General features: G+C 40.4%; 1 protein-coding gene across 4 annotated transcripts; it reads right to left on the bottom strand.

The window, feature by feature from the left end:
• Positions 1 to 95,096: 95,096 nt before the first annotated feature.
• On the bottom strand, positions 95,097 to 132,930 carry WDR11 (WD repeat domain 11). Of its 4 annotated transcripts, none has more exons than XM_058029446.1 (29): positions 132,791 to 132,930; positions 131,747 to 131,858; positions 128,276 to 128,429; positions 127,268 to 127,441; positions 126,043 to 126,229; positions 125,406 to 125,571; positions 125,076 to 125,190; positions 123,595 to 123,790; positions 122,427 to 122,530; positions 121,725 to 121,901; positions 120,334 to 120,418; positions 115,607 to 115,713; positions 112,303 to 112,378; positions 110,750 to 110,858; positions 110,323 to 110,447; positions 109,774 to 109,921; positions 109,363 to 109,469; positions 108,773 to 108,887; positions 107,006 to 107,177; positions 104,499 to 104,607; positions 103,726 to 103,788; positions 102,709 to 102,774; positions 101,848 to 102,016; positions 101,516 to 101,611; positions 100,994 to 101,159; positions 100,068 to 100,165; positions 98,561 to 98,706; positions 97,719 to 97,798; positions 95,097 to 97,183 (listed from the first exon to the last, which is right to left on the bottom strand). In XM_058029446.1, the coding sequence occupies exons 1-29, from the start codon at positions 132,874 to 132,876 to the stop codon at positions 97,026 to 97,028; spliced, it is 3,666 nt and encodes a 1,221-aa protein (XP_057885429.1). In that variant the 5' UTR covers positions 132,877 to 132,930; the 3' UTR covers positions 95,097 to 97,025. The 4 variants fall into 4 exon arrangements, with proteins under 4 accessions (XP_057885429.1, XP_057885430.1, XP_057885431.1 ...); XM_058029447.1 differs by having other exon boundaries at positions 121,725 to 121,898; XM_058029448.1 differs by having other exon boundaries at positions 122,427 to 122,527.
• Between the last annotated feature and the right edge of the window lie 11,249 nt (positions 132,931 to 144,179).

The raw sequence follows: 144,179 nt of genomic DNA, 5'->3' as shown, positions 1-144,179 counted from the left end.
CACTAAACAGTCCCATAACTGCATAGTAGCAGAATTCACCATGTAATTTACTTTGTGTGAGTCATAATGAGAGGAAAAAAGAAATCAGAACTCTGAAGAATTATCCTTAAATTGCTGTATCTAGAAAAATATTTCAGCCCTTCTGCCTTCCTCTCCTTCCCTGTCTCCTGCCCAGTCCAAGAGCTGGTTTTCCTGGATGAACAAAGGATGTTACCTGCAGCCCTGAGTCCTCACTCTGGCTTGGACACTCTCTGGGGACAATTCTCCTCAGTTTTCCAGCATTTTGAAAAGAATTAGAATTACCCACTTCACTGCAGCCCTTTCAAGCCAAACCAATGTCCTCTCAATGCCTGGAACATGTAAAATGCTGTATAAAAATGTGGAATAATATTACTGCTCAGCCACACAGCCAGAATTTACAGTGCTTGAAGGAAAGGGGATGGGGGGCTCATTGCAGACTGGGTTTTTACAAGGAGGTGCTCAGGAAGGCACAGTCAGCAGAACAGCCCCAGGGTCTCCAAACCTCTCTGTGTTTGTGGGCACTCCATGGTCAGAGGCGCTGGGCATGGTCCAGGCCTGCTCACTCCACATCTGCAAGTATGCAGAATATTTTCAATAAGTGCTCCTTGCATGGAAAGCATGTTTAAAATGCTTTCTCAGCACGCTGTGTATCCACAGGCTGTGCCATGGGTTTTCCTGTTTCTCCTCCCCACACAACCCTGCTGGTGTCTGCTGTGCTCCCAAGGCTCTGGCACTGCAGCTGGCTGCTCTTCCAGCACTTTGTTCTGCCCACTGAACATTAAACATGCCCCTTTCTTATTTCATTTTCTGTGCTCCTGTGAGCCCTGTTTCTCCTGATTGCTGTCACATGCACTGCTCTGGATCCATACCCTGTCATTAATTCCCAGTTTAGGATGTTTACACTGCAGTTCCAGCAGAGGCAGGGTTCTCCAGCTCCTTGGGAACAGCTATTATTTATCCCTCTGGATGCTGCCTGCATTGCCATACTTCAGAGTCATTTCAATTTGGGTTGTATTTCACTGAGTGGATGTCTCAAGGAAAAAAAATAATAATTTAAAAATTGTTGTTGCATCATAGCAACACCCACAGCAACACAACAACACACACAGGACTTGTGTACCAGAGAGCTGCAAAACATGAGCAATTTGCAATATATTAACTGTAAGGGTAACTCAATGCAAAAAAAAAAACAAAAACCCTATAAATGGACCAAAACAAAATATTGGAACTGAATTTGAACAGCAGACTTCAGAGAAGCTCAGATCAGAGCAGGCTGCCCAAACTCTCCTTGTTACAAGCATTTTACTTGTCTGATCTCTCTGGCTTCAGGTTTTTAAAGCCAGCTTGGGAGTTTAGACACCCCAATATCATTAAAATAAATACTCATTCTGTGTCTTTTGGCCTCTCAGTCTCACTCTGATGATGTTTCTGGTGGTGTAATAATCTTTTGTTTGGAGGTATTCCTCACCATCTCATACAGCAATGCACTTAGACACCTCCCTATAGGTTATTGTTGGGCTTTTCTAATAAGGCAATGGTGATATGACAAAAAAAAGTCATAATCCACATCTAATATATTATTTAAATTAATCTTCTCTCAATAAAAGCCCTAAACACCAGCAAGAATGACCTGTCCTAAAAGGATTTTTAAGAGCCAATTTTTTTTTTTTTTTTTTTTTTTTTTTGCATTAGTCCCAGAAGAAAATCATCTGGGACCCAGCAGTACAGGACTGTTCAAAATGTTTCTTATAAAATTTGCCAAACACAGACTTAGCACAAGCTAGGATTTGGCTTTATAGGCATTTTACAAACTGCTCTGTGGAAAGCCTGAGAGCTGACCTTTGATAATGGCTAAATTCCTGTTTAAAAAGGGGCAGAAGGCTCATAACTGGGTAATTATCTAAGAGCTGGCAGTCTTTCTTTTCATCTTTGTTGTAACTGTATTTGGAAAGAAATGGTGTTTAACACTGTTTTATACAATGAGCCTTCTCATTTCATTGAGCTCAGGGGATATAAAGAGTGGATCTTGGGGCCAAGGTGAGCTGCCTGCTCCCAGGGTACAGCAGCTGAGTGTTTTATGGGGGAAGGATTTTCTGTGTCCTTCCACCCCTTCATGCAGGATTTGGGTGCTGTGACATGGGCAAGGCTGCCCAGGGGTTCAGCAGGGCACAAAACTTCCAATATCAGAGCTAATGGAAAATTACTGCAGCCCTGCTCGTTCTCCCTGTGCTTAAACCCATTCTGCTGCAAGAGGAAAGGAATGAGATTTCCTTTTGCCAAAGGACCAAAGAATCAACCAAATTTCTGTGACATAGTGGGAATGGACCACGCTGCTCATTAAGGACAATTGCACCAATAACCTGAGGAGATGTTGCAGATTTTGTCCTGGAAACAGCCTCAGGGTAAGATTCAGGAGATATGATCAAGCCTTTTATCACACTACAATCTCCTCATTAATTTAAGCTTTGCTTTGCTTGGTGGTTCCTGCCAATACTTGTAACCCCAGTTTGTTTATAGCAAGTTTCAGTCCAGGGAAAATCTGATTTTGCTTTGGATTTTGTCTCTTAGGCCCCCAGAATTTGGTAAGTCATTGTGAAACAGAGTTTTGGCAGCCCAGCCTGACTACATAATGGCCTTAAACTCTGGAGACATTTCCAACACTTCAGCAGTTCAAACCCTGTATGCAAAACCAGGCTCATATCAATGCAACTATTGTGCAATTTCAGCAAACACTTCGTTAAAAAAAAATGTAATTTTTTCATAAATTCTCCTTTATCAACTTCCTTCATGTGTATGAAACCCCTGTGTGAATTCTTGCACATGTAGAAATGTTAATATAAATTCTGTCGTTGTTCCTGTTGCTGTAGCATCTTTTCTAGAAAAACTCTGGTTTGGGAAGGGGCTTGGATTTTCTTGAGAGCAGGACAGTGAAAAAGTTAGAATGATTTTACACTGGTCATGTTGAGGAGAAGTTAGTGGGAAATAATGAAAGTGAAATTAAACCTATCATTATATTTAAGTATTTATATATATCTTAAAATATACCTTTTAAAATAATGATTTATTTATTTATTTATTTTTTATATTAAATCTATCATTATATTTAAGTATTCATAGATATCTTAAAACATAACTTCTTAAAACTTATTTATTTATTTATTTATTTTTAATATTAAACCTATAATTTTATTTAAGTATTTATATACATCTCAAAATAAATATATTTATTTATTTATTTAATAGACAATGCTTGAATACAGTTATTATATACCTTTTATATACCTATTATATATATCTATAAAAGCAATATTTTATTTTCATAATTAAGCTAGAAACAGCTTTTGTCATTTCTTTATGAGGAGAAACAGCAGGAGGCATCACACAAAATTTTGAGTGTTACATGTCACTGGTAATAATTTTGTTCATTCATCAAAATGTAAAACTTATTATCATTCCTACTGCTGTTAAGCATGCTGATTATGTATGCTAATTATTAAATACTGGAATTTCACATAATTTTGACCATGAATTAGGAATTTCACATAATTTTGACCTTGAATTGATTTTTTTGGATCAGAATGTATTTTATCAATCTGACAAATTTTATTTGAAGACTAAAAATTAACTACTTTGTTATCCTTGGAGTTGTATTTTGGTTGAACCACTTGAGGTTGTGGTTTCAACATCAAGGGCTGAGCAAAATCCCAAGAACATTCCAGTGTAGAAAGTCCCATCCCATTTCATCTTGGGATAACTGCAGAACCCTGCAGCAGCCTGGAGGTGTCTCCTGGTACACTGGGAGGCAGAATTGGACTTTTTCTCCTCAGATCTCTGCCACCTCCATTCCAATGTAGGGGAGACATAAAATTTGTGGCGTAGAGAGGGAATTTTCACTCTGATCCTCAGTCCACCAGTAGATGAGACTCATAATTGACCCTGTAAGTAATAAATAATTTTTTCCACCAAAAGCTGTAAAAAAACCTAGGACTTAATTAATACCCCCCCTAATTAAGTGCTTTAAAATTAGCTGGGAGCAGGGTTCACCTTCTGCATTCAGGCCATGCATTTTGGGGCTTGAATTTCCTTCCATGGGAGTCTGTATTTTGCTTTCCTACAAACCCAGCCACGTGGCCCTGAGCCAAACCTTCCTTGCTGAGGGCTGGAGGAGCCTTTCAGCCTCTCTTGGTGGCCCCCACAGCCACACACAGGTGGGCAGGAGGGGAAATCACCCTGAGGACACTGGGTGGCCAGCAGGCCTCTTCTGTCCCCAGCTCCACCAGCTCCTCCATCGTTTCCTGGGCAGTTACATGGGTGGAAGACCAGACCATGATTTTTTTTTTCCCCTCTCTTTGTCCCAAGCTGTTTTCTCTGTTGTCTTACTGAGCTTCACTTGCAGCCCTCCCCTCCTGCAGTCTCTTTTTTGGTACCAATCTCCAGCCCCCTTGCTGTAGCAACCTCAGACTCCCTGAGGACAAAGTCCTTTATCCCACCCATTCCTGCTATTCCCAGCCCATTTTGGGATAATAGATCTGGAATCCATCTGGTCCCTCTTCAAACTGAACCTTTTTTAGGTTCATGCCAAGCAGCATCTCCTAAATGAAAAGTTGGATGTTTAAAAATAGGTCCTCATTACTGCACCCTTTGCTGGCTTCCACTCCTGCTCTGTGTCTGGGTAACAGATCCATTATGTTAAATTTCTATGTGCTCCACATTTTCAAGGTCACATTGGTTATCTCTTTTCAGAGAATTTTTACTGACTCTTTCTGGGTAAGGCTTTAATCTGCTGCAGAGGGAAAGCACCCTGACTTGGAAATACATCAATAATTTAATGTGGTCGTGGGAAAAAAATGAGTTTAACCAAGTAAGGCTTTAATAATGCTAACTAAATGTCCATGAGAACAATCTAGAGCTGCAAAAAAAATATTCTGTGTTGATTAACTAGTTTAGTTCATCAACTGATTTTAGTTTTGATTAAACTTTTCTGTGTCAGCAGTACATCTGTAGTGGATGTTTGCTGATGACAACTCAGGACTCATCAGAGTCCTGATGACCTCAAAGGTCTTTTCCAACCTAGTTCATTCTGTGATTCTGATTCTGAACCCAGAAACCATTTCCAGAACTTGGAGTTTTGGAGAAAAGAGGAGAATTTGAAGATGCATGCAAGGACAAGAGATCTCAATGCAATTGTGTCTCTGTTCATGTCAGGTTAGATGTGCATGAATTTGATTTAGGATTTAGTGTGCACCTCAGTTGTGCCTTTCATCAGGGAGGACATAGATCAGGGAGGACTCACCTTGTCTCTCTACTTTAAATACCAGCACTAATTTTCCCAATAAATAATTATATTTTGTGTATCAAGCCATATTATCTATTGTTTTAAATATAATCAGTGGCACAATGGGACTTCTAATTCCCATTTGTTAATTTCTTTATTTTGGGTGGATTTATTTTACCTTGAATTTATAATTGTGGCTGCTGGTGTGACACTCCCAGCCAGCCACTGTTTTAGCAGCTGCTGCTTGGCTTTTATTAGTGTACTTAAATTCTTTTCATACTAGAAATTTCCTTTTAATAAGAGACAACTGAAAACCTGTAAGAAACAGCTCAAATATCTACCCAGAGTTTAACCAAAACCACTCTTGCCTCAGCCTAGGTTTTCATGGCTATTAATTTAATTTATTATACAGTAATGAACCGTGCAGGATCCAAACTGACCCAGGATTTACTTTAATGGATCATTAACTTGTCAGGTTCCCCCTTCTTCTTTCCCCCTCCTGATATTTTCTTGTCTTGCCAGAATTCTCATTATCCCAGCTATTAATCCATTTATTAACTTTGGACAAGGATGTATTTCATTAGAGAACACTTAAAAATTAATGATCACACACAAATTAAAAGTCTGCTGTAAAAGGGTAGAGTACAAATAGGTTCTGTAGGATGTGGGTTTTATTTACACTCCAAATGAATGGCACACTGACAGTGGTTAAAACTGGTGTCAAAATTATGGGATCATTAAGGTTGGAAAAGACCTGTAAGATCATCAAGACCAACCTTTAACCCCACAGTGCCAGATCTGGGTATTCACGGATTTTCTCCTGACTTTTATATTTACAGAATTTGCTTTTATAAACAATTATTAAAAGTTTGTCTTTCCATAACCTTACTTTAGAAATAATGTTGTAGAGTGACCCCAAAAGTAACTCCCATAAAAATATCAGCTGTGCTTTTTCATTTCTGTGGGGTTCAAAGGAAGAGTTTCAAACTGCTGGAATAAAACACTGAAGCCAGTGTAGCTACTGACAACCTCCCATTTTGTCCCTGGTTTTCTTAGAAAGTATGATCCAATATTTAGGACCTAATTTTCCTGGAAAGTATGACCAGAAGTTTAGGACTTATTACTGCTGAGTGTTTGGAAAATATATGTAACAGTAATCACAGTGGTACTGTCTGCTCAGACACCAACCCACTGTGTGTGTGCAAAACAGGGGGAAATCCCTACACCAGTCTGGGAGGGAAATAATTGGTGGTATTATCAATTCATCTATTTTTAATCTGTAAATGTTTAATAAATATTTTCCTTTTCTGTAAATGTTGCCCTGGAGACACTGCTGGGAAAACACACATACACACACTCTTTATTCATGGCTGGGCTCTTCCTTGTGTCCCCTGTGAGACAAGTGATGTCCCAGCAGAGCCACCTGAGGGTCACTAATTGTGTGACAGCATTTCTCAGGAGAAGCAGGCAGAATATCTTTTTTTTTTCCTTTTCTGTTTTGATCCATTCATAGATGCAGTTAAGGATTTGGGGTTTTCCGCATATGTTAACGTTCACTTCAGTTTACATCACAAATTAGCACTCTTGTTCACACGGCCCTGTACATGTTAGAAATATCTAATAAGAGTAAAAGCTGTGTTTGGCTGTTCTGCTTTGCTGACAGATGTCACAGTGTCTGTGGCACACTGCAAATGAATATGAAGTGAAATAACTGAAAGGAGCAGTGCAAACCTGGATGGTTTCAGCTCTTGTGGAGCTGAAGTACTGAACACTGTGGAAATGCCAGGACCTACAGGTTGGTGTGCACATTCCAGGCTAAGAGATTCATTTGGCCTCTCATTTGCTAATTGATTTTGGAATTTACCACCTAATTTAGTTTGCTGCCAATCTGAGCTCTTCTTGAGGAGGACTCTTCTGGCTGCTGAGATCAGTAGACTGACACCATCCTGGTGTGTCCTGACTCCATCAGCACCCAGAGGAAACCCAGCCTGGTTTTTAGAGCAAGTTGGGTTCCATGGGAAGGAATTTAGAGTGACCTTCAGTGTAACCTGTCCAAGTTCCCAAGTTTCCTGCAGAGAAGGTGGCAGTGCACCCTCAGGCGTCAGCAGAAACCAGGTCTGTGCCATCCAGCACTGACAGCAATACCTGTGACACATCATTTGGCAGGACTGAGCATAAGGCTCTGTTAGAGCAGCCACAGCAAGAGGAAGATCTGTGAAACTTGCACAGTTCAGCTCCCTTGGAGCAGAATGGCTTTAATCCAGCAGATGTTCCCTGCCTTCCTGACAAATAAAAAATGTCTGGAAAGCGTTGATACAGGATATTCTGGTGCACCTTCTGAATCCTTCACACCTACACTGTGAGACTTCTATTTTACTCAGTCAATCACCAAAAAACCTGGGTTTTATAATTCTAACAGGCCATCTCAGTCTCTGAAGCTGCTGGGTCTGGTAGCTTCCCTTGGCACTGCTTCTTTTGCAAATGTCCCTAATAAATTCCAGGGATAAGCTTCACTCTGTTCTCATATTATCTACATTATCTCTGAGTTATCCCTCTAATGAACATTGAGACTACCTCAGCCAGTCCACGACCTAAAAATGACCTGCAGTCATCTCCTTTGTGCTGAACCACATCACAAGTTATCCTCCCTTCCCAACAACTTCTGGACCAGTGGGAATAAGAAAAGCTTTATTCCTCATAATCCCTCACACACAGGCTGGAGGCAAGAAGTCTCAGAAGGGTCCAAGGTTTCAGTGCTTTCATCTTGAGGTTACAACAGAGCTGCTTAAGAGCTACGTCTCTGTCTCACTCATTTTATTCATTTTAGGGATTTAATGTGAATTCCTGGCATGATTTCAAAGCGTGTTCTCTAAGTTAATAAAATTATAATATTAAAAGCCAAATAATAATAATGTGTTCTCAGTTGTTACAGCTCCATCATGCAGATTGGTGGACCTTTTGCCAGGTTGCCTTTGTTACATTTAAGAGCAACCATAAATCTCAAAACCTCGTGCAAACTGGAGAAAATTAAGGGAGATTTACTCCCTCTTTGGATAAAGAGGAAAAGAAGAAACAAAGGAGAAGAATGTTGTGACATGTTTACCAAAGTTAGGAGGCCTGAGGTTGGGATTCAAAGGTGGCAGAATGGGAAAAAAGGGTTATTTTGGGTAGGGGCACCATGGATGTGGTGGATAACAGCAGTGACAGCAGCTCAGAAAGGTCTGGAGGGGATTTTATGGAGATAGATAAACCTCTGGTCACTGGTAAAGTCTTCTCAAGATGCCTGAATTAGGCGAGAAATTGCTTTTCTTCAGTTCTGGGTCTTTGCCACTGATTTTCTGATGGATTTGAGCTTCCCAGCCTTGGAGCACCTGAAAGGGTGAATGGCACTTGTCAGTGCTGGTGGGAAGACTGTCCCTGGAAGGATTCTTCTGCATAAGAAAACAGCTAAAAAATCCTCAAACCATCTCAAAATCCCCAGAGAATGATGAGATTCTTGGACAACTGCATTTTGTTCTCTCTTTGATGGGTTTAGCTCCTCATTTCTAAATTCTTTGTTCTCACTCTGCTCAGGTTCAAAAGTTCTTGATGTCTATGTAAACACCTCAAGATGCCAATTTTTGCTTTTTGTCTAGTAATTACCTTGATTTTACCAAGCTTTAAAAACCCTTTAATTTGCAAATCTTTAATTGAACAGCAGACAAAAAACTCCAAAAACTAATAAACCCTAATTTGAGAGTCAAATTTTTAAAATGTTTCTGTAGAAGTGGCAATTATTGCAATAGTTCAAATTAAAACAATATTTTTTCATCTTTCTCCATCTCATCACCTGCATTGCTGCCAGGGTGGAAATTTTTCTTGGAGTGTTTGGACTGTGGAAACAGACTTGTTTTTATTTATTTACTGGATAAAATACTCTCAAAGGTCATCTGTTATCAGGAAGACAATTTGCAGCAGTCTGATGACTTCACTGCAAATTTATCTATTATTATTGCATTACCAATGATAAAATAATGCTGGGAATATAGAAAGGTAAAATACTAGAATGAGCCTGAAAACTGTAGCCTTGGAGGTAAAAATGCCCTGTGATGTTTATTGGTTTAAGTGCTAAAAAACAATAATAATGATGATAATAATGATTGATGTAGGATTTAAAATATCAAACATACCAGAGCATCCATGTCTTACCTCAACAAAGTCATGCTGCCCATGTAGATACCCAGAGATGCTTACAAATAAATCTAATTTACCTGAATTAAATAAGATTTTCCCCTAATAGCTTGAACATCTGCTATTATTGCCTTAGAAATTAATATTCCATTCATTTGATTTCTCTTTCAACAGCTATATAATTTGTGTAAATTAATTTATAAACCATTATGCCTTATTTCTGTTACATTTTGCTTTATTGGTCGGTCCAAGTGGTTGGAATGGAGGTAAACTTCTTCTCAACAGATTATTGTGAATATCTGCTTTTCCTGGTCCCAGCTGAGGTGAGAGGAACATTGATTTATGTTTCTAGAAAAGACTCTGGGAAAACAAAGCTCTCTCAAATGATGTGGAGGGAGGATTTGCCTCTTACCAGTGGGGCTCTTTTAAAGGCTACTTTGTCAGTGGTTTGCATGCATCAAGCAAAATTAGGATTGCTGTTTCTTTTAACTTCAAAGGGAGCCTTTTAAAGCTCTACTCCTGTTTGTAAAATGAAATGTCTAAAATGCAAATTATTTGGAGGGTAGAAAGTTCTTCTCCAGCCACAGAACTGTAGAAATTCCAGCAGCAATAATTAAATATTAATCCCACAAAATGTGTGATTTCTCAGACACTGAGGCACAAAGGGATCTGAATTGATCACGGGTGCCAGCAGCTTCAATGAAAAAAAGAATTGAAATGTTGTATTTTTAGCTTAGTTTTCACAGCAAGGTAGTAAAAAACACCTTGTTGCTGATGATGGAAATTTGCTTTACATTGGAGCTGCATGGAGCTCATGATGGGAGGTGCAGCACCCACCCTGCCCCAGGTTAATCTGGTTTGGGGTGAAGCCTTTGCATTTCCCCTCGGTGTGTCTGGGCACATTCTGGTCTCACTTGTGCTGGCCACTGAAGGGAGGACACCAAGCTCAGCAGCAAAAATGAGATTTCAGGGCTGCCAATCATTTTTAGAGCACCTGGATGTCAAAATTCCTTTAAAAATTGCAGCTTAACTTTTTTTGTGTGCTGTGTGGAAACCCCAGAACTGCTTTTGGGATATCAGCAATTTATTCTGTACCCCTACAGGACTGAACCCCTTTGAGATATGTGTTTTAATATCCTTTAATAATGACATCTAGAGGGGTGAGCCTTCAAGTATGGGAACTTAGATGTGTTAGTGTGTGTGAAAAGCCAACAGCTCTTTTCTCACCTGTGTGCACCATCAGGACTGCTCCTACAAGGAAAAGAATAAGCTTTCAATTGTTGCTCTGATCTCCCTTGTGGGTAAGGGAGTGGATCTGTAGGTTCATAGCATTCAGTATTTACAGAAACCATCCTGTAAATCAAAGCAATTTATCCAGTGCTGTGCTGCACATTGCTACATTTGCAATAGTTCATTTCTGCCTTCTATATATTTTCATATAGTCCCGTGCTCCTCTGGGGGAGCTTGAACCTGAAAAGAAGTCCAGGGGAATATAAATGATCTGCCCTTTGCAGCTGACTAATGTGGGCCATAAAACACTTTAAAATACAAAGGAGACCTAACATCTGGTCAAGTTTACTCATCATAAACACACCTGAATGAAAAGTACTTGTTCTGTGGAGCAGAGCCAAATGAACGACAGACTGAGACAGACATTTTGTGTTGTTATATGCAAGTGCTCTCTCCTTGCATTTCAATGGCTGAATTAGAGGTAATTCAATAGGAAAATATGCAGCTAGCCCCAGGACACATTGTATATTCTTTAATTCTGAAAACTTTCTATGATTAAAAATGAAACCTAATTACAAACTCCCCATTCGTGCTGTGAAATGTCAGAGAATTGACGTTTTTTCAGTGTCAATCCTGTAACAAAGTCAGTCCTGGAGCGGTGATGCAAGATTTGTTTTCTTAACCAAATTTATGCTTCGACAACTTCCTGCATGGAAAAAAAAAAAAAAAAAAAGAAGTAACATTAGAATATTAGAACTGCCCTGATGTATGAGCCTTACTGTGTCAGTGGCTTTCATTATGGCTTGTTTCCCGTTGTCCCACTGCAGAACCACAGCTGTGGGTGATGAAGTGCTCACCTTTTCCCAAACCCGTTCCCAGCACAGCTCTGCAGCACCTCCATCTGTGCTGGGAGAGCCAAGAGCCTCCAGCAGGGAGAGAAAAAGCCCAAATCAAGGGCTGTGCCAGGAGGGAGGATCCCTTCCTGCAGGGATCTGAGCCTTTCCAAGCTCAGGGGTGAGATGCTCTCCATGGGGACACAGGGTTGGAGGGGGGATGCTCAGAACCTGCTGCTGTGGTTAATGGTTCCCCACCCATCTCTGGCATTCTGGGATTCAATCCTGGTGCTGGGGTGAAAAGCATCCTTATTTTCAAAAAATCCAGCTTCTGGAAGAGGTGAAAGTGTCAAATCATTGAGTATCTTGAATTGGAAGTGGTGAATGAGGAGCAGGGAGTTCAACTCCTCAACAGGAAAAAAAAAAAAAGGAAATAGAAAAAGAGAAAAAGGAAAAAGAGGAAGAAAAAGGAAAAGGAAAAGAAAAAAAAGAGGGAGAAAAAGGAAAAGAAAAAGGATCTAGAAAAAGGGAACAGAAAGCACTTTTCTTACCTCTGTGGGATGTCCTGCTGGGGTAATTCCTGATGTTCAGGAGCAGCCCTGCTGATTCCAATGTTTGCAAATTAAGGCATTACTCAAGGACAGTACAGTAAACACACCTCTGTCTGGCCCTGTGTAAATACAAATCAGCCTGCAGACTGTAAGGTAAACACAAACAAAATTCCTTTCCTCCTGCTCAGGAGGAAGAGGAGAAATGGAGAAGGGTTGAACAGGAAGAGGAGAAATGGAGAAGGGTTGAAGAGGAGAAGGAGAAATGGAGAAGGGTTGAAGAGGAGGAAGAAGAGAAATGGAGAAGGGTTGAAGAGGAAGAGGAGAAATGGAGAAGGGTTGAAGAGGAACAGGAGAAATGCAGAAGGGTTGAACAGGAGGAACAGGAGAAATGGAGAAGGGTTGAAGAGGAAGAGGAGAAATAGAGAAGGGTTGAAGAGGAGGAAGAGGAGAAATGGAGAAGGGTTGAACAGGAGGAAGAGGAGAAATGGAGAAGGGTTGAACAGGAGGAAGAGGAGAAATGCAGAAGGGTTGAACAGGTTTTTCCCTGCTCTGGCTGAAGTCCCCTCTGGAGTTTGCAGTGTGTCCTTGGTACCCATTCCCACTAAACCCTGAGTCTGTGCTAACAAGACTTTCTCTCCCTTCAAAGAAAGATTTCACCCCTGCTGCTGTCACCTGCAATTCTTCCTGCTGATGATAAGCTTTAAAGGAGGCTTTAATTTGTGCTTTGCAGCCTGGTGTAATGCTGATGAGGTCTGTGAGTGAAGATTAGAGCTAGGCAAGTAACACACCTAAAATTCAAACCCCTATTAGATAATTCCTTTAGCATTTGCAGAAAAATTAAAAAAAAAAAAAAAAAGGAAAAAGAAAAAGCAGAGCAAAAAGTTTTGCTTGTGTTTTGTAAAACCTTATGAAAACATCCTTACAGGGCCCCAACCAAGCTGAATACTATTCTTTAAAAAAGAAAACAGTCCTAAATTAAGAGTGGAATTTTTAGCTTCCACTTTGAATCTCTTGGCTTTTGTTGGTTTCTTATATACCCTCATTATTTCAGCAGTGTGTTGTTTTTGGTCTGACTAATATTTAGAAATTGTTCCATCCAACCTTTAGATGTCTACTGTTGGAGAATGATTCATTTCTCTTTGACTTCATGAGCAAAACTTGCGCAGTGGGACCTTTTCCTGCCCTTGGTGTGGTGTCTCTCCCTGCTCCAGAATTCCCAGTGTTCTACCCCAATAACCTGGAGCAGAGAACATGTCAAAGAGGGAGCTGCAGCTTGGCAGGGATGTGGCTGGGGGAGTCATTTTTCCAGGATGAACAGCCTGGATGCAAAGCACTCTGAGCTATTCTAGTGGGGTTTGAATAAATATTGGGCATAAGAAGTTTAAAAAAAAAAAAGAAGTGAAAATAAAATTTCAATATCTCTTTATGAGGTATTTCTTTTTAAATGATGAAATATTTAAAGGTGTTCCAGAGGTTTGTAATGGCAGCAGTGATGTGAGCTCCCAGGCCCAGTGGGGAGGGAGGCTGCCATCAGTGCAAGGAAAACAGCAATCACCTCCCAGTATAATTGTCCTGAACCAACAAGAAATATCTAAACACCCTGTTCCTTGGCAGCAAATGGTGGATAATCCTCTAATTTTGGATTAGGAGTGCCAGGGATCTCGTAGTGTTCAGCAGCAGAGGATTTGTGGTGTTCCAAGGGGCAGAGGAATATTGAATATCTCCATTAATGGCACAGGCAGAGGGACTGGGGGCACCCCCAGGGAATTTGAATGACTCCAAGGGGTCAGGGAGGTGCTGTTGAACACCTGAGGGGTGGGATCCCATCCACAGCGACCTGGACAAGCTCCAGATGTGGATCTCATGAGGTTTAACAGGACCAAGAGCTGGTGTTGTACCTGGGTCAGGGCAAAACCTGGTGTTAATCCAGGCTGAGGAGTAAAAAGATGGGGAGCAGGCCAGAAATTATTTACGTCCATTACAAAGGCCTCCATTAAAGAGATGCTGTTTGCTTTGAGTGATGCACAAAACCAAATCCAAGAATGCAACATCAGAAAAAACCAGAACAGAAATAAAGGCAATGAAACATGACCACTGCTGATGCAGAAGTTTCCATGTTTTTCACTTCAAAAGATCCATTTCTAAGTCTCTAAAATAGAGAGAGGAACAAATTTTTATTTGGTGCAATTTGTTTTGCAGTGATATGTTTCCAAAATCTTTCAGCGTGTCTGATATTCGGTTCTGAGCCACAATCTTCAAATGTCACATGGAAAAGGAATTTACTGCTGGTTAGGCATGGGATTTCCTCTGGCATAGCACAATATCAAGTCTTGTGATCTATTTACATTTAAAACCAGTAAAATTAATGAATGAACCAACACAGAGGGCCCTTGTCTCTTTGCAGGGTTTCTGAGCTGATTTTCTTATTTAATTTTTTATGGCTGCAAGTGTTCAATTTTAACTCGGATTTAGTTTTCAGCAATGCAAATTTTTCTTCATACTCCCAACAGCTGTTAGCAATATACCCACATCCAAGAACACGTTTCTATGTGACCAAACTCGGTGTAATTGCCACATCATCTGCTAAATTGGCATTACAAACAAGTCCCAGGGGAAGAAACGCGACTCCCTCCGTATGTCATCACTTTTGAAATTTCCACAGTAAAGAATCAGCGCTCAAAGCTCTTCTTTCTGTGCTGACAACTCAGATAAGGCAGCTTGTAGCCGGGGCTTGCTGTTTCCCAAGGACTTGGTAGAGCCTTGTTGTACCACTCCAAGGGCCCTTTCACGTGGGACAAGCGTTTGTGTCATGCTGCCTTGCAAAAACACCTCCCCTATCTGCCTCTCATGCAGCTGAGTGTGCTCCACCACGAATTAAATGGTGGCAGATTGCAGAGAAATAACAGCACAGAACTCAGCTTTTTTATCACCTAACTAGCCCCAGCATAAAAGTTGTGTATTTTGATGGTAGCTGTTAGAGCTCTCCTATTACTACACTTGCGTGGGTGCGGTTGGTGATAGAGATGGTGAATTTTGTATCTTGATCAGAAGGCATATTTATTAAGATATTATATATAATACATTATGACTATACTAAATAGAATATAAAGAGAGATTTGCAGAGCTGCTAGCTAAGCTAAGAATAGATAGAAAAGAATTTCAAACAAAGTTGTGTTTAGGGATTCAGTTCTCTCGCTTGCACTGGTGATTGGCCCTTAATTATAAACATAGAAAATGAGTTAATCAAGGTGAATCTTATTGCATTTTACAACAACTAATAACAATTGTTTACCTTCTCTTCTGAAGCTTCTGCTTTCTAGAAGACACAGAAATCTGAAAAAAAAAGATTTCTGTAAAAGAATGTCTGCAACACTCTCCCATCACTGTGGTTATTGCCCAGGCCACTCCAGGATGGGAATGTTAAACAGGGATAGTACTCTGAGTTTCTCTGGCTAACACAGCCCATCAAATTGCCTCTCTCTGCCACAGATGCTATTCCAAGTTATTATATTACAACTAAATGTGTGTGGAATGACGTCTGGCTATCAGCGTTTTGTCATTAGAAAGAGAGAAAGGAAGACCAACAGTAGACAGATATTGCTATCTGGACTGTAATGAGTCCCTGAGGGAAAATTAAGGGGTAATTGTAACAAGCCTCTGGATGGACCAAAAAAATATTAGTCAAATCTCATCTGTTCTCCAACTTCCTTCTTTCTTTAAACTGTCAACACTTCCCGTGCTTTTTGGCTCAAAATGCTTGTCTTCATCTCAGCTAAGCCCCATACAGCTTTTTACTTCCTTGCAAAGTTTTCAAAAAGCTTAAGAGGCTGCTAAAAGTGTCATTTTGTATGTGGTGGGAAATCCAGTTGAACTGGATGCACTGAGTATTTGTCAGAGTATTTACATGGAGCAGATGTGGGGGGAAGCTCTCCCTGTGGTGTCAGCATCTCTGGCCTGGGAGGATCTGCCAAAACTCAGAGCTTCCACCTGACTGCTCACACCAGAAATGGGCCCTTTGTTTGAGGCAATGGATGTTGAACTGGGAAAAAAAGGGATTAAATCCGTGATTTCATCATGGACTGTTTTACTTGTTGTTTTTCTTCGGGAAAATTGAAGTTCTTCATTTTCATGGCTGTATAAATAATTCTGCCTCCAGTCCCAATTTTTTTTTCCAGTTCAAAGAGTCAGTGAAATAAAGATCTCTCCCTTAGATGGAATAAAGGTGGTTTCCTGTCCTGGGTGTGTTTTCTTCTCCCAGGTACCTGCTAGGATAGCTAAGCCCAAGTTTCTACACCTGACTTGGAAATGGGAAATTGAAACAGCCAAATAAATATCTAGTTGTTTTCCCATGTCGTTTGGTGCCCTTGTGTTACTCTCAGCACTTAAATAAGGACACAGAGAGACAAAATAGTATTAGAAACATCAGAATATGGAATATTAAAATGCAAATCCAAACCAGTTAAAAGGTGTTCCCTGGGATGATGGCAGAAGATGTATAGTGGGGAACATTGTGATGAAATTCAGAAAAGATGTGACATAAACCCAATCCCTGGTGTGTTCACACATAGTCTGGAGGACCTATTATAAAGCTGTGGTCCTGACTAAGCTTCTTGGCTAATTAGTGACATGTTTTGTGCCCTGAAAATAATATTCTGAATGTGAGTTACCACCAGCTGTGGTGCCTGTCCAAGGAGGATATCATCTCTTTGTGATTATTGGAGTTCATAACTGACTTTATGTGACACAGAAGAAATGAATTCTCAGGGAATTTTTGGATCCTGCACCACTTTTCCTAGAGCAGCTCAGACCTGCTGAACACTGCTGAGCAAACCCACCTGTGGGAGAGGGTGGAAAATCTCGCAAAGGCATCAGCACTCCAAGCCAGGAGAGAAAGAAGCCAAGGCACTGTCAATATTTATATTTAGACCTAGAGATACATATTTTAATTTTAATTTACTTCTCTTTGAGGGTGGGCCAGACTGGAAGAATCAAAAACCTGTTGAGCTCAGGACAAAACCAGCAAATTACTCTGCATTTTCTTTTCCTTCCCTCACAGTTTCCTCCCCTGACTTTGCTTCAGCTCTCACCGGACCAACAAGCTCTGAGAACTCCTATAAAACTCCAAAGTGAAAAGGAGTGTGCCTGCCAGGTGGGATTTTTTTTTTCCCCAAGTGCTCACAGATCTAATTTTCACCACATGTGAACAAGTGTTCGCAGTTTTAAAGATGTGTTGAGTAATTGCACATGCGAGACATCTTCCCTTTAGTGCTCCCAGTGTGTTCAAAGCTTTTTTTTTTTTGTGAGAACACCCCTGTTAACAACGGAGCTGTGGCCTTTAGCTTCCACTTAAGTGGGTACTGCTTTGTGTTGAAATATAATTGGTAGCACTTGCCTATTCTTATTCCCTCAGCTTAGCTAATGAAAGACACTGCCATCATCTCCTTCTCTTAGGATCAGGGTTTGAGCCTGGAAAATCTCTGCTAGAAGGAGCTGGAGAGGCACCTGCCACTGCCATTGCTGTGGGAACCATTTATTTTTGGGCCAAAATTGGAAATAAGGGTGTTTGCTGCCTCCTTTTTGGGGTGAGGATGTAAAATGATGTGCTGCTGATGTGCTCCTCCATAGGAGATCATTCATTTTATTTTACACACCAATAAAAGGAACGATCTCCAATGGAAAAGGGAGTTGTGACTGGTAAAATGTGCAGGACACCTGATCACCTTCCCTGTGACACCACAGCAGATCTTCAGTGGTGACTGAACAGTTTTCAAGAGAGCTGAGGACATAGAAATTTATCATCAATCCTGGTTACCCTCTTCCCATGCACCCATCCAGGAGAGGGATGATTAAGGCAACAAAATTCAGTTCAACCCCTGTCCTTAGGGGAATATCTCATGGCCTGACCAAATGTCCTGTAGGACTGAGTGTGACACCACTGGCATGAGATAAACCAAAGGGGAATGGGTCTGAAGGGTGACAGAGCTGTGGGACAAAATTAAATACAAATGGTAGAAAGTGAGATTTGAATCAGTTGAGGGAACAAATGGAATTTCTGTGAGATAGGACTCAAACAACAACTGTGTTTTCTTGGTTTCTCTAAGTCATTCTTCTCCTGGCCAGTAAATCTGTGAGAAAGTGGTAATGAAATGTTAATGACCCCCAAAATTATCTTCCTTCAGTCATTGCTAGAAATGGCATTGGAAACAACAAAATGTTGAACCTCATGGTGAGAAAAAGATGACTTTTTTCTTTTGCTCCATTGTCCTGAAAATGTTGTATAATTATGGAGGTTTCTTTGAAATAGCACACGGTAAAAAGCTTAATAAATGTTTTTAGATTTTAGGAACTCTAACTAGAAGTCATTTACTCCTGGTTATTCCTGGAAAGGGGCTGACCATAGCCTGTCTGGGGGCAACACTGAGTCACCCACCTCTCCTGACTGTGGTTGGAGGAGCACAGAAGTGCCTACAACAAAGCCTTGGGTTTCAAATCCAAGCAAACAAGCTGCAAGCATCACTTACATTTATGTTTTTGTAGGAATCAAAGGATTTGGCCAACTCCAGCTGGTGTGGAAGGAGCAATTGTTGTCCCATGAAACGTGGCTGACCTGAGTTAGAGACAAAATAGAAGCTGTGGCTGAACAACCAAGCCTCAGAACCACAAAATCAGTTCAGTCAGAAGAGACCTTTGAGGTCATCACATCCAACCTTAAACCCAGCACTGCGAAGCTCTAAACCAGGATTTTAAGAGCCACAACTTTGTGCCTTAAATCCCTCCAGGGATGGTGACAGGGAGGAACACAGAAGTGCCTACAACAAAGCCTTGGGTTTTCAATCCAAGCAAACAAGCTGCAAGCACCACTCACATTTATGTTTTTGTAGTGATCAAAGGTTTTGGCCAACTCCAACTGGTGTAGAAGGAGCAATTGTTGTCCCATGAAACGTGGCTGACCTGAGTTAGAGACAAAATAGAAGATGCAGGTCTGTGGCTGAACAACCAAACCTCAGAAGCGCAGAATCAGCTCAGTCAGAAGAGACCTTTGAGATCATCACATCCAACCATAAACCCAGCACTGCCAAGCACTAAACCAGGCTTTTAAGAGCCACAGCTTTGTGCCTGAAATCCCTCCAGGGATGGTGGGGTCACCATCACTTTGCTGTGGAGCTGCTCCAGCCCAGCTTGGGGGAACCCTCAGCACCAAAGCTCTGCAGGGTCCCACCTGGAGCATGTGAGAGAGCTGTGAACAGAAATCTCCTCCTTTCCAGCTCCAGTGCTCTCTCTCTGGTCCAGCCTCCACAGATAAACTCTCTGGAGATGTGATTGCACTTACAACATTCAATATGATCATTCAAGGCAGGAAAAACCAGCGAGCGCTTTTAGGTGATCAAAACCTCCAGAAAGAAATGTGTTCATTAGAGTTATGACAGCCCCAGTGATTCATTAGTGGAACAGAGGTTATTATGCATTTGTAGATATAAACCAGAGCTGATCTGAACAGACTGAGTTCCCTCAGTAAGTAGCCTATTACCAAATAATTAAAGGTTGCAGTGGGATCTGCATCTAAAATTGGAGGAAACCTCTCAGCCAGCAATTCTTTGGTGCTGTTACTGTTTTTAACTTGAATTGCTCTTTTCCCTTGTTGGTATTTGCTCCGTGATGTGTGTGTGGAGAGCAACTGTTACACTTCTCCAGAACAGCATAAACTTGTCATATTAAATTTCACTTGGAAATTAAAAGGTTTCTAATCAGCAGAGCAGTGAAGCTCTGGAACAGCTTTCCAGGAAAAATGGAGGCCAATAAATTTAATCATAATGAAGCCTGAACAGTTTATAAAAGGGATTATGTGACATAGTCCTTCCTTAGAATATTAGGGGACTGAAATGGAAGGTCTCTGTGTCTCATTTTCCAAGCTCTGTTCCTATGTTTGGATGTTTCTCTCACAACAGATTTTTGCAGATAATTCTGTGATCACTGCTGCATGAAGAACACCAGACAGTCAATCCCAGGGTACCAGTGCCCCTTGTTTACAGCTGCTAAACTTCAGCTTAAAAATGTCTGCTATGTCAAATTATTTCAGTGTTACCTCTTCATGCAGGCAGTGGCGGTGGTTGTTACAGGACTGAAGGGAATCTAACACAACACAGGTTCAGCTGTGGCAGGTGAGAGGCCCAGTTAACCCAGCACTTTGTCTCCAAATGTGGCTGAGAGAAAAGATTTAATGAGCAGAAAAATATTGTGATAGTGCTTCTTAGAAATCCTTTCCTAACCTCCAACAATTCAATGCCCAGGGACCTCACAGAAATCAGATCTAGCTCCTCTGGGCTTCCTAAGCTCTCCTCTCTGATTTTTCTTCTCTGAATTAAAGCACGTTTCTAACACTTAAAGACTTTTGACACTGATGCAAAGGCTTCTACAGCAGATCTGCACTGCGTGGAGAAGCTTTTCCTTCTGAAATTAGCTTGCCTAATTTCATGAACAGAGACCAGGAGTGAGCACCGAGGAAACTCAGGTGTGCTCTGTCATACTGCCCTTCATCCACCCCTTTCCACACTGAGCCATCCTGATCTGCCTGCCCAGAATGCAGCATTATCTTCATTATCCTTCTTACATGTATACAGAAATTCCATTCCATTCCTTTCCTTTCCTTTCCTTTCCTTTCCTTTCCTTTCCTTTCCTTTCCTTTCCTTTCCTTTCCTTTCCTTTCCTTTCCTTTCCTTTCCTTTCCTTTCCTTTCCTTTCCTTTCCTTTCCTTCCCTTCCCTTCCCTTCCCTTCCCTTCCCTTCCCTTCCCTTCCCTTCCCTTCCCTTCCCTTCCCTTCCCTTCCCTTCCCTTCCCTTCCCTTCCCTTCCCTTCCCTTCCCTTCCCTTCCCTTCCCTTCCCTTCCCTTCCCTTCCCTTCCCTTCCCTTCCCTTCCCTTCCCTTCCCTTCCCTTCCCTTCCCTTCCCTTCCCTTCCCTTCCCTTCCCTTCCCTTCCCTTCCCTTCCCTTCCCTTCCCTTTCCCCTAAAACTACAGATAGCATTCAAGATTCATGCTACCACAGACAAATAAGTTGACATAAAGATATTCTTGCTTTGTTTAGTTCTCTAATCCTTCCCTAACATCCCAACATTCCGTTTCCTTTTTTTCATTAGCTGCTGAGTACTGAGATATTTTCATGGAACTTTACATTCTGATCACCAAATCTCATTCTTGAACAGCTTCATGCCCAGTTTTCAGCCTTACCATTAATTGGAGCTGCTCTTGAGGATGAAAATTCTCTTTTTTCCTCCATTAAGAGAGAGAATCAGTCCTAACTCAGCCTCTAATTCCCTAGCTGGGGTTGGCTGTCTTTGCTTGCAGTTTGTTTCTGTTTTCCATTAAAAAATAAGATACAATCAGTGTCTGCCTACAGTTTCTGGTTGCCTCTGTGCAGCACAGCTGCAGGAAGGTTACGGGTTTTGTTCCTTGTTGGAGCTCCTTGTTGGAGCTGCAGCTCATCCTTCCAGCTGGGGAGATTACCTTTCCTAACAGCATGTGAAACTTGGGATGTTATCTGGACTCCTTGTTTAGAGACCAGCTCTGAAATTAACCATTCTCTTCAGAGAAAAAAGAGAAAAGAAAAGAAAAGAAAAGAAAAGAAAAGAAAAGAAAAGAAAAGAAAAGAAAAGAAAAGAAAAGAAAAGAAAAGAAAAGAAAAGAAAAGAAAAGAATAGTCAAATAATTCACAGCCTTTGTAAAATGAATTAAAAGTTGAGTTTTTCTTAGCTGCTGTGATCCTCATAGAACCAATGCATTTCAGAGCTTGCTCTCTGTATTATTTAGGCTATAGAGAGTGAATTTATAAGCAAATGCAGGAGTTTCCCATCAGAAGTGGAGTGTGTGGGAAATATCAGCAGTAGTCCAGAGTGTCAGCACATTTCATTCTCCTGAGCTTTATTTAGTCTTTACCACTAATTGCCATTCATTTTTGGCTGCTAATGTTAATTTTTGCTAGTTTTTACCCCCTCTAATCTGCCAATTCCCTAAGAGATTGTTTTGTGTATACAGATCAGTAGTTTACATACTTTATCTAGAAACTTGTGGTGTTCTTTTCTTATCCTAAACAGCCAGTGAAGCAAAATGGGAACTGGAGCAGGCACTTCCCCAAAAAACAGGCTCCACTGATATTCTGCTTTGCTAGTGGGTAAATCACAACGAGCTGGCAAACTGCAAGCCTTGAGTTTTTATTCTTATTTATTGTATGACCCTACAAAGTTCATACAACACATCCACAGAAGGAGCTAATTAATAGGGTGTCAGAAGGTCTGAGCAGAGCTTTTTATAGCTCCTTTAACCCTTGTGGGAAGCTGTTGTTCAGGGCAATTTGGGCTGCTGGCTGACATTTCTGTATGCAGGACAATGGTGACATTTTTTTCCAGGGATTTTCCAATTATGGCTATTGGAGGTGAAGTATTCCTGGATGAATAGAGTTTAATGTTATTAATCACAAAGGACAGTATTAAAAAAAAAAAAAGGAGCTTTTTTCAGCACTGTGTAAAACATGATCCTGCACACTGTGGGGATTTTTTAAGGTTTTTTAGAACAAGAAAACTGAATGCTATGAATCACATGGGAGTTTGGTTGCAACACCCAGCTAATATTTCATTTTATCTGATAGTTCCTGATTAAGTTTATCTTTTAGATACCGCCATCACCTGTGGATGTTCAGTCTTTCCCCTCTCTGTTTAAAATGACATGCAGAATACCATACACAGCCAAAACCATTTTTCCCTCTGAAAAATGCTCAGCTCCAAATGGATCAGAGAAAATTGTTGTGCATGGAAGCAGGTGTCAGCAAGCAGCAAAAAGGTAAAAACAATAACAACAAAAAAAATCGAAGCAAAAGGCACCCCCAAAACAGCAGCATGCACACAAGCTCTCTGACTGCACTTATATAAATAAACTGCACATCCTGTGGGAAGTAAACCACCCAAATTAATATTTGAGAGACACTTTGGCAAAATTCCTTTGGAAAACCAAAATTTTGACTGAACTTTTAGGAACTTGACTCTTTTGTGCTGCTAGGACAAAGAGTGCAGCTCTTTGGTGGATGCTGAGGGAGAGAAGCACAGATGGTCTTTCCTGGAGGATTTTCTATCAACTTTGTTATTTAACAGCAGTGATAAACAAATAAATGATAACATTTTGCACTTCTGCAGTCACTTGGATCTAAAGAGCACCAAATGTGCCCAAAGAGATTCTTCTAGAAACTGGGTAAAACCGCAAACAGCTTAATTCATCCCAAACCCAAACCTGAGGAAAAGCAGTGTCAGAAATGTGGCCGTAGTGATGGAATTACTGACAGAACAGATAAAAACAAAAAGGAAACACTGCTTTACCTTGAAGTCTATTTCCCATATTTATTATGGGGTGAAGCTCCAGAAGGAGGAGGAAGATTTGCAGTTCAGTAACACTTCCAGCAGCTTGGGAAACGGCCACACTCTTCAGCCCTGAAGGTTGGAGGTGGATCTTCCAATGAAAATGAGAAATTACCTTGTAAAACGCTTGGGACAGAGCTGATATTTTTGTGTGTTGATCAGCTGTATCACAGCAATTTGTTCTGTTTGGGGTGTCCCTGCATCACCTCATGAGAATAAATAATAGGAATAATCAAGAACAGCGAGTGCTTTGCTTGTGATATTTAGTGATGGGGGCTAAAAACCCAAACAATTGTAAGAAGGCCCTGCACTCAAAGGGACCTTGTAAGAAACCACTCCAAGAGTTGCAGAGGCTGCAGCTGCTCTCTGCCATCAGCTGTGACCATTCTTACACCATTTTCCTTGTCCTGTAGGTTTCCATGATCCCTCCTGTGTCCATCTGCCCTTTACTACAGGGGGATTTCAGGGAGGGGGCTGTGAGTGCTGGAATGTGGGTATTTAGGGTGTGGGACTGTATTTTGGCAAGCCCCTTGCAGTATTTATACCAGAATTATTCATTGGGCTCCCTGATCTGGATTTTCAGTGAGAACAGTGCAACTGCAGAGGCAGTGGGAGGCTCAGGTTTTCCTTTTTATTGCCTCAATTTCTACACAGAGCAGCTTGGGAAAAGACAGGGGAGTCCTTGGTGCAGCTTTGGTTTTAATATTCCTTTTGGTTATGGAGTGGCTCACTGTTTATGAGAATATGGGTTTCATTTCTCATTTCTGTATCTTCAAAGCCTGGTTCATGTTGATGTTACCTGTGTAAAAAATTGAAACAGTGGATGTGCACTGAGAATCTCACCAAGTTCTCCCACTATACCAGCCTTGATTAAAATTAAAATAAATATACAGGTGAAAAAATGTGACCTAAGATTTTGCATTATTCAAAGGAATCCTTTAATTTTTTTTTTCAAATGAGGCTTTAATAGGATTATATATGTATGCTTTATTATATTGAAACTGGCATACCATTCAAACCTAAAACCCCCTTTTCATAGTTGTATTTAATGATTCCTACTTCTTTGAAGCTTAACAGATTTTCACCATATGGCAAGCATTTCATTTTTTCTATTTTTCTAGTGGAGATTAAATTAAAATGGTTATTTGGTTTAGCAAAACCCTTCAACCTATGTGTGCTGCAGGTCAAGGATTCTGTAGGCTTATTCCTCACTGCCATCCCATACTTTTCTCAACAATTTGTTCCAAAATCTTATGAAGTCAACCAAGATATTCCCACCTACACCAGAATTCCATGCTAAAATTAGGAAGCAGTATGCACTGAACTGTCCTGAATTGAGTAACCTTGTCCTGAGTACAACATAAACTCTGATGTTTGTAGATTCCACATTCAGGCCTGGAAAAAAACCCAAAAATTGCTACAGGCAAAGAACCTCTCAGCAGGGAGAGAGCAGCTTCGGATTCCATCTCTGGATAAATATTTGTGCAAGAAAATTTAACCCAGTTCCCTAAAAATCACGTTTTGCAGGCCAGTGCCACAGGATCACAGAATGGCCTGAGGTGGAAGGGATTAAAGAACCTTCCACTGTCCCAGGCTGCTCCAAGGCCTGTCCAGCCTGGCCTTGGGCATTTCCAGGGACCCAGGGCCACCCAGCCAGGGCCTGCCACCCTCACAGGGAGGGATTTCTTCCCAATATCTAATTCAAACCTGTTAGTGTGAAGCCATTTTAAAGAAACAAATTTATTTTTAGATTTTTTTTTTTTTTTTTTGCAATTATAATAAGCATTTCTGTTACAGAATGAAAGCCTCGACCGCGCTTGACGCAGCAAAACTGAGTTTCCCTTTAATGCTGTGGGAGTTTCAGCACGGGCTGGCCAGCATTTCTTGACATTCTACCTTCCTGGATACAAAGTGCAGCTGTGAATCCATCTGCAGCCTTGTTTTGTTTTGGTTTGTTCCCCATTTCGTGTTGCTTGCTTTGGCTGCCAGGCAGAGGGGGAGCTCGGGGTAGGAAGTTGTAGCTGTATCTGTCATCTCACCTGAAGCAGTTCTGGAGATTTCTATAAACTGTATATTCTTTGGCTCCTCTACAAAAATGTGAGAATATTCAGATAGAGCTGTAACTGATGCTACATCCGCTTCTTGGGGGAAAAAAAAAGATTTAATGTAAAGATAAATCAAGAGTACAAAAGACCTTTCTTCACTTTCATTTATTCATTGCGTATTCAGCTTGCTTTTTATCACTCTTTGAGCAAAAAATACCCTGCACACAACCACATCTCTGTACGAATGAACCCTTCCATTTCTGTTGGGTTTTCTGTGCAGAATTCCAACCATTTGCTTGGGACATGGAGAACTAATCAGTATTAAAATGTAAAATCATACAATTACTCTTCTTTTTAAAAATCATAACACCAAACCAAACAAAAAACACAAACACAGTTTGTTTTTCTCCCAGGAAATCACATATTTTCAATTTATGTGTTCAAATTTCTTTTCTTTTTTTTTTAAAGAGGGTTTATTTTCTCTTTCCCTCTGTCTAATATGATAAATTATTTCTCATTAAAATGCAGTTTTCATTCTTCCTTGGGCTATTAGATGTCACTGACTCGAACAAAGGAATGTTCACATAAGTCATTCCACTTCCAGTCTTTCATTTTCCTATCAAAATCCTAAGGCTATGGTTGTAAGAGCATGAATTTTTTGTCTTGAAAGACACAAATTTTCTTTAACTCTATTAATGTTAATCATATTTTATGGCACTCTGGACCTTGTGGGATGAAGCTCCTCACTGTACTTAAATAATGATATTCCTGCTCACTCTGCTTTTCCCCTATGCACATTTTACCACCTGAGCTCAGGTCCTGCTGCTTGCAGGGTCCTGTGCTCGTGGATTGCATGAATTTCCCTTTTAAAATGTTATTTTCCTGCTTCCCAAATCCAGCCTGGGCAATATTTACAGGAATTTCAGCTGGAAACACCAGTGCCAAACGCTGACTATTTTGTTTTCATGTTGTACCTTTGTATTGCTCAGTCAAAACAAGTTAATTTTAAATGGAATGTTTTCATTCTAAGGGGGGAAAAAAAAGTGAAAAAAAGAAAACAGCAGCTCTTTGTGAGGTGTTATTTTTAGGTTTACCACTCCAAAATGACTGATAGAGTTCTGATTTCCCTTGTCTATAAAACTTTTAGGCTTTGACCTTGCAGTCTTATTTATTGTTGAATAAACTTTTATATTACTTTTTAAACCTCTCCAGTCAAGGATTTACTCCTGGATGAGCAACCACAGTCACCCCATGATCCAGCACAGCAGAAGCCAGTGCAGACAAATCCACATTTCTTGAAGCATAAAATCCTTCACAACTGCATGGAAAAGGCTTCTGTTGGACAGAAAACCTCTTAGATTTTGTCCCACTGCGTTTTGTATTTTCTCACTGGTTTTTCTGGCATTTTCTGTCCTCATTGTCTTATTATTTTTCTTACCTTATTCAGCATGGAAAGAGGATTGAGCATTGCCTTCCAGGTTGAACAGCACCTTGCACAGCCTGTGAAGGGAATAACATCATTTTAATTTATGAGTGCCATCCATATTCTCTCAAGTTTCACAGCCGCTGTTTCTGCTTTTCCTGGTCCCCACAAGAAATGTGTGTGTGAGGGCAGGAGGAACAGAAACTGCTCCTGAATTGCTGGCCCAAAGAAATGCCATTCTGCAGGAGAGACATGGTCAGTGTCAAAAATTACATTTATTTTATAATCTTCATATTTCTTCTATCAGGATGTGGCTAGACTGGTATTTTAGTGCAGAGGTACTTGAGGGAGCTGATTTCTTACCAACATGTACATTAAAAATAATCTTATAAACAATAAATATAAAGAACAAACTTAACCATGCAGCTTTGCCTTGAGTAATTGGTCCAGGTACACTTATTTGTAAGAATGTACAGACATTTTTATAAATCAGAAAGATCTCCGAGATACAGAGAGTAATAAAAGGAAAATAAAACTCTGTAATTCTGCTTATGTTGTCTCTTTCCAGGTTTGCCAGCCTGAATATATTCTAAGGTGATGAATACCATGGGTGAGTTCTGTAACAGCAGATGTGTCAATTCAATTCTTTCAATGAGTCAGATACAGATTATTTTGGTTTTCTTTTAGAACAATATGAAACCCATAGTCTGGTTTGATTTCACTATGAACATAGGTGAGAATTGTCAATTTTGTCTCAATTTTGCCTTGAAAGCTGATGGTGATTTTTCTTTTTTTTTCCCCCTAAGACAAGTAATGATATAGTAGAAATAGATAAAATATTTGTTTGTCTGTCAATATTAAATCCTGTGCCCTGGCCTTTGCAAACTGAACTGTGGATTTGTGGTTTGGTGCATTTGCAAACCTGAGGCCACACTAAGAAAAACTGAGCAAACAAAAGCTGAGATTTTTGGCATTGCCAAGAAGTCATCAGATCCCTCTTCTCATCTCCAACATGAGGAAAGAATGAGAGCTGGTGAAACAAAATCTCTGTAAAGTTTTGCGTTCTCCTGCTTGGATAGAACTGAGGGGATGTGAACTTGTATTTTCCTATATATAAGTTAAAGCAGTCATTTAAAAGTAGGCTAACACAAAAATAATCCTACAATAAATCCTCAAATAATTCATACCTTCAGACAGCCAACATGAATTCAGAAAAGAGGGAAAAGGGAGAACAAAAAGGGGGAAATGGAGGTGGAAGGTCTTGAAGGGAAAGGAAACAACTCTGAGGAACTGAATGTAGAGAAAAATTTTGAGGAATGAGGGGTGCTGAGATAGAGATCTCCCTGCTGCTCACATCCAGGATATGTGCCTGAATCCCAAGACCCTGCTAGCCAAGGAAAGTGCTGGATGCACAGAAATCCCTGCACCTTCCCAAGGCACAGAGCTTAGCTTGGGTTTTGTCCTTACTGCCTGGGAAGTAAACATGACCATAAAAAGGGAAAAGTTCATTTTATTCTGCTTCATTTCTTTTATTTCATTTCAATTCTCATATTTCCAGCTGAAGGAGTTTTATTCTTTACACATTTCTTCCCATGCCAGTGGCCTTGCTTCCAACCTTTTGACTTTGGCAAGAAGCAGCCTAAGTCAATAAAAAAGAACTCCAAGTGTCGTGCACAATAAAGACTTGGGTACAGTTTTCCAAATGACTGTAAAGAAAAATTTACTGAAAAGCAGGCAAAGAACTCGTATCTAGAAATCAAATCTCTGCTTGTAAAAGTCAGAGGTTAAATTCTTTTATTAAAACAGCTCTTACATGCATCTTTCAGGCATGCCCTATCCTTGCTTAAATATTTAAGGGGAGGGAAATCACTGGGATAGGCAAGAACATTTCCATAGATGCATGTTAGAAATCTACAGTACAAAATTAAATTACTTCCCTCTTCTAAATGACATTTCTGATTTTTACTTATCAAGCATTACAGGCTCTAATACAACTTTTGAAAGGCAAAAGGAAAAGTAAAATAACAGGAACAAAAGACACATCCCAGTGTGTATTTATTTTACTTTGTAATTCATGTCAGTCCAATTGTGCTGCAGGGTATTTAGTTTATGCAATGCTGAAGTTTGAAAACTACACCCAGAATTACTTTTGGATCATATTCTGAAGATATATAACATGGGAAGGATTGATTTATTTGCATGTTCTGCGGTTTTGTATTTTGCTCAGTTTGTGCCTAAATTCTGATGCAGGAAGGCTTTAAAAATCATATTCATAGCAGAGGGAGAGGAACATCTTTATCTAACTGCTATTTTCTAATGTCAAGACTAAATTTTAAAAGTAGGCATTGACTTTTAGACGGTCAAAACAGAAATCCCTCTCTTGACTTCCACAAGGTGAAGGCAAAGATTTTGGAGCTGCTTTCCTAAATAATAAAAGATCCATAAAATGGCTGCTCCTCTCAGGCAATGGCTGCTTTCACAATCCCATTAATTTTACTGTGTGAAGTACTGGTCTCCTGAGAGATGGAGTTCATTACTTCATATTTTGTGGCCCCCTTAATGGATATGCTTAATTACACAGCTTCTGGTGTGAAAGAAAGGGGTATGGGGATGTTCACGTAGGGTTTCCCTTTGCTGGGATTTGGGAACAAACCTCCACCACCTCCCCCAGAAACACAGTGAATTTTGGCCATATTGCAGAGCTGGGAACTTGCTGAATGCCTGGCCACAGAAGGCTTTTCCTGTTGGGCCCCTGTGCAATGAATATTCTGATTTTTGGTGGCCTTTAGCTGTGCCCTGCCAGGGCTCATTCTGTGGGTTGCCAATGGCACTCGTGCTCCTGACTCCCACTGGAGATTTTTCAGCATGGAAAATATTTCCTCAGAGCTGCCCAAGCACGGGCATCACTTGCTTTTTATCTCCTGGGATAAATATCAAAATCACCCCTTCATCACTAACAGGGCTCATTTTGCTCCTCTGACGTTGAATATCTCCACAGACTGAGGCTGAATATCCCCACAGGCTCACTGCTGCTGTTTTAATTTCATGGTAAGACAGAGATGTTTCCCTAACATGATTTCCATAGATCAGATTTGATTTCACTAAAATGCATAACTTCACTAGGTGGATAACTAAGGACACGTGTCTGAAGCACAGCTGAGTTAGGAGGAGTTCCATCAAGGGTTCTTCTTTCAAGAAGAGAAATACCACAAAGAAAATCATAAGGAAGCACCAGTTCTGGTCAATAATTTATTTCCTTAATGAACATGCCCCAGATTTTGTGCTCACTTTTTCCAGTTGTGGTTTAAAATTCTGAAAATTTGTTGCTTCCCACCTGCATAAATGTAGGTTATCTGATATGGAAATTTAAGAGCTAATTCATACTCCCATCTTTTTTTTTGCTGTAAAATAAGGTTTATGAAATCCCCTAAGTGGTGAGGGTGAAACCTATCTGTGGACATTAACTTTCATCTCCTACAATCCAAAGAAAGGAAAATACATAGAGTGGGATCTGACCCAAGAAAAAATGCTTTTCTTTCTGAACTACCAAAATGCATCATTTAAACCCATACTCTCAATCTAGTCCATCCAGATGGTGGTCCTGCAGCTCTTATTAATGGCAAAATATTCTATTTAATCTGTTTATCTTTCCTATATTTGTATTTTAAACTACTCTGGAAGGTTTGTGCATGAAACAGATCTTCATAAAAATCGCATCTTTGAAATCAGAGCTTCAATGTGACTATAACACTGATATAAAAAAATATTATCACTGAAGAGCTGCTTTTTTGATACATGAAAACAAAACCATAGCTGAGAAACACCACTTAGCCTCAACCAGAGACAGAAAAAATATGGAATCCAGCTCTGTTTGCATCTCACTGATTTTATACTGGTCTACCCAGTGGCAGAATGATGGATTTGATTTGTTTTTGACTCATGCAATTTTAGTGCCAGGAATAAAAAAACAAAAAAACTTCTGTGTTTTAGGTTGGCTTCGTTATGCTACCAGCACTGTTTCCCTCCTGGCCAAAGAAGTGTCAGTATTAAAAATAATTACAAGTGTAAAAGAAACTCCATAACCTAAATTAGTGGATGCACTGTGTTATCTTCAGAAAGAACTGGGTGTGTTATGTACTGTGCTCTGGGCTAACTAAATTCCTTAGCTTTAGATACTTTGGCATTAATTACCTGTAATTATTTTTGTCCTTTCATTGAGATTTATGTTGGTCTGAATCATCACCAAAAACCTAATTAAATCAGCTATTTCCTTTTCTTTCTTAGTTCTGTTCAATGAGGAGTTTATTCTCATTTTGTTCATATTTGGACATGAATCTTCTTCTCAATGTTTGTGAAAATCTCTGGGGAAGAGGGAACAGGGAGGAGAATGAAGGCACCTCAGTGATCTCTGAGAGATTTCATGCACTCGGGTGACAGGATTTTCTAAAATATTTACAATATTACAAAAGTGATGGCTATTGTCAGTCACGGTTGTGAAGGGAATTTTGACTTCACAACAAAAGATTCTCTCTTCCTCTCTGTGATTTTTTCCCCCCATGTCTGTATGTATACATATAAAAACACATTTTAAATTCATTCCTGTGCTTCACTTTCAAAAAGAAGACTTGCTGTCTGTCAGTTCCTGTGGTCGCTCTGCCTTCAAAGCCCCAGAGTATTTATTCACTTCCTCTGCCAATGAATATGTAGAAACTCCATCAAAACCCAAGGAGTCACACCTGTGTAAAACTGGTTCCAACATTGCACCTATTGTGTTTAGAAGTCAAATGTACACATTTTCAGAATCCCAAGGAAGAGAAATATTTGCTTTAAATGGATGCGAGGGAGGTCATGGCAATGTCTGTGAGATCCTGAGCTTTTCACTGCTCTTTTTAACCCCTCTGAAATAATCCATGAAAATCAGGATGTCACAAGAGCTCTTTTAAGGAAAAAGGCTTTGTGAAACAATAGCTAAGAGTGATGTTTGGAATCCACAGCTTAGTCTTATTAAAAAGTACAGGAGGGGCACAGGTGGACAGAAAATATTAATGCCTTCAGGTGGGAGTGTGGGAATTGTCTCCTATATTAAAGTCTTCCTCATAATCATGAAATGCTTTAGGAATTTTTAAGGATCTCTCTTCAAACTTACTGATTTGCACTTAAATTGAGGCACCTCTTGCACCAGAATTGGGTGGTGTGTGCACATTACAGATCCTTACAGCTCTGGTGCCTTCCTGTGCCTCATTCCCACAAAAATGCCGTGTGCTTTCCCACCCCTGTTCCATGCATGTGCAAAATCTGCTCTAATTCCAAAGAAACCCTCAGAAAATGCCATTTTAGTCCTGAATTCTGCCCAGAGGAATGAGGGGATGTGCTCTGTGTGCAGGCAGGGCTGGAGACAAACTCTGCAGTGCCACTGCAGCATCACCAGGCACAGGCAACCCAGCAGGAACATGCATTGAATAGAAATATCATGTTTTTCATCCACACAGAGGAGAAAAAGTGGGTTATTCAACAGGAAAAAACAACCCCACAAAGCAGTTTTGTGGAAGAAAAGAGATAGTCTCCAATTTAAAAGCATTTGCAATTCTGGTAGCTGTCTTACATCAAATATTAACTGGATTTTTCTGATCATTTTCCCTGCTAATATCTAAGGAAAAGCAAAGTGAATTTTAGCATCTCACACTGCATCTTTTAATAGCTCTTCACAGATGTATTCCTGAACAGCATGAAAACACTTCCTTAATTCTCTTAATTGCTTGGAATTGTTGTCTGTGGAAATAATTGGTGAGGAAATTGTTTTAGCTGGAAATCAATGTCATGCAGCCAAGCCAACAGGTTGAAGGGGCAGATAACAAAACTCAATTCAAACAAGCAGGAATAAGAGGTTTTATGCTGCTCATGGATTTTTGATCAAAAGAAACTACCTGATGGTGCATAGGCAGTATGAGTTTACAGAGGATGATAGGAAAATACCTGTTCTAGCCCCAATCCTGAATCTACTCTAAAGTCTGAACTTTTCCAAATTTCCAATCCTGTTTAATTTGTGTGTTTCATGTTACAAAGGGATGGAGTGAGCAGTGAGCACTCATAAGGACAAGAGTGTGTTTTATCAGAACTGCCCTCCAAAATCCCGTTTCCTTTTAAGAAAACCCCAAAACATGCATTGTTTCCCTTTTTGGTGGTGCACTTTATATTAAACACAAAGGGAGGAGATCTCTGCACTGGGAACTGGAACCTGAACTGGTGGAAATCAATATTCAGCAGATCAACATCTGCTTGCACCAGCTGAGCATTGGGAGCAGTGCTGCAAACTGAATAGTGCATGCTGAATATTAAATGAATTTTCTGCTCATACTGGGGCTGGGCAGAGCACAGGGCTGGTTTTCCACTGCTAACTCTGCTGCATTTGTCCTTCTCAGCAGATGTGATTGACTCAGACAGTGGGGTGAGCTCAGCCCCCTGGTGCAACCCTCTAACACAATTTCTTGTGTAGCTGCCAATGTATAATCTTATGGGTAATTATCGTTTAAGAGCATTTTACTTAAGGAAACCATAATTAGTGCTGTGATGTTTAAACAATGTTTGAAGGCTTTATTCACAGCTAGTAGCTGATGATCAGTACAACCTCTAGAAGTCACAGGGATCTGAAGCATGGATAGATTCATTTTTCCTGGTCCATGTCCAAACAAGAGGAAAAAATAAAAAAAAGACAATATAATTCAAACTTTGACACTGATGGGGGAAGGAGGGAATTATAAATTCACCTCAGGACAGTGTCCTGTTGTTGGATTGCCCAGAGGACAAAAAAAGAAGCTGATTAATGTCCAGTTAGGGCTTCTTTTAATTGCTCAGACCCTGGCCTGCAGGAAGAGCATCTTCCCAAACCAGGTGTGTGCATCTGCAGCTTTATCACTCATTAGAGACATTCCCTTTCCCAGCCTACTTCCTACCTTTTAAAAAGTGGATATATATTATCTTAGACTGCACCATTATCTAAAGATCAAGCAACCTCCTTTCCAGTGACACATTAGATGTGATTCATTGCAGCAACTTTCAATTAGTTTAATGTTAAACTAAGCCTGTCTCAGCCTTTGCCAATCCCTCAGCTGCTTTATATGATAAAAAAAGGGGCAAAGGCACTTCCAGAGAGCCACTTCCTGCATTTATCTTAGAACCCAGTGACTGCAACCATTTTGGAGGCCTACTTATTACATAGCAAAATTAAAGCTTAATCCAAAAGTAGTTTTGGTGAAGACAAGTGGAAATATTAGGAGGAAATTATAAACAGAGTTGAGGGGCAGTGGAAAAGTGGAAAGCCTCCTAAACACAGCTCTAAAGCTCAGAGGGTGGTTGGGGTGAGATTTCTTCTAGCCAGACAGCTCTCAAGAACTAAGATTTCTCTCCCTCTATGAGGTGGATATTTGTACTGTGGGTCCATATTAACAAAGCAACCAACTGCTTCTCCAGGTGGAGTTATTGACAAAAATCACTTTACCTTCCTTCCTACATGCCAGCACATGAGTTGAAGGCTTTAGGCTTTGTTTTTCCTGTCACAAGTGAAGACATCACTAAAGGAAGCAAGTAATTTCTGCCTTAGCATTCAGCAGTTTTTGCCCTGCAAACAAAGCAAACTGAACCTGGGTCTTGGGTGGATGAAAGCTCCCATCAAAAAAGACATTCACAGAGGTATAGGAGTGGGTCAGGGATTTATTGATTTTATCTTCCTGTTCCTGCAGAAGCACAGCAGCTGCTTCAGAGGAAAGGACAGGAAGCCTTACAGAAGGCAATTATGGAATAATTTGCTGACAGGAAAGAATTCTTGCTAGCCCCCATTAATTAGAGGTTATCTCACGTCCTGGGAGCATGAAGACTTACATCCTTTCCAAAAAGATTGTCATGCTATTTATAACTTCTGATTTTCACTAGCTTGTAAACTGCATCTTAAACCACATATTTCTTGATTCAGCTTAATGGCACAAAATGAACAGCGTTTATTTACAATGAAGACATAAACTCTTTTGTATAAATCATACCAAATTTTTCATTAGATCACAAATTATTGCTAAGGATAACAAAACTGACTCATCTGGCACTAAAAAATAAACAGGGGTTTGATGATTTCCCTCATAAATTCAGCAGAAAATAGTCCCATTTTATAACCATGAATTATAACAAAATGATTTTTCCTACTTTTAAAGTCTGCTATTAATTAGTAACTGGATCAAGCTTTTCTCCACTTATCTGACTTTAAGACAAATGCATTTGGGAAATTTCCATCTCTGTATTTATGCCTGTCCCTCTCTGACATGCAACGCTGGGACACCCACTTGGGCTCATGTCTGACATGCAGAAATACAAATTACAGGACTGCAACCCTGAAGCTGGAGGCTGTGTAAAAGTGAGGAGAAGCACCCAGCCAGCATCCCTTAAAATATTTAAATACAACCAAACGTCACCCAAGGCAACTAAACGCAAAGTTTGCTGTCCCCCACTGCCCCATCCTGCTGTTTGTACCAGAGATCTTTAGGGCAGCTCTGACCTGCCCAGGACTGGTCATGGACAGCCCAAGATTCAGGCCATGCAGGGCTTCCAGAACGATTCCATCGTTGCCTTTGGCCACCCTGCTTCCAGCTGAAGGGGTTTTTGGGCAAGGAGAGAGGCACAGAGAGCCAAGCGTGCCGTGCACCTCCCTCCATCTCCCCCTGCCCCCCAGCGGGCCGTGTTTCACCTGGTTTATCCCCATTTTTTGCCTGGTGGCTCACAGATCCTGCAGCCACGGGGTTTGGCTGGGGATGGAGAGCCCTGGCCTGCCCCAGGGTGGAAGGGGCTCCTGCCTTGGCTAAGAAGCCACCAACGAGTCTTGGTGTCACTTAGGAGACCCCTTGTATCAAAAGAGGATCTGGTTCAGCCTCACACACTTTGAGAGCACTGTGTCTCAAACCAAAGATCCTTTGCACATCTCCTGTCATGCTCATCAAAGGCTGCCCTTCCAAGGTGTGCAGACACTGCCTTTGTTCCTGTGACAGACACTGTGATGGTGTTCACAGGGGTCTCAGGATGAGGGAAGAGACGAGGATCTGACTTCATGTTTCAGAAGGCTTGATTTATTTTTTTATGATATATATTACATGAAAACTATACTAAAAGAATAGAAGAAAGGATTTCATCAGAAGGCTAGCTAAGAATAGAATAGCAAAGAATGATAACAAAGGTTTGTGGCTTGGGCTCTCTGTCTGAGCCAGCTGGGCTGTGATTGGCCATTAATTAGAAACAACCAACATGGGCTAATCAAAGATTTACCTGTTGCATTCCACAGCAGCAGATAATCATTGTTTACATTTTGTCCCTGAGGCCTCTCAGCTTCTCAGGAGGAAAAATCCTAAGGAAAGGATTTTTCATAAAAGATGTCTGTGACAAGACAGTCATGCCCCACACCTCCTGACACTCCTGGGGTGATTTCTGTGATTTTTTATTTTTTTAAATTCCCGCCACATCTGTAACTAAACACGAACCCAAAGGGAACTCAGCTTTCACCTGCCATGTGCATACAACCTCCCCTTTTCCATCACCTGCCTTTAGAGCCTTCCATCATTTCCAGGGCTTTTCCACAGTTATATTTCCATCTATCTTCTCCCTTGGGAAGTGCCACTTTCCTTTATAACTGCAGCCCCCTTGTTTATGGCATCAAGCCAGAATGCAGAACTCTGGCTGCTGTTTGTCCTTGGGAAGTGCATCCCTTGGCCTCAGGAAGAGTCTCCCCATCTGCGCTCCCTTCCTACAAGAGGGAAGCCTTTGGCATCACTGCCTTTTGTGCAGCAGCTCTTGGGTTCAGCCATGGCCTCCACCTGCTGACCCAGGGATGGAAAACAGCTCTAGCTTGGGAAAAAACCATATAGATGGAGTGGGGAGATGGGAGTTTTTATCATGTGGCCCCAAAGTCACAGAATTCAAGCGGGTTTGGCACATACTGGGTGCTCTGCAGCAAGAAAAACCCCTCAATGTGTCAGCAGGCAATGTCAGATGGAAGAAGCTCAAGCAAAAATGGGGTCCACACTCAACACAATTGTCACACAAATGACATAGGTTAGGTTTGCACCCTCCCCAAAACTTCCCAGTGCAAATGAACAGCAAGACTGCACTGCTTGTGAGCATAAAAATGCACTGCACTTAAAAGCAGCCAAAGCAACTACCACAGATACATAAGGAACTAAGTAACAGCTAATAATCAGAGAGCAACAGCCACTGTGGAAAACTGATATTACATGAAGATAGGAATCATTCAAATGTGGTTCTTCTCAAAATTACATCAGATTGCTCTTGCTGTTACCAGAGCCCAGTGAAGTGATTTCTAATTTCATTCATGCCATGTGTCTTTGCATATCTAAAACCACACAGAGAAATCTTTCCCCCACAGAACCCGACCCAGGATTGGCCCTTGCCTTCCATAGAATTAAATATTCACCCACAGAAATTTTCTTTCCTGTTCTGGCCTCCTCTGCAGTTCAGGCCTCAATGAAATGCTGAGAGGCTCAGAAAACAGCCCCTTTATCTTTGCTATCAAAAAGGGGTCGGTCTCTGGGAATTTGGAGGTTTAAGATTACTGGGGATAGAAAAGTCTCGGGGGACTGCCCTCAGACTTCTCACAGCACCACCGGACTCCTTCTGCAGAAACTCTGTTCTTTGGAGCGTTCTGAAAGTGTGTCTCCACACTAAAAGCACTGTTAGGTGCTTTCCAGAGAAGCATTTCTGCTCATGAGCTGCCTTGGGAAGGAGCCCAAGCAAGGCTGGTTTCCATGAGGCTCTGCCTGGCTCATTTTGGTTTCCATGAAACTCAAAAAGCTGAGGACTGGCCAGGGTGATTCAGATCCTCATCTGGAGCTAGATGCCAGCCGTGTCCTGGCACCCCATCCTCCCATCCAACCACACAGCATCTTAAGCACAAAATCATGAATTTTTCTGATTTCTTCAAATTTCAGCATGCGCAGGCCATGGTTGATACATTATGATAGTGAACATAACCTGGGTGTTCCAGCTCTGCTCCTTTCTTTGTTGTTTTCTCTCTGGCTGAAACCTGTGCCTCTTTAAATTCAACTACTTTTTTTCATCATATAAATAACAACAAGATTTGGCCCAATTAACATTCTTTGTCTTATCCAGAAGTTAGGAGCCCAGTATAATTTTCCATATTTCCATGCACTAGTTACAGATTTCAACATCAGCATTTACCAGCATCAGCTAGGAGGTGTTTTGTCAGGACAAAAAAAGCGCTTTTGATTATTTTAGCAATCATTTCAGTGCTTGCTTTTATTTGACCATTATCAGCTTCCACCCAGAAAGTTTATTTCCGCGTAGTTAAATACACAAACACGAGCCCACACACTTATCTCTGTACTCCTGCACATCCCCACAAATAAACAGTTCCAAATATTTCTGAGTGGTGATGAACTCCTGTCTCTGAGAAAGAGGAGCTCCACACGCTCATGCAAAAGCCATGGCATTGATCATCAGGCTGTTGTGAGGAGAGCAGCAACCCAGAGCTCAGAGGATTTGCAGGGTGTTGGTCATCGCTTACAATGAGGAGATTTGGTCTTAGTCCCATCTAGCATGAACAGAAAACCTCTATCTATTTTTTAAAATATCTGACTAATTTTTTTTCTCTCTGATTTTTTGAAAAGCAGTGGCAGCCCCCATGGTTTCTTATAATGAATAACAGTGTCCTAGACATCATCTGGGAACGTTCCCTTCCTGGGGGAAGGTGGGGATTGGGGACCTTTGGGGACTCAGAGGAGTGGGTGACGTGCCAGGCTGCTTGGCAGGGTCAGGGCTGAGGCAATTCTGGGTTTGCAGGGAGCCTCCAAACCAGGGGAAGCTTTAAAGCCTATGGCAGCTTTTTAAGTGGCAGCCCCAGGCAGCTGAGAGGTCTCTGAGGTGAGGCCATGAATGGTTGGTGGTTTCCATGATCTCACCTCTTGACTTGGCTGCCCTGCTCAGCCTCCGTGAGTGTTTACATGGAGCTGGCCCTTGGAAACCTCCTCAGTGTGAGGCCAGGAGTGTGTGCCCTGGGTAAAAACTGGGGTTTGTGAATTTTTAAATGGTTTTGAGGTTCTAACTGGACTTGCTCTCCTCTGTTTCATCCAGCTGGAAAAAGTAAGGCCACCAGTCATGGTGGCTAAAAAGGGAAAGATATTTGCCCTTCACCAGCTCATTCTATGGTTTTTAGAGATGTCTTTTTACTGATTATAGACAGAGGTTTATTCATTAGAAAAACTCTTCTAACCAATGAATAAGCATTACTATTATTTTCTATTTTTGCTAAAACGTCCAAGTATATTTGGAATATTCCATACTCAAAATGTTGGTGGAATAAACCATGAATCTGAATTTTTCAAATCTCACATAGGTGAGTACTGATTTCCACATCTAAAGTCTGGCCCCTCAAAATCAAATAAATGTTTCCAGTGGTCTAATTTTTCTAGGTATTTGGTCCCTGCCAGTGAAGTTTTCTAAGCACCTCCATCCCTGCTTCTGCACAGAAACTGAGCCTTAACAGCATTAGGACTGGTTCCTATCTCAGCCCTAAGCCTATTTGGCTTCATATGATTCCCTGCCAATCAGTTCCAGGTAGATTTGCTCTAAACTTATCCATTTTTACAGCACTCAAAAGGCTTCCTTTCATGTGCAATCAGATGTAAAAACAGGACAATTGAAAGCAGTTGAATGTCACTCTGCCATTCCAAGTGAAAACTGCTGGCACTTTCCTCAGGAATGCAGTGACTCAAGTCCCCAAATAACACAAGACCAAATAAATAATGACCATGGCAAACCCAGGACAACTAAATTTCAGAGCAGTGCTTCCAAACTTGTATTTAAATCATTGCCCTTAGACCACCAATAAAGTTCTTACCTGCAGTGTGAGGAGTAATTCTTTTTCCTTTGGTTGAGGTGAGCCAGCCCTTACCTCCCACAGAGGTGCTGTAAACCCACTGAAATGTGTGCTGGGAGATTTCTCACGTTAAAGGTATTTCACTTTGCATGGGACAGCCAAACAACCCTTGGACAACTGAGAGTATCTGAAAATTAAGCTTTAGCCTGTGTTTGGGGATGTTAATGTCCCTCAGAGGGAGTTTAGCTGTCCCAAACAGCCCAGACTGGTGCTGCCAACAGGGGAAGGTGCTTTTCTATTTATTGCCATGAGAACCTCACCAGGTTTTTAAATTGACTGATTAGGAAAACCTGTGTGACAGCGTTCACAGGGGTTCTTGGATGAGAGAAGAGATGAGAATGTTGACTCCATGTTTCAGAAGGCTTGATTTATTATTTTGTGATATATATTACATTAAAACTATACTAAAAGAATAGGAGAAAAAGCTTCATCAAAAGGCTAGCTAAGAATAGAATAGAAAGAATGATAACAAAGGTTTGTGTCTCAGAATTGCACATCCAGGCAACTGTCCAGCCAGGTTTCATCTGTACCCGTGTGACAACAGCCTCACCTTGCTCGTGTGAGGGTCTGTGACACTTTACAGACCCCTGAGTTATCCTTTGGGCTGCTGGGGACACCTGGCTGTGCTGCCATGCAAGTGATGATCTCCTCTTTTTGGGAAGAAAGTCACCGTGACTGCCAGACTCAGTGTGGAGTTTGGGCACACTCGAAGCCAACCAGTCACACTATGAGACTGGGAGAGGTCTGACTTTCTGAGCCTCAGATGGATTGGAGGGCACAGACGTGCTCTGTTTGCTGTGTGCAGGGCACACAAGGAGAGTGAACCAGGCAAAATCAAACCACTCTGAGCTCAGTGGTGCCAACATGCATTGCACATTTATCCCTATCACTTTCTTTTTTTTCCCCCCTCTGTGAATGATTCTTGAACTTTTTTGACAAATTAGGGCTCCCCAGTTTACTTTCAGGCTCTTTAGTCAAAGGCTGATTCTGCTCTCATGCCTGACTTTGAACACCATGCTAGTGTTAAAGATTGAGCTAAAAATCAGATGTTTAAATGGGGACCTTGAGTCTTCCCAAGGTCCTCCACATTCGTGCTGTGCCCACTAGCCTGACAGATAATAATTACCAAACATTTTGACCAACCCAGCCCTCTGATTGCCTGCTCTCCTCAAGGATTTTAAACCACCCTTGTTCCTAATACACTTTGTTCCTAAAGCCCTTTGGGAACCCCACAATATCACTGTCCAGGGCAGCACTGCTGAAGGCAAAGCTCATCTAAAGCTTCTCCTTTTAACATTTCTGCCCTGAGCTCATCCACTCAGTTGCCCACACATTTTTCTAATGTGAGCAGCTGCTTTGCAAACATCTTTGGGAGGAAGGCGGGTCCTGTATTTCAAAAGTTCACAAATCAAGCTGCACTGAAAGGCCTCTTTAACCTCAGCTTTAAGCATCCTCAGCATATCATTAGGAAGATTAGCAGAGCCTTTAGCACCCCACTGAATTTCCTTATGCATGGAAAGGCCTGGCAGATCAAAGGAAACATGACTTCAAATAGCTTGTGACTTATCTTGTGCTTACCCTAGCACCGCTGGCCTCTCAATCATCATATTTTCTTCCAGTAGGGATTGCTTTTAAAGACAACAGTTTATCCTCCAAGATCCTTGTTTTGACCCTTTCATCTTTCCCAACGTTCCCCTTACGGAGATGTGCAATTAAAAGAAGGAACAAACCAAACAGTTGGTAGATAAAAATGTGTTCAAATTAAGAAAGTAGTTGTGACTTGTCATTACTGCTTGGTTCTGCTAATGAAGCGACTCAGAATCTGAGTAAAATCATGTTTATTCTTTATAATTTGCCTGGAACTTGGCAGGAACTCTTCACAAACACTGAGGTCAGTGGTGTTTGGCCTTCTGTGGCGTTTTCCAAGTAGGATGAGAAGGCCTGCAGTGCTGAGGGGTCAGCCCCAGCTCTGCAGCACATGTGGGTGTGTTGGGACCTTTCCACCCACACAGAGACCCCAGCTCGGGCTGTTCCAGCTGCAGGGCCCACCCACATGGACTGACTGCAAGCAGAGGTGTCTGATTCATTAGCACGCCTCTAATAAAACTGTATTATTCATCAGTTTAAGGTATTAATCACTTTCTATTTAAATTTCCTTCAGGGGCTTGTTATTTATTCTGTAGGTGTGTTTTAGCATGTTGTAATATGAAATCCACTTTCATTTAATCAGCTTAAAATATTTCCAGGTTTATTACTTACATGTAAATCTGAATTGAGATATATACACAATAACCAAGGAACACGGATTTGCAAATAAGATGTTTGACCTTTACCTTTTTTCTAAATTACAGGACTGGTAACTGCTGTATAAATGAGTCATCTGAAGAATTAAAAATCAGGTACATAACTGTTACTCCAACATATCTGTTTCAGTTAAGCATCAGCTGCTATTTCCATCCTAAATCCCATTTTCATGGGTATATAATTTGATGTTTTCAATTATATGGGGCTTAAACTTCCCTTAGTACTCTTAACTTCACAAATAAGCATGGCAATTCAAAGTTAAATGACTGTGCTTCAAAAAGTGTCATTTACCAATAAAAGGATAAGATTTGTGTTCTAAGGTTTGGGTGCAAATGGTGAAAAGGAACCTTATAAAACTATGGTTTCTATTGGTTCACTGTGGATTTAACCACTGAACAGCATTTTAAACTGAGTTTCTTGTTACTTCCATTCCACTTCTTTTCAAATTAACTTTCAAACCCCGCACACTTTAAACAGCTGCGAAATAAATCATCTAACAGATATCATCAATCTCCCATCCTCAGAGAAACAGGGTATGTAAACAACCTAATGCCAGTTATCTGCAATTAAAATCAGTATCAGACAAGGAAACCTGGAGTTTTCACAGAGTGATCCGGAATACTTTGAGTCAGAACCAGAGATGTTTTTAAAAATTATGAGCACTGTGGTCATAAATTTTATGTCACTTAACTCAGAGATAGCTGCCTCCTAACCCTGATGGACAGAGAAATGTGCCCTTCACATTCTGCTGTCATGTAGATATTAAATTTCCCAAAACTCCAATGACATACCAAAAACTTGAAAGAAAATCACTGAGCCCTGTTGTTTTCAAGAAGAAAAAATCCAGTTATTAGATCTTATTTGTTGTCCTTGGCATCTAAGGTAAAGGTCTTCCTATAATAATGCAAATTTTCTCACCAGTTCTCCTGGTGTATTTTGTAATCTGTTGGCATCACTTTGCCTGCAGATAAGGGAGGAAAACTAGAAAGATTTGGTGTCTTGGATCCAGCAACCATCCCTTTTCAGGCTGGACCTTAATGGTCTGGGGTCTCTGGATATTGTGTCAGGTTTTGTGGCTGGAGTGGAAGAAGAATGATTAGATCCCCTTTACTCAACTTTATTTAATGCTGAGCTGTTGGAACCTCGGGTGCTGAGAATTTTAAACTTTCCGTGCTTCAAGGCACAGACCCACAAGAGAACACTGCATTTGACCTGAGGTAGTGGAGAAGAATTCCAAAATTGATCAATAGCACTGGGATTATGGGTGTGGAGTTGTGGAGAAGTGTGTAAGATCACAAAATAGAAAAATTAAAGGTTTTAAAATATAGAAATAAATATGAAGCAAAATAGAAGTTTTAAGGCAGAGACAAATTGTTCTTCTTTACTTTCATCTTCCTTCTTCTTCAGGTTTAGATGATGTTTTGTAATTAGACAGAAAAGTCCCCATTGCAGGCTTCAAGAGATCAATTATTAAGTTGAAAAGGAAAACAATCTAAGTATCACTTCTTAATTAAAGTTTTTAGTCTTAAAAGATTTGTAACAAGAGATAGTGAGCCATATTGTACCTTACTAATGAAAAGCTACCAAACTCATAGTTGTAAGACTGTTTTACTGATAAGAAATAATAAACACCTGAGTCCAAACAAAAACTACAGTCTCAAGTGCCTTCAATCCAAACCTCAAAAAATCAATACTGAGCCCCTCTCCTAAGGTTTGCCTGTGTTTGTTTGATGTATTTGGGGTGGAAAGGGCAAATTCTGTCCCAAAAGTCTCCAGAGTTAATCCTGAGCAGGCACTGGGACTTTCTCCAGCCCCTGTGGTGCAGAGTGAGGAAGGAGACGAGCGCTGCTGGCACACAGCTCTGAGCCCTCCTCTGCAAAGATCCAATGGTGGGCTCCAATCATATATCATTAGCATTCACAAACCTCATCTCCTGCCAGCAACAGCCACTCAGCACTGAAAAATCATAATTTCACAGTGGATTGCCATGCAAGTTGAGATAAATCCCCGAGGCAGAGCACGGCACGCTCTGTCCCAAGGCACACAGGCAGCCCCCAGGAAGTCTGCTAAAGGAGATTCTGAGCACTCTGCCTTTAGTAGGCTCTTTTTACACACATAAATTCTTTTTTTTTAATCTATTTTTATGTGTATCTATATGTAAATATGTGTATATGAGAAGTAGAAAAGTGCTTGGGAGTAGAGTTCCCTACGAATGATGGCTATTATTAGACAGAAATATGAGACTCTGTTCCACCTCTGTACCATCTGTGTGAAAAAGCAGCTTCAAGGCTCTAGCAGCACTAAAAAAGCTGGCAGTGCACTTTTCTTATCTCTCCTGCCTGCAAAGAGAAAATTAGTAAAGGCTCCCTGATACTGAGCAATTGGATGTGTTTACCAAAAGGAGCCATCAGTGACATAGAATTCTGCTCTGGACTCTGTAAAAAGATTGTATAAACATCTGCCTTATCATTTACAGTACATCTTTCCCATGCACTTATTTTTTATAAGTATCTTAAAATACCCAGCATGTTCTTGCCATTGTATTTTTAAGAGTATTTTGAGCAGATAAGCTATTTCCTTACTGATGCCTATATTCTGCTGAGTCAAGTATTTGCACTCAGTTCAAAAGTAATGATGAAAGTTTGACATTTTAGGTTTTCACTTTTCTTCCAGACTCACAAACAAGAATTAGTTTTCCCAAATAAATCTTTTCTACAAGGCATCTTTGGTCAGAGAGCTTTGTAAACACAACTCGTGGAGTGAAGCAGCACAGGGCTGAGTTCAAGGCTTTCAAACCCACAATAAAACTAAATAGTTAATTGGGAAGGTGGATGCATTTCAGAAGATGCAAGAGCCAAGAATGCCTTCTGCCTTCACTGGGACTGGTAACACATGGCTTTTCCTTGTAGCCCTGCACAGAACCAAACCGAAGAAAATACTCTCACAAAATAATTTGGTATTAGAATGATGAGATTCTGATTGTTATTAACGGATGTGAGACCAGCCTTTCATCCCACTTCAAATTAATCTTCAAAACCAGCATTAAATCACACATCGAGAGTCAAACACCTCTCACTCAGGCTGGGCTGCTGTGATTTGTTCCCACTCCACAGATTGTCCATGTATTTAAATGCAGTTGTAACACTGCAGAGCTGATCTCACCAAACTCTGTGTGTCCTAATTCATAATTTTGGTGATAGTCTCCTTCAGATCACAGTGAAAAGCACATTTTGGTGTGTAACTGTGGCTGAAAGCCAAGGCTGGACATGAAACTTATTTTTTAACATTCTGGTGGTAGCATCTATGAGTTGTTCAGTGTGTGCTGGTCTGCCACTTCATTTTGTCCTTTAAATAGACACAATGTTTGCTCATACAAGGTGTGTTTTTCCACCTACATCTCCCTGTAGCCTGCATCTCCATTATGTAATTCATGAAAATAACACTCAGGGGCAAACCTGGGTGCTTTCTTGGGCTTGCCAGGCTGTGAGCACAGGGAGTTCACAAATTACCGGAGTGAAAACAGAGGTGTGGGTTTGCCCTGCAAAAGGTGGCAGGTGCATTGCAGGACTACAAACGGGACCTGCTCCTTTTGGGAACCTGCCATAAACGCAGCAGCTGAGGCAGGAAGGGCTACAGTGAGCTCATGTTTATTTTAATGCTGTTTGTTGATCTGCTCAAACAACCCCCTGGATGATTTTTGGCCTCAAGTGCTCACTCCAAAGAAGCCTCTGTGAGTAAACACCACCTGCATGGTGGAGCACACCACGAGCCACTGCTGCCACTGTGTTTCTTTCTTATCATCCATAATGAGGGAATGGGGCTGCCAGGCTCTGCAGATGGCAGGCACGTGTGCCCAACATCCACATTTTATAGCTCTGATCAATAAAATGAAAGCTTTCCCACCTCTGATGGTAAAAATTGTCTCTCTTTAGTTACTGGTTAATCTCTGTCCCTGTAATTTCCAGGTAATATTGTCTTTAAATATTTGCATTTAATTTTGGCATTGTTGAGCAGTTGGCCTACGTATTAGATTTTCCTAGAGCCAACATTTTCTTGGTGTTATCTGGAGTTTTAATTTATTAGCTCCCCTCCTTAGTGAAGAATTAACTTTGATCTTCTCTTATCTGCTCTTGTGTTTGTGGTGACAGTATCTTCTGCAATGTAATTCCTTATTTTCTGGCTTTCTGAGAGAGCTCAGAGGTTGAAATCAGCTTTTCTGCTCAGCCTGTGGCACCCCAGGGGTGCAGAGCCACCTCACCTGAGCTGTGCACCTCTGAAGGTGGGAGCAGGAGCAAACCTGAATTTCACACCATGCCTTGCCTTTGATTAGAGTGTCCGTTTTGGATTTTAAATTTTAAATTTAAATTAAACATGAATGCCTCAGCCATCAGAGGAATGGCGCATTTTAGTGCCTGCAGTGTTTACAGGATTGAGGATAGTTCTGGAAAATTGTTTTTTACACTGCAAATGTTTTCAGGGCTTCCTGGTTGTTGAACCTAGTCAGGAGTCCTCACTGATGTCTATATTCTGCTGAGCCTCTCTCCTAAGGTTTGCCTGTATTTGTTTGATGTATTTGGGGTGGAGGGGGCAAGGTCTGTCCCAAAAAATGACTCCTCATCAGGAGTCATTTCCAGAGAATATTTTTTTTTCTGTAGTTCTATAAAAGCTTTTAAAAAGCATCACCAACAGCAGTGCATGAAGGAACAAATAAATTCATTACAGTGGGAGTTGTTGGAGGAGATAATGGTTCTCTGTCCTTGACCACATGCCATCCTGGAGAGATATGGGGCATCTGACTGCCCAAGTGCTCATTTACACTTCACAGGACCATTATTTACACATCTAAATGGTATTTTTATAGTCTTATTGAGCGCTTTGAATATCATCATTCTACTCCCTGGTTTAAAGATGGAACTAAAATCAAATTTCCATTTTGTGATCAAGTCCTTTTACATTAAAATAAAATAAAAACCAGACAAATTGAGGTATCTGATCACAATTAATTCTTTTGCTCTCATTCCATTGGTTTTTTGCTCTCTGCAAGCAACATTTTCTATTTAAAAAGTAAACACAATAAAGAAAATAATGTCAGGAGGAAGGAAATGTGTAAATCTTTGTCAGCTTTGCTTTGCCACAGTAAGTGCAATGTGATATTTCCAGCATCCACTAGAACAGCATCATTTTTGCTGCTGACAGTGTGATTACTCTTTTTTTTATGGGAGAAAAACAGGAGCTTTTCCCTGTGTTAAAATCTCATTTTCTTAATCTCATTCACTGCTGGTACCAGACTCCTCAAATTGGACATTTTTCCTCTCAAGCCATGCATGGATGTACATTCTGATCCTACTGTTAAACTTCATGGAAAAAAAAAATTGACCCGACCATGTCAGCACATTTTTATGAGTAAAACCCCAGAGTCTCTTATTGGAACTCCTGGTAGCTTATGGGTTTATGTGCAGCTTTGGTAAGAGCTTTTATGTAAGTGAATGTATTTTAAACCAGCATTTGTCAGAATTCTGTATTATTACATTTTTCCAATTCTGTTGATTTATGTGTAATCTTCTCATTTCCTCCCTCAGCCCTGTAAAAATGATCCTCACTGCTGTGCTGCTCACACAGCAAAAACTGGCCAGCTCTGCCTCAGATGCCTGCTTGATTCTGTCCTGACAGTGTCCACATGCCAAAAATTCCCTCAGTAATTATTTCTGCCTCCTAAATCTTCTTCCCCTGCTTTTCCCACTCCATGGAAACTCTCCCTTGACCTATATATGTGCCCTGTTTTACACAGTTTGTTGCTGTACTGGGGCTGCTCTCAACCTTGTATACATTTTCTTTTCTTCTGTATAACAAATTGCAGGTAACAAATACATAGGCCTGTTAAAATTATTACAGATTGCCAACCCTCATTCATTTTTTTGGTGGGAAAATTCAAATGGAGATCTCCATCCTCTAGGAAATCACTGCCTTAAATCTGTTGAACAGTTTGAGACTATGAAACCAACTTATTGCAATAAATTAACAGCTTAAATAAATTTATGTATGCCCTTGTTCTTAAAAATATTTTTAAATGAAAGTGTATGCTTTGTGTTTCCAAATTTAAATTCTGCAGATTTTTAAAACCCATTCTTTCAAAGGTTTTTTTTTTTTTCCAAAATTTGGCCCCACAGGTTACAAATTCCTTATTTGAATTATAATCATAGAATCATAAAATGGTTTGGGTTGGAAGGGATCTTAAAAATCTTCTTGTTTCAACACCACTGCCACGGGAAGGGTGACCTTACAAAATATAATAATTTGTTTTATAAAGGGTCCAAGTTTCATTGCATTTTTCCAGTATTCTTACTTCAAAACAGAAAATCCTTACCCAAGCAGCTCCCAAAATCCAATAGGTGTTAGTTAAATAACAAAACTCCTCCAAGTATGAACATCAAAAATTGATTAATTTTTAAAATAATTGAGTTTTTTCCCTACAGTTCTGTTTATTACATTTATTATAATAAAACACATTTATTTTATCTTTATACACTTCCATTTCCCATATTTATTTGAATCCTTTCATTCCAGTTCTTTTCCAGGAGCAGGATTCTACATTCCCAGGGAACATGAGGGCCCCATAAGCAGTGAATGCTAAAAGCCCTTCGTTCACTCTGGCCCCTGCCCCATAGTGCTCAGAATAAATAACAGTGCAATATTTAACCCCAGTGCCATATTTGGGTGCATTCACAACCCCAAATGTGCAACCCAAGGGGTGAGGTGGCCTCCCCTGGCTGAGGGACACTGAGGTGTCCCTGGGCAGGGGTTTGGCAGCTCCTCTGTGGGCAGGGCCTTCATCTGCTCATTCCGCATCCATCTGGAGGGCAGAACTTTATTAACACCCCCTGTACTCTCTGACTCACAATCTGCTCCTGCAGCACAACCTCTTCTTCACAGAATGAATTCACAGAATCACAAGGTTGGGAGAGGCCTTCAAGATCATCGAGTCCAACCCAGCCCCAACAGCTCAACTCAACCCTGGCCCCCAGTGCCACATCCAGGCTTTGTTAAACACACCCAGGGATGGGGACTCCATTCCAGAACTTTATCCCCTTTCTGTGAAATCTTTTCCCTGCTATCCAGCCTGTATTTCCCTTGAGGCTGTGTGCTCTGGCTGTGTCAGTGCTGCTGCAGACAGAGCCCAGCCCCAGCTGAGCACAGGCACCTTTCAGGAGCTGTGAGAGTGATGGGGGCACCCCTGAGTCTCCTTTTCTCCAGGCTGAGCCCCCCCAGCTCCCTCAGGGGTTCCTCTCAGGGTTTGTGTTCCAGCCCCTCTGGATGTGCTCAGTGTGCCAAGGTGCTGCCCGAGCTGAGGGGCAGAGCTGGGCACAGCACTCAGGGTGTGCTCTCACCTGGCTGTGTTGTGGCTTTTCCTCTGCTTGTCACTTTGCAGCCTGGCTGAAAAAGAGCCCACAACCCCCTAATGAACTTGGTTTGGGCTTCCTGTCTCCTCTGTCACCAAATGACTAATTACTAATTTCCAACTATGAATAATTTACATTACATCCTCCTTCTTAACCTCAGGGGTATTTCCTTGGATTTATGTGCTTTAGATTTCTGCAAAGGCTTCGTCGAACACCTGCCTGAAATATAGAGCAATTTTCCAAGCAACATTTTTAAATATTTTACATCTGTCATGAAAATTAGGAAGTTTATCTCTGAGTTCTCTGCTAAATCTAACGTGTCAGATTATTCTTATTCTTATACAGGAGTCTTTAAATTAAAGGTTTTAAAATCTTGGTTTTCCAAAACTACAGCAAAGCTGCACTTCCCTACATACTTGTTCTTGCCTTGTCCTTCAGTCTTCCCCCAAAAATCTCTTTGCAGAGCCTGGATTATGATTGTTGCAATAGATGTTCTGGTTGCTACCAGCCAACCTGGTTATTCTGTTTTTTGTCACAATCCTTTCTGGTAATCTGGGCTGCCTACAAGTGCCCAAGGGGATGTTTTCCCCAAACATGTAATTATCCTCTGTTTGCCACTTCCTCTGCCAGGACCAAACCCCTGGCCAGTCTTGGATTAGTCAAATTTAGAGCCCATGGCTCTGTGCTGTTGATCTCTCTCCCCTGCCTGACCTAAATTCCATTGTACACCTGCCATGCTGCATTTGCTTAAACCTGGAACAAATTCTGGTTCTTGATGTACTGCCAGTCTCAGTTTTTAATTCAGGGAGCTGACTGGGCACGGGGATTTGTCTCTGCACTGACTTGTGGACCTGCCACAGGACTGCTGTGCACGTGCCTCTGACTCAAAAAGCCAAAAAAAAACCCCAAAAAAACCCCCAAAAACTGAAAAAAACCCAAAACCTGGCGCTCCAGGGATGGAGGGCACAGCCCAGAGTGCAGCCTCTGCCCAGAGCCCCTCATTCCCCCTGCTGCTCCCAGTGTGGCTGCTCCTGCTTTGGGCTGCCACTCCCTGCCCAGGAAAGTCTGAGTGCATAAAACCCATTCAGTTGTGGATGAAAAGTAAATAAATAAACCAACACCATGGAACAAACACCTTCTGTAGAAGTCATATTTCAAAAAGTGCAGCTCAAAGTAAAAAGAAGTTTCTTGGAGAAATGTGGTCACTGGCTCTATGTTCACTTCCCTTCTGGAAGGGATTTATATATTTATATCCTTGGTTTTTTCTAACACATGATGTAATCCCTGTTTTTCTCTTACAAATAATAACATAAACATAATTCTATAACATATAAACAATAATATAAACATTAATCTGTAATTGGGGCTATGAAGTAGGGTTCCACAGTTCTTGCCACCTTCAGATGAATATTTACTTTTATAATTTGAACTGATCTATCCTTAGGGAAAATATTCAGGAACCTGATATATATCCAAAATTAGTGAACACTAGAACATTTTGATCCAAAGAACTTGGTCAGAGCCATAGCTGAAATATGGCTGGAAAAGTCCACAGTACCCAGCAGTAGCATCCAGGTCAGCATGACACTATTTTCCTCTAGAACAGGATCCTTAGGCCTGCCCTTGGAGCTGATCATGGAGCAGCACTCCCAAGCATGGCAGAGCTCTACTCTGCATTTTCACTAAACCTCAGGACCAGAATAATGGGCCAGTTGATAAATTCCAAATAATTCTCCACACCTGGAGACCCATGTGAAAGATGGAGCGTCCTATTCTTGGAAACACGCCCCTAAATTATGCCAAAATTTCATTTGGGAGTCTAAATCCTGGAGTGGATCTGACCAAGGTGATATGATCCTTCTGAGTGATCTAGAATTTAAAGCCTTCTGTTCTTGGAATACCTAAACCTCATCAATTTTCCCCTTTTTGGTTTCTCTCCAATATGGGATTTTATTTTAATAAAATCCACTGCAAGGTGCAAAGTGGAACAGTTTAATTAAAGTTAGGACAATGGGAAGAGTTTCCAAATAACCAGAAACTTTCATGGCTCAAACTACATGAAACACATATTAATTATCACTGCAAAATAAGTTCAAACAATGAAAGAAAAATATTGATGGATAAAATTGGGAAGGTTGGCACAAACATTAAAGTGAATTATTTGTGTCAGTGTGTCACCAGTAGTTTTTCAGGTGACTATAAATCTAAAAAACTTCCTTGTGTTTCATGAAGGTTGCATTATATTCAAAAGTACTTCTTGATATTGCAGGTGGCACTGGAGACTGGAATTCAATCTTCAGTGTCTCCATTTGAAATTTTCACTGTTGTCAAAAATGAAGAGACAAGGAAGTGAATTCTTTGCAGTTGTTTGTTTTTTGGGCAGGGAATTTGCCTTTGACATGTGTGTACAGTGCAAAGCTCCCTTGGGGTGTGACTGTCCTGTTAATGCTACCATTAATAATAATGTAAATAAGCTGTCAGCTCAATTCTTAAGTAATTCTGCCCCAAATCCTAGCTGTGATCTCTTCACATGTCAAAGGCATTACATTGATAAGACATTTAAAGTGGTCTCATTTAGCTTATGCCATCTGATCTTTCAGCAGGTGAAGCGTTGGAGGTGTGTGGATCCCACCTCCTTTCCACAAAATCAGACATTGGGGTAAAGCACAGGGAAGAGAGGAACCTCTGGGATTAACTGAGATGGTGAAATGGTTGACCTTAGGAAATAGGGGTGAAAGTTGCCCAGTTGTTAGATTTATTCTGGTAAATAATATGGGTTTAAATTGTTTGGCGACTATTTTGATACTCAGCCATGAGGCTACTTAGATTGATAATTTCTTTAGGGTCTGATTTACTTTCTTGTCCCTTGTCCTCATGACCAAGCCAGGAGTGGTATTGGTTATTCTGGTACCTTTTACCACTAACAAAATCTCCACTCTGATCTAAACACTGCTTTTTCTAAGACAAGAATTCTCAAAAAGCTTGGTTTTCATCCTGAAAATTTGAAAATTTCAAAACAGCTTTACAGCCTGTTAAAAAATCACCATCTAAGTTATCATAATATTTTAAACTCCACCTAGGGCACAAGGAGTCTAGACTGGATAGATCTGGCATAATTATTTGGTTAATTCTAGTACAATTTAAATAATTACAGCTCTTCCATTTGAGACTGTGTTTTCCAGAGCAGCACTGCACATTCCTGCTGATGGTTGTGAGCAGAGTTTGCCAATGTCCAAATCTCCCTGTTCCCCCAGCCCAGGAGCACAGCAGGACCCATGGCTTGGAACCAGAGCTCTACCATGGGCTGTCTTTAGACCTTCACAATGGTCCTGAAGGAGTTCTGGCAGGATCTCCAGGACATGGATGCACGTGCTGAGCTTTGCAAAGGGATGACAGATCAGATACCTCATGGGCAGCTGGTGCTTGCAGCCCTGCATTTTTTCCTTTGGAAGTCCCAGAAAAACTGATTTCTGCTGACTGACAAGGAGAAGCAGGGCCTCCACATCTCTGGTGTCTTTCCAGTCAAGTTCCCAAATCCTCTGGGGCTTTTTAGTGCTGTAGCCTTGGAGACAACTAGAAAAAAATCAATTACTGAGTCAATGCCAAGTGGGAAAACGAGACAAAGAGTCTTCCAAGAGCACAAAAAACTGAGATGAGGCTGAAAAAAACAAACAAGAAGAATGGTAGTCCTACCTCATCCTGAAGTGGAGCTCACATAAAATAAATGCTGATGGGTTTGCTTTCCAAGTGGAACATGGGAGAGAGTGAGCAAGGGAGATTGTGAAAGAAAAATCATTTGTACATTAAATATCTGGAGGGAGCACTTTCAGTCATGCTGGAAACTCCAATTTTTCCAAAGCATCCTGCAGCAGACTGCACTCATGCCTAGGAAAGAGTAAAGGTGTCTTGGATCAGGCAGCACCCAATATGTTTATGCAGCCCTGATGGGAAGAGACATGTTTATTCAAGCTGCTTGCCAAAATTATATGTGCTGGAGGCTGCTAAGGAAGGGAAAGAATTTATTATTTGTAACAGTGCAATGCTATATATGTAGAAGAAAACTCACCTAAGTAAAATGGATTCTAAGTAATTTCAAGCCAGGCTTTCTCAAACTGGAGGAGGAACAGGGTGGGGGACAGGAAAATTATTTGAGTTGGATTCTTAGCTCACAGGAGCTGCACAGTGAGTCAGTGTGAGCAGGAACTGGGCACCAGAGTGGGTTGTCCTCCACAGAGGTGGCACCACTGTCCCACCCTCCCTCCCTTCCCAACACCACCAGTACCTCCATCCTTAAATGCCTGATGGACAATATGGGCTAGCAAGCCAGCCTAGCTCAACTCCAAGTCATTTTTCCTTGGGGTGAATTAATTCCCCTAATCAACAAACCAGCAAGTTTGTTGGTATTATGGAAAATAATATCTACATTATTCCATTCCTCTAATGGAATAATATCTATATAATGCCATTATTCTGAGATTACAGCATCTCATCCTTAGGATGAAAAAATAAATAACCAAAAACTCCATGACCTTGAATGCTTGAAAAATTGCAGAGCAATCCTTCTAGACCCTACAGTGATTCTGAAAAGCACATTTTCTAGCCAAAGCCTCCTTGCCCTAAATTTTGGAGCTGTATCTCTTTGCTAGATTGAGCTGGATCTCACTATTGAAATGTAACTCATGTGCAAGAGCCTCGTATAATCTGCCTCAAGGAATTATTACTGCACTTAAAGCAAATTGTTTTGCAAGCACTGGGTTTCTGTTTTGTAATAAATCTAAACTTTCTTTGTCTTGCTTTATTTTGCTTCAGTGAACAACATCCCCTCATTGTCTTTTCTTCCTGAGATGTTTGAATAATTATTGTTTTCAAAGCAGGAGGTTTTGTTTGATTGAGTATAAATAGTTGTATAAATCTGCATACCTCAAAACACACACAAAGAAAGACAGGGAGATGAGACAGCAAAGAGAAAATGAGGAGAGCAGATTAAAGGGGGAAAAGAGAGAAAATAGAAACTTTCTGTTTGAGTCACTGCAGCTCTTTGACTTCCATTTGTGATATTTTCAAGGAGTTTGAGGTCTTGGTTCTCCAGAAGAACTTGGGAAGACCCAGTTATGTAGCAGATGATTTTGCGGACACACATCCTGCATCCCTCTATCTCCCTCACTTGGCTACACCCAGAGGGAAGCACAGAAGTAGGGTCCTGCAAAATCAGCTGAATCTGTCTTGTTTTTTAATTAAATGTGGGAATTCCCTTAGATATTGTTTTGACATTAAAAAAAATCAAAATTTTAACAGGACTTTCTTACCAAGCCAAACAACAAAGTGGGGTGAAGAAATGTACCTCTATCCCAGCCAACACAAGAACAGGGTTTGGCCATTTTTGTTGCCCTTTCCTAGAAATTCTCTCACAGGGTGATCCTAAACTCTGCCCAGGGACTGGATCCTCACCAGCCCCATCCACCTGCATGGGAAAGCAGCAAGCAGGAAGGAAAAGAGCTTTGGCTGATCTTCCTTGGGAAGTGCCATGGAAATGGCCATTCAGCAGGGATCAGCAGGGTGAAGGAGAAAGGATTTTGATGCAGGCTGTGTCAGATGTGCAGCTGCAGTGTGGGGAATACCTTGCTTCACACAGCACAGTTTGCACTTTTACCGTGTGGAAGCTGAATTCTTTGGGGTTTTTCCTAGGCAAACAATTGCTGTGCTATTCTTGAACCAGCACTTCCTCCCTCTGGAAAAGCCCAGGCACCTCAGCTTCCATTCTTGTGTTCCAGCTCTTGGCTCCCCTGCTCAAGCAATGTATTTGTCTGATACTGTAGCTCAGTAAAAAAAAATATAAAATGCAATGAAATCCTCAAAATACTTAATGGAGTGGATCTTGAAGTTTTATAGGCAGAGATCTTGGGTGCCCTTTACCCTCTAACTTCACTGAAATACTTTGTAACTGAAGAAATTTAAAAACAAACCTATCAAAGGATTTAATTTTCCATGATTTAAGCATAGTTTTAAAGAACATTTCGCACTTACTGGCTTTGTGCTTTGTGTAAATGCATTAGCTGTTGCCAATATTTTTTAATCTGTATCTGCATTAACTTGTATTTACCATCTGTTCCTTAAATGGGAACCCTGTAATAGGTTATGTTTAACATGAGATTAATGAAGAGAAATGGGCCTGCAGTCACATTTTGTAGTAAACTGTTGTCTCAGCTCTACCTTTGGTGTCATTTACAGCAGGTGGGCAATGGCAGGGGATTTTGTGATGGTGCCTCAGCAAAGTGGGCCATGGCCAGGTCACCCTCTGAGCTGTCAGGATTATCTGCTGGGAAAAATTGGTGCTGTTTCCAATGGGAGGAAAATTCAGTGGAATAGGGCGTATTGGAATAAGGAATATTTGTCCTGCAAGAGACAATTCTATTGGTAATTCAGTATTTTCAGGTGAGGTGTTTGTTAAGATTTCTTCAGATGAAATAGCTGTCTTGGGGAGGTTTTAGGAAAGAAGTCAATGTGTCATTTTGCAAGCCAAGATATTTATATCAAACAGGACACCCCAAACTCACAACACTTGAATCTGTGGCTGCTTCCAAGGAGTTCTGTCTAGTGAGCACAGTCCCAAGTGCACAGATGAGACTCCTGTGAGGACTAAAATGTCACGTTCAAAAGGAAAATCCTGGTTTTTACATTGTTTGGAAACGTCTTCCGTGCCTCCTAGAGAACATACAAACAAAAAGAAAGTAAAAACATACAAAAGAGTATTCCAAGAAAATGTTGCAATGAAAAGAAAACGACAGAGAACTTCCTCTGTTTGGATCAGTAAATACAAAGCAAATCTCTACAAACAAACTCCTTTCAGAGAAGACATCAGTGAAGTTCACAGCACAGGTCATGAGATCCTGGGCTGTTCCCTCCATTTCGGGGGGAATTACTGGAAGCAGTTCCTGCCAGCCCTGGTGGAGCCTGTGTATGTTGTGTGGCCAGGTCTCCAGCTGACTGTGGGACTGACACACACCACCCCTGAGCCTGCTGCCTGCAGCTCCTCCAGGAGAAAACAAGCTCAGCCTGGAAGCTGCAGCTCTTCAGAGAGAAATAAGAAATATCTGCTGTTTTTCCAGGCAACAAGGACGCTGCCCTGTGCAGGTCACCCCTCAGAGCCTGACACAGAGCATCAGCTGGGGCTGGTGGTCGCTGTGCAGCCAGCTGAGGGTCATGCCCCGTGTCCAGTGTGTCCAGCAGCCTCAGCAGGAGGCTCAGCACAGCTGCAGAGGTTCAGTCCATCTGGGAGCTCTTGCTTTATGCCCACGGTATTTTCCCCTGTGTTTAATACCCTGCAGTTCGCTGATTTAATCGTGGAGCTCTGGCCAAGATTACATAATTATTAAACTCTCTGTTCTTGAACTCCTTGTAGCAAAAAAACCCAGAGTTTTCTCTCGACCCTTTATCGGTGATTTTTCTATGATTTGTCAAGTTCCCATTCCTCAGGTTGCAGAGGAAACTCTCTTCCCCTTTTTTCAGTACTCCCTAACTCTGGGACGTTTTTAGGAAGCAGGAAGTACCAAGCAAGCTTTTCCATCTCTTTGTGGTCACCCTGAGAGCACATCCCTCTAAATCTTGTGAGTTCAGAATGACTTTATTATCCAGAGGGACTTTTGTAGCTTCTTGACTGCAGCACTTCTTGACTGGAGCTCAAATTTCAGCACCAACTGTTGTTCATATTTTGCACCCATTTCAATGGTGGCTGGTCCCCTTTTATTGTCACCTTTTCATTTATTCTAAAGTCTGAGTTGCTCATAGTGCTGTGCTGCTTCTTTCCTTCTGAATTTCCCATCCTCTTTACCCACAGACATTTTATTCATGTAGTCCCTTCTGTTTGCTATTTGCTTTCCTTCCTTAAAATCCAAATGCTGGTTAGTGGAGAGAAAGTGTCTATGCCCACACGGCAGACTGAATGATCACAGCCTTTAAAATGCAGGATTTTCCCCCTGAAATACCTGCAGAGAAATATATTCTGTGTTTACTGGTTCAGCTGAAAAATGCAAAATAGATGCTGAAACCCAGATTTAACCAAAAGGACACAAGATGCCTCTCTCAGTGCTTGTGTAAGCTTGAGAGAATTTTCAATACAAAAGTGTCTGAACAATTCTTTGATTTCTTTGAGTGTTTAGTTGGAAGTGCTTTGTTTTTTTCCAGCCATTTTTTGAGTCACAGAGCTGTGAGCACACCAATGTCCTGTTTCTTCATCAAGGCTGGTGTTTCACTGTGGCTCTCTGAAACAGAAGGCTGAAAATCAGGGAGCACACAGAAAATGTGAAAAGAGGGAATTAACCTGCTAAAAATGCCCAGAACTGCTTCTTTTAATTTCTCTCTCTCTCTCTTATTTTTTTTTTAAGTCATTTATTGAAGATCCAAGGCCCAACCCTATTAACAGGATGATACATAGGGCTTTTTGAACCTGGAACTTTTTAAAATATTCATATTGTATTATACAAAATGAAATGCTTGAGTGTTTACTTTCTTACCTTTTTAAGCTTTGTCTGCTTATTTAAAAAAAAATTTTTTTAAATCACAGTTGTCAGTATGGTCCTTCCCTTCAGATTCCAGGGGGTAGTACCACAGGCATTGTGAGCTCTTGTTCCTGAACAAAAGAAATGAAAATAATAAACTTTGTAAAAAGTGAAAATAATAAACTTCATTAAAAGTTTAGAAACACTGTTTAATGGTTAGCTTCAGTTCCTGGGCCTGCTAGCCAAGAACATGGAGGTGTTTTTAGTTCAGTGGAAATATCTAATTTTAACAGATGAAATAAATGGAACTAGGCATGTAATAAGGGCACTATTCTGTACAAATGCAGCAGAGATGGTCCAACAGAGATTACCTCATGAGCATCAGCTTGGCTGCTCTAGTTACAGACTGAAAACAAACAGCTCCCAGCATTCTGCATGAGTAACAGGCCCTCAGGAAATGCCCAAACCCAACATTTCAAGCATCAATCTCCAGTGCAGAAAATTTAATCTCTTATTGACTAGCACTGATGCTGCTCAGGACTCCTTGTGTGAGTATCCAGGACTCAGCCAGCCTCGTTTTTCACTGCCTGAAAGCCAGTCAGGAGAGCACTTCCAGATGTCAAATGAACCCTCCACATTTCACAGATTCAAGGATTTCTTTTTGAGACCATTTATAGAAGTTTGGAACAAGCACAGGGTATCATGTTATTAAAATTTAGGGAGGAGTGTTTTACTTTTACAAAAAACTGAAGACATTACTTAGCTTTTTTTTGCCATCACTATTAACATCTGAGATCCAAAAAGGAAGTAGCTCTAGGCACCTATAACTAAATACATCCTCACCATTATATTAATGATTTTGCACCAAAGAAAGTGTCCCAAATTTAGCTGTAGCAAGGCATCCAAACACTCAGCTGGGTCTGATGTTACTGAGAAAGTCACAGAATTTATGACTTTTTAGGCTGCCATGTTCAGTGGACAAATTTTGATTGCTTTAAGGATTAATTGCCGAGCACCAACAAGAATTAAAGAATGAGTTCTCAGAAGCTCTGCAGGAAAGGGATGTTTCTGTGCAGTTTTGGGGGAACTGGCTGAGGTCACACATCCAGCCTGAAGCAGCAGCCAGGATGTTTTGTTGGGCTGCTCCATCCAGCATTTCTGTCCCATGGAGAATGGAGGAGGACACACAGATGGTAAAAGGCAGGGAGGAGTGCTAGGAATACCCACACATTAAAATAGGAGTATCTCCATTTAAGCTGAAGTTGAATTACTTCCTTTACTCTGAAGGTGGATTTAGTTTGATGAGGATTTGGAAAGAATGACCAGTGTATTTAACAATTAACATGCCTGCATTTTGCATTTACAGGCTGTCAATAAGCCAAGTCGGCTTTGTAGCTTAGAGCTTGCCTACTTCTGATGAACTTTCCTCTTTTTTACAAACATTAACTCACTCCTGGCATGCTCTGCTCTTGCTGCCATGGCACAGCTTAGGTGAAAGTGGAAGAGATTTGGCATATCAGGATCTACAGAAGATCAGAGGTGTGCAGGCAGCAGCAAAGTTCTTGCCAAATGCTACAAAACAGGGAAAATATAGGAAAAAAAGCCTCGTCTGCTTAGTTCCCCAGAACCAGGGTCCTGCTGGGGACAAAGGGCTTCTATGGCAATGAGCAAGTGACCAGGAGTGCAATGGTCACTCTGTGGGATGGTTCCATGCCATGACCATGGCTATTCCAAGCAGTTTCTGTCTCATGGAGCTGGTGACTGCACAATAAAGCCCTCTACAGTCCTGATCTATAAATTATTCTCATTATGTGCTGAAAGCAGCTGTGCTTTTTACGCACATCTCAGTTCTGCTCAACAGGAGCAAAGGTTACTGTGGGTGCTCACAATGAGATCAGTAAATCAGAGGGATCAGTAAATCATAGCCTCACATGCAGCAGGTTGAGGATGCTGAATTAGAATTTTATTCCCTTTGTTTTCTGTTTTTACCCATGAAAACCTCAATAAAATATCCTTCTGTCATCCCCATCTGGGTCCAAGTCCAATTTCACTGCTTCAGCAGTTGCACAGCCTTCATGGAAGAAGCAGGAGTCTCTCCTGAAACTTTAGATAAATGGTGACCTTTTGGAAGCTCTGAAGCAAACCAGAACACAAGGATGGAAATCTACCATTCCAGTTATTAATAACTCTGGAAAAAAATTAAATTGTGCTGAACTAAATGACAACACCTGTTCTTACCTTCCAGGTGCTTGGAACAACTTTGCTGCTGAGCTTCAGGGATGAAGGGAAGAAACTTTCTGCCTGATGCAGTTAGATACAGAGTCTCCAGGGATTACAAAAGCTGCACAAAAACCTGAAAGGGAGAGGAAATAAATAATTTTTAAGGAAATAAAATCTGACAAGCCACCTCTATCCTTTTGCACTCAAACAAGAGAGCATACATGTAAGCCCAGTTGGTTTTTTTACACAGAATATTATAGGTGGAAGTGATTTTTCAGCCAAATAGTAATCTTGTTTAGGAGACAGAAATCAACTTTATTTATAGGGTTCAGCCTGTGGACATTTTTTTAATAGATTTTGATATGTAGAAGGGCAGCTGGCACTGGGAAGGGCATTGCAGCACCCAAAGGAATCCATCAGATCTTCTCAAAAGTTGCAAAGTCAAGCCAATCAGGCTGATTAGGAAGGAATTTTATCACCTATTTTTATTCTGTTCACCTGTGACAGCAGACATAAAAACAGTCTCTGACCTGTAAAGTTTGTACCCAGTGTGAGTGAAATCCTTCAGCTGAGACACAAGAGCCCTTTTTGAAGAGAAAAGGTTACAGTCTCATCAGCCTGGTGGGAATTTGGCATCCTACTCCCCTGAACAATATGAAAAATCTCAACCTGAGACCCACTCTGATATAAATCTAACAGCACCCAAATATTTCCCTTGATGGAAATGGAGATCCCAGCATGGACAGCAGCAGATGAAGCAGAAGGACCATCACCATAACCAGTCAAGGGCATGAGCACAAAAGTTAATTAATACAGTGCTTTAACCAAGAGAAGCTTTACACCACAAAGGGTGTGCAAGGGAAGGCTGTGAGCTTCCCTTCTGCAGAGGGAAAGCTTCTCTGGAATTAAATAGATAGGCTCAGGCTCCTTGCCACAGTAAATCTCTCCTAAATCCTTTCACCCCACTGCAGGGGTGGGAGTGGGAGGTGCAGGACAGGGGAGGGTGAGCCAAGACTTGCACTGCTCCTGAGGGAACTGGGGTTGCTACAGCTGCTAAAACGAGGAGCAGGATTTATGCTGCATGTTTGGAATAGCACTCGTGTTAAGCAATATATACTTCTTAAATTATATGTTTTTTCTTCTCTAGAGCATATGGCATGGCTATACCATTTCTGGAATAAGGAAAAAGCCAAAACACACTTTAGCTGTTTTAGATAAATTCACACAAAATTTCTGCGCCGTGTCCCCACTGAATTTACAGTGTTAGTTGTGTCTGAGGTTTCTGGCTGATCTCTTGTTTACCCTTTTGATAACAATGCCAGGCACTTCCTAAAGCTGCACGGCATCCAGTAAGGAGTTGATGGGAATTTACTGATTTACACCAGCTGTGACTTCATGCAGGCATTTAGTGGAAATATTACATGTTTCTTGTAGTGGAAAAAATAATCTCAGTGCTGAAGATGTTTTATTATTCAGTACCTTTCTGTACATAGAAAAACATGATGTCCTGTTGCTCTTTACACTTTGAAGAAACTACAGGTGACTTAAGGGGCAAAAAGTTCCTCAGTCCCTCCAAGAAAAGCCATGGGAGTCAGCTAGTACGTTCTCCCTAGAAATGTTTTTAAAATAATGCATTAAGTGATACAGAATCCATAGGTGAATTTAAGTTATGAAGTTATAGCTGTCTTTATGTAATTCAGGTTATTTATACCAAGTTTAATATAGCCACAGTTTCAATCACTGTTATTTTAACATATTTATTTAAAAATTAAAGAATGTCTTAGGTTGCCTGCCAGCTGTATCACAGCCACATCAGTTATCGTGCAAGAGATCAGTCACTCAAATTCAGTGCATGACAAAGTGTAGGAAAAAGAAATATTCCCACAAATGCAAACATTATGAGGAAAGTGCTTTATAGGTTGTGAGCCATAAAGTCAGCTGGCTGTTTTAACTGAGACACTCACTGCTCTCCCCAAGTTTATAAATAGCATCACGAAGGGTGTGTTCCATGTTCTAAACTACCTCGAGAAAACAGTTTAAATATTCCACAATTCACATGTTCATTTATATATCCTGAGAGAATATAATGCTAACGTTCAGATTTTGGAAGCCTGTAAAATCCCATATTGTCTCAATGGGAACAATTATGGTGAAAGCAAAGCAAGAGCAAAAAAACTGACTCCCCAAGTTGTGGGTGACAGCAGAAGTCCCAGAGCTCCACCACCAGAGCAGGAAATGCCACCTGGCTCACCCAACTCCTTCAGGAAGGGGGTAAAACCTTGGTTTCTGTGACAGGTCAGCTTGGTTTTAGTGCCATGCTGCTGGGGAGTTGCCTTTCAGGCTGATCAGGGAGACAGGAATAAATAGTGAGGGAGGATAAGGAGACACAATCCTATTAGTCAGGCGGGAGGTGATGTCAAAGGCAAGTTTCAATTACAGCAGGATTATTAACAGTGATGGTGTCAGCCTGAGACAAACACAGCTCAGTACCAGACATGCAAATGCTCTCAGTCTGCCTCGAGACAAGCTAAGTTCAGCTGAGGAGTCACTGTGAGAAGTGTTGGGCACACTTGCCCAGAGGAACCAGTCAGAACCCTCAGTGGACTGGAGCATTCACGGTGCAGATCGTGGCAAAGCCAACAGGATTTCCCTGGCTCAGCAAGGGGTGAGCCAGGAGCTGACCAGCCCTTCGGAGCCTGGGAATGGTCACTGCTGAAATCAGGGCAGGAGTCACCAGACTGTGGTCTGTCTAAAATAGCACAGAATCACAGGATGGTTTTTTTGGGGTGGGAAGTACCTTAAATCCCACCCAGTGCCACCCCTGCCATGGCAAGGACACCTTCCACTGTCCCACATGGCTCCAAATCCCAGTGTCCAACCTGGCCTTGGACATTCCAAGGACCCAGGAGCAGCCACAGCTGCTCTGGGCACCCTGTGCCAGGGCCTGCCACACTCAAAGGGAGGAATTTCAGTCACCAAAAACAAGTTTGGACTAAGGGAATACAGAAAGCTGAGAACACCGCCAACTATACACTGATATAAGCCATGGGTATATATTCCTCTCATTGCTCCTTGAAGCTTATTTATCCTCCACTGGACAAAATGTAATCAACTGACTAAATCATCATCAACCAAACACCTAAATACTCTGAGAAGACTTCATAATTCTCCTTTTTGGCTGATCTCTAAGAATTGCATTTCTGCTGCACAGGACTTGAACATAGAAGTCTGTAATTCTTGGTGTTTTCCATAAATAATTATCACAGAAAAAACCCAACCAAACAAAAAAACCCAAAAAAACCAACAACAAAAACAACCAAAAAATCACAACAAAACAACAACAACAACAAAAAGCCCAATAAAACAACAACAACAACAACAAAAAAAAAAAAAAAAAAAAAAACCAACAAAAAAAGCCCCAAAAAACTCCAAAATCAAAAAACCCCCAAAACCAGAGCATTAGGGGCTTTGGGCTCTTTGAGAAAAACTCTGTATTTGAAAGACATGAATTTATGCAGAGTAATAAGGTCCCATTTATGTGTTCTACAGATATTGTTGTACAAAATTATACAAATATAAAACCAGTTGAAGGCCTAATGAACTTACATAAGCACTTTTGGTAAATTGGTGCTGAAAAGGACACTTGTGAGATTGAGACAACATAAATATTAAAAAAAAAAGATTGAGATCATTCAACTGAAAAATTTCATTAAGATCCTGTCTAAAATGTCTTTATGAGTCAGGAAGACAGAAAAGAAATCTGCACCAAACTAGCAATGCTCAGTTGAACAACAATCTAAAATCAGTGTAATTATTGCAGTAATAAAAAATAAAAGCCACATTTCTGACAGTTTAATTTCTATCATTTGTGGATCCTGTGTAGGGGGGGATGTTATTCTGCCATTTTCAGTTCCATCTCTCCCAACAACACTGTGCATTTAGCTGCCTGTCCTAAGATTGCAGGAAAATCTAGAGAATTCTCTTTTTAAGTAATATCTTTAATTCAGTCAGTGTTATGGATTGGAGAGCTAGAATTGATACCTGATTCTGTCTTGTCTTGTCAATAAATGATGCAGCTTTTGTTTCTGAAGGCATATTATTTTTAATTTAAAAAATCTAATAACACGGAGGTGTCCTAGATGATGTCATCTATTTGTAGGGAGTTTTAGTCTTTGTATTTTTGTGCAATGGTAATAAAAAAGACACCAAAAATCTGTTCCTAGGTTGCATTTTCTCTTTAAAAAAACAACCTAAGACAAAGTGAATCCTTTCTTTCTTACACAATTCCTCATGAATGTCATCTCCTCAGAGCAGACAAAGAGGATTCTTTCCAGTTCTTTCTAAACAGAGTTCTCTTTGTTTCAGGGATGTCTCCATTTTACTATTTATATCTATTTTAGAGTTCTAAACAAATATCACCACGCCACATAAATTAAGAAGATTAAATGGGGGCAGCACTAAAAAAAGCAAGCCAGGCTTAACCCCAGTGTAAAGGATGAATTAAGCACAATGACATCAAACAGGAGCAGGAAACTTGGAGAAGCAGTAGGTGATTACTGCCTCTTAATTTATGGGGAGGATTAGAGCGTAAAGGCTTGAGGAGGCACACAGAATGGCAAAGGTGCTTTTCTCTGCAGGCTGGTTATGCAATGTAGGACAAGGGCATCCTCTGCCTGCCCATCCCACTGCAAACACTCAGCCCAGGCCATGGGAAGCCTAAAAACTTCTGGTTCTCTAAAACCCTTTTTCTCCATGACACATTAATGAGAAATTCAGCCCTCCCAATAAATCACATCAAGCTGCCCCTTTTGTTCAAGAGGCTTTGTTCCCTTGTTGCTCTCTTTAATATTAACTCCATCTCCACAGGGCATTACCCCATGGAACATCAAGGACCACAGGCTGTGCTCCACCACCCCAGAGCCCACAAAGGGCACTAAAGCTGGGCCTGGCTGATGCTGGGACTGGCTAAAGCTGGGCCTGGTTGATCATGGGCCTGGTAATACTGGGCCTGGTAATGCTGGGCCTGGCTGATACTGGGCCTGGCTGTTCCTGGGCCTGGCTGTTGCTTGGCCTGGCTAATACCGGGCCTGGCTGATCCTGGGCCTGGCTGATGCTGGGACTGGCTAATACTGGGCCTGGTAATGCTGGGCCTGGCTGATACTGGGCCTGGCTAATACTGGGCCTGGTAATGCTGGGCCTGGCTGATACTGGGCCTGGCTAAAGTTGGGCCTGGTAATACTGGGCCTGGCTAAAGTTGGGCCTGGTTGATCATGGGCCTGGTAATACTGGGCCTGGCTGATACTGGGCCTGGCTGATGCTGGGCCTGGCAGTTCCTTGGCCTGGCTAATACCGGGCCTGGCTGTTCCTTGACCTGGCTGTTCCTTGGCCTGGCTAATACTGGGCCTGGCTGTTCCTTGGCCTGGCTGATGCTGGGCCTGGCTGTTCCTGGGCTGTGGTGGTATTCACAGGGGACCCAGGAAGAGGGAAGAGATGAGAATGTTGACTCCATGTTTCAGAAGGCTGATTTATTATTTTATGACATATATTGTCTTAAAACTATACTAAAAGAATAGAAGAAAGGATTTCATCAGAAGGCTAGCAAGCAATAGAAAAGGACTGGAACGATATCAAAATCTTGTGACCCTCAGAGAGTCTGAGCCAGCTGTACTGTCCTTGGCCATTAATTAGAAACAACCACATGGGACCAGTCACAGATGCACCTGTTGCATTCCTCAGCAGCAGATAATTATTGTTTTTCTTTTCCTCTGAGGCTTCTCAGCTTCTCAGGAGAAAAAATCCTGGCAAAGGGATTTTTCAGAAAATATCATGGCTACAGCTGGGCCTGGCTGATGCTGGCCTGGCTGATTTTCCTCTGGGTGTTGGAGCTGTGACCAGGGCAGGATGGCATCCTGCCTGACCTCCCAGCCTGTCCTAGCAGCTCCTCTTTTGCTCTGGCCCCTGTGAATTTAAACCCATTATGGGTTTAAATCCATAATGTGCAGCTAGATGGTTTTCTCTTTCCTCTCCCAAAAAAGATTACAGCATGAATGTGGGGAGAATGATTGCTGAAAGGCAGGGCATGTCTCTGATAGTTTGAGACACACCAGAGCACCAGGAATTTGAGATTATCATACAGAGATTTCTAGAGCCAATTGTTTCAAAAGTACCCACCATGAAGACACAGCTCTATCACTAAGACATCTGCACATCTTTTATTAAATCTATTTCTTTTTTAATAAATAATCATTTTTGAGGCAAAAGCTCTCTCTTGAAACTTTCAGATCTAGTAGCTCCTGAACTAAACCTTCTACTAGCGCAATGTTCTAAAGGCAGAAGGTGCAACATTTTGACATCTCTGTGGCTGCATCTGGCTCCAAACTAAACTTTCTCATATAAGAAAATGAAAAGTGTCACACAAATCCTTTGTCTTGATCAAAAAATGATGATAGCTGCTTTGCTTCTCTTCTGGCAGCGTGTTATACTGTATTAAAACCACATTTTAACCTCTTAATTGCAAAGGATATTATTTTATTTTCTTTCCCTTTCTTTGGGACTGTCCTTATTGAAGCTTCTGGGAGTGCTTCAAAAAAGGAAAATTGATTTTTCCATTTATTCATATAATCCTCCAGTTTTCAACAACACATTCAGATCAGTAACTGAAATGTTTTGTTTGACCACACCAAATTCATGCATTCTGATAAACTTCTGCACATATCTGACTCTTGTCTCAGCATGCCTGGAACAGTATGTGTAAAAATATCCTTAAAAGACGGGAAAGTCACAGCAAGAGGCAAAAAAAAAGGGGGAAGAGAGAAGTGACATATTAGAAATGAAAAATGCTACTAAAAAGAAATATATCTTTTCTTGGCACAAATAAGAGGCTTCATTTTCCCTGCCAAAGTCAAGTCAGATTACTTTTCAGTTATGCAAACCTCAAAGTTTTGCCTGGAGGAGATCCTGGGAGAGAATTTGAGGAAGGCTCATTTCAATTCCTGCTATTTGATCCACAAAGGAGAAACACTGCTGGCATTAGCTCAGCACACCCTGGGATGCTCTTGGCCTGGGAAAGATGAGAATTGCTGCTGGGGAAGGGGCAAGTGGTGCCCACACAGGGCTCCCAGTGAGCCCAGGCAGCACCAGCAGCATTCAGAAGCCATGTGAAGTTAGCTGGCTATTTGCATCACTGTTGCTGTCATCATCTGTATTTTTTTTTTATTCCATCTCTCATTACTAATCAGATTCCTATCATGCATTTGATAACAAACATTATCAGTGTAACATAACAAACACTCCGGTTTCTGTGCAGAAAGGTAGAAGTGACCTTTTCTTCCCCAAGCCCACTGTTCTAGTGCCAGCAGGACAGGATTTTGACTGCAAGGCTTTGTTTGTTTGACATTCCAGCAATTTGGGGGAAGATGGAAACAATGCTTTTGGCACTTGCATACCTGGATCATGCTCCAGCTTGCCAGGAGGAAAGGAACAAAACCTGAGCCTGCAGGGACATCCTGTAGTAATGGCCCAGTAATCCAAACAGAGCAATCCCTTACCTGTCAGACTGAAGGAATTTAGACAATATTTTAAATAGCTTGTCTGCTTGTCTGTCACACAATGAGCACAAATCTGCCATTTTCCAATCTCCTAAACCAAGAGAGCACGAGAGCAACTCTGAGGATTGTGATAATACAACTTTTGTTGTGCTCCTTTTTGTACAACTTTCTGTATTGCTCCTTAAGCAAAGCAGATTTCCCCAGAGCACATCCCCTGAAACATTTTCTCCTCCCTGGCAGGGCAGATCTTTATCACTTCACTCCTTGAGAACAATTTGCAGAGCCTAAAGAGACAAAGGAATTGTTTAATCCACATGGTTCTAAGAGGAGGGGGACATGTTGGAATGCAAGCCTCGTTGAGTTCCTCAGAGAGATGAATGCTGGGGTTGAATTATAGCCTTTAGAGAAATTAAGAGATATTAAGCCACATAGATGTGAAATAGAAGTGTAGGTTTAAGTTTTAAGCAAGTAGAAATACATTTTAAGTGCCTTAAGAAACTGTGTTAGCTAGTAAAGGCCCTGAGGCCTAGTTTAAAGTTCTTAGCTCCAGAGTAAAGTAACTTAGCTCCAGGCAGCCTTACTTATTTTTTATTACGCTTTTAGAGTTATTATCCTTTTCTGATTTGCCTTTGCTGTAGTGTACAGCACCAGCTGGAGCATTGCCCATGGTCACATCATCCCAGGAGCAGCAGCAGGACAAGAAAAATTGACCTTCTGCTGTTTTTGCTCTGTTTTTTCCCATTACTGCTGGGGCATTTAATTTGCCTTTGCCAGATGAAAGATTAGCCCTTGGACTGAGAATTCCAACAATTCCATGTTTTGCAGGACATAGAAACACAGCTCTGCACATCTTTCTGCAGCACAAGAGAACGGGAGAGGCCACCTGAGAGAGCCAACCCTGAGAAGAGAAATCCTCTGACTCCTGTAGGACCCTGAAAATATTTGAACAGATCACAAAAAGTGACCTGAACCCATGTCGCAGAATGGGAGACAGACATTAACCCTGCCTTTTCTTTCTTACAATGAAATATCAATATAGATCTACAAAAGCCATTTTCTCAAATAAAAGAAAACTTCAAATGATTAAACATTTGATCTATTTTTTAAACCTATTAAAATCCCAGGGTTTGTGAATGTCTCCTCAGCTTCAAATCATCTCTTCAGGCTTTTTAATTTTGGATTTTTGACATTATTCAAACAAAGTGAGGTTTGTTTCTGTTTTTTTTTTTTTTTTTTTTTTCTGAGAAAACAGGAAAAAACAGTTGAAGCTCAATGATGTGTGTTCAGTGTTCTGTGAAAAGCAAACTTGTAAAAATTGCATCTTGTGATAGCTTATTAATTACCCTGCAATTATTATTCATTCCAGCCTATCCAGTTCAGCACTGAAAGGATGGGTTTGCTCCTGATTGTCACTGAGAGCTCAATAAAGGTAAAGCTTGATATTTTCTAGGTCATGCTTTCTGAAAAGATCTTCTAAAGAGAATGTTGGAAAGTCTCAGTACAAGAGCCAGAACCCAATTTACCTTCCACTTCTACAGGGCTGAAAAAACCCCTAAAAAGCACCAGTGGGTTATTTAAAGACCAAAGGAAATAGATCTAAGTAGATACTGGGAACAGGTTAAAATGTCTCTTGATTGTGCCAGGGGAGATTTAGATTGCATATTAGAAAAAATCTCTTCATGGGCAGGGCTGCCCAGCCCTGACACAGCTGGAATCACCACCTGTGGGGGGATTTAAAAGCCATGCAAATGTGGCCCTTGGGCACATGGTTTTGTGGTGGCCTTGGCAGTGCTGAGGGACTGATTGCATTCAAAGATCCTACAGATATTTCCTACTCTTTCCACCAGGTGTTTGTTTAAGTCTATAAAGATTCAGGTCAGCTTCAGCCAGTCAGGGCAGGGATGGATCTTTGTATATCCCAGGAAATTTATTGAGGGCCATGACTACACAGTGTGTTTGTGGGCAGATATGATCCAATACCACCTACCCCAGATTCTCTGCAGTTGTTTTTTCCCTCAGAATTACTCCCACACCAATCTTGGCTACACAGCCTCCAGTTTGCTCAGATCAGGGGGAAAGAGGAGCCAGGTAAAATATGGCTCAAATACGTGCAGGCAGAGCCCAGGGAAAGCCTCCTGACAAAACCAACACCCTCTGTGGTCTGAGACCTCCCCAGCTCCTAGCTGGACCCCAGAGCACTGCTAGGATGGGTTTTATGGGGATGCAGTGACATTAACAGCCAGCACTGTACATAACCATGGCATTTTCCTAAGCTGTTACAGATGTAGATGAATAAAACCAAACCTTCTCCTAGCACTGAACCCCCTTTGTGGGCACAGGGCTCCCTGAGTGTGAGGCTATTTATTCTAATTTACTGTGCTCTTGGCTGTGTTCATGAGGCTCAGGACACCCAGGGAGAAGGGGCTGTTTTCCTTTAATTTCTCCCAAAGCCTTGGGCTGCAGCAGAAGCTCCCCTGCCTCGCCAAGTGTGCTGCTCCTCATGGCAGCTCATCAGCTGGGAAGGTGTCAACCATGCTACAACCCAGCAGCAAGTTTATAAAGAAATGTTGAGGGAATAAGAAATTAAAAGACCTAATCTGGAAGAAATGTGTGTATTACTCCTGTTACTGAAACACTGGAGGCAGGCCAAAACACAGATGAAAGAATAATATGACCTCTAGAAAATTCTGAATAACTGTAGAAGCTGGATCTATTTACACTTCCAAAGGTGACCTGCCACTATTTTGACCCTAATATAGAGTGAAATGTGGAAAAAAAATGATACTAGAGGATTTTTAAAATAAAGCATATTAAACAAAGACAGGCTGAAAGACTGGAAGCTGAAGCCACATAAATTCAAAGTGGAAAATGGGTGATGACTTTTCCTCAGTAGCAGGCAGTCACTGCAAGAACTTCTCATGCATGGTTTCCCCATCACTAAAAATTTTTAAACAAAAGCGGATGTCTTTCTAAAACATATCCTTTTGTGGAATAATGCAGCCTGCCCTGGGTTACATAGGAAGGCAAATATTCCCTTCTGGCCTTAATCTAGGAATTGTTATATTCTTGTTCTATAAAGTTACTGGTTCCTATGGAACACATTTGTTTCCTCCCCACTCGAGGTGATACTTTCAAGACATCAAATGAAACTAGACAAGGTGTGTTTGACAAAAATGTGATGCCAGCTTGATTTGTGTGAATCACAGCTGGACCTGCAGGGTCCTTAGCAAGCCAATCTTGAAACAGAGGTCTTAGAGCACCCCAGGTACACAGCCAGGGCTGTGTCACACCCATGGGTGCAGGTGTGCCATCCTGGCTGCTCTGGAGGGCACAGCCACCACCTTAGGCCCTTTTCCTACTCCTTGTGCTGCCCAGTGATGATGGGCAGGTGATTTTCCCTCACACTACAGGGACTGGTGTGTGCCCATCTCACTGCACAAACAAAACATCACCAATAAATAAATAGGGGCATTTCTTTCCTGCCTTACAGATGCTGTTGCAACAGCTTTGCAGAGAACACCCAGGTGGGCTTTGGACCCCTGTTGGGTCCGACGCAACAAAGCCTTGCAGGTGTTTCCCACATCTTTGTGGTCACTCCTTTGGAAGCACATCTTGCCCACTGCTTCAAAAAACACAACCTGGCACTGCTGGGTGTTTGCCTTTGCTTTAACTGCCCACCCACACGGAGGCAGAGGGTGTTTTATGCTGTTTTATGGTGTTTAGGAAGGCTGTGGGTACAATGTGAGCCTTTGAACAGCAGGGCTCCCCTCCAGAGCAGGAGGCACAGCGAGGAAAGGTGACCCAGGGATGTGGTCACGTTTTTCACATGGACCCCCCCTCTCCAGGAGCTCTGCTGTGATGGTTGGCACTGGCTGCTCTCCCACCTGCATCCCCTCAGCCTCCCAGCACACAACTGCACAAACCCCAGCCTGTCTCAGCTAACTGCACTGGGAAAGCAGGGCCAGGTCACCCCAGCATTACACATCTAATTAAGCACCTCATGATACCTAAAATTAAGAGAAATGAAAGCAAATTTCCTAAAACACTTCTGTGGTCACAGGCTGTGTAGTTGACGTGAATTTGGGGAGGTTTCTTAGGCTATGAGTCTATACTTCCTATAACCTTTTGGAAAAGCTTTGATTTATTTTCATTTTGCTTCTGTAATAATCACCAATACCTGACAAGGCAGTCAAAATAAAAGAAGCAATGGAAGCAGGGTATAGGAAAACAGACCCAAAAACTTCCAGCCTAATGTAGATGGAGGCTGTACACAATTTCTTCTCAATTGTTATTGATCAAATAGCTAAATTGGACTTTCAAAGTATTCTGGAAGTCAGAGGATTATATTAGACAATGCTAATCTACTTTAATTAAAACTAATTTTAATTTAATATTGATTCATTTTATTATAGGAAAAAAATTTTTTCTTCATTTTTTTTTTCCTTCAAGATATGGTTTAGACACCACTGGGAGTTGTTTGGATGCTGCTTTCCAAACTCTGGATTTCACTTTTAAATAACATCATGCACTGGCTGGGCCAGCACTTGCCAAATTGGAGCCCATGCCTTTAGAAGCAGAGCCCAAACCAGACAGGGCCTCACTCACACCTAATTGCTTTTGGAAAATAAACATTTTACTTCATATTTCCAACTCTCTGCCTGACAACATGGTAGGTCCTGTGCTTCTCCTGCACGGAGAGAGATTAAGGAGGACTTGAGAGCCCACCAGAGCCCAGCCACAAATGGGAGGGGAGAACTGCTACCTGGTGCTGCCTCTTTGCCTAAACCAGGCAATCAGTTTGGCAGAGGATTCCAACTTTTAAACAGCTGGTGGCTCATGCAATCAGCCCAAACTCTGCTGTGAAGCTTGAAAATCTCTTTTTCAGGGAAAAGTTTTGCCCTGGAGGCAGCACCAGAAACTGCAGAAGTACCAGAGTGCTCCTGACCTCCAGCAGTTCCCTGCAGTTTCCATAGCACAGCAACCTGCACATTTTCTTCCCTGCTTGCCTGCTAGAAAATAAAAATCTTTATATTTTTGGTACAATAGATACCTTGAAGTGAGCATCTTTGTAGCCAAACGCTCTGTAGAGCAGGTTCCTGCTATTCTGTGCTGAAATTCTGTGTAATTCCCTTCCAGTTGGGTTAATTCTAAGCAGCATTAGGATCTCAGAATGAGCATTTTTAATGCACTGATGTGTTATGCACAGGAGCCCTAAGTTCCCTGGATTTTTATGATTCCCAGTATTGTACTGGTGACAATAGAAGTTTCAGAAGAGCAGCTCTAAGCAGACAAAATCCTTCCAGTCAGAATGGGTTGGTCAATGCAGCTACCACAGAGTCTGGTCCACAGTCCTGACATTAGGCTGCTAACTAAATAAATTTCCTTGATTACATTATTCATCTGAATGACAAAGTTTTTATGTATTTTAGTATTTTGTGTCTCCTCAGATGTTATCCTGCTTAATTTTTCTTAATAAATTCCACCCCCTCCAAAAAAAAGAGTGCATGTTTATAGATTAATGAACAACTATTAATGAATAACTATTAATGAATAACTATTTTCCATTCTCTCTTGTTCATCTTTTCCCTGTGGATACCTTGGTCTTCATACCACAGGTACTCAGCTTTCATCTTTCTCACATTTTCATTTCTTTTTACCTCAGGCATTGTAGGTGTTTTAATGATAAGATACACTGTCCTGGCCTGTTATTTATAAGTCTGAAAAATGTATTTTCACCCATAAAGCACAGGTCAACTGCATTTGAAATAATTCCCCTAAACAATCCCAGCATAATCTGTTTTGTTTTGCATCCCTGCTAATGAAATTCTGGATGGAAAGGGAGAAGTGCTGAGCTAGGAACAGGAGATCTGTACTGAAAAAAGTGGAAGATGGAAAAGGAATGAAGCAAAAATGTAGGATCATTAGAGGTTTGCAGTAAAAATACAGTAGAGGGGGGAAATACAAGAAACTTCTTCAATATGTTAAAATATATCAACATATTTATATAAAAACATGCAGAGCCATTGGATAGCTCATAAGTTAGCACCTATGTTCAAATTGTGGTAAAAACTATATTACTTAAACAATAAAAAAACTAGATTTTCTAATACTAATGTAAGCATTCCAGATGGAACTTCATGTTCAGGCCTGAGAAACTCTGACTATGGTTATATAGATAAAAACCAACTAAACTGAAATGTGGGTTTGTGTTTATCACTACTAGAGAGTAACATCATTTGGAAGCTGTTAGCTTGAAATAAATTTATTCCATGTAATGTCACCTCAGAGAACTTTGTTCTTTTTGAATTTGGCTTGAATTTCACTGATTGTCTTTACTTTGGTAAGGACTCCAGAGTTGACTCTCAAATGCTAAACTCATAAGTGAAATACTTTCAAAATAAGTTTTTGAAACAGTTGGGATAGAAAAAGATGACCTGTACTCAGATAGTATGAAACTGAAAGAATTTAGATAACATTTTAAATAGCTTCTCTGCTTGTCTGTCACATAATGAGCACAAATCTGCCATTTTCCAGTCTCCTAAACCAAGAGAGCATGAGAGCAGCCCCTGCACAAGACCAAATAGAATTGCTTTCAGAGATAGAATCCATTCCCTTTTCCCAGAGTGGTTTAAATTTGTTCTCTCTACAGCATTACTGCCTGATAAATAATGTCATCATTGAAAACCAAATAATTAATAAACCCAAGCCCACTGGTCTTTCAAAGCCCTTTAACTTCCTGAATACATTTTTCATTAATTCCTCTGCAGAATGATGTTGCACTTTTGTTTAGTTGGAATTAGAGCAACACTTTGCATTTTCCCCATTTCCCAGCTTGAGGAAAACACTGGCAGGACCTGCATCCTCTCACCCTCCCACAAGCTCTGCCCTCCCCTGCAAATTCTTGCTGCTGTCTTGTCTTCAGGGAAAGCCTTAGAAGTGCAGGCTTATCTCAGTGATTTAAACCCAGCTACCTAAGGATGTGCTGGGTTTCCTCTGCTGCAGCCCCCAGCCAGGAGCTGATGGATATCTCAGTGCTCAGACACACAGAGGTGCCTGATGCAGAAATTGCAGGGTCAGACTCCACGACCTGCCTTTTGTGAGAGGTCAGGCAAGGTGAGCTGGCACTTCAAACCAGTGCATCTGCTCTGTAAATCTCAAAGATGTCTGCAGAACTATGACAGGCACAGGGAATTAAATGGAAAGCACTCACGTTTTCTTTTTGGTCTGAGCTGTAACCCAAGGCTTTGCCTTTCCACCACATCGTTTTGAAAGGAAATTGATTTCCCTGCTTACTAGTTTAACTGAAATTATTTAAAGCAGTTTTTCAGCTACCACTAAGTTGAGCATAAAAACTTTCTTAAGGCCAAAGCTCCCTCATTTCAACACTTCCCTCCAAAAGGAGTTCCACCTGAAACAAAATTAATTTCCCTACCTTTCAACTCAGGACTCTCTATTTAGCTTTAATTATAACTCCAGGGAAGAGGATTTCCCTCTCCTTTTTATTCATATTTCCTGTGCCCTGCTTCTTATGTCCCAGCATCTTCTGAGCACAAGGCAAGAGCAGCCTGTGCCACATTTAACTTCTGTAAAAGATTCTGTGGAGGAAGAGAAGGCACAGAGGGGGCTGGACATTGCTGTGGGGTCATTTCTGGGCTTGGGGAAGCTCAAAAAGAGAAGGAAACAATTCTAGCAAAACAAGCCTCCAGCTTTGTAACAAAACAAGCCAAGGAAGTGCCAGGTTATCACGACATGGAAGCAGCTGAGAAATAAAGAACTGACACTTGCAGAATGGAGAAAAGAGGTCATTCCAAACAGTGCTGGGGGGAAACTGGAATCCTGTAACTCTAATCAGGAATGGGAGCAGGCTGGTTACCTGCAGAAACACAGCTTGGAGAGCTGAGCCAGCCTTGGTGGGGTGGCAGCAGCTGCCCAGATCGCTGAGCACTGGGCCTTTATGAGCTGAGCACTTTAACGAGCATGTTTGCTTTAGTGTTTATTTGCACAGAGTCAGGCTGATCTCATGTCCCAAGAATGAAACCCTGCCATGGAAGTGGCATATCTGCCAGTTAATGTCAACAGCTGATGTGCAGAGTGCAAACAGGATTTCATGTTGTGGTAAAAGCTGAGTTACTATTTGCTTTAATTCTGTTTTCTTTGTGTCAGATATATTAAGATTAAAAAGTAAAAGAATTTGGGTTTTGCTTTAAAAAAGACAAAAATACCCTAATAACTCTTATTCTACAAGCTGAAGAAAAATGTTATGATAGCTACCATAGATATCTGTCATAGATATCTTATGATATCTATGATATGATATATTATGATATACTATTATATATATTATATATATTATACATACTATATTATATACAGTATGTATAGTATATATATTATATATATAACATATTAAATATATATATTATTATTATTTATTATATATTATTTATATATATTGTATCATTATATGTTATTATTATAAATTATATATTATAATATATATTATATAATATATATAACTTATATAATATTATATATAATATTAATAAATAACAATATAAATATATATTTTTATATATTATATACATAATTATATATATTATATATATTATATATTATATATATTTTATATATATATTTATATATAATTTTATATATATAAATATATATTTATATATATAAATATATAAAAAATATATTATACAAATATATAATAATAATAATAATAAATATTATATATATAATATATATGTTATATATTATTATATTTTATTATAATAAAAGCCTCTAGTGATTTGCACAGTGCTGAACTTCAAGGAGGGGAAGAACACACTAAACTGTAAATGAACAGAAAATCCTCCCTGATTTAAACCCAGGCAGATGAAGTTATCACACCAAGCAGGTTCAGCAGTGTCTCAATCTCCCCAACAATGGAAGCCCTGCCCTGTGTGAGCAGCCCAGCTCATTCTGTGCTGATCACTTGGGTGATCACAGGAGATCACCTTCCAGCCATCACGTCCCAGGCCAGCCTGGATTCCCACTGCTCTGAGGTGCTGCTGGTGCTCAGAACGAGCAGGGCTCAGTCTCAGGCTCAGAAAATCAGTGATTAATGGCACCCACCCCTGGCACGGAACTTCTGGCACACCTGTGGCAGGGAAATGGAGCTGCTGACCTCACAGCCCCTTCCACCCCCAGCTTCTGGGGTTTTATGGATTGTCAGTCACACCTAGGGCTGATCTGGCTGTAAAAGCCCAGCCATGCAGCAAAGCTGGCAGGGCAGCTCTGTGGTTTGAGGCTTAACTGTGGCTGAAAGGCTGAAAGGAGGTAGAAGATTTCAGGATTGGTGCTGACAGTTGCTTTCAAGTACATGCAAAGGCAAAATCCAGTTACACAGACAACAAACTCACCTGGAGTTTGGAGGCTGTAGGACACATGCAACTGGAGAAAAATTAATAAAGGGAAATAAACCAAATTCCCTCCAAACACCACCTGTATGGAAAGGAGACTGACACAAAGGTGTTCAGAAGGCTGGCAAAGATTTCCCTGTCTTGCAGGAGGTCCCTAAAACAAGGCAAGGGAGCTCAGGCAGACTCTGTACCCACTGCTGGCTCTCAATCCAGGGGAAACAATTGAACATTGGGTTATTCACACCACCTGCCTGACCACTGTGACCCTGCACTGGGGCAGAGCTCCCTGTTTAGTGCTTGTTTCTGCAGGAGAAACGCTCTTTGTTCCAAGCACATTAAGCCTAATAAAACAACAAAAATATATATGAAACAGAGAGACAGAACAGGTTTAATCTTCCCCTCCAAACTCCCTAAATGGGAAGGGAAATGCTGGAAAGCAGGTTTTCAAATCATACAGCAGTACCCTAAAGCTGTCACTGCCCTCATCTCACTGCAGAGGCACCAAGCAGGGCTGTGGTGTTGTGTTTGTGTGGCATGGTATTTGTGTTTGCTTTAAATCATGCTATAGAGAAGGGCCATTCAAACTGCAGAGCTGGAAAGTGCTCATGGAAAGTGCTCTGCGCTTTTAAATGAGATTCCAGAGCAGGTCCCTCTCCAGCACTGCTGGGGAAGGGTGTTCAGGGCTGCCATGGCTTTCCCAGGTGTTTCCCACAGGGACAGAGTGTGGAGTGAGCAGTTAATCATGAGTGCACTGCAGTGTCCTTGGCTGAAAGCTGCTGCAGACATTGAAAACGTGTTTAATAACCAGAGCCCCGTGTCCTGAGGGCAGCCTGGGTTCACAGGAGTTCACACACCTCTGAGGAGCTTCAGGCCAAAATGAAAGGAGGAGCTGCAGCTTCAGGGGCTGCACCTTGCAGGGACTGCAGCCCAGGAAGAGTCAGCACAAAGTGCATTTGGGTGAGCCAGGCAATGCTCCTGAGATGCAAACTGAGCTCAGAAGGTGCCCAGGGAAACACCCTGGGACCTCTGTCCAGGGGCACTCAGCTCCAGATTTCCATTCTGCACATACAATAAAAATAACAAAACCACACAAAAAAAATCAAAACAAAAACCAAAACAAAACCAAAAAACCCCAAACAACCTTTTTCTCACAACTAGCTCACTTATAAATAACTATTTTTGAGAATACATGTAACAACCATCCTCATGAGAAATCACATTAGGTGTCCAACTCTCTGGAAATGCACTAGCAAGTCAAAATGCTTTTTCTGCCTCATTTGCATTGTGCTCTCATAAAAGGAAACTGGAGATATGAAGGCATTTTTCCACTGGAGGAGGAGGAGGATGAGGAGTTTGTTTTTCCCTTTCTCTCTCTTAATCTGAGGGGGGAACAAATTCAGCAGGTCCATCTCACAAACACAGATTGGTTTTGGGATGGAAGGGACCTTAAATCCCATCCAGTGCCACCTCAGCCATGGCAGGGACACCTCCCACTGTCCCAGGGTGCTCCCAGCCCTGTCCAGCCTGGCCTTGGGCACTGCCAGGGATCCAGGGGCAGCCACAGCTGCTCTGGGCACCCTGTGCCAGGGCCTCACACCCTGACAGGGAAGAATTTGTTCCCAATATCTCATCTAAACTGACTCTCTTTCAGCCCACACCTTCTTCACTCTGAGCCAGGTCGTGGCACTGGGCTTGCTGGGGGGATTTTTCTACATAAACCTATTAAGTATAAAGAGAAGTTAATCATTAGCTGGCTGGTTGTGCATTGAGACAGAATCCCTCCTTTGTCTCTCAGTGTTATTAAATGCTTTCTGCTTTGAAATGCCACATAAAAGTGATAGATGCCCTTTCTCTAAAAGCCAGGCTTCCAGTCAAGCTATGCTTGATGCTAGCTCAGCCACAGAGAGCCCCCTTGTTTAAATCCTTGTTTAAATCTAGAAGCCTGAGGCAGATAAGGTGAAGGCAGGCTGGCTGCTGTGCCCTGATAAGGAGCTGCAGGGACAGGGGAATGTTCCCTGTGCACCATCCCACTGCTGAGCTATGGCTGGGCACCACGAGAGGCACAACAATGACTGAGCTCGAGCCAGGGATGCAAATGGTCGAGTGAATTTGGGATCATAAGGTGGTGGAAGGCTGTTGGCATTTTGAAAGATTGTTTAGAGTGGAAGCTGCTGCTTAAAACAGCTTCAGAAACAGCAAATTCCACCTGTGTAGGCTAAAAAAGGGTTTGTGTGTGCCCACCATGGAGTTTACCTTTCTAGCTGGGTTTATCCTTCTAGCTGAGTTTAACCTTCCAGTTGGGTTTAACCTTCCAGTTGGGTTTAACCTTCCAGCTGGGATTAATCTCCAGTTGGGTTTAAACTCAGCTAGAAGGATAAACCCAGCTGGAAGGTTATCTTTCCAGATAACCTTCCAGCTGGGTTTAAGCTTCTAGATGGGTTTATCTTCTCAGTTGGGTTTACCCTTCTAGCTGGCTTTATCCTTCTAGCTGAGTTTAACCTTCCAGTTGGGTTTAGCCTTCCAACGGGGATTATCATTCTAGCTGGGATTAACCTTTCAATTGGGATTATCCTTCTAGCTGGGTTTAGCCTTCCAGTTGGGTTTAACCTTCCAGTTGGGTTTAACCTTCCAGTTGGGTTTAACCTTCCAGTTGGGTTTAGGCTTCTAGCTGGGTTTATCCTTCCAGCTGAGTTTAACCTTCCAGCTGGGATTAACCTGAGTTTAACGTTCCAGTTGGGTTTATTCTTCCAGCTGGGATTAACCTTCCATCCAACATCAGTGCTCAGTGAGCCCAGGACTGCTTTCAGAAGCACTGCCATCTCCTCAAACACACACACACACAGAGCCCTAAACAAGAAATGAGTGAACAGGGAGGCAGAAAGTCAGGCCTGAGTGAAAGAGCAAGCAAATCCCCTTCCCAAATCACTAGGGAAAAAAAAAAGTTTCTCCCCAGAGGAGTGATAAACTGTATTTTAGCCTAGCAGCTTTTACAAGGTGCAAGTGTTGCTCAGGAGAATAAATGCCTGCTTTGTGTGGCCCCCCCTGGAAGCAGGAGGCAGTCAAGTCTGGGCTCAGCTAATGTATCATCTATATTTACATGTCAAAATCTCCCCTTATTTAGGTCCTTGATTTACAGCCCCCAGTTTTCATAAAAGTCAGTCATTCCTAGTGAAAGAATGCAGAGCAGATTTATAGGATCTGCATTATGCCTTAAATCTTAATAGCATTTTTAAAGCATTTTTATGACTCGTCCTAAGTAATGTTTTCCCTCTTTTTTTTCAAGGCATTACTGTGTAAAACCAAATACAAATCCTTACCTTAAAAACAAGATCATTTTAACCAACCCTGCTGCAATGCCAAACCTTGTCAGCAATGTCCTTATAAGCCTCTCTTTTCAAACATTCATAGCTTGAATGTAAAATGTGCTTTTCACTAAGGTTTGCCTGATAAGATCTCAACCTGCATGAGCAGTGAATTTGTTTTCACCATCACAGCCCAAATAAAATAAACCTCTGGAGGCTGCTGTGAGGTAGATGAAGGTAAAGGGCCTGATTCTGTGCCTGCTCCCCCACATCAGGCTGCTCCTTGCTTAGAAAAGTCTGCTTGAAACATATGTCAGCTCAGATTTAGTCCAGTCTGGAGCAGAAATACCCCAAATCCATTAACCACAGCAGAGACATAAAAATGCTGGCTGGGCTCGTGTCTTTGCACCCATGGATGGGCCCAGCACTGCAGTGTTGTTTCTTAACCAACTCTCTCGAGAAACCTCAACCTTTAGATAGAAATTTAATTTTCAAAGAATAATCTCAGTGGCGCGTCCCAAAGTGGCTTTGTAGGGAATGAGTTTCTCAAGCGTTTTTTATTAATTATTTTAAGAGTTAGTATGTTTTGGGGGAGACCTTGGAGACCCTTCCAGTGGCCAAGGGAGCCCCAGGAGAGCTGGAGAAGGACTTTGGACAAGGAATGGGACAAAGGGAAATGGCTTCAAACTGAAAGGGAGTAGGTTTAGATTAGATATTAAGGAAAAAATTCATCCTTGAGAGGATGGGCAGGCCCTGGCAAAGGCACCCAGAGCAGCTGTGGCTGCCCCTGGATCCCTGGCAGTGCCCAAGGCCAGGCTGGACATTGGAGCTTGGATGGGGTGGCACTGGATGGGATTTAAGGTCCCTTCCAATCCAAATTCTGGGATTCTGTGACTTCAGAACCAACAGTGGTGGGGACAAAACAAATGTCCAGGCCAAGGATTTCTGTAGAGAATATATTCTCACCTCTGGTTCCTTAACCTCAACACTTTCAAAGGAAACGGAAAATATCTGATACACACTGGGTTATTGCAAGCCTGAGTGAGTATACATCAAATACCACCAACAGAGAAAGAAAAATAAGTTGGGAACAGCAAATATTTCCAGTAAATTATAAATATACTTTAGGATATCTTGAACAACATTTCAAAGAACTCAGAATATTCTCCCACTAAATCAAGTATTTACTCTGGACCCAGACTTGCAACCTCCAGTCATGAGAGAGTCTCATTCAGAGTAACTGGGTTTTGAAGGCAAAGACCACTCAGTTGAGTATACAGTCTTAAAGCCTGCTGTTATTCCCTTAAAGGCTTTCAAATTAAACATTTCCATTTACAATAGCATTGGATATGAGAAACAGGTTTTAAAACACCAGTCTCCAGTCCAAGCAGGTCAAAATTTGCAGATAAAAATCAATCATAAATGCAGCTATCAACTACATACCCTGGTAAATATTTAGATATTTCAACAGACTTTGTTAAAGTGCATGAAATTTTGTGTAAACAACAATTAAAATCAGTATGTTCTATGCATAGAAAAAAACACATTAAAATAAACCATCACATTGTGACAATTTATATTAAAAATACCTTCTCCCCAGGGAATTTATTGAAAAGCCATAAAGTTTAACCTAATGACTGGTAGACACTGAAAAGCTAATCATATTTTGGATACCTACATACTGCTTTTAAATCTCCCAAAGAGGTCAGAAACAACAAGTAAATAAACCCAAAATTCCTACCTCCTACCTTCCCACAGACAAATAAACACTGATATTTGTATACAATCAGTTAAGCATATTCTAAGAGAAGCATAAATAAAGAAAAATAAAAAAGAAAGCCCTGAGGACTTATCAACAGAGCTGAAATTGCTTCCAGAAATCCAGCATTAATAACACACACCTGCTTGAACAGGTATCAACCTGAGATGTGATTATACAATATTCAGAGTTCTTGGCTTTGGTCAGACATGGTTAAACTGAAATTGGAATATGTGAAGAGTGGAGCTGGAGCATCCTGGGACTGTGTGCCAAACTCTTGAGCTCTTCAGGCTGCTCCTCCACACCATCATTTTGCTGCTCTTCAGCAATTTTCAGTGGCTAAAGCTGAAACCCGAGTGCAGTTTCTGTCCTTTGCTGCATCTTTGCAATGAATAGGAAACAAATAGGAAACCATCCCTGCGTTTCCCCGTGGAGGGCAAACAGGGGGGGCCACACCAGCCAGAATTCCTGGCAGTTGTCTTCCTGAAAGTGTCCAGCCAGCAAACTCCTCCTAGAGATATCCTATATCAGCTGGAACAGCTCCATTGGGACAGGCTGGATAAATACCCCCCCCAAAACAGAGCAGGCAAGGACAGAGTTCTGCCCCCAAAACCCAAAGCTGTACATTCCTGTCTCTTCACAGAGAGGGAATTGTCTCAAAGGCCACCACTGTCCCATTTTCTCCTGATTTCCAGTCTCTAGAGCCCAGTGCCTGGGAGAAATCTCTCCCTGGTAGTGTCAGGGGAGCAGGCTGTGATGCTCCATCCTTGGAGGCTGCCAAGAGCAGAGCACAGGGAGCCCTGCAGAGCCCAGTGTGATCCCAGAGCTCCCGCTCAGAGCACAAGGTGGACAAGAGCTCTCCGGGGTCCCTTCCAGCCTGGAGCGCTGAGAAATCATCCTCCCTCTCTCCCCTGTACTCCTGCTGCCCCCAAAATTAATCCTTCTCTAGGAATATTTTCATTTGTGCCTTAATATTTTCTTCAGGAAGTTTGCTGACACTGAACTGAGAGTTGTGTTTGAGAGGGAATTACACTGTCAGCTATCTCACACTGTCACTGTTATTTCATTACTGTCACAATCCCTTTCCCCCCAAAGTGAGAGCTGCCAGCTCAGACCATTGTAATGAAACACTTGATTTCCAAATGTTCATTGAAGCAGGAAATATTTTACACCCCCTGAACTTTCCAATAGCTCAGGAGCACACTTTTTCCCTCTCAGCAAAAGTTTCTAATAGCTCAGATGTGTGATCTGTGTGGAGGAGTTATGGCTGAGCTCATTGGGATGCCTGGATGCCAACTGAAAGGCAAATCTCTTTAGATGAACTAGAAAATGTCATTTATACAGGCTGTGGAAATATATTTTTCAGACATAAAACTAGAGTGTAAGAGACCATGAGATGCCAGTCACTCAACCCTTGGACAATCGATCTGTGCTGCTCACAGCAAATGTGTACGCTGCTTTCTTTAAAAATAAAACTTCTGTGCTATAGATTCCAAAATCTCCCTTAGAGTTTTTTAATTCAAGAGGCAAGGACATTATAACATGCTCTGATGCTTTTGCCTGTTGTTGTTATTTGAAACCTGTCCTTTTTTGCTCTATTTCTATTTTTTGCATTATGCAAGAGGAGCTTGGACACCAGCTGACCTTGTTCTAAATAAATGCGATTACAATCCACCTCAGTGCCTGCACACCTGGGGAAAGCATTCCCTGCCAGCCTGGGGGTGCTGAACCTCTTGACCACTCAGGGCTGAGCATTCCCTTGGCAGGAGACAGTCAGCATGGACAAGCAGGGGCAGGCAATGAGCCTCAGCCACAGAACCTGTCAGAGCACGAGTTACTGCTGCCCTGGGACTGCATTAGCTCACACATTCCTCTCTTGAAAGCTTCTTTTTATGAAGTGCACACCATGGATTCCTCCAAGCCAGCACTCCCTTTCTGGCTCCAGCCCATCTGGAGTGGGAATGAACCACTTCAGAGGGAGCTTTGCTGGGATGATGAGAGAGGGATTGGCCAAAGCCTTGTGCTGCCAGCCTCACCTGCTGGCCCAGGGCTGGGATCTGCTTGCCCTGCTCAGGAGCTCAGCCTGGCCCTGCAAAGGTCTCCTGGGAGGCAGCAGGGCTCCAGGCTGGGTCACCAACCCAGCTACAGCGAGGCTCTGGGAGTCAGGAGGGATTCAGAATCACAGAATGACCAGGTTGGGAGAGACCTCCAAGATCATCAAGTCCAACCCAGCCCCAACCCCTCAACTCAACCCTGGCCCCCAGTGCCACATCCAGGCTTTGTTAAACACACCCAGGGATGGGGACTGCACCACCTCCCTGGGCAGCCATTCCAGAACTTTATCCCCTTTCTGTGAAATGTTTTCCCTGCTATCCAGCCTGTATTTCCCTTGAGGCTGTGTGCTCTGGCTGTGTCAGTGCTGCTGCAGACAGAGCCCAGCCCCAGCTGAGCACAGGCACCTTTCAGGAGCTGTGAGAGTGATGGGGGCAGCCCTGAGTCTCCTTTTCTGCAGGCTGAGCACCCCCAGCTCCCTCAGGGGTTCCTCACAGGGTTTGTGTTCCAGCCCCTCTGGATGTGCTCAGTGTGCCAAGGTCCTGCCCGAGCTGAGGGGCAGAGCTGGGCACAGCACTCAGGGTGTGCCCTCACAGTGCCCAGGGCAGGGCAGAGTGACCTCCCTGCTCCTCTGGCCACTCCATTCCTGCCCCAGGCCAGCAGCCTTTGGCCTCCTTGGCCCCAGAGCACTGCTGGCTCCTGTCCATCTGTCTGTCCATCAGTGCCCCCAGCTCCCTTTGGGCCTGGGCATTGTTCACCCACATCATCCCCAGCCCAGAGCACTGCAGGGGTTGTTGTGGCCAAAATGCAGGAATGGGCACTTGGATTTATCAAACTTCATCCTGTTAGACTCTGCCCATCCATCCAACCCTTCCAGGTCTCCCTTCAGAGCCCTCCTGCCTCCCAACAGATGGACACAGCTCCCAGCTCAGTGTCGTCCACAAATTTACTGAAGAAATTTAATTATTTCATTTATGAAATTTACTGATGAAAGGCTCAATCCCCTCATCCATGTCACCAATAAAAACATTGACCAGAGCTGGCCCCAGCACAGAGCCCTGATGAGACAATGGGAATCCATCCTGCAAGAGCTTGGAGCAACAAAGGTGGTGGAGCAATGGCAAAGCAAACCCTGCTCAGAGATTTAACAGCTGGGGGGGCAGTGGTCTCTGTGGCCAGGGGCTCACAGGGAGCTCCACGCTGCTGAATTGGCCCTGACATCCTCATCAGAGACACAACAGCTTTACCTGCAAGGCCTCTCTTTGGAATAAGATACTAAAGGAAAGATGGAGAGGGATTTCTGTGTAGGGACAGAACAAGGGGAAATGACTTCAAACTGAAAGGTTTAGATGAGATATTAGGAAAAAATCCTTCCCTGTGTGGGTGCTGAGGCCCTGGCACAGGTGCCCAGAGCAGCTGTGGCTGCCCCTGGATCCCTGGCAGCATCCAAGGCCAGGTTGGATCAGGCTTGGAACAATCTAGATTTTAAATTTGGGCTCAAACACTACCAGAGTAAAATTACAAGGAGCAACAATCCCCAATAGACTCAGTTCTATAAAGATCATCCAACTGTAGTATGTCCTACTCAAATTTTTTTTTGTATGAATGCAATTCCACAAACAGAAAAATGGAACCTAATAAAGGAAAGCAGGTGCAGGTTAGAGCTAGGTGTTTTACTAAATGCACTTTTTGCATTTAATCAGTATTAAAATAACTGTCACTAACCTGTTGTGCATGCTTAAATTGGTGAAGATGAACAGAATTTAACTGTCTGCATTTAAACAGAAGTCCCAAAGGCTTGAGAGTGATTTATAATCCCTGAACAGCAAATCTGACCCTGATTCAAAACCATATGCACCAAACAACTCCCCAGGCCCCACTGATCCATATAGTCGAAAGTTTTTACCAAAAAAAAAAAAAATTCATTCTGCTGCTTATATGCCACAAAACTTTGGTGAATTTTGTGTATTTTTTAGTCACAGCTGAGCCAGACAACACTGGAAGGATCAGAACCAGAACAGTGGGCAGAGATTAAATGTGTAAGCAGGGGGATGGCAGAGCAAGGGGCCGGGGCCCATCCCCTGTGTGACACCAGGTGGGAGCGGAAATTTGGGAGCTGGGTGCCCCAGAAGTGGAAGATGCTGCTGGGACCACCCTGCCCAGGGGCCAGAGCTGCTTTGGGCAGCAGAAAAAGCCTCAGCTCCACCTCAGGATGGATGAAACCAGGCCATCTGGAGAGGCAGCACACGGGGTTTTAGCAGAAATTGTGATTTTAAATGAGACTCCAAATCTGGGGAGGGCATCTGAGAGCTGATGTCCTGCCTGACCAGAACCAGAGGGGCAGACGTGGGATTATGTGGCACCTTGGGAGACAGGCTGGCTTTTCCACTCCAGAAATTCATGTGTGTCAAATATGAACCTCATTTTTATCCTCTCCCACTGTCCAGAGATGTCAGAAATCAGTATAATTGCACAGACTGGCAAGACTCCCTGGGAATTATGTGTATTTTCTCTCTTTCTCTCTCATACAGAATCCATCTCTCCTCTGAATAATTACTGCCAGAGCTGAATCAGAGCCTGCCAACATTACAGAAAAGAATCCAACCCTTTTCTACAAACTTTCAAAACAAATATGACTTCACTTTGCTGATTTTTTTTTTTTCTTAATTTTTGTAGATTCACTGTCATTTGGTTCTCTTTGAATAACTTGAATGAGTTTAGGGAAGGCGTGGTGCACAAGGGATCTTTGGGCAGACCCTCGGCTGGAGCACAATTGGCCTCAGAAAAAGCCCTGCTCAGTTACATCCTGAAGATGCCTCCCAGTGAATTTGAAAAGCTCTCTTGGAGATTATTCACCTCATGTGAATGCCACTGCTCCCACCAGCTCTGTCATTTTAGGGATTTCAGCTGTTAAGTCAGAGGGCAGACAATAGGATGGGACAGAGGCCAGGCAATTAACTCTTCATTTGGTTTTATTACTGAATCCTGAGCTGGACTCCCACAGGGAACCTGTAACACGTTAGTCAAAGGAAAAAGGGCAAAACTTTAAATAATTAAAAGTTTGGAAGATGAAATTAAACAGCAGCGCACAGGAACTCGAAGAAAAACCCAACGAAACCAAATAAAACCCAAAAGGACATTAATTGAAACCTTTAATCCCAACAAAGTATTCATCCTGAGATAATTACTGCCATAAAAGCCTCTGACACTGACAGGAGAGCTGTCTTCAAAAGCTGCACACGTAAGCAGCCTGGAACTGGGAGAGGAGCTGGCAAGGATGGAATCCTGCAGAGATGTGAAAAGGAGGGAAGATTTTGGAGGGAGCTGAGCCTTGCAATGTTCAGTCATTTCTCTGTGAAAACATGTTTTCATCCACCAGAGACTGGAAGAGGAAAAGGATGGGGAAGGTTTGCCAGCAGAAAGGCAGCTCCTCCTCTAAGTAAGAAACCAGTGGGTTAAAAAGAAAATTAGCAGCAACAAACTGAACCTTGAAATGGATTTGGGACAAATGTCAGCAATATGAGGTGGTTAAAACTGGAATCACACAATTCCTAACTCATGGTGCATGAAGTGCTGAAACCTAAAAATCTCCTGCTGGTGTTGCTCTGCTATTTCCAATTACAGACTTCTCTGAGATGTACAAAATTAAGGTTTTCTCTGTCCTGCTCATTTTGGCACTTCCCCAAAGATGACAGTGACTCTTGGAGCCCAAAAGGGGTAGGTCTCACTCTGATCAGTTCTGCTCCATTTGCACCTTGCAGTTCATTGTCCCATTCCAGCTTTAGCCCCTGCAGTCCCACCCTGCTTGTTTTTCTCTCTGCAGCCCACGGTGTTTGTGCTCCTGGGCTGAGATTTGGGTCATTTGTCCTTGGTGCCCAGCTGGAGCAGGAATTGTTTTGTCTCCCTGCTCTGTGCACAGAGCTCACCATGCCCCACACACTAAAGCAGCACAGAATGGGAAAAATAGAAAAGCCAAACCTGAGGCATCACCAGCACAGAAATAAACTGAACCAGACTTGACCACAACCAAGTTCTGAAGCAAACCCCACCTTTCCAGCATTAGGTGCAACATAAAGCTTTAAATCTCACCCATTGATGCCTTGCCAAGCATTTCCTTTTTGCCAAATCAGAACAGATTTCAAGTGAGGTGCGACTTTGTGTTTAATGATGACCTGAGCTCCTGCTTTTATAGGAAAACTGGACACTCTCAATGCCCTCCTTTCCTTCCCTGTAGCTGTTTATAGCTGATGCTCAAATCCATATCTGAGCTCATTCCTGCTCGGTGGTGCCTGGGAGCTGCCAATCCTCCAGGACTGAAAACAGGGCAAGAAAACCCCGGTCCCTCTGGCTGAGGCTGTTCCAACCCTCTCCATTCGCTGATCTCTGCTGCCCTCTCCTGCAGCAGCTGCGAACACCCAGGAATTCAGGGAAATAATTCTGTATTTGAGCTGCTGTGGTGAGGTGTTTAACCTCCACGGGGATGGGGCAGGAGTAGGGAAAATTTAAGCTGAAAAGGAAAAGTGGTCGTGGCAGTGTATTGAGCACAGCAAGGGGCAAAATAATGATAATTATATTAATGCTAAAATGATAATAATGAATTGGTAATAGTGATAATAATTGTAATAAAATAATAGGAACAATGTTAATAAGTTAAATAACGAGTTGGAAAATACATCCAAGATTAACAAGTCCACTTTTGACTTAATACCACCATGCCCACCAGTCCAGATCGTCCCCAGGTGCCACATCCACTTGGTTTTTGAGCGCTTTCAGGGATGGTGACTCCACCACTTCACTGAGGAGCCTGTTCCAGTGCTTAACCACTCCTTCAGAGAGGAAATCTTTCCTAATATTCAACCTGAACGTCCCCTGGTGTAACTTGGAGCCATTCCCTCTCCTCCTCTTCCCTGGAGCAGAGCCTGTCTGGCTGTCCCCTCCTGTCAGGAGCTGTGCAGAGCCACAAGGTCCCCCCTGATCCCCCTTTTCTCCAGCTGAGCCCCTGCCCAGCTCCCTCATCCTTCCTGGGAATTATGTCCCTGAATTATTTAAGAGGTTATCTGAAAGCACAGGAGTTGCACAGAAACGCAAACATTTCAAAAGTTGATCAAACATGAAAATGTGGAGGAATGGGAAAGAGAAAAAAATGTGCTTTGCAAATAGTCCTGTGGCCAAGGAATTTGCCTGCAAAGCAGTCAGAAAGGATAAACAGATGATTTCAGTTCAGTTCAAAGAATGTGCCTTGGCTTTTTGATGAGAAGGTTGTGGCATAAAATAAGAATAAACTCCCTCCACATTGGCTTAGCCCTACTGGGAGAAAGAGCTGCTACCAGCAAACATCACATCCAGGTGATGTCTGACAAATTCCCTCCCTGCTCTCTTTCCATATTAGCCAGGCTGCTTTCCCTTGCATTAATCTGCCTTTCAGCTGCCTTTTAATCAAAGCCAGGCTTAACTCTCCAGTGGAAAAAGAAAGCAGATGCTGAGGTAAACCACAGAGCAGAACTGGAAGAAACAGTCAGAAAGAAAAGGCTCCTTGGCTTGATAAGGATTTAAGAACTAATTTTCTAGAGGGAAGGGAGAAAGAAAATGCTCCATTTTTTTCCAGCTTGGATAAATGGCTATGCCTGGCTTCTTCTCCCAAATGTAGGAAGCATGGGGTTTGTACAGTATTTTGCATGTGCCAGTTCCTATTTAGTTATGCAACATAGAAAAAGCAAAAAAAAAAATCAATGCTGACAATTTGAAAATCAATCTTCAGATTGTGGAAATGAAATTTCTGTGCTGTCAGCAATTAAGAAACAAGCAAACAAGCACTCCAAACAATCCAACAAGTACTCCAAGTCATTCAGCTGCTCTGGGGAGAGATTGTATGCCAACAACCAGAGACTGAGATCCAGTATTGCCATTACTGTAGGTACCAGTTAAAATTCGAGATGCAAGAAATTATTGAAATAGAACATGGCAGGAAAGAAAAGAGTTAGATATTTGAGGGTAGGGGTTTGTGTTTGTTTTTTTGGTTGGTTGTTTGGTTGATTTTTGGTGTTTTGGTTCTTTTTGCCGAGGGGTTTCTTTTGTGTTTGTTGGCATTTTTTAAATTTTATTTTGGGTTTTCTTGTAGGGATCCCCAGCTACCTTGCAGACATTAGATCCATTGCTTTAATAAATGTCCTCCTGTTCCCAAGGCAATTTTCTCCTCAAAAGAAAAGTGGTTGGTGACCAAACCACTGAGGAAAAAGTTCATTTAGGAGCCAGGAAGGTAAGAGCAAAAGCTGGTCTTGAAGAAATTACATCTGCAGCAGCAACCTGGCTGGTTTTTCCTAGCAAAACAAATGCTGGAGCTGAAGCCACACAAAAGAATTGCACAGTAAGTCCAGACAAGAGATACAGAGCTCTGGAGAAGCTTAAAACTTTCCGAAATAGCTGGTCCTGCACACTGCATAAAACACCAAATGAACCCACCTTTTATATAAAGAGTTACTTGAGACAGAAACCAAGATGGCAAAAAGAGGTGTGCATATAAAAGTTCACAAACAATGCTGGAAAAAAACATTTCCAAAGGGTCAACAAATTATCCCATTATTCATGAGCCTGTAGTTGGATTCCAAACGCAGGGGGAAAAAACATTGCTCAGTAGGGCCATAAATATGAAACCAGTTTGAAAAAATGACCACACATAAAAAAAAAAAAAAAAAAAAAAAAAAAAAAAGAAAAAGAAAGATAACCTTTTTTGCAACTTAAATTTGTTGCCTGTAGCTTTTTTATTAGTTACAGCAAGTGAAATAAAAGCCAGACAAGTCTAATATAACTCTATCATCTCCTGCTACACCAGGGTGAAAAGCATTTTTTAAAAACCACCTGTTGGCATCTGTTTTGCCCAGTGGATAACACAATCACTCAATAAAGCCCTGGACAGCAGCCACGGCAGCAGAGCGTGCCAGGGGAACCCTCCTGACCTGCAGCCACTCTTTGTGAAATGAAGCAGCAGTGACAATGACACGGACAAGAAAAGCATTTTCAACTTGGGGATCTGATTTCCAGATAGAAAACCTTAAAGCTGGGCCAAGAAAGTCACACTGGAAAGGATTTCACAGCCTTGCCTTCACCGCATGTAGAGTTTGGTCTGACAGGAGCTTTGGCTTTCCCTGCCCACGAGCTGCTCCCACCACCCAAATTCCTCCTTTGGTGCTGCTCTTGCAGGGGAGGAGGAGAAAACAGGAAAGTGGAGAGGGGAAAGTTTAATCTATGAAAGGGGACCAACACCTTCAATGAATAGCATAGAAATAAACTTAGTATCACCTAATTGCTGCTCTAAGATTTTCAAGACTGAAATCAACTTGCCACTTACCTTCTGTGGCTGCATTTTAAATGGGCTGCTTCCCTCCTTTGGGTATCCATGCTTTTCCTTTTCTTCCAAATTGTTACAACCAAGTCAGAAAGCCATTCTAATCTCAAGACAAAAAAAAAAAAAAAAAAACCCCAAAAAACAAAACAAACACAAAACCAACCAAACAAAAAACACAACCCCCCCCCCAAAAAACGCCCAAAAACCAACCAAACAAACAACCAAAACCCACACTAATAGCAAAATAAACACAAAGAAACTATAGAATTTATTAGAAAAAGCCCCAACTTTAACAAGTAAATCCTAGATGCTCTATTTCAGCTACATTTGCATGTTTTCTGGTTTTGTTCTGCCAGAGCAGATGGAAGCAGATGGATGAGGTGCCAGCTCTAATCCCTCAAAGTGCGCCTACCATTTCCACCTGGATGTTAAATTTTACCCTTTCCAGTATTTCCCTTTTTAATTGGTGGTTCCACACCCAACTCATTACAGCTTAATTTGTTCAGCTGGGCTGAGGAGGCAAGAGAATAAGGCAGAGTTCCCTGTTACAGGAGCTTGGGAGCCTTCTGATAATCAATTCTATAGAACAGGCTGTATTTATTCAGTTACGTTACTGTTGAAATTTGCAGGAAATCACTTAAATTATCAGTCAAGTTGTGAGGATGCACTTTGTTAGGAGGGCTTAATTCACCACACATAATGAATATTTGTTAGAAACTATGCACGTTTCAAGAGCTGGATGTTGTCTTCTGATTAAAATATGAGAGGAAGGAAAGCACTTTGCACATGGGCAGTAAATTCTGACTCCATATTCTGCCAGGCTCTGCCCATCCTTAGGGAAGGCAGGATTCAGATCTGCAAATAAAGTTGATATTGTCCTTCCACAGAACAGAAATTCAATGAGTCCAAATCCACCAATCTGCATCTGAAAAATTTAATTTTATGTTTTTAGGGTGTTTCTTTTCCCCTGGAATCACCAGGAGTGGACAAGATGCACTTTGCCTGTGAGGTAACTCCACAAAGCAATGACAACACAGCCCTAACTCGGGCAAGGGGGTGTGGAGTTGGAAAAGAATTTGAATCAGCTTGGGAAATGAACAGATATTGACTTTGCAATTCAATCTTTCAGTACTGAAGCCTTTGGAGAGGTGAGAGCACAGCTCTGCTGAGCCCCTCTGTGAGTACTCCTGTGTTAAAGCTGCCATTTCTAAGCAAAATGCTTTTGCCTTGAGTGTCTGCAAACACATCAGCAGCATCCACCTCCTGGTTTTGTTCTGCAATTCTTTCATTCCTACAGAATCCTTTTAAACACTCCTTCCCCATCCTTATTTTTCCTCATTCTTATCTTTCCATTTCCTTATCTTCAGTGTTTAAGTAGAACCTGAGCAATTTACTATGAGAATTCCAAACTCAAAAATATCAGTGGGTCAGTATCGGCCTCATTAAAGGATTTTATGTCACTGCTTGGATCTGTGGGTATGTTTTTTACCCTGAATTTATTAATGAATGGTTCACATAAACATCAAAGTTGTGATGAATTACTCTAAGAAAGTAATAAATAATTATAAAAAACCCCAAGCTCTACTCTTTTGTAAGTTATTCTTTTTCTCGTTCTCCCCAGCAATTACATTTTTAGTTGAACTGTTTTAGAATACAATTTTGGGCAGCAAGTGATCATCCAAACCAAACCCATTTCCTATTGAAGAGTCTGTGACTGTCCTCATTTTCTGTCTCCAGAGTCAGCTGCACCAAAAATGATCTCTCAGATTATTTGCTCAGACACTCAACATCAACACTCTGGGCCAGGTTTCTTGATGTATAATAAATGCCTCTCTCTGGCTGCAGTGTCTCTAAACTGGCAGACTGCATTTTAATGAAAGCAAATGATAAATAATTTGCAATATAGTACTAATAATTTTGACACTGCAATCAAGTATTTTGTGTTGTCGTTTTCCCTAATTATTCCCTCTGAATCAATTCTATGTATATGTCTGTATACAAACACACCCACACACCATTAAACTGAATTTTTTGAGAAGTACTTCAGAAATTGACCCAAGTTAGGCAATTTTAGACACTGTTGGTCAATGTTTAATTTACAAGCTGCCTTTATTGTGAAGCACATCATGATCCAATTAAAACTCTAATTAGGGCCTGCCTTTACTGAAGCCAAGCTGAAAGAACATTTTCTAGACTTTTCACTGACAGAATAAATAAATCCATTCCCATAGAACTGAAATAATTTGGACTTTTTTGAAGAATCCCATCAGGAACTGGAAAGAAATAAGCCCATTTTTAAAATTCAGCTGTGCCAGGAGAGTCCCATGACAACATTCACCGTGAGCTTCCCTCAGGTTGTACAAGCAGCAGTGGAATGTGAGCACACAGATGGGGACAGAAATGCCTGTGGGACTGACTGAGCCCCAGAGATGTACAAATTTCAGATGCTTCACTGAACTGAAGACAATTCATGCATCCCTGCAGACTCAATTTTGAGCTTTTTTTGGTTTTTTTGTTGTTGATCATGGAAGGCCAAAATTCTTCATATAAAACAATGAGAGGGGGAACCAGCACTAGTTGTGCTGAAAGATTTTCTCCAATTAGAAGTTCCTCATCTAGACAACCTAAATGCCCAAAAAATTCCTTATTTGCAAAGGTTCTGTCTTTTGCAATAGAGTCTTTCAGCAGTTAGGGAATACTCTGCTCATCCAACATCCCAGTTAATTAATACAAGGCTGGTGTTGAAGACAAATGTACAAAGAATCTCTGTATGTTATACAGAATCTCTGTGTATTGACCTGCAAACACAATTTTACCATTTTCTTATTGCTAAGGATGGTCAAACACAGGTTCCAGAGTTATGGCTTCACTGCTGACAGAAGTTTCGAAATGCAAAACTAGGAAAATACAGATTATAAAATTCTGGGGCCGCTTGCAGTATTCACAGGGCTTTGAGGAAGGAATTCTCAAAAGGGGTTTAAAGGAGTTAAAATCGTATTTATTTAAAAAATTCATTCAGTTCACTTTCTAGGCTGTGAGAACAGAAAGGGAGGAGGTTTCTTTCATCACTTCTTTCTGTGCTTTGCAAAACTCAGGATGTGCAGACCGTGTCCTGCTCTAATTTAACCCATACACATTTTGTGTTTGCTGCTAAAGCCTGGGAATGAATTCTGCTCAAACACAATGTTTCATTAGAACTAATATGGAAAATGTGACTCAGATGCACAAAGGATAATCACTTCCTCTATTAAAGCAGCCCTGAGCATTGTTCCTGTCCAGAAGGCAAAATGACAACAGTTGCACAAGCAGCACTCAATTCCAATGATGGGTTTGTATTAAATCAAGACACGCAGAGATTTTAAAAATATTTTTATTATTGTAATGAGACTGCAATATTATCTAAATAAACTTTTCAATCACTATTACACTCTATTTTCCTCAGGAAGGTTCCAGTTGGGAATGCCACAAAGTATCCTGCAACCTGTACACTTAAAAGTTTATAGAAACATTCAGTATTAAAAGGCCTTTGCAATATGTTGTTGTTTTTGTTTTTTTAACCATCAGAGTTATAAATCCAAGTGTGTACTGAAGTTGATTTATCTCAGAGACCCACTGAGTTAAATTTGACAGCTTCAAGGGCTGTCAAAGAACAAGTTTGGGTGTGCTCACAACTCTGTGGGAGTCTTGTCCACCAGGGCTGCCACAAAAGCAGGAGATGGAGCAGAGCAGTAGCAGTCACTGTGAGCCAGAATTTAAACCACTGCTAATTACAGCTATTTTTGATTAATTCTGTTGCTCACATAATACTTAAGGCAAATTTCCTTGTATACACATTTTCCCAAGCTAAAGCAACAACATAAGCACAGTTCACAATACACTGAACAAAAGGTATTTTAAGGTAATTTATGTAAGATGTGGCAAGAACAAATACAACACATTGCAGTTTAACTCCTACATTTCTGCTCAGAATAATTAAACTCCCTTTTTCAGTTTGTATTCAAAAAGACTTGAACAATCTACCCTTTCCAATTTTAACAGAAATGTTATTTAAGACTTGAACCAAAAGTTTTCTGGAGCTGGAGATGTCCCAGGGTTGATGGGAGTTCTGAACACATATGCACAAATCCTTGAACAAAAGGAGAATCCAATGCACTGCTACTGCAAGGAGACAGCACAAATGAGAGACATTTTACAGGATTCTTTCCAAGACAACAAACTCAACTTCAGTAGCTCCAACAAGCTGGGAACAAGAAGAATTTAGGCTTTTAGCCTAATGCCACAGTATTCAGTTTGCAAGGGCAGTGTACCATCAGCAGCCACTCCTCAGCTGTGAAATTCCTCATCAGTAATACACAGAAAAGAGACATCTGACATTAGAAACAATAACACAAACAAGTACTGAAATACTGGCAAAAAAATCACAATAGAGGTTTTTGGTGGCCTCCCTGTGTATGTGGACCATCAGGTATGTTAGCAAGAGCAGTATCTCATGAAAAAGCCATTGTTTGGGCTTTGCACAATGCTGCTTTCACCTTTTGTTAATCAGACATTCAATAACTCAACAGAGACTGGGGACAGCACCAGCAGTGCCCTGACCCTGCTGCTCTGGAGGTAAAACCTTCTCCCACCCTTGGACAGGCAGAATTCAGCCCCCAGGGTGTGCAGGGAGTGCACACTTGAAAATAAAATGGAATATAACACTCCCTTAACTGGAAAAAGTGATGTTCTATGGATTTCTGGAATGTCAGGAGAGCAACATTTGTAAGTGAACCTGTTAAAGATTCCATGCCAGGCAGTTAAGGAAATGACAATACAGTGAATTGATTTAAAATAACAGTAATTTTAAACAAGAAATTGGAGTGAAAAAGCCATGATGTTCCAGGAAAGAACTGTGTGCTTTGTGATCTCTATTTATTTTTAAATATATTTATATTTTTACAGTACAGACTAAATCATTTTTACATATAAATACAACAGTATTGAAGTTTTATTAAGATTTGATTTTTAGAAGTAAATGGACCAGACTTTGACACAGGTATGGAAGCCTTTCAGCACATCTTCAAATTTGGTTCCTGCTACAACTAAAAAAGTGGAAATATTATTGTATAACTTTATCATAAGCTTCTTTCCCCTCCTGTGAAAGTGCAGACAAATTTAACAAAAAGCAACACCACAGTTCTTAATCCTGACTTCCAACACATCTAACAGTATTTGCTCCAATCCCACAGAGCAGCTATGACAGTGATTCAAGAGAAAAGTGAATTTTCACCCAGTGGAATCCCAGTCTGCCAGACAACCTCTCAACCACAGAACTCTCACTCCTGTGTCACCTCCTCCTTTGGCTGCTTGAGTTCACTCAGAAGCTCCTTCCCACTTTCTCCTGCTTTTGAGGCAAAGAGAACAGCTCCCTCCTTAAAGCCCAGGAGCTTCAAGCTTCTGGCATAATCTGCATACACAGCATGGATCAATTTATGTAAATGAGGCATTAAGGAAAATACAAATTAATAGCAAAACAACAAAAAAAAAAAATTCAGAATCCCTTTTTTTCCCCTTCTTACTCCTCACCTCTCCCAAGGTGAAAATGCTGAACATTGTGCTAATCCATTGTGCTAATCCATTATTTTTCAGCACAAGTAAGAAAAAAAAAGTTGCTTTAAATTCTCCTTTTGAACTCATATTAGTATTTATAAAGCAATAGGCAGAATGCTGCAAACTAAACCAGACAGATTTCAGATATGCTTATGTACCTACCATGATACAATGGCATAAATTCCAACAGAAATCTTAATGTCACAAAGACTTTTTCATTAATCAGACCTGAGCATATCTATATGACTTATTAGTGGCATTTTTTATTTACAGGCTGATGACTCCATAGGTATTATTTACATATGCATTATTATTTATAGTATATAACACAAAAGTTTGTGCAACTGCTCAGCTTCCCAGAACACCAGGTCAGATGTGAAGATTTAGTGAGCACAGACAGGATTTCAGAAAAAGGATATTTGTATCATCATTAACTTCAAATGCCCCATACTTCAGACAAGCTTCTACAAATAAAGCTGCTCTGTCAAAGTACCTCATACTGTAAAATGGAAAAAAGAAAGAGAATAATTTGTTAGGATACAAACCAGAAAAGTATTCCAGGACATCACACCAAAACATTTGCAGAGAGGCTTTCTAAAACTCTTTTATATCTCCCCTTCCCCTTACACTCATGAACTGACACTTGCTATAAATTTTCCTGAAAGATCAGGGCTGAAGTTACTCAGAAAAAATCATAGAGACTATAAATCATTGCTGCTGGGTCCATGGGAGCTGGCAATCTGAAAGCCTGCAGTAAAATGAAATGCCAGTCAGAGCCCACAGGTTAAAACTAATTAAAGACTAACATGCTTGTGGGAAATGGATTTGTAGAGAATTCTCAAAGTTTGACAGAAAGTTCACACAGTATGTATTTGTAAACTCTGAGATAAGAAATACTGACTTAGAAATGCTATGGAATGGGACAGACATTGTTAAGAGAGAAATGGAACTAGGAACAAGTTTTAAAGGATGGTTTTGTAAATAAGATTATATACTTTAGAGAAATATAAGAAATGCTTTTAATGTCTTGTAATTAGGAAATAGTTGGCTTCTGATTGTGATGTTGTGAATTATAACTATTATGTGTATTGTCTCACCCTTCACATAAGACTAAAAGTGGAATTAAAGTTTGTAAAACTCCTCTCAGCTGCCCCATCTCTGGGTCAGAAAAGGGCTTAGTCCAACACATGTGAAAACAGAAACAGATATCAGAAATAAGTGTGGACCAGGGAAAGCACAGGTTGTGCTGCTCCACCTTTACCTGTGTAACATCTCTGCAACTTTTGTGAAGCAGCCAAGAGACAAGAGGACCAGAATGGCCTTGGATTTCTGGTTGACCTGCGGGGAGCAGAGGTGATCGACCCAGCGGCGCAGCACGTCCGCGCACTCCTCGGAGCTCAGGCGCACCTGGGGACACAGCAGAGCCTCAGGCAGCTGCCACACACACCCTGCACCCTGTGCTGCTGCTTTCCCCTCAGGCAGCACCCTGGGCAGAAGCAAAAGCATCTGAAAACATCAGTTTTTCATAAAAAGCATATTGCTTGAGTTAACAGGGCATTAAGGAAAATCAGAGACATCTCGGTATAAAATACTTCACTTGGGTTGCTGTGGAGAGCCTGGTTCAAGCATGGCTTAAAGAAAGAGGCCATGAAGGTATACAGCTGATGGGAAAGTAAGGGGTAGCTGTGAAGCAGCATTTCCCAGGCTTGATTCTGTAAATAACTAGGTTCTCAGGCACCTTTTCTATAAACAGCAGGATTCTCAGACAGTCTTCTCATAACAGTCCTTGGCTGCTCTGGGAACAGATATGAAGGTTTTGAGAACTTTTCATATCACAGTGAGAACACTAATTTTGGTTTCAATAAACAACCACGGGTATTGTAAACAAAAGGAGGGGTTAGAGTTTTCTCTGTAACCTATCGTGAGCTCGGATTTTGCAATATGCATGAAGTTAATTAACACTGTTATAAAGGGTGACTGATTTGATCAATAAATCGGAGTCGATGCTGATCAACAACAAGATGGGTCGTCTCCCTTCGCTTTCAACAGGTTGCTGCATTTTTACCTGTGATTAACATAATTTTTACCCCAAGCTGTTCCAAAGTTTTTCTAAATCAAGAAGTTACTTTACTGAAGACTTAAAAAAAAAATCTTAATTTTTCTGAAAAGCAGAATTTCACTTAGAAAATCTAAGTACTAACTTTTCCATTCTTTCTTCAGGAAACAAAACAGAAACTTTACTTAAGAGATGCTGAAAAATATTTACTAATTCCTGCCCATTTATAATGTGGAGAATTAATGCTGTGTCTGGGTAGTTTTGCTGTAATCTGCTGTAACAGAAGGTGATGCCAGTTTATGTGGGTGGTGGTAGTTGTGAAATCAGCTCACACACTACACAGAGCTCAGCACGAAGTCACTGCTCAGTTAATTATCCACATCCAGGAGTGGGGTTTTGTAGTTTATTACCAGTTTATACTGCTGCAGCTATGTGGACCTTCCCAAACTGCTGAAAAATTAGGAAACTGAATATTCCAAGCCTTTTTTAGGCCCCAGTCCTGTAATGTGGACAATGACAGCAGATCTGTGTGGTCAGAATGCTGAATAATCTGCCAGCACTGATTGAATAGCCTGGCTTCTTGTAGCTGAATGCTATTTCTAATTGATGTTTCAGTGATTTAGGGGAACTCCAGCACCCAGCTCAGCCTTCCTAAGCACAGATGCTGAGCAGGTGGTTGGTGCTGTCAGCCTGGGGAGTGAGGAATTCTCACCTTGGCCAGCCAGGCTGCTCGGTTCCACTCGCCGTAGGTCTGCAGGTAGCGACAGGCGTCTGCAGCCTTGTCAATGAGACACAGCAGCTGCACCCCCTCTGCAAAGAAACAGGCACTCCTCTCAGGAAACAATCCAGGGAAAAAGGGCTGCTGGGTGTGGAAAAGGATCCCCACATCCTCTGCACATGAAGATGTTGAGGCTGCTCTCCATATAACCTGGGTGCCAGTTATTGCATCTTCGCTCTGGGCTACAGAGGCCACACAAAGCTCTCACTGATCTTTGTTCTGAACACACATTTAGGGTTCACAGGATCTCTCATCATAAAGACATAATGATCTTTGTAAATTAAATAAAGAGATTTCATGGGTAGTTCTTTATTTTAATTTAATGTTGTCCACAGGGCAATTATTAACAGTGTACAGAGTGGAAAGTAGTTTTTTCCAGGCAAGTACACACTTTTAACTTTCTCAGCATGTTTGAGTATTTCAGCTGTATGGTTATAACTGAAGTAGTTATGTTTCAGCTCTTGAATTAAGCAAAATTAACCTGCACTTGTAAAAAAACACATATTATGAAAAAAGTTCTGAACTGAAAAGGAGACTAAATCCTTGTTTCACATTTTGTAACAGGAACACCAAATTTTAGTTAATCCTTTAATTAGAAAAGTGGAAAATACGTATTATGTTCTCAGCTTCTTTTTGTGCCAACAACTGCTAAAAGATTTACTCCAGAAGTGACTTTTCCAGTGAAAATAAATCAAGACAAGCTGGATTTTATAACTCAGTTACTGATCATTTTTGTGTTAACTGCTCTGTGCAGTGTCTATTAGAGTACATCCATCACAGCAGGATTCACTCTTATTTCACTGGCATCCTTAAAAATAATGAGAATTATCACTTTACAAGCAAAGAGAAAGATATTTTACCTGCAAGCTTTCCATTGGCTATCATGTTGGTTGCTACCAGTTTAATGGTGCTTTGAGATGGCCCTGATGAGGTGACAGTTGTGACCAGGCAAGCTTTGAGTGAATCACAGTAATAATGTGCATTCTCTGAACTGGTTTCCAGCAGCAGTTGCACTGCTCTGTCAGTCTGGCAAGAGAAAAAAAAATACCATTTTGACCACAGTATATTAATTTTGCTTAAAAGCCTTTCTATTTTTACCCTTTTTAAGACATGGAACAAATAACAATGGAAGTTATTCTAAAACAGGCTACAAAAATATCTCCCTGTCTATTAATGACTAAGATTCTACTTTAATAGGACATTGTCAATAAGAACAGCATTGAAAATTCATCATGAATTCAACATAAGAATGCAAAAACTCTGTACTGAGTTCATATAAGTAGGAAATAAAAAATAAAGTTAGAAAAAGCTTTCCTTGAATAGGCTAAGTACACAAAACAGACAGGGAAGAAGAATAAAAAATTCAAATATTACCCACAAACCTGGCCCAAGAGAAGAAGTTGATCAGCACATTTCCTGGTATGATCATATGTTGATCTCTTCACTTCCTGGAGATTTACCCTTTCCAGCTGGAATTTCTGGACAAAGAAGGAAAAATATTTTAAATGTAAGCCTACCATAAGAAATAAAGCCAGGCTTTTAAAAGATATTTACATATCTTGCCAGTTTTTGGACCAGCCTCTATTTTTAAGTACAAGGAATGTTTTAACCCAGACTGGTATGTTCCTAATAAAAGTGAAATATGTACAGGGAGCTGAGTGTTTATTGTACTGATGACATTCCTTTAAATTTGGTTTTGAACTCTTTTACATACCTGGAAGTAGGAATTTTCACAAAGCACATCATAGCATATATCCAGAGGATTGCCCAGCTGCTCCTGAAGGACAGCTGTGTCTGGTTTGGCAGGCTTTTCCTGGCATAAGCTGTGCAAATAGTGGGCAGCAATAGTCCAGAAGTGCAGCTCAGATTCATCCCCATACAGTCTGAGAAGATACAAAGCAGGATGTCATACACCACATAAAAATATGATATATTTCATTTTCTCAAGGACTGTGCATTCCTGTGGATAACACAAATACTTTGCTTTATCAGTGGGACAAACTGTGAGAGAGGATTATGGAATGATATTCATTACAACAGCAATTAAACCCCAGAAATATTTAGCACAGAAATATGTGGAAATTGATATTTATTATTATTTTGCACTTAAGTCACTGATATCCTCTTTCAACCACAAGTTGAAAGTTTGAAAACCATCTCTGAGCACAGACAGACTAAAATTAACTCAGTTTATGCAGAGGAACCACACAGAACAATGACACTTGAAATAAACCCCAGGCCCTGCCCTGTTTGTACAGAGCTACTGTGAAGTTCTAAATGACATTTTGGGGCATGATCAACTAAATGTAATGTGGCTGCCAGAGCTGCAGTTATAAAAGTGCCACCAAGACTGAGGGAATTTCCTTGTATCCAACAAGTAAATAAAACTGTGTCAGTGAGGTATAAAATTTCCATTTTGGTCCTAAACCCACTCTACTCAATGAGTAACAAAGCAGTTTAGGGACTGTGCTAAGGACAACTGGGAGAGTTCCTAAACCTCAGCTCATTCCTGTGCATTAATAGCATCAAGATTTTCCTAGCAAACATTTCCTGTATTCATCTGAATCTCTTCTACCTGGCAACCAGGAGACATCTCTGCAGGAGAGTAAAATCTGGATCAAGCAGAAGTTTCTTTATGTCACTGCAAAAGAGAAAGTTAAACTGTAAAATGCTGGGCAGGACTTTTTGTTTGGTTGGATTCATCACATACAAACTGAAAAGATCAACCCCAAAAATACAGAATTTCTTTTCTGAAATGAAAAAATGCATCTGTTAAAACAACTGCAACAGGAATGATATATAATTTGAAATATAGCTGATCTCCAGGGGCAAATGCAGGGAGTCCATCAGGAACTCTTTCTATCCTTGCAATATAGAGAATCACCACCAGGGTGTATGCAAAGCTGCCAATTAGTCTGCAGTAATTCTACTAATTACAATATTAATTCAGCTACAAATAACCTTGCAGCTATGTAGAGTCACAGCAGAAGGGGTGCACATGCATGAATTCAGGCTTTCCACAGGTGTTTCAGACTGGATAAAAACAGGCTGTTACCTTTGCCATCCTACTAAATGAAAGGACAAAAGGAAAATGGACAATTTATTGTATATTTATTAGCTTTAACTATAATTTTCAAGGTTTAAGTGGAATGTCAAAATCTGTTTTCTCTGTAAAAAGAGCAATGTGAATCAACATAACTCTGGAATTATATCTTCAGCAAAGGATTTTTGGAATCATCTTTTTTTCCTCACAAACAAACCTTGGAGTATTTAAGTAGCAGTGTGCAATGCAGTCTGGATCAGCATAAAGAACCCCTAAAGCCCTGAGAAGCACTGCTTAAAATATTCCAAATACTCACAGGTCACTTGCAAATCATGTACTTACCCTATCAGTACCTTTAAGGCACCAAGTTAAAAATTAAATAAAATTTACATTAAAAATCCTTTTTTAAAAATAAAACCTGTCATTACTCAGGCACATCTTTAGAGAAGAGAATTCTTTCTTCATTAACTGTGAATTGCCACAAACTTCAGATATTTTGCCTTCTCAGAATTCCATAGCTCACATAAGTAATAATAAAAAAAATCTTACTTGGACAATGAATTCAACTGCTCTTGAAGAAGGCTTTTAATATTTTCATTCTCTGGATAATCACTGGAATAAAAAAAAAATAGAGGTTTTCTGTGTTACAAAAAGGAAAGAATTACCTGAAAAGAGCACTACTTGTAGGAGGAAAACACAGGTTAACAATTGTTACATGTTAACAATTTTTCACATTCTTTGGGTAAGCCAGTCATGCAGGATTCTTTATCCAAAATAGCAGTGAAAGATTTGGTTTGTTTCCATCGAGTCTCAGAGTAAATGCCAGTCTTTCTTTTCCCATTTTTCTTTTCTTCATTAATCATAAAATGAATAAAAATGGCAATGACCATGAGCACAGTCCAGGACACAGAAATGTGTGATGTGGATGTGGCTCTCCAAGAGTACAGACAGATCCATCAGGATATCAGAATATCACTTTCATTTACACTTTAGGAACAACTCTGATGGCTGCATTAACTTCTAGAACAAAGAGAACACAGTTTTTCTCAGAAGTAATACAATACCATAAAAATATTGCCAGGACTGAAAGCAGACTGCAATTTTTAACAGCCAGGTGCTACTGAAAGCCAGAAGAAATACCTGACCTTAGAGCCTTACCTATATTACTTTCAATAATAAATAGTGAACTAATTATAATTTTGACTGTCCCCAAGAGTGAGGAAACTTATACATCCAACAGTTATTTGCACAGAAAGACTAATAAAAGATATAGGCTTTAAAAAATAATAATATGTTTCATATAGATCTATATTTCTTCTTACATGTCCATGATATCTAGAGAATATTTCTCATCCCAGGGTTGATGCAGCAGGAATGCTTTTAAAGCTAATGAAGCCCTTGGAACAAGCAGGTAGGGACACCAGACAGGTTCTGAAACAAAAGGAAAGGATTCATTGTCCAGGGAGTCATGTGCAATAATGCTGTGTTCATTGATCAGAAAATGTGCCTGCAGAAAATATAGCACAGAAAATGTATTACAGAAAATGCACCACAGAAAATACCTCACCAGAAAATGGGCACAAGAAAATGTATCACAGAAAATGGGCATCAGAAAATGGGCACAAGAAAATGTATCACAGAAAATGGGCACCAGAAAGTGTATCACAGAAAATGTACCACCAGAAAATGTATCACAGAAAATATCCCACGATAAAATGGGCACCAGAAAATGTATACATCCAAAAATGTACTTCCAGAAAATGTATCACAGAAAATGTCCCAGCTTGTTTGCAAGCACCAGGAAAATCATACAAAAAAGTCTTTCCACACACCCAGCAGAGGCTGCTAGACATAAAAGCTTATCACTACACTCAACAAAAACATTTCATAGAGGATACAGGGTTATCAACCATGGTCAAATGAGAATTTCAGGATATTCCACAGTGGGTTTAGCCATAGACTCCTGGAATGCATTTTACTGGCTTTGGCAGAGCAGTGTACAATGATTATTGCTACATGGTACACAAAGCAAGTAAAGCTATACCAAATATATCCTAAAGCATATTTAGTTTTGCTTTGTCCCCCTAATTCCTACAGCACAATACAAGGATTAAACCCCATCATCTGGAAAGGATGGTGGGAATTTTAATAAGATAAAAATGATCCATCAGTGCAATATACAGTATAATACAAGGATTAAACCCTATCATCTGGAAAGGATGGTGGGAGGTTGAATAAGATAAAAATGATCCATCAGTGCTGTCACACAAGTGTAGAAGTCAGGAAGTGTATCCAGTACAAGGTGTGATGACAGGCAGCAAATGCTACCCAGTGACTGAGCAGTAAAACAAGCACCAAAATCAGCTCCATCATTAAACATTCACAGCTCCCTGTGCTTCGTGTGCACTGAGTGATGCAGGACTCTTGGAAATGTGATTTGGTAATTAAAACATTAGCACAGAAGGACAGCTCAATCACAGCAGCCTTACAGCTGGCACAGCCTCATTTCTGTGTGCTTGCCTTTACATTCATCTTTAGAACTTAATATTGCAGAAAACTCCTTTGGTAGCAAAAATGGTTTGATAAATTACATGTTTCATCAAACAAACCCACACCACAGCTCCCCACATCACACTTTATTGCAAATGTCTTAGAATCTACTGGTTTTAAGGAAATTACTTAGGGAAGTTTTATGAGTAAAGGTAGGATTGACTCAAAAGGCAAGAACAAGAAGAGTTATTTGGAACACCAGTAATAATAAATACAAAAAAATGTAGTTTAGTTAACTAGTTAAATATTTCAACTCCCTTCTTAGACATATGGCTAAAAAGGCAAAGAGCACTAATATTACTATGTTAAATGTCAGTTTGAAGAGCAATGAATCAATCTACAGACACCTGAAACAAAAATCAGGAAATATATTTTACCCATCAACAAATGTTTCTAAATCATGTAATGAGTATCAGTGATGCAGGTACTGATACCTAATTGATGTGTCAATGCTTTTTAAGTCAATTTGCTAGATATCTGTACAAAAAGCTCTTATTTTCTTCATTTACATTTAAATTAAGATATTAAAAAGTATGTGCTATTTGGAATATTAAACTTGTATTCAAAAACCCATGCATATTATTGGATTTTTTGGGGTTTGTATTGAAGGCACTTGAGACAATAGTTCATGCTGGGACTCAGGTGTTTATTATTTCTTATTACTAAAATAGTCTCACTACTGTGAGTTAGCAGCTTTTCATTAGAAGGCATGAAATGGCCAACAATCTCTTGTTCCAACATCTTTTCAGACTAAACTGTCCAAATAAGGACTGACACCTGGATTATTTTCCCTTTTTAACCCAATAACTGATCCCACAGAGCCCACAGTGAGGACTTTTCTGCCCAATTACAAAACCATAAAGAAGAAGGAAGAAGAAGCATGAAGAAGAAACTCAGGACAACACCCTGTGCCCTCCATTTTGCTTCCATCCACAACATACTAAAAATCCCAAAACCTCAATTCCTCACCAAGTGATACACCTACATTACTCTCTATAATTTATTGCACACTTTTGTGGATTCTAGGAATTGAATCCTAGAAGTCTAGGAAACTTTCTCCATGAATGAGGGTCAAAGTCAGTGCTCCCCTGGTGGTCAGGGCACCCCAGAGCAGACAGAGAAATATTCCTGGTGCTCTGGGTTTCCACACATATGACCTAAGCATTAACAAATGACCTGTAGCCATGAAAAGCAGTAGAAAGGCACCGATAACTCCACATGTGACAAGCCCCTGCTCAACAAAGAAACAAAAGTGGACAGCAAGGAAGACAAGACCTACCTATTAAATCCTGCTCATCCATCCTGAAACACGAGGGCTTCATGGACAAGTCCAGCACTCGGATGCATCCATCATCAGATGCCAGCACCACTTTGTCTGACGTGCACCAGTCCACGTCCAGGATCCGGAAATTCACGTTTCTGCCACTCCTTAAACTGCTCACCATTTGGACCTGCAAAAGTTCAGGTGTTTTTTATTTTTAGCATCCTCTCCATCACCCATTGTGAGGCTGTGTCACACACCCAGGAGGCACAGCACAAAATTCACCATCAAAAGTGAAGTTAGCCATAAATCATTTCAATAATGGTCTTCTCTGGAGAGCAGGGAATTTAGAAACCTTGGAGTAGGTCACATGGTTGCCCTGGAACAATACTATTTCCTAATTTAGGGCTGGGAAAAAATCCTTTTGAGCATAGTGTATGTCACAGATACCTTTTATGAAAAATCCTTTTGGTAGGATTTTTTTTCCTGAGAAGCTGTGAGGCCTCAGGAACAAAATGCAAACATTGATTATCTGCTGCTGTGGAATGCAACAGGGGCATCTGTGATTGGTCTCATGTGGTTGTTTCTAATTAATGGCCACTCACAGTCAGCTGGCTCAGACTCTCTTTTCAGTCACAAGATTTTATTATCATTCCATTTTTCCTATTCCTTTCAAGCCTTCTGATGAAATCCTTTCTTCTATTCTTTTAGTATAGTTTTAATATATCATCTTCTTTTAATATAATATATATCATAAAATAGTAAATCAGCCTTCTGAAACATGGAGTCAGGATTCCCACCTCTTCCCTGGTCCTGGGACCCCTGTGAACACACCACAAGTGTACAGCTGCCTTTCTGTTATCTTTTCTAACAGGACGGGATTAGATGTATAATAAAACTGAGACTATAAAATATTACTACAGATATTCTGAAAGACTTTTGACTGAAAATGAGAATTTAATTTTAAATGCTTTCATGTAGGAAACTCCTTTATCCTAGAAAAAAAGAGGGAACAGTTACAGTACCTTGTGGCATCAAAACTATTCAAATGTGCTTCAAGGAGGGTAATACCCTACTCAACTTATGTAATTCCCAGTAGTTGTTCAAATCTGCTCATTTTCATCATCAGTAGAGTTTCATATTGCACTAATTAAGTGTCTAAGTTTGGAGCTGGTGCTCATTACAAAGGAAACAGGAAAAAAACTAAAATTCCTCTTTCATACCCTGATACCCTGAACTTATCCAGGGGCTAAGGTAAAACAGTTCAATTGTATTTCCTTCCCCATGGTACTATAATCCCCTGAGAGACCTAAAGCAAACCCCAGAGGGTTTGTGAACATAACTAGAGAGTTTCTGAGTAAGAAGAGAAACTAGAGAGTGTTAAAGAACAGGTGTCTGGCTTTCTGGTATTCCCTAACAAATTAAATCTATTGACCATACACAGAAAACCTGCAGTGAAAGCAATCTCCTGTCCACAGATTAAGGTCTCAGACTGGGGACTCCCCCTTAAATTTTCAAGGTATTGAAAAATACTTAGATTTTCAAGGTCTGCCTCAAAACCATCACAAAAGGATGACAAAGAGGATCTCAGGCATTGTCAGCTTTAAGAGTGGAAGACACTTCTCATTGATGGCAGCTCAAAGATAATTTATAGGGAGTAAAATCTTCTGAAGAAGCCACATGACTTTATCATGCAACTGCCAGTAGAAATCCCTCACTCATCCTGATTTTCAGTGATGAGTTGGGCTATGAAGAGAAGTGTCCATCAAACCCACAGCCACTTACCTCTTTTGAATCCCAAATTTCTACCCCATCATTGTACATTGCAAGGAGTTTTTGGTTTCCTTTCCCTGGGGCAAACCGAATTTTTTTCACCCAGCTCCGGTGAGTAGGAATCCCCCTAAGCAAAGACAAGATTAGGATCCATCATTGTACACCCAATTTTGTAGGAAATGGAATCCTTTCCAGGAACTTTGCAGATCCTGGTATTGCACAGACTGAGGAGAACAATCCCTCCATAGATGCACACACAAATGGATGTCCAGATTATGAATTTATTAAACTAAAATGATGAAATGCTTGGAATAAACACTACAATACTTAATATTTTACTAGAATTAAATCTACCATTGCAGATTTAATGTTAAAAAAAAGATATCTAGCTGGTTTTAAAACCTTGATTAAATGTTAATTCTTCTGAAAACACAAGAGATTAAATGTAGGGAACTGTGACACAGTAGACATTTTCTGAATTTTTATTTCAAAATATTTGCATTTTTCCCTACAGCAAAGAACAAAAATGAGGAAGGATGAAAACATTCCACATTCTAATACTCATCAGTCTCCTGTTTGACAGACTTAATTTGCATTCATACCTGGATACTCTAGCTTTCAAATCCCAGAAGTTTAAGTTTCCATCCACATCTCCAAGAACCAGGATATCTCCTTTCCAGGCAATACAAGTAATGCTACCCATACTTCCCTGAAAATATTTAAGAAGCAGAAAAATAACTTGTGATTAACAGACTCAAACATATGAGTAAATATTTTAACATTAGTATTCGTTAAAAAAAATTATACAACGTGATAGACAAAACTACTCAGTTAAAACAGGAAAAATTATTCATAAGACTGTGAAAACAGAACTGCTGTCAGTTTTTATGTTGGAATTAATTTCAGATTTCAAAGTACTACATTACTGACTTGCTGCTACAAAGCTTATCCTTGATTTTTTCAAGCAATCAAAGCTAAGCAAAAAATTCAAGCATCAATGATAGAAAACTCACATCTGGAGGAATTCTTGCACTGTCTTTTACTGAGTTTCCCTCTACTGTGAGATGATAAACCTGCCCATCAGCACCTGTAAACACAAAGTGCTCCCTGGCAGAGATGTTCTGGCTCAGCTCTGATTTACTTTCAGCTTCCTGCAACAAACTTTAAAAAGAACATAATGGGACATAATTATTTCTTTCTTGAAATCAGAATTGCAAGACAAATTCTACCCAATGCATAGAAACAACATACACACAAAAAAAGTAAATATCCTTTTAAAGAATTTATATAACAGTTAACTATTTATTACTTCCACTCTTGTGGAAAGGACAAGTAAGAGTTTTACTTGAAGAACCAGGTCACCAATGGACTGCCACAGACACACCTGAGAGCAACAGGTACAGCAAAGTCCCACATGCAAAAACTAAAGGGAGGTCCATAAAGTTCCTTTGCTTGCTGTGTACTCAACAATCAGTTCCAAACTATTCTTTTCATTAGAAGAATGGCACATGGTGGGAAACCAACAATTGCTGTAGCCCAGGGCTCCCTCAGGAGGGGGATACCTGATCACAGAGGATTCCACACTGCTGACTTCAGTGTCTGGGGCCACTGTCTGCCGGGCCATGGCCTCCCTGGCTGCCAGCTGCTTCTTCCTCAGGCTCTTTAAGTTATGGGAAGGTGACCACTCCTGTGCAAAATAACCCAGGAAAAATGCAAAAGACCAAGGTTTATTCCCTGAATGTACTGGGCTTTATAATAATTTCCAAGGAGATTGCTCTCTGCAGTACCTCCCTCCATCACCCAAGGGGCAGAGCAGATTTCTTCACCAGAACTTCCTTTTTTCCTGCCTCCATTTGGTGAAGATGAAATATTAAAGCACTTCTCTGTATATGCTGCAGCTACAGTAACACTTGCTGCAAAATTGTTCAAAGATTTTACACTATTTCAATGTATTACATTTATTAAAATGTAACAGAATTTAGTCCTTACCAGAGCAGTGGCTGAAGGGAAGTTTTTAGACATTTCTCTGAGCAGAGTGCAAGTTCTGACATCCCAGATCTCCAGTGGTTTGTCTTTAAATACCACAGCTAGGTACTGCCTGAAACAAATGAGAATTTACTCCAGCAAGAGTCATTTGAGCATTTTCCTTCACTTGTGTTGTTCACAGCAACACCCTGGAGACCCTCAAAAACTAAAAGCTAGCAGAGCAAATCAAATCCCCCTCCGAAGCTTGTGATTCCCTTGAGTTACTGAGGAGCAAAAGAATGTCTGAAACAGAGTTCTCCTCAAAGCTAACAGAATTATAAATTTCTGCCAGGTGCTTCTGCACAATTACTGTGGAGGAGACAAGGGGAATAATTCAGAGAGAGCAGCAGCACCTCTGAGCTCACCATGTTCAGCCTGAGTTGATGGCACAAAATACCAGAAAAACACACAAAACTGCAGGCTGGACAGAGATTTTTCCCTCCTGCAGATGCATGCCAGTTCCCAATCCCAGGATAAATGAGCACAAAATCATCCCACACTAAACCACTTTTCAGCCATGTCTTCAGAGTGCTCATCTGTGGAGCTGGGTGAGTGTAAACACCTTTAATCCCCCACTTTTCACATTTAACTTGAAAATACAGAGGCCAGGCAGCAATTTGTCCTCTCAGGCACTGCATTCATCTCCCTGCAAGTGAACCTCCTTTCCTGTCTCACTCAACACTCTCCAGCCTCTTCATCTAAGCCCAAGGCTGCTCTTAATTTTTAATGCATTATTAAGAACATGATATGGCTGAACTCTTCCAGATTCTCTGGAACTCCTACACACAAAAATATTCCTGTGCAAGCTAGAGACATTATTTTTTTTTCCTCCACTGTAAAGAAGAAGCTTTTAAGATTTAGAGACCATGCTCTATTAAAATCAATACTATTTTAATTTCATTTATACAAGAAAATGAAGTAATTTTCTAGAGTACTACAATTATTATTTTTGATACAATGAAGATCAGGACCTCCTGTCACAGGCCTGAGCTCAAAATTATGAAGACTTGAAAGGAAACAATTTGGTCATTTATTAGCTGACTTTTCAAACAACTGTATCTCACATCTGGTCTTCCAGCAGACAATTATTGCAAAGGTGTGAAATATTTACAAAAGCTAAATAGATATGAATAATTTTTAATGCCAAACTTCCTTGTTTTAAGTAAGGCTTAAGTTATAGAAAAGTGAATTAACTCATAACAGAATCATAGTTGAAAAACACTTATTGTCCTTAATGTTATCAAAAAGCCTGTTCAGTAAACACAATACCTGTAAGAAATAAAATATTAATTACTGATTTTGCAACGTGATTGGATCCTGAAGTGACAAAGTCAACCACAGAAACAATCACAGCTTTTTCACTTGGAATTAATATTCTGAATAATCTTCCTCTTGATGCTGTTGAATATTTTCCTATACACTCTGGAGTGCTTTTTTTCTTGGAATGTCTATGATCTTCTGAGGATTTTCATGCAGCACAGTGACATTTATAAACCTCCCAAGGCTGAGGCACTTACTTCAAATGAGACACCTTGATCATTTCGATGGCTGGCTCGTCATTGCCTCGCTCCCCACGGAACGCGACGCTCCTGCCTGCAGCACAGACCAGGGGAGAAAGCCACAGCCAATAAACTGAACAGAAACTGAGAAATTTCAATAGAAACTGCTCTGGTTCTAAACAGAATCAGCTTACTAACCAAGCCAGGACATCTCCAAATCACCTGTCATCTCTAAAGTTACTCTTGTCACTGTCAGAGTTTTACTGCGTTTCATATTACTGCAGAGTTCATCATTAAAATCTCCAAGTTTACATTAAGCATATTGTAAACTCTCCTCCCAAATCTTTACATTAAATATATTGTAAACTCTGCTCCTAAATCTTTACAATAAATTTATTGTAAACTCTCCTCCCAAATCTTTACATTAAATTTACTGTAAACTCTACTCCCAAATCTTTACATTAAATATACTGTAAATTCTGCTCCCAAATCTTTACATTAAATTTACTGTAAACTCCACTCCCAAATCTTTACATTAAATATATTCTAAACTCTGCTGTCAAATCTTTACATTAAATATTTTGTAAACTCTACTCCCAAATCTTTACATTACATATACTGTAAATTCTGCTATCAAATCTTTACATTAAATTTATTGTAAACTCTGCTCCCAAATATTTACATTAAATATATTGTAAACTCTGCTGTCAAATCTTTACATTAAATATTTTGTAAACTCTACTCCCAAATCTTTACATTACATATACTGTAAATTCTGCTATCAAATCTTTACATTATATTTATTGTAAACTCTGCTCCCAAATCTTTACAATAAATATATTGTAAACTCTGCTATCAAATCTTTACATTAAATATATAGTAACCTCTGCTCCCAAATCTTTACATTAAATACATTGTAAACTCTGCTCCCAAATCTTTACATTAAATATATTGTAAACTCTGCTCCCAAATCTTTACATTAAATATATTGTAAACTCTGCTGTCAAATCTTTACATTAAATATATAGTAAACTCTACTCCCAAATCTTTACATTAAATATATAGTAAACTCTGCTCCCAAATCTTTACATTAAATATATTGTAAACTCTGCTGTCAAATCTTTACATTAAATATTTTGTAAACTCCGCTCCCAAATCTCTACATCAAATATATTGTAAACTCTGCTCCCAAATCTTTACATTAAATTTACTGTAAATTCTGCTATCAAATCTTTACATTAAATATATAGTAACCTCTGCTCCCAAATCTTTACATTAAATTTTTTGTAAACTCTACTCCCAAATCTTTACATTAAATATATTGTAAACTCTGCTGTCAAATCTTTACATTAAATTTATTGTAAACTCTGCTCCCAAATCTTTACATTAAATATATTGTAAACTCTGCTCCCAAATCTTTACATTAAATATTTTGTAAACTCTGCTCCCAAATCTTTACATTAAATTTATTGTAAACTCTGCTGTCAAGTCTAACTCCTGACTCACTTCCAGAGCACAGCAACTCAAAAGGATGCATCAAAATTACATAAATATAGAGAGTTCCAAGAGTTATTATTTTCCACTCAAAGTCAATGAGAGATTCTCTCCATTCCCCAAGGAGGAAATTCATTAATAGATTTCAAATTTGATAAGAGAAATTAACTGTGCCATGAACTGTGAGAGAATTTCATGGTGAGCTACACTCTACACTTATCACAACCATTCTCTCTTCCTTTCCAGCTAAAATAGTAAATCTTAAGAATCTATAATTTCAGCCCCAAGAAAATTTTCATCCACTTGTAGGAAGTGTTGCAGAATTATAGGTGTTAGAGATATATTTATCAAAATAAATAATGACCTACAAGCAGCATCTTCTATGCAATTTTCATTCTCCTTAGCTTCAAGGAAAATTCAAGCTGTAAACTTTAGCTCCTCTTAGCTCACAGCTAAATCACTTAAGCCAGCTACATGAATAAATCTAGTTATAAGAACATGAGTTAGAGCTCTCCTGTCAGAGGGTACTGGAATTCTTTCTACTCTATTTTCAACATCTTAGCAATTTTCTTTCATATTTTTGTTCAGAAATGTACATGGGAGTTTTGTCAAAGTAAGTCTGAATCAGCAGAGTTTTCCTGGGCCTAAATGAGGAAGTTGGGCTCCTAAGTGAGGGAAGAAGCAAAAATCAAAAAGTTAAATTGCAGTGCCTTTCCTGAAAGACTTAAAACAGGAAATGTACTATTTTTAAGCAAACAAAATGCTAAAGTCTCATGTATTAATATTTATTCAAATCTTGGTTGCCTGCAGAAATTCTGAACCTTTGAGGACTTCTGCCTATAAATGTTCTATACTGATTTACAAGCTGAGTGAAAAATCAGATTCCCATTTTAAATTAGATTAATTTCCCAGTGCAGGTATCTTTTCTGCCTTGATTTTAAACAGATGAACAAAAGACATTATATAAAAAAACTTTACAATAATATCATGCTACAAGAATAACCTCTCTGTGCAGCACCCTGGAAATACAACAACCGAGGTTTTTCCATAAGTTTAAAAAAGAAAACAATTAAAAAGTCACTTTGTACAAACCAATTCAGAATTAGCCATGTGCTACAAGATTCAGGCTCTTCAATTAGAATTTAAGTGGCTCCAGGTTTTCACATTCAAAAATAATGTAAAATTATTGAAGTGCTTCCTGTTCTGGGCTGTGTAATCTCCCCAGTTATATCTCTTCTTGTGCAAATACTCAGTTCATTACAAATGTATTTATCAGCCACTATGAGGCCAAAATAGTTGTAACCTGTTAATTTTGCTATCAACAGTATCTTTTAACAGTTATTTACTTTTTAACCTTTCCAATTCTTCATAAAAGTATCCGTTTTTATTGTTTTAAATCTCTTTTACACTTACTCACACTCAAATCCTGACCATGTGCAACACAACAAATGGTTTGACACTATTTCAGGGGCACACAAAACAGTGGGTGCAGACTTTGACAAAACACATTTGGAAATATGGAAATTTGAGCAGTTTGTGAACAAAATCCACCACTAATACCCCATGTGGCTTCTCCTAAACCCCCTGATGACACTTATTGTTGTTTTGATAGGTCCAAGATGTTTTTGCAAAGGTGCTGGTTTAAGTCTGTCTGCAGAGCACCACACATCCTGTGGCTTCACAACGAAGAGCAGGAAAAGTTAAAGCTCCTCCATTACTTTATTTTGTCATGACAATAGAAAAAAAACCCAAAAAAACAGTATTCAGAACTTGTCACTCCCCAGCAAATCTGTCAGCTCCTGGAGCAGATTTCCCAGGGAACACAAACCTGTTGGAAGGTCCACCAGCTGCAGCTCATTCCTGACCAGTCCCAGATTGTTGGGTGTTGATGTGGCAAAGGAAATGAAGCCAGTCAAGCTGATCCACTCAATTCCCCTGTGATCAGGAGGAAATACATGGAGCATATAAACTAAAATATTTGAATTGTTAGAAGCCTGAACTGAAGTATTTTTTTTTCACATATATTCTTAAAAACCCAGCACAGATGTAATTTTATACATTTTCTGGAAACATCATATTTAAACATAAAAGTAAGCTACACATTAACAACTATGGTGTGAATATAAGTTACTGAATTAAATTTAAGAGCAGCTTTCTTTTCAGACTTCAGTTAAATAAAAAATTCAGGTATAAACACTGTTAACTTCTGCAAAAAGCCCTCACAGATACTCAGCACTAGAGTGGATTAAAAGCCCTGCTGTGATCAAATCAAGAGTTACTATCAAACAACTCCAAATTCCCAGCACACAGGAAAATACTCAAGTGGGTGGCAGTGTGGGCTGCTTTATTTCTTTCAGTCCAGAGAGAGGAGAAATAAAGATGATATAAAAAGAGAGGCCCTGAAGAGATTTCATAAAAAACCAAAAACCTGGCTTTGTTTTTTTTTTTTTTTTTTCTTTTAGATCACACCAAAGCAACTCCCAAGCAAATCACGTTGCAGTGCTGAAAGGATGTAAAGTGCTTTAATAAATAAATTTAAACTCAACAGAACGTATTGGCAGCACAGATGGACTCTCAGCCAATTCCTGAAACACACCACAGGCAAAAGAGACAGAAAGTGGCACTGGGTGGGACTGTCCCTAAATAAGACCCTTCTCCAGCCCCTTTTCCAACATACACTTGGTGCCTGCAAAAATTGCTTTATCTGTGAAATAAATCAGGGAAGTCTTCTAAAGAAAATTGAACTTAAATACACACCTGTACCCAACTTCATTTTAACACAGATTAAAAGGATTTAAGGTTTCCTCAAAGCCTTCAAACACAGATTACTTAAGAACTGTTCCCAGGACAAGTATTCTGGTTCCTCAACTGCCTGCTTTGGAAGAATGTGTGTGCAGCATGAGAAAAATAAATAACAATATTTAAGATTTACTGTCAGTAAATCCAACTCACACTGCATTAAGTAGAAGTTTCCTAAATACAATGTGCATGGGTGAAACCAAAAAGCACTCCCAAAATATTCTGGACTTACAATTTACAGCCATATTTATATTATTTTAGTTCAAGCTTTAAAAACATGGGAAGCTTTATTCCTAAATCCTCAAGAAAAGGTAAAAATTTAGGACCCAGTCTTTTTCCCAGCAGGACCTATGAAAGTTCAACCATTAATTTCAATCAAAATGAGAAGTATTCAATTATTAATTGAAACATTTCAGGCATGATTGAATAGAAATCTGCAAGTGCAGTAATGGGTGACATTGTAAGTCTCCAAAGGGTCATAAATCCAGGGAGCTTTCTGAAATGGAAGAAATGTGAATTCTGACACTTTTCCATTTATCTCAGCTATGATTTTTGGAAAAAGTCCACTCCTAATGCATTGTTATTGCTGGTAGTTATTCTCCATTCTCCTGCAAAGACCTGAAGCATTTTCCACACTTCTTTCATCAGCTCAGATTGAACAGGGCAAGTCCTTTTCTCTGCTGCTGCCTGGCCATCTGTCAATAGCAATAAAAATCCACAGAAACCCAAGACACTCGAAATCAAGAGGAAACCTTAGCTCAGCTAACTGCTTGCACCTAAAACAACATAATTTTGTCACTGTCATACATAGAAATTGAAAATCTGAAGACAGTGGTACAAATTTTAATGATGGAAACAAGTAATGCCTTCCCTATTGAAACAGCAAACATTTCCTGATAAAATCATATTTGCCTACCAGAATTAAGGGTTACATTCAGCTGTCAACCACTTCTCAGAATGAATCCACTCTTTTAAAATGCAATATTTAGAGTTTCTATACATTCAACTTGTCTCAGTTACTTCAGGAGTGAGACTCAAGTTGTTTTGATTAATGTTTCCAATGCAAACAAATCACAAAGTGCACTGGAGTGGATAAAAACACAAATTACATTTCTAGTTGGGAATAGATTGTTGTGACTTTATGACATGGCAGCTGCTACTTAAATTTAGGGATTCTAAGAAAAAGAGAAAGGCAAAATGGGAAATTAAACCATATGTGCTCCCAAAGTGGTGGTAGATATTTTTCATTCTAATTTCTCTATTCAAGGAAAGTTTTTTTAAAGAGGTGATGAATGTTTGCAAAGCAGTTTCCCAAAGAGCAGTCAGCTGAAATTCAAATGCTAAACCAGCTTCAATTGAACAGCTAAAATTTGGATGTAATGTAGCAATTTCCAAGTTGTGCCTGCAGGCCATAGACATTCTTGTTACAGTCATTGAGATTTTAATTTTAAAAATAAAAGCTGTTGCAGCCTTGAACTTGCTGAGCTTCAGTGACAAAGAATGAGCAGCTCTGCTCCAGTCTCAGCTATTTCAGTACCAAATAAGCAAAAGCAGCACTGAGAGCTGCAAATGTGCCACTGAACTGAAAGCTGCACTGCAGGATTTTTATTTGCATGTCTCAAAAATATTCTTCTCTGCACTGAAGGTGTTTTATTATCTCCTGTATTCCCTACTGTCCCCAGATATCAAACTTGGTTATTTCTTCATTTCCCCCCTCACTTACACTCCTGGCAGTGGCCTGGTTGATTTTCCCTCTTAGTGTGCTTTAAGCTTTTCTGCTGCTTCTTACCTCCATCTCCTTATAAAAATAAAATTAAACTCAACAGAAAAGTATTTACTTCCATAATTCTAAACAAATAGAGAAAGCTAAGTAATGATCATAAATAAAATTAAAATTCAAGGTTACCCACAAGTATGAAATATCTTAAAAGGAAGGACAGCAAGGAAATTCTTCCCCCTTCTAGTCACAACACAAAGTTTAAATAAAAACAAACAAAAAACTGACCAAACAAAAAATCAGCAAAAATAGTTATAAAATAAATCAGTATGTGACTACACATGTAGAACACTTTAATCTCAAAAAACAAAATATCATAATAACAAACAACTCAGAGGCCATTAATTCAGAACACTTGTTTTGTAAAGGGAAATTGCCTTATTTTTATTACATTCCCTTCCTAAATAAAGAGCACTGAAGACTCTGCTGGCCTTGAGTTACAATTTCAGGCTGTTCTCAATTACCTGCTAAAATAATGATGGTCCCTGAAGGTGTTCTTTCAGTTAAAATGGAAACAGAGGCATTATTCAATCCATCCACATTTTAGAGGTAAAGTAACAATTCCCAGTGAAAGAAGAACTTTTGCACTCCATGAAAATTAATTTAAAAAAAAAGAATCTCCATGCCTTCATCTAAATTGCTTGAAGCATTCCCTTGAACTTGTAAAAATTATGTAGAAAATCATTCAGATAATTGAGGAAACGAACAAATATTTAAAAGATTTACCCTGATAACAGCTTAAGGGTAAATAAAATTCACAAACATTTTATAGAATTTTAAAAAGACCTGTTGAGGGCATTTACTAGAAAGGCAATATATTATTTAAGTTTCTCAAAAGCTGCAAACCCTTTACAAAACTGAAAAACCCAAACTAACAATACTTCCAGTAATGCACAAAGCTTTTTTTTTTCTAAATTGTGTTTATTTCGTCCTCCCTCTCCATTTTACTTTCTTTTTTGACATGTGAAATGCAAGTAGGGGTTTTCATTTTGAGTTCTATAATCACTGTCATAAAAAAGGACTCTCCTCTTGTGCTGCATAACAGAAAGTAAAATTAAAATAATTTCATGTGTAGTTAATGGTATGAAACCAAGAGGTTTAAATGGTTTAGAAGAGAAAGAGCCAAGTAATCACACCACAAACATAAAGAAAATTTCTTCATTTTGGTGGTAGATTCCAAGCAGGTTTCCACAATGAACTCTCAGAGCTGCCTATTCTCAGCACCCTGCACTTTCCTTAACTTTCTGCAGAATGCACAGTAAAGTGCAGACTTTAACCAGATGAAGGCTTCACAACAGAATTCTAATACAATTTTTATTAATATTTGTACTAGAAATTAGTATTTTATTTTCATGCTTACATCTGCCTGGAAATATTTATCCAGCAAGCAGCACCTTGAATATCTGTGCCATCAGTTATCCAAAAATTCTGCCATTGTGTGCACAGAAACACACAGCACAAAAGCTTTAAAACTTACTCTGCTCCTTCACTGGATGGATAAATACTGATTCCTACATTCAGTCATTAAAAATTATCTTTGCTTCCCTTGAGATTAAAACTCTCAACAGCAATTTCAGCCCCAAGGACATAAAGTAAATAAAGCCTGACATACCAACCAGCGTTATTTCAAAGGACTCAATCCCAATAGTTATAGAATAAATAAAGTTTCTTGTCCTAAAAAGACTTGTTTGTCCTGCAGTGCAGTGGAGAGGCTGGAAGTAGTTGATATCCATCCCAGGTCAGCAGGCACAGATGCAATTCCAAGATTTCTTTCAGTGTAATTTTCATTACAGCTTTGTCAGGGTGTTACAGCCCTCACACAGCAAAGGCAGGGTAGATAAATCTACTCTGATTTCATTAACAATTTTCCTGATTTCACTGACAGCAAGGCAAGACACCCACACTGCTGGGTAACATCACTCAGCTGTTCCAGCACTGTTTCCTAGAAGGATTAGAGCAGGGATTAAAATGAAACTCACTTGACTTCACAGGAATGGATGCTTAGCTCTTTGTGGAGGAGTCCACTTGTGAGGTGAAACACCAGGACAGAGCCATTGCTTGTACCTATAAAAATTGATAAAAAAATATAGGCACACATATTATCCTTTTCTTCCATGCTTTAGTGAAAATACAGGATTAACAGCTATTTCTCTCTCTCTTATTTTTAGATACCTGTAACTAATAATATCTTACAATTTTACAAAAAAACTATGTGAATTTCTACCACTTAAATCCCAAATATTAAACCCTCTGCAGCCACTGATACCCCCTTGGATCAAGACATTTTCCCAAACCTTTTTGCACAGCCTGCTGAAAATCTGATTATTTTCCTCACATTTCCACAACACACCCATCCAGCTGAAGAAGAAAGGAATGTTCTTTTTGCTTTGATTACAGGAGATGAGTAAATGCATCAAGGAAATGTTTTAACTGTTATCCCCCAATAATGCCAGGGGAGAAACTTGTGTAGATTTTATGGAATCATTAAAGCAATTCTGCTTTCTCATCCCGAAATAATGACTTCTGCCAAATTAGAAATCAGTAATCTAGTAGCTTTGAGCTTCAATTACATCAAAAACCTTCTGAAACACTGAAACCTACAATTTTCCATTAGACACTTCATTATATTCATATCAACCCCATGAAATACAACAATGGATACCTAAAGAGCCATTCAGGTATGTTAAGAGAAAAGACCTTGCTGTAAATGCCTTTATACCTATCTGTTTTCTAATCTTTATATTTCACCTTTTTTAACAGTTGCAGCTCATGGGAAACCACAAATTACATTTTAGCAGCATCACATCATGTCATGATGGACTGCCTATGGTTTAGAGCTCTGAAAGAGGATGCCAGAAAATCAGCTTTAAATAGGGAAAATTCTGAGTTAATACATCAGGTGCTCACTGGCAACTATTCTAATAGCTAGATGAGTTTAACTACATTTGTGGTAAGACAGAATAGATTCATCCAGAAAAAATAATGTGCTGCAAGTGTAATTTTAGAAATTCATATCAGAGCAAAAATAAAGTCTCTGTGAAGTTCATTTGCTTGCTGTAGGAATGCAGGGCTGCAGAAGTCCCTATTTCCTGACATTCAAGATGAAGGGAGAGCAACACATAAAATGCTGAGTGTAACAGCAGACCAATATCAGGATAAATAAAAACTTGCTACTATATTGCATTTTTCAGGTAGCATTGCTTAAACCCAAGGCAAGAAAAAAGAACCCACAGCACCAAAACAATACATGGGTCACGATCTGCAATAAATTACACAGCATCAAATGATACTTTTTTTTTTTCTGTACCAACAACTATATTTGAATTTAATACAGGATCTATTACTTCAGAATTCTGCTGAAGGCACTCACCAACAGCAAGGATGGGCTCATACTGTTTGATGTTTTTGGTGGTGAGGGGCGGGCACATGCGGATGGCGAAGGGAGGCAGAGGCAGCCCTGACAGAAGTCCTGTCAGCAGGAATTTGAGGTGCACTTCCTGCAGGAATGAATTCCTCAGCTCTTCTCCAGGGCTTGCACCCTGCCCTGCTTAAAAGTGAAAGCTCTTGTTAGCATGAAGTTTTAGTTGGAGATGTTATAGAAAGTTTTCAGACTGAAATTTGTGTAATAAAAATTTACAAAGAATGTATAAGACACATTTCTTCCTCTTGAGCTTGGCATGATGAAACTTTTTTGAAGACTGGTTGCTCTTTAGAGTTCACAAAGAGGGGATATGTCAGATAAATTGGCTTCTAAGATTAGTAACAGAAAATCAAAATGTTTTGTCCAAATTCCATTTCAAAATACTTTTTATCTTCAAAGAAAATGAACTTGGAACATTGATCCTCAACATAAAATCCTCAAGAGGATTCATTTGATGATTTCTTTAGAAACAGGAATTCTTCTATTTCAGAGTTACTATTAGAGAATAGTAACTCTGTAATAGAGTAATTCTAAAAGTAATTCTAATAGTAATTCTAAAAAATACCTTAAGTTCTTAAATAAGGCAAGATGTGCAATGATTCAAAACCATGACAAATTAGTAGCAGTGGGATCAATGAAATAAATTCTTACCAATCATGTTGTCTAATGAGAGGTCTGGAAGTTTATTTTGGAATGCTCCCACAGGGATTCCACAGAAGGAGACTGGGGAATACAGAGGTGAAGCACTGGAACTGCTGCAAGAGAAATGGGAACAGGTTCCTCGTGCAGGCACCATCTCCATCCCCAAGGGACTCAAAGTGCCCCTTTATTTTGGGCAGCCCTGGCAGCTGTGTCCTGCTGGGCTGGAGCAGGTCTGTGTCACCAGCTAAGAGCACAGACTTACCTGCCTCTTATAATATTATATTTTTCCTGACAAAGATCAATGTTTTAGAAATAACCCTTAAGAACAAAAGAAGTAAAAACCAATTTAGATTCTAAACAGCTTTCCTGGATATGCAGCACAAGGAATCCATCTAGCACTATTTTTGGGAGCACTCAACATAAAAACACTAAATCTCTGATGAGCAACAAGAGGATCTATGTTGAAAACCTGGTACTACTGACATTTAAAAGAACTCTATTTCTTTTATGGCAGTAAGTTATTTATTTTATCCCATAGTACTTTGAAGGGTTATTGCAGCAGAACAACCTTAATACATTGACTGTTCCAAGCACTGTATCACTTCCCACAGTATTTTGAGAGACTGCTCCAAATCTAAAATTCTAAAGGCTCTGTGTATAAAACCATTTTTTATACCACCATATTTCAGTCACCTACTGTGCAGCTTCATATTGCTCAGTGTCAACTTCACACAAATCCAGCAGAAAGCCATTCCTCTACTAAAAGTGTAATTCTTACAGACTCATTTTGGTCCTTACATGTGAAAGTGAGGGATTCATTCCTAAGGGAAGTTATATGGTCTGAAAAAGCCAAATGAGAGGAAAATGCTTCCCCAAAATAAAACGAATAGTCATTCTAACTTTTTTTTAGTCCAGACACTAAGGGTGGAAAAAAAAAGGGTTAAAAAGGGTTAAAAAAAAAAAAAAAAAAAAAAGAGTAACTACAGTTCCTGCACTTCCTCAAAGAAAGGGAACTGATCCATCTGGAAGACATAATTTGTTCCTCTTCCTTAACTCACACACATGTACAGCACATGAAGCACTTCCAGGCACAGAATGATCACTCTAAAATACAATGAAATACTGAACCACTTGGGAAAAAAAAAGGAGCTTTGGTAAGAAAAATAAATGCCATTACCTGTTGCGCACATTTCTGCCCGAAATGCAGGATTTTAACTCCCAGATCATCACCCTGCCATCACTGACTATGAGAGCTGCAGCGTTCTCATTCACTGGGCAGCACACCATGCTGAAGGGTCGCACTGTTTTGGTCACCCTGATGGCATCACACTGACTCCTTAAATCATACACCAGCTCCTGAGCTGGCTCTGGATCTGCAAACCAACAGCCCACAGGGAGCACAGAGTGAACAACACGGGATGGAGCAATCAAAAAAGGGAGAAATGTGAACCATGACTGAGCACTCTGACTGAAATCCATGTGCTTCCTGTGCAACAATCAGGAAAAACAACCAAAAACAACACTCTTGATCTTGCTGTACACAACAAAGCTCTGGAAATATCTCCAAAATGTAACTATATACATATATATAGTTATATATGTATATGTATATATATATGTATATGTATATATATGTATATATGTATATGTATATGTATATATGTATATGTATATATGTATATGTATATATGTATACATATACATATACATGTATATGTATACATATATATGTATATTTGTATATATATGTATATGTGTATATATATGTATATATATGTTATATACATATATATATGTATATATGTGTATATGTATATACATATGTATATGTATATATAAATATATACTTTATATATATATTTATATTTACACATACCTATAATTTATATTGATAAAAATATACATAAATTTCAAATATTTAATATATTATTCCATATTTAATATATTATTCCATATGAATCTTGAAAAACCTAAAACAATAACTGTTTCACAGCTGGGCAGAACCTGCTTTCCACAAGCCAAAACTCCAGGTTTACTGGTGAAGTTGGAAACCAGAAATGTAGTTCACTAGAAATTAGCAAACTGCCCAAACCAAAATGAACAAACAGAATTCACTATGTTTTCCCTTTTTTCCAGTCTCCACCATTACATTTAAAAGACCACTCTTAGTAACCTTTCATGAGACAAAGGTTTAATAATTCAGATTTTAATCTAAATTTAAGCCCAAATCTTAGGTCTAAAATCAATCTTTCCAATTGACCAAATTACTTCCAAAATCTTTTGTTTGCCTAGAAAACATTTTTTTCTTAAAGATAAGAAGAACACACTAATATTTTATTTAAAACATTATTGTACATGTGCCTATTAAGCCACTTACTAATGTAAGTATTATTCAGCAATAAAAGGATATTCAGGATATTAATATATTTAATATAACCTATTTCATAATTAATATCAGGGAATTGAAAAGCTTTTTGAATTTATTTTCAGAATTTGTTGTGGGAAAATATAGCAGAAATTTAAATTTAAATTCAACATATAAGAGACAGAACATAAAAGGGCACTAGATTCACCATCCTGTATGAGGCATGATGGTCATTATTGGTGTTAAATTATTAATTAAAATGCATCAAAGTTTATTTTTGCCACAAAACTCACCTGGCTCCTCATTTGGAGTTGCAGTGAAGCTGCAGTTGGATCTGCGAACCCTCAGTGTGATACAACCATTTTCATGGAGGCAAAATAACCCATCCCTCTGGAAACAAGGGATTACCTGGGCAAGGAGATGCCTGTTAGATTGCATTGTCAAAATCTTACCCTTTGCAAAGGACACTTGCAAGGGAGCCCACAATTCCTGATGTTTGAGCAAATCATTAAAAATGTTACTATTAAGGCGACACTTCCATTAATTTCTTCAGCTCCAGGATTTGTGACTAAAGAAGTCAGTTATTGGAATAAATAATTGAAAAGAATTGAATTCTACCTCACCTGTATGAAAGGCACCCCTGTCCTTTCAATGGCAATCACACCCACTGTCTGATTCACTTCCAAGTCAAGAATCAGAATTTCCCTGGGATACAGTAAGAGCATGTAGTTTCTTTTGGAAGGCAAATATGACAACTGAAGACAGTCATTGAGTGTTACAGATTCAGCACTGTAAAATCAGACAGGAACTTTTATCAGGGTGTGTAATGAACAGATCCAATTCAAAATAAAATTAAAGATTTCATTTTTCCTGCAACTGCATTTCTTCATGTGATCTATATTTTGGGCACAAGGCAAATGCAGATTTCTATTTCTCTGTCAGAGCAATGCAAAGCACCACTGACTTCCAAAACCACATTCTGTTGACTTTTGTCTAAATAAGATTACAGAGTAATTTTAACAATTTACACTTCATTCAAATGGAACAAGTGTAATTCCTGCACATCTCAAATCTAAAGCAATTCACTTAGGAACAGCACTGGCTGCCCTGACATTGACTGGCATTCATGGGAAATTACCCTCAGCCACTGCTTACCTCAATTTTGTATCTTGTGTATATTTCCTTACAGCCTTTAACCTCAGCACATTGACAGCATCAAGTACACAAAGCATTAACTGAGAAGAAATATTTGCAACCTACCTTGGTTTTTCATTACTGATTAGGATTTTGACTTTATCAAGGGCCTTTTTGGCCCCTGTAGCAGCAGCCAGCTTGTTGTGAGAAGGGCTGGAATGGGGACTGGAGATGTAAACTTTCTTCCCTGAGCTGGCAGGAGCTTTGGAAGGGGAGAAGTCAGAGATGAACACTATTCCTTCACTGGTGAGCACTGGACCAAGAAAGAAAAATAGCACAGTTCAGGATGCAATTTGATTGTGGCATTCCATTTTAATGAGGAGAAATGCTGCTAACTTGACTAATACTGTATCAGACACAAAACTCCTAATTCTAGACAACCAGCACTTTCTAACTGTGAAAGAAAGAGCAGCAGATGATCCATTAAAATCAATTAATACCAAAAAACCCTTAATTTTTATATTAAAAACTAAAGTATTTCTGGCAGAAACTCAGTTATTCTCTCTCACTAATTGTTTTTCTTTAAGATTCACAATGCAAATAGAAACAGAATACAAACTGACTGTATCACTATTTTTTGTTCTCATGCAGAGCATTGCTCAAATAATCATTAATTAACATTATTTATGTTGCAGCACAAAGCTCAGTTGTACAGCTGAAGTGTTTATAGAAGACTGAATGATATGGTAAAAAAAAACCCAAATGACAAAGGCTGAAAACTGCACTGTCCCATTACAGGTCAGGAGTGATGAAAATAAATTCAAGAATAAAATGGTGACTCTCCTATTTCTCTCAGTTTCTCTCTGCTAAAATTAATAAATCTGCACTGCATCCCCCTTGATATCTGGATCACTTCTGGTACTGATCTCACACTGAGTCCTCTAAAATCCCTTCTGTTGAAAATAACATTTATTCTTGGTCTACTTATCTCACTGGCTTCTCCCTCAGCACCCATCCCTTTTTAGCCTTTTACATTTCACAGGGCTCTCTATCCTTGGCTTCCTCCAGCTCCCTCTACAAGCTTCACATTTCCTTTTGTAAAGTCTCAAAGTTTTCAGATTTTTAACCTCCCCACTCATGCCTGCTTTCCCCCTTCCCACACAGCAGCACCTTCTGCACTAACAATCCCCACTGGCCAAAGGCTCCCTGTTTTTGCTTTCTGACTTTTTACTGGCATTTCTGACATTATTCTCTCCCATCCACTACTTTTAATTTCAAATTTACATTCCAGTTTAACAATTTTCCTGCTCACACATATCCAGGCCCCACTGTTTTATACATATAAACTTACAAGCTAAATGTGAGGGATCAAAGGGATCAAATGAAAAAGACAGGATATTTTCAGCATAACTTTTCTTCCAAAGTTTGGTGCCTGTGTCTGCATTCCACAGTACAATATAATTTGGTGGGTGAACTGCAAGCAGCAAATCTCTGGAAGCATCTTGATTCCACAGCCACTGCATGTCTGTCAAAAGAAATAGGGAACAAAATTAATATTTGGGATGGTATCAGTTTGGATCTGATCAGAAATATCTTCTTCACTCTAAAACCTTTTCATCAGTCTTAACTCCAAGAGTAAAATGAAACTGAGTGTAACACTCAGCCCTTTCAGAGGGGGTAAGAGCTTTCCCTGGTTTCACAGAAAATAAAAGGCTCCATTTGGCCCAAAATGCTGCATGAATCCTCAAATGGAATGGTCAGAACTCTGAACCTTCAGTGTATCGGTGTCAGGAGTAAACAAAACCCAATTTATAATGCACACACAAACAAAAAGTAATAAAACTAAAATAAATGATAGTCAATAAACAAATTTTCAGTGGCCCAGTATGAGATTTAAAAAGTTGCATTTTCTTTCACAGGATTTATAAAACAGAATAATTACAAAAACTAAACAACCTAATTTTATAAGAAGACTTTTACATAACAGATTTTAAAAGCCCACCAGGTATAATATAAACATCATCACAAATTTTTTAAATGCTCCAAAAAACCCCAACTGCAGCTGAAGAGCAGGAAGATGTCCTTGACATAGTAAATGCTATTATTTCAACCAATAATGTTCATAAAAATAGAATCAAATTTCATTTTTGTCACAAGAAGTTGGAAAACACCACCATGATGAATTAAATCTCACAGTATTCCTCTGGGGAAAAGTAAATCTTCCATTTACAAGCAAACACACAGAGGGCTAGTAATCCCAACAGGAAAATTCCCTGTCAGTTGATAAAAGGCAGGTGATGGATTTGCACACAAAGCTCCATAAAACAGCTCCCATTTCACCAGCAGGCACTGGCCTTACCCTGGATGGGCTTTGAGTGCTCCTGGATCTCACAGCGAGCTGCTCCTGTGGCCACATCCCACACAATGATTTTCCCTGTGGCATCAGCAGAAGCCAAACGTAAGGAATATGGAGAGCCAATGTTGTGGTGGTAATTCTCCTTAGCCCATTTAACCTGAAAATGCAGATGGGGGTTGGTTAAAGGAGACAAATGGATGGCACAGACACCATAGTTCATGTTTTTCAGATAATGAACTCAATAAAAAAGCACAGTAGCAGTTAATGCCAGCAGCACCTGTGACATACCTTTAAGCCACCATCACTTGTGTAAATTTAGGGTAGGTCAGCATTGTGCTGCATGACTGCATGGCTGATATTCCCCAATCACATAAATCAACAATACTTCTTCCTGAAGGTAACTACAGCAATCCAAACATATACATAATGTATATCAAGAGTTTACTCAAGTATTTAGAGGAAATCAAAGGGCAATGTTTAAGGTTTTGTGGGCACCCACAAACCTAAACCCACTGACTTCCCATCAAATGAAAGCTGACAAATTGGCATTCCATTTTTCTACACATCCTAAAACATGCAATTTTCCTAATCTGACAAATGTACTGTGCTATTGGTGAGGAAGGAAGGTTACTCTTTAATTTATGTGTTGTCTCCTAAGAAAACAAAACCAAGTTATTGCTGACATTTGCTACATTTCTGGTTATTTTCATCCCATTGCCACCACTGATTTCCAGGTACCCCTTTCCAGTTTGGGATTTCAAGCTGCACAGGCTTGTAAACTGGCAATACTTCTGAGAAATCTGTGTCTGAAATCTGAAGCACTCTGGCTACAACTCCTCCCAGATTACAAGGGGAGGGATAACACTGACTTCTTCCTTATCTATCCCACATGCTTTTTGCTATCTGCTTTTAAGGTGAACTTCTGCCCCAGGACAGACTGCAGACAGTGGCAGAATAAAGAAACATTACTGCTAAAATTATAGGACTTCACCTGCTACAAAAATTCCACCCTGTGTGCTGTCACTGCCTGTCACAGAAAGGACACAGGACTTTCTGCAGATCCTGAAAATAATGACATTTAAAAACTGACACAGGACTGTCATCAGGCACCACTAACTCTGCACCACAAACCAAATTTACAGCAGCATTCAGAGCCCTGCTGGCACCTTTGTGCTGCCCCTCTCAGAGGTGTGAGAAGGATCTGTCTCACAAACCAGCTGAATAAATTAAACAAATGTGACACATGCACAGCACACAATCTCTAAATTCTATGAACTCAAAGTATGTTTCTACCAGAATCACAAAGAATTCTTGAGAGACTCTCCACTACCTACAAATTTCATTTTTGCAATTCCTGCTTCCCTGCTGTTCAAGAAAGAACTACCCCTGGGGATATCTGCAGGTGGCTGTGTAAGTGTAATTGTAAAAACCCACAAAGCTATTTATTTCTCAGTTAAATAAATGCATATTACTTCAAAGCAAATTCCAAGTCTGGAAAACATCCTTTCTCAAGGGAGGAGCTGTCACAACAAAGCTCAAAACAACAAAAAAGGAGATCTTTATATGGCCAGCCCTGAGCAAAGCCCATGTGGTGCTCCCACCCCATGAACCTCTTTCCTCTCTGCAGTCCCACTGATCCAACAAGTCCCCACACAGGAGCTGACCACCTGCTAAAAGAAACTATTTTCTAGCAGTATTACTCACTCTCTACTTGGCTTCAAAATACAGCAGAATCAGGAACCAGAGGTGATTTTAAAAAAATTTCATAATTCATATCACCTCATTTATAAAGCCTTATTATCACTGTTTATTAATGCCTCAAAAAGGACACAAAGGTAATTTCAATCCTCTCATTCTTGTGATGGATTAAAAAACTTCTCCTGTAATTAGATTCTCTTCCATAAAAGCATGCTTTCAATACTCTTTGTAAAGGTAAAATCAGATATAATCCACTCCATATAACACCTTCAGTTCTGTGAATTCTGTGAATACAAACAGCATTTGCACAGATGGGCAACTAACATGGATCCATTTTCAGGGAAGTTCTTACCTATTCCAGACAAAGTTACAGCAGCCAAAGGACAGGATACATTTAAAGGAAAATAGCAAAATGGACTGTAAAGGGATTATGAAACAACTGGATTTTCTTTGTTTGCTTCATAACAGATGTGGTGTGATTTGAATTTTTCAGAAGTGAGGCACGGGTTTTTGGGGAGAAGATCCCCAGTGCACTGAGTTTGCTGGTGTGAAGCTCTACTCCAAGGAGTTTAAGCCAGACCTACACAGCAGATTTCTTACAGCTTATTTGTGCTCTTAGCATCTACAAACTCTTATAAAATAATCTAGGAAACGAAGAAGATTTCTTAGCAATGTAAAGGTATCTGCAATGATCATGGCCCCATAACCATTTCCTATATAATGCCTATTTCTTCACATAAAGGGAATTTTTTTTCATTATTCCATCTCATTAATTAGCCATTTTCTTACAGTCTATTTCTGTTCATAAAGCTTCAGGTAGTGGCTCTGAAAAATTAACTCATAAATTGGACTTCAACACTTCTGTTCCTATTGAAATAATGTAACTTCTCAAAGCCAGTGAATGTAACAAAACTTATTAAAATGCCATCACTGTGTGGATCAAAAACTAATTTTGCTACAATTTGTTACCTAAGGTAAGCAAAAATGTTAAAGCAGAAGACACATTCAACCTTTTTCTTCTACTGCAAAAAGATCCCACTAAAAACCCCCCTACCTAAGACTCTATTATTCTTCATAAATTATTGACAGCCTTCTAATAAATACAGCACCTGTGCCAAGGACAATCAAACACATCTGCCAGGCAAACAATCCTCTAAACCCTAAGTGAAATCTGTCATTGTCCACAATCAAAGAAAAAATGAACCAAAGAAATACAACCTGTTCCACACTCACCCAAAGTCAAACTCTGCAATTTCAAGTCAAGGACCTTCAAAGGAAAGTACAGGCACCCTGCACTTAAACTAAAATTTTAGCTATTTTATATCACTAAAATAAATGTACAGTTTTGCCTGCTATTGCTCCTTTTCTATAGGTAAGAAAAGAAGGAAAAGCTTAAAAGTAACTTCCTAGACAAATGGTGCACTTCCACAACAGGGAGGATCAGAAAGGGCAGCAGCAGAGAGCTTCATCTGATATTTTGTAATGTTCCTCTTATGTTAACAGCTTTGCTAGAAACATGCTATGTAACATTAGCAAATGTTTCCAGATATTCTATTTTTCATACTCTGTATTTTCCAGAAAGATATACCATCAACCTCAACTCAAATTTCAGCATGCATGATGTGACTTAGCTGCAGAAGAGATCATGTAAAATATCTGTATTTCACATCAGACTCCATGTCAAAATCACATCAACGAACATCATGTCAAGTGATTTGGAAGGATAACATAAACACCAGAACCAAGTGATAAACAAATAAACCAGGAACATCTCACCTTGACAACACTGGCTTTGTGTCTTTCCAAAACCTGCAAGGTCTGAGCAGAGTTGGCATCCACTACGAGCACGAGGGAATGGCATCCATAGGCAATCAAACCCTGCCAGCCCCTGGGGGAGCACAGAGCATCATCAACAAGGAAAACACAACAAAACCTCTTCACATCAGGAATGAGGGGGTTTTTGATAAGTTGAATGCATGCTACTAGACACTCTATTTGATATTTATCAGATGGTAAATACTATTTAGTAACATAAAAGCTTTATAAAATAATATTGAACTGTCTGCTGGAGCCCTGAGCCACCACAAAGCAACTCTTTGTGTCCATCTCAGAATCTTCTTCTAAGTTAAAAAAATCACATAGGAATTCATGAAGAGCATTCCCAAAATTTAGAAACACAGGGAAGAAATATATTTGCATTGATATAAGTAATTGAATAACTTTTTTATTTATTACTTATTCATAGACAAAAAAGGAGCATGTCAAGAGTTATTATAGGAACAGTGAAAATCAAGTGAGGCTTGTCTGACTTCAGGAGAAGTTAAGCACAGAATCACAGGATAGTTTGAGTTGGAAGGGATCTTAAAGCCCATCCAGTGTCACCGAGCCATGGCAGGGACACCTTCCACTGTCCCAGGCTGCTCCAAGCCCTGTCCAGCCTGGCCTTGGGCACTGCCAGGGATCCAGGGGCAGCCACAGCTGCTCTGGGCACCTGTGCCAGAGCTCAGCACCCTCACAGGGAACAATTCCTTCCTGGTATCTGATCTCAACTACTCCGCTTCAATGGGCACCCGGCAGGGGCTGGGCACGGCTCTGTCTCTGGGCACGGCACGGCTCCGTCCCTGCCCCAGGCGGACAGCGGCACTCCCGGCCTCTCCCGGGCGGGATCCATCGCTATCCCGGCCGCGATTCCCGCCGCTCCTCGGGGCTCTGCGGAGGCCGGACCAGAACCGAGCCCGACCCGCGGCTGCGGCCCAGGGACCGCGGGGGGACCCGGCACCCCCCGCCCGCCCGCCCGGCGCGGCGCGGCCCGGCCCTCACCAATCCGCCGCGCCCCGGTTGGGCGCGCTCAGGGCGCCCGTCAGGGTCCGCGCCGGCAGCTTGATGTTGACAGTGAAGCGCTGCATGGCTAGGCCGGCGGGGAGCGGAGCCCGCAGCGGAGCCCGGCGGGGCCGCCCCAGCCGCGGCCGCCGGTGCCGAGCCCGCGGCCCTGCCGGCACCGCCCCGCAGGAAGCGCCGCCTCGGCGCCGCCGCCGCCGCCCGCTCCGCCGGGGCCCCGCGGCCCGGGAACGGCAGTTCCGCCGCCCTGCCTTGCCCTGCTCTGCCCTGTCCCTGCCGGGCTGGGCGGTGTCCGGGGCCAGACGTGGGTCTCAGAGCGGTTTAGGTCGGCAGGGACCGCTGGAGATCACCCACGGCAGCGGCAGCCGGGCAGGTGGCGCAGGACGCGGCCGGGTGGGCAGGAGTGCCCTCAGGGAGGGAGATCCCCGCCCTCCCCGTGCAGCTGTCCCAGGGCTCTGCCGCCTTCCGTGTGAAGAATTCCTCCTCATGCTAAGCTGGAACTTGTTGCGTTTTAGTTTTTGGCCGTCGCTCCCCATCCTGTCGCTATCACTGAAGAGTCTGGCACTATCCTCTGGCAGCCCTTAGAGATATTTAAATGCATTGCTGAGATCCACTCTCATTCTGTAGCCCAAACACTCCCTCAGTCTCTCCTCATCAAGAGATGCTCCAGACCCCTCATCAGCTTTGTGGCTGGACCATCTCAGCAGCTTGGTGGCTTGCACTGAGGAACCCTGACACAGAAAGGTTCCCCAGGTCTGCTGACACAGAAGGGTTCCCCAGATCTGTCCCCCATGGCTGGGGACACAGTGTTGGCTGTGCATCCATGGCTGGGAGGGGAAGGAGCCGAGGGATGCCAGAGCCTCCAGCTCCAGGGATGCTCATGCTCCTTCTCAGGCTGCAGCCTGGGAACCTCCCTGGGAAAAGGGCTCCCTGTCCCATCTCCAGCTGCTTGGATGCTGCAGGACAGCCAGAACATTTTTTTTTTCACTGTAGTGATTTCTGCTCCAAAGTACCTCTTCAGGGACAAAACACAGTGACAGACCTCTGTCTGTCACAGCAGCATACGTTCCACCGCAAGGCACCAAACCATCCTCCAGCTGTCCCTAAGGGGTCACTCAGGCCAGGTAAAGCCACCTGGGATGACACATCCCTGTGCAGGAGCACTGGACATTTGCACTGGAGCACATCAGGCTGCAGAGCATTGAGGTCAGACTCAGTAATCCCAAAGGTCTTTTCCAACCTGATTGTGAAGCTTCTAAACCAAATTTCTGTGCCACAGCATTAATAAGATAACAAGAATTATGTACTTGCAAGCTCATTATTTAACATACATGGCTGTTGGGGTGTTTGTCTCTCTTTGGAATTGTTTATTTGTTACATTTTGTGGAGGAAAAGATGCCACTAGATGGCCAGAGATGGCAAGAATGTGATGCCAGCTACCCACTCTTACATTGCTGCAGTGTCACTTTGTCACAGAAGATGCAGTAATAATGATCCTCTTTTCCCCTCTTTCCATTCTAATCACAATTGAATTTGTGCAAGTGGGAACTCAAGAAACAACCTGCAGCTGATGCCTTTTTCTATTGTAAAGAATTCTGCTCTTGAAGCACAGAACATCACTCGCTGCCACTTCCAGGTCACCGTGCCATTGGAACTTTTTTCTTGAAACTGTCTCATCCCAAAAGATTTCTCTCTACTTTTAAAACTGAAAAATACCTCTTTGGAGAAGTAAGGAGGTTTTTTGTTCCCTTTTCTTTGTCATTATTTGAGGACTACATGCTTTGCACCTCTGGCGATCAATTTTGTAAGAGCCTGAGCAGCTACTAGCTTCATTAATTTTAGTTATTTTTGCTAATGGTGTGTTTTTCCTCGGTGTCCTTGGGCAACATTCTTCTGCTCATGTTTTTGGTTTATTTTCTTGCTTTGTTGGATTTGTGAGAAGGGTCTTTTGCAACTTTCATTGCACAATAGAAACAGAAGCTTTTCTTGACAGTTTTCTATCCATTTTCTTGACGTCAGAAAACCAAGCAATGAGTGACATTCCTGAAGTAAACAGATACTTCAAGTAAGTTGAAGATAAGGACAGATACCAGAAAAAGGGAAGCAAAAGAGGAAATGAAGGCTGTGTCACCAATCGATTGGGAAAAAAAAAGAATCTGAGTGGTTTTCAGAGTCAGATGGGGTGAAAATCAGGGTGCATGAGGCAGGTGAATACATACTGAAGATTCATGAGGGGGATAGGGAGGAGATGAGGAAAATGTTTGTGAACAATGATAAGGATCATTGGAAGAGCTGAACGGAATAGAAATGTGCACTGGATGAACTGATTCCACTTCTCATCAACAGCTACTCACCAACACTGAGTTCTCAAACTGATGCACAGCAAATGGGTGTGAACTAAAGATGTTCAGAGATGTTAAATTCTTTTTTGGGGGTGCTTAACTGGGTGTCCTCTTTCACATCTTATTGTTAATTTAAACCACTGCCAAGCAAAAATGCAAAATACATCAAGGCACTTTGTTCTCTCACTCTTCTGTATATATAATAATAGACTTTTGGCTGCTGTAGAAAAAGCAAATCCAAGCTTTCAGCTGTTTCACTGCAGAGTCAGTAATGCCATTAAACCCACTTAGACCTCTCAAGCACCCAAAATGTGATACACTGTGGGAGAGACTTCATTCCAGACATCTCCAATAGTCCTCACTAAGGACATGTGGAGAATAAAGTTCTGGGTGATCATAAAAACCATTTAAATAAATTAATGATTAAATAAATAATGAGAAGTACGATTCTACTTAGCTTTTGGCTCATGACTGTAAATGATTTTTCTGTGAGTTTGAACAAGAGAAAGTGGGACTGAAGTAGAGATGTGTGCAGTCTCCCTTTTAGGCTTCTCCTTTACACAGTAATTATTGCAGGAATATTCCTGTGATAGCTTCTGGGACCTCTTTGATTTCCATGGCCTTAAGTTAGAGCTGCAGGAGCTCCTGGGATCCACTGGTGAACTTTGGATCCATTCCTTTATACAAACCCCAGTCTGACTGGGGGTGTGTGACAGCCCCCACATGGGGCAGGGCTCTGTTTGCATTATAAATCACACTGCTCTTGCCTTGGTGGTGTCAATTCTGCTCTCTGCATTTAAACCTCCTTGAGTTTTTTGTTGGTTAAGTCTCCCTACTTGAAGAGGGGCTGACTAAAATCTGATGCCATCCTCTCTTACCAGAGGTTTTGCACAGAGCAGATTTGCACAGTTGAGTTTTGACTCACACTTTGGGTTTTTTCCCTTTTTTTTTTTTTTTTTTTTTTTTTTGCAGAAGGAATATATTTAAAGTCAAGATTCGTTTAATCACAGTCTAACTTCATAATCCCAGTAGAGATCTTTTTATTTCATGTTGTATTTTCAGAAAGATTAAATAAAAAGTATTGATGAAGGAGATTCTATTTCTGGTGTGTCAGAGTTCTGCTAAATTTAACACAAAAATAAAACCAATATATGAATTTCAGAGTGTGGAATATTTAGCTTCTAGAACTCTATCAGCTTGATGCAAAACCAGATGGCTTTAATCAAAGACTTAAACACTTGTCTCCCTTTCCAAATGCTTTCAACTTCAAAGTTTAAAATTATCCAGAAACTTCCTTCCAAGTGAGCATGGTCTAATCCAGTTCCACTGAACCTGCTGGAGATATAAATTTAAATTCTCAAAGGTGAACTATGAAAATACTCTAATGACTGCCTGCAGTCTCATTTTGTTTTGACCAAGTTTCACCAAAGGAAAAATTTCTCAAATGCTGTTGTGCATTTTTTCTGAAAATATTTTCCTTCCCCTTATATATTTCTCTTTTTCTAAGGATCCAAAAAGATGATGAAGTGTAGAATTATTTAATTCACATATTAAAGTATGTGAATTGAATAATAGAGCCAGTTTTGGGCCATTTCTTTCTAATTTCATCCATGACTGCTGTAACACAATCACTGAGGAGTCCTGGCCTTCACATTTTTTTTCTGGTCCTTTTTTTGAATATTCCTGCAGATGAACATTTGCCCACCTCCCTGAAATACATTAACTGAGTGAAAAATCTCTGGAGAAATAGTGCAGAAAAAGAATAGAGATCTGGAAAAGGTGTGATCCCTCATGGACACAGAGAGGAAACAAGGATGCCAATCCCAGATATCACCATCCAGGACCAATTTGGTTGAATTGGACCTCAAAGATTGGGGATTTTCCTGTGAGAAATCAGAATTTTCACTAGCAGAACCCTGAGGGTTTTTAGTGCTGAGTATCCCTGGAGTTCAGACTCTGGCTCTTGCTTTAGGAAAGCACAGAGGGGTGCCAGCAACTGTGATCAAACAAATGGGTTAAAGGGGAGACTTTTTGAAGTATTTCAGAGCTTTGGAAGCTTCCTAGCTACCTGAGAGAGAACATTTGGTTATTATTTTATTAGGTACCAAGTAAGGACTTTGGTTTTTTCTATTTTTTGTAGCTATGAAGGTTTTTTTGTAGCTATTAAGTAATTTTTCAGCATCAGTGCATTGTGCTGTGAGATATGCTGGAAGATGTCTGATTCCTCATGGACACAGAGAGGGAACAAGGATGCCAATCCCAGATATCAGCATCCAGGACCAATTTGATTGAATTGGATCTCAAAAATTGGGGATTTTCCTATGAGAAATCAGAATTTCCACTAGCAGAACCCTGAGGTTTTTTAGTGCTGAGTATTCCTGGAGTTCAGACTCTGGCTCTTGCTTTAGGAAAGCACAGAGGAGTGCCAGGAACTGTGATCAAACAAATGGGTTAAAGGGGAGACTTTTTGAAGTATTTCAGAGCTTTGGAAGCTTCCTAGCAACCTGAGAGAGAACATTTGGTTATTATTTTATTAGGTACCAAGTAAGGACTTTGTTTTTTCCTATTTTTTGTAGCTATGAAATTTTTTTTTGTAGCTATTAAGTAATTTAGCAGCATCAGTGCATTGTGCTGTTAGAAACAGGATGAGAGCAGCAGTGGTGTGAAATTGGGATTTGAAATCTGTGTGAAACAATGCAGGATACTCCACACTGATGAATCAATCAGTGCTCCTGACAACATGAGGTTCCATGACATAAATTTTTAAAGAGGAAGAAGTCTCTAAGAAGGCAGACTTCCTGAAAAAATAATGGAAAATGAAGTAAAAACTGATTTTAAGAGCCATCAGCAACTCCATGACTGCAGCTAATGAAAATGTGAACACAGTAATTTACTGAGTTTGATAAAGTGCATATTGAGAAATAGAAGTGTCCTCATGTATATTGCATATTAAACAGATGGAAAAAGTTTTAATCCATGTTATTAATATTTTGGGTTGTGTAGGGTTTTATAAACTAAATTAAAAAATTCAAATGTCCAGAAACCATGGTAACCATGTAGATCCAGTAAAGTGTTATTAATTACTGCATGTTATATAACCTACACATTAATATTTAAGGTTGGATGCAGCCCAGAAATAATTCTTATGAGAGCATAAACCTCAATTATTTCATGATGTAAAATATTTTCATTAAATGGTTTTCACATTCTTTGGGAAAATCCATATTAGGACTTGTTTGTATCCAATATCCAATGGAGTTTGGGAGTCAAAGTGTGGCCCTGCTTCAAAGCTCAGGATGGAAGGCACACATGGAAAATAAATGGTTAGAATTCAGTATGTAGCAGCACAATCTGCATGTGGGCAGTAAAAATCCAACCTGGCACATTTGCCACTTGAACCACAACAATTCCTTCACCAGTGCCTCTCTCCACAAAAAGGAGGGAATTCTGTGCTCTGTGGTTTATGAGGCAGTGAAACTTTGAGTCTCTGATAAGCTCGATGGACACTGAAGAGAATTAAATCCTGGCTTGATAAAACAATATAAAGTATCAAATAAAATGCTGGGATGACCTGTGAAAGACAAAACCCCTCTGTAAATAGAAGGAGCATTAGCAGGGTGACAGTGACACTAAAGCAAGGTTTTGCTCACCACATTTGCTGTTCCTGTGGCTGCCCAGGTGATGCATGCATTCCCACAGTCCCTCTGAGAGGCAGCAGCTGCTTCAGGTGCCTGTTTCTGAGAAGGCATCACATATTCAGTGATTAAACAAGCTTTATAACCACATTTTTACCTAATAAAATATATTTAAAGAGCGTTACACAATGTTTTTGCTGTGGGATTGGAGTCCTTTGGTGGAATTTATTGCTCTTTTTTGTAAAACACCCTGAAAAATGCTCTGATATCTTTGATATACTTACATATGTGTACATGTGTAAGTACATATGTGTACTTACATGGAGGGCCTGAGTCTGGCAGGTGAACAGCAGCAAAAAGTAGAAATTCCAGGAAAATTCCATAATTATGATGCACAAAACTTGCTTTCCACCTCAGCACATGATGAACTGTGACTTCCCTCTAGCTGTGCATTTCTTTTTCCTCTGGAGTAATTATAAATTGATCACAGGCAGGAAGAAAAGATGCAGGTTTTGGAACACAATTCCCAGACAACTTGATTTGGGATTTTCCACTTTTCCAGCTTAAATAAGAGAAGGAATGATCACCAAGAGTCTTTAAGAAGCAGAATATCATGCAGCAGTCTGGCAGAACAAAATTATCATCTAGTGCAATCTGTGTGGTGGCAGCAGAAAAAAAATACACAGATTTGTGTGAGAGAGCAATTCCACACAGCTGCTGAAGTCAAGATATTAAATAAAAGTACTTTAAAAATCAGCTTCTGGACCTGGTTCACTGATGATGTTGTGGCTGTTGCTGACAGCAATTAAAGTTTGGGAACTACAGGAAAGAGAAAAAATCACTGCATTGAAGGTAGAGCACAGGAGCTGCTTCTTCAAGGCTGTTCCTGCCAGTGCTGCTTTTCACACTTTAAACGTTCTCAGGGGCCATTGAGTTGCAGAAAGGAATCAAATGAGTCTTAATACTCTATCAGATTTCAGGTTTTAAAGAGCTTATGTAAATATTTCCCATAAGTACAATAAATATTTGATCTGACTTTGAAATAGTGCTGAAAAAGCAAGTTTTATGATCACTGATAAAGGCAATGTAGAGGTAAAAATCCTCATAAGGCCCATCACTTTTGACATATTAAGTGTCCTGTCCTTAGAAGTGTCTGCAGGGTAGGAAATGACTTGGCTGAAATACTGAATCTATTAAGAGACAAATACAATTTATCCATATATATGAAAACCTTCCTCAGAAGAGTCTATTTAAAAAAAAAATAGATCTTCCAGTAAAGATCAGAACGCTGCCTCACCAACCATGAATAAAATGTATTTCTTTACAGCCCTGTCTGAGCTGTAAATGTTGGTTTATGTTCTGTGGCATTAGCAGTATCCATCTGTTTTTTCCCTTCAGTGAAAGTGGTGGAGAGAGAGGTTATGGCTTTGCTTTACTGGTGATTTTCTGCAATGTTCACATCCTCTTCTTTAAGGATGATTCCTTAAAATGTGAAATTGTTCTTCCAGCATGCAGTGAGTGTCAGAAAAATCATAATATCTGCTGGTTTAGTTCATCCTCATATGTGAAAGAGAGATTTTGATTGGCTTCAGTGTTGATAAATTGACTTTAAGGCCCTTCACACTGTGGTAATGTTCCCATACTCAATTTTATGTTTTTTTATTTACCTTTCCAGTTCTGACTTTTCTCTCTTTAGCACAAGAAAAGCAAAGGCAAAAACAAAAACTCACCAAAATCTACTCACAGACATAGGTACAAATCCAAAACCCAAACAGGCCTTCAGGAGTTGGCCTTGAAAGTCTTTTTAGGAGCTTGTTCAGTGGAAGACATTTCATGCCTGAGAGGTGTGAGGTCAAGTGGGAATTATGGTGAAATGCAGGAAACAGAAGCATCCCTGAAATCCAGGACTTCTACAGTGCTCTTCCAAAGCTCATTAAGCTTGCCTAAAATCAGCAAGTGTTGAAAAAATTCAGAAACAATAAAGAATTTTTCATAACTTCAGTCGTTGTGGGGTCATAAAGTACTTTTGTTGTTGTTAATGATGAAGGATTATTAACAGAATTATTTTTAGGTTAAGAATTATTAATTACTTAGATTATTTTTAGGTTAAAAATTATTTATTACTTAGATAAACATTAGTTTTAGAGGTTGTGCGATTTATGAGAGTAAGTAGCTGGCTATAGTTTAAGAGTAGTTACAAGTTTTTGTGTTATAAGGTAATATATAACTTTCTAACTTAATAGACAGATGTTAGAAGGTTTATTTTGTTTTTTTTTTAACTTATCACTTTTACTTAATTTTGTTGTATTGCAGATATTTTTGTTTGATGGATTTCAGTTACACATATATATTTCTACTATAACTTGTAAACTCTCAGTTTACTCTGTACAATCACAGCCTTACATTATAAACTCTTTACTACCTTATTAATACAGTTTTTTACTTACTGAATGTAAGAAACAAACATTCTTAACTATAGAAATATAAGTTTATGATTATTCTGTTTAATATTTGTGTCTTGTCATTTTACATCAAACTAAGCTTTTTCTAAGGCTGCAAATGAAACTCTTCAGTGTCTGTGGAAGTTTCTGTATTTCTGATTCTCACAATAAAGCAGAGCTGTAAGAAATGCATCTGTGAACTTCAGCTTACAACAGGCAGTTTGTGAAGGAATACACAGATGTGGTGGTTTTTTAATACAAATAATGTTTGGAAGCCTCTGACAACAGCTTTGCAATGACAAACTTACATAGAAATAACTTTTCAAAGCACCACTGTATGAGGTAATTTAAGAAATTAGATTTTTTCCAGAGTGCAGTTTGGCTGGGGGATTTAAAATCTGTGTTAGATTTTCTTAGGTAAGGAGATGCACCTCTGTCTCTTTCTTTCCGAGCATTTTCAGGTTGTTGCCTTGAAGCTCAGCCCTGAAGGATTGGCTGCATTCCTGTGCTGCAAATACTGGGTATGGTTTCAGTATTTCATTTTTTCTGCTCTCCAGGGCAGGACTCCTGGGAGGGCAGGAAGGGTGAAATGTATTCAGTTGGAAGCCAGTTCACTCAGGATGTGTTTAATATAATAAATTTAATGTAATGAATTCTCATGACTGGCATTCTTAATGGGACATAAATTGTGAGAATACTCCCAAATATTGTCATATCTAACCACACCCCATTTCTTTTCCTACAAAACAATAAAACAAATTTCACTCTAATCCAGATCTTCAATTCTGACAAAAATGCTGATTTTCATCAAACTAGAGCTGAACTTTTGCCTCTGAGCTGATGATTTCTGTACTTCCATCCCAGAGGAAATGCTCTTTGTGCTGCACACTTGGGCTGAACTCCCTACCATGAATCCTGCCCACCCAAACTTACAGGTTTTTTTCCTAAATTATGCCATGCTGACAGTAGGTTGAATAAAACCCAAACCTGTTTATCATCCTCTGTGGAGCAAGGGGACATTTTCTCTGCTTCAACAAATGCAGAGTTCTCTTTGTGATGTATTTGTCTGCAAACTTTACCAGACTTGGAAAGTTTACATATGATATTTCTGTTCCTCATTATGCTAAAACCCTCCAGATCCCTGAGAATAGGATTTCCACACTATCTCCTATAATGGGGAGCAAGAATATTCTCTTACTGGGGACATGACATAAATTCATCTTCCCTTGAGAATGAATTAATTGAAAAAACTTTCTACTCAGAAATTTGCATGATGCAAGGACTATTTATTCCTTAATTCTGAATGGATATAATTCAATAAGTTTCTATCTCGATGACCACGTGGTTTTAGTAAACTTAAGGCTTTCAGAATTGGAGAAAACACTTTGCTAAGGCTGTCAGTGCTTGTGATGGATGCTGGAAGAAGAATATTTCTCAAACTCTCTTTGGGGAAAAAAAAGACTGGTTTTCAAGGTTTAAATATCAGTATTAAAATCACAGGATCTGCTGTCACCAAAGTTCCCATCTTCAAATTTCAGCAGGTGAAAGCAGGTGGCTGCTTATGGCAGCAATGGAGAGAATTTGGAGAGATGAGGGAGCACAAGAGAATAATGAAATCCCCATGAACCCCTGAGCACAGCTCAGAGCTCAGCTGCTGCCAGGCAGGACAAACAGTCTGTGATAAACACAATTTTTAAAGTATTCAGCTATACTTTAAAGGCTTGCTCCCTTTTATTTCCCATTACCCTACAAACTGTTTCTTCCAGCAGTTCTGGAAGTTTTGCTCTGAGAAGGAGCTGATATTCAGTTTTAATACAAATTAAAGAGCCACTTCTTGACTGACAAGGGCAACAGATCTGAAATGGTGAGCCCAAAGCACCTTCCCCCTGCTTAGCAATTCTGTTCCATCTTCATCCTTTTATTTTCATGTTCCTTCTCTTTGTCTCTCTTTGCTGCATTTTGCCCTTTGCTATAGTGGATTATTGTAGATGAGTTTTCCATAATAAAAGAGTTCTCAAGCTTTCTATTCTCCACAGAATTTCAAATAAAATATCCCTGATTTGAAGACAGAATGATCAATGTGAATCAGATCCCAGACACGAAAACTTCAGAGCAGAGAACATAAAAAAGTAATTAAATATTTAGCATGAGTTATATAATATTAAAACCAAAGGGGACTCAGAGTCAGAGGAATGATATTTACAAAGCATTCTTGATTTTGACACAAGGAAAATGTTTAACCTATTAACAAAAATATTCCTCAAATAAAACCACAAGTTCCTAGACCTAACTTCCCAAGTTCTTATAAATGTAGCTTTAAAATATTAATACATACTACTTAAAACTTCTGACTTGCACTTTTGAGAACAAAACTTTTTTAAACCAAGTAAAACATGTGACAGCCCTTGCAGGGCTGCTTCCAGCCTGGTGGGAGCCCTGGTCCTTCTGTGTCCAACAATTTCCTCCTCTCTGCAGGAAAGGAGGAGAAACCTTCCAGAAACAGAGAATGCAATTCATCAATTAATCCTGACTATAAGAACTTCTGTACACCCTACAAATGTCAAATTGGTGAGCACACAAAGTGACCTGTAGAAATTAGACATAAATCCATAAGGTTTTCTATTTGGCAAAATTCTTTTCCAGAGGATTTAAAGTTCCCTAAATTTCCAGGGATTAGAGGTGCTGATTGGCCTGGAAAAGTCAACGAATTGGATAGGTGCAGGTGAGTTACCTGGCCAACAGTCATTATTTCTTGCATATTTTTAGGGAAAAAAGACAGTTTTGGAGTGTAATCTTGTAGTTCATAATACATTATAGTTCTTTGTAAAGTAATTTAAACACAAGTCATCTCAGGGGCTTGTTTTTTGTAGGATATTGACAAACATGACTAATTCATTGCGCCACAATTTACTGAGGGGTAAGTGCTTCTTTACAGAGATTAAAAAAAAGCCAA

The sequence above is a fragment of the Melospiza georgiana genome, chromosome 8 (genome assembly GCF_028018845.1).
Source record: "Melospiza georgiana isolate bMelGeo1 chromosome 8, bMelGeo1.pri, whole genome shotgun sequence".
In the NCBI taxonomy this organism is placed as follows: domain Eukaryota; kingdom Metazoa; phylum Chordata; class Aves; order Passeriformes; family Passerellidae; genus Melospiza; species Melospiza georgiana.
Note: the sequence above shows the minus strand (reverse complement) of the source record. Positions and strands in the feature narration are given on the sequence as shown.

Bases quoted from the DNA above. Each gene is read 5' to 3' on its own strand.
- WDR11 (XM_058029446.1), bottom strand. From the start codon at position 132,876: ATGCAGCGCTTCACTGTCAACATCAAGCTGCCGGCGCGGACCCTGACG. The intron at 121,902-122,426 runs GTAAGAATTTAT...TTCACTTTTAAG, and splicing joins CTCATTAGACAACATGATTG to CAGGGCAGGGTGCAAGCCCT. The intron at 97,799-98,560 runs GTAAAGGTGGAG...TCCATTTTACAG, and splicing joins GTTGCAGAGATGTTACACAG to TATGAGGTACTTTGACAGAG.